At 49.0% G+C, this 117,563-nt stretch overlaps 2 protein-coding genes, 2 long non-coding RNA genes and 1 pseudogene across 4 annotated transcripts; 2 read left to right on the top strand and 3 right to left on the bottom strand.

Annotated features, from left to right (window-relative positions):
- The first annotated feature begins 8,378 nt into the window (after window positions 1–8,378).
- On the top strand, window positions 8,379–31,289 carry LOC135271475 (uncharacterized). The gene is made up of 3 exons (XR_010339636.1): window positions 8,379–8,611; window positions 11,427–11,681; window positions 30,754–31,289. It is a non-coding gene; the product is annotated as an uncharacterized LOC135271475 (long non-coding RNA).
- A 25,323-nt stretch (window positions 31,290–56,612) lies between these two features.
- PRSS55 (serine protease 55) lies at window positions 56,613–69,476 on the bottom strand. Its single transcript, XM_012457327.2, has 5 exons — window positions 69,266–69,476; window positions 65,248–65,440; window positions 63,753–64,003; window positions 62,244–62,386; window positions 56,613–56,956 (listed from the first exon to the last, which is right to left on the bottom strand). The coding sequence occupies exons 1-5, from the start codon at window positions 69,420–69,422 to the stop codon at window positions 56,639–56,641; spliced, it is 1,062 nt and encodes a 353-aa protein (XP_012312750.2). The 5' UTR covers window positions 69,423–69,476; the 3' UTR covers window positions 56,613–56,638.
- Window positions 69,477–97,578: 28,102 nt separating this feature from the next.
- LOC110567509 (uncharacterized) lies at window positions 97,579–101,604 on the top strand. The gene is made up of 3 exons (XR_002477908.2): window positions 97,579–97,708; window positions 99,108–99,254; window positions 100,481–101,604. It is a non-coding gene; the product is annotated as an uncharacterized LOC110567509 (long non-coding RNA).
- A 7,955-nt stretch (window positions 101,605–109,559) lies between these two features.
- LOC110568695 (putative uncharacterized protein FLJ44672) lies at window positions 109,560–110,968 on the bottom strand. The gene is made up of 3 exons (XM_064368773.1): window positions 110,921–110,968; window positions 110,275–110,400; window positions 109,560–109,786 (listed from the first exon to the last, which is right to left on the bottom strand). Exons 1-3 carry the CDS (start codon window positions 110,966–110,968, stop codon window positions 109,574–109,576), a joined length of 387 nt encoding a protein of 128 aa, XP_064224843.1. The 3' UTR covers window positions 109,560–109,573.
- A 463-nt stretch (window positions 110,969–111,431) lies between these two features.
- LOC135271471 (putative uncharacterized protein FLJ44672) lies at window positions 111,432–116,438 on the bottom strand (annotated as a pseudogene).
- Between the last annotated feature and the right edge of the window lie 1,125 nt (window positions 116,439–117,563).

Genomic DNA, 117,563 nt, shown 5'->3' with positions numbered 1-117,563 from the left:
TTGGCCGGTATGGTCTTGAACTCCTGACCTTAGGTGATCCACCCACCTCGGCCTCCCAAAGTGCTGGGATTACAGGTGTGAGCCACCACGCCTGGCCATTCTGTCCCTTTTATCTAGCAGAGGTTGGTATGTCAGTCCAAGAAAAGCACCTTGGGGCATTTTCATTTGGGGTCAAGGGAGCTTCCCCTAAGACCAAGGCTGATACTGTCCGGTGAGAGGGGAACAGGATGTGGGTGACGCGGTGGATGCTGCAGGCAGCAAGACCCTCCCCGCGGGTGGTTCAGAAAGCAGTGGGACAGTGACCCTTGGCCCAGGCTTGTGGGATGAGCTTTGATGCACAAGATAAAGGTGGGGGGCATTCCAGATGGAGGTGGTCACAGGAGCGTGGAAACAAAGAGGTCAAGCATGGACTCAGAGGGTGAACAGGGAATAGTCAGGGGTGCCAGTCAAGGTGGGGGAACAGAGAGTTCGTGGGTGTGTGCCAGGGCCACTGCTGAGGCCTTTGGGACCTCTGGACCCCAGGACAGCCCTGTCCTTGGGCCAGAGTTATAGCAACAGCCCTGGGATCACCTGGGCCTGAGGGCTGCACTCCAGGAGCGGGACCGCTGCCTTCTCCCCTGGGCTTGGGTCCTGGCCTGGGGAACTCAGCTCTGCCTGGGAATTTTCCACGGGGGGCTTTGCCGTGTTCCTGAAGATGCAATCTCCTCCCCTCCTCAATGCCACTTTCCTTCACTCATGGCACTCCTAATATGTAAACCCCAAAGGCTCTCGTGTACAGAGTCACTTTTAATCACATCCCTGCAAGGTTATCTTGGCTCAAGAGACATGTTCAGAAGAGAGTCCTCTGAGGACATTCGGCTGGTGGATTCCGAAGGCAGGATTTGAACCAAATCCCACTCCCTGCAGCTGGGGCAGGCTGCATGGAAAAGGGAGCCCCTGCTTACAGGGAGTGGGGTTTGGTTTCACCCCATCATCTCTCCCTGAAGCCCCATTGCCCCCAGCTACTGTGGCTGAGCCTTGCTGGGCCGCACACTGGGCCACATTGAAGCCCTGCCCTCAGTCTGCGGGACAGAACCTCACAGACTCTCCTGGGTTGCGTCTCAACCCCACCCTGACACCCTCCAACGGCCTGTCTCTTCTTTTTTTTTGAGACAGAGTCTTGCTCTGTCGCCCAGGCTGGAGTGCAATGGCATGATCTTGGCTCACTGCAACCTCCACCACCTAGGTTCAAGTGATTCTCCTGCTTCAGCCTCCCAAGTAACTGGGACTACAGGTACCCGCCACCATGCCTGGCTAATTTTTGTATTTTTAGTAGAGACAGGCTTTCTCCATGTTGGTCAGGCTGGTCTTGAACTCCTGACCTTGGGTGATCCACCTGCCCTGGCCTCCCAGAGTACTGGGATTACAAGCGTGAGTCACCATGCCCGGCCTAGCCTGTCTCTTCTAAGGAACAGGGATCCTGTGGTTTTCCAATTGTGGGCGGCCTTGGAAAAATGTTGAGTATTTTTGTTTGTCCCAGGGAGTGGGGATGCCAGTGCTATTTTACCTACAGGGGCCAGGATATGAAACATCCTGCAGTGTGTGGGCCTGTCCTGCACGGGGACAGGTAGCCTTGCCCCCAATGTCCCAGTGACTTCTCCAGAGTTCAGGGCCACGGAGCCTGCCCAAGATCCCACGGCCAGGAGTGAACGAGCATTCCCCTCCTGATTCCTCACTCTTCCCACTGCGTCCCAGAAGGAGCAAGACGGCTCCACACTCCAGCCTGCCTCGGCAGCACCCTGCCTCCAGGCAGAGCAATGGACTGGGTGACTTCCCAAAGCCCCACGAACCACAGCAATTCCCAGAAAGGGCAAAGCTGGAGAGGCACCCTCGGGGTTAAGCAGTGGAAAAGTGGGAAGGGTGAGAGCTGGAACATGACTCATCTCCCTGGAAAAGGCTGGCCCCGAGTTCTAGTCTGTTCTGCCCCAGCACCGGGAGGCTGTACTTGGCCTGTGAGAGACAGGCCCCAACAGGACAGGCAGCCCCCCAAACTGTTGGGGACCCGGGGTACAGAGAATGCTTTACAGCTCTTTTGTTCCCCCATCGAGTAGCAATGAGTCTTTCCCATTTTCTACCTCAGCTTCCAAGCACACCTGAGCTCCCCAAAAGCGCATCAGAATTAAACTTGCAAAAAGTTCTGAATTTAAGAGATGAGAGTGAGGAGAGAAAACTATAGGATAAGCTGAGTCCACTCCCTCCTGGGTCAACGACTCTTGACCCCACTATGCAGTGAGGCAGTGCTCACTGCGTCCCGGTCTGAGCAGCTGTTCTGGGCCTGGCCATGTGGCAGCAGCTGAGACTGCAGAGATGGAAGCGCTGCCCTCCGTGTCCCCACTCCAGTGCGTACCTGCAGTGAGCACCACCTCTCACTCCTGGGGGTTCATTGGTCACAGTGCTGCCCTCCTGACAGATAAGTGACCAAACAGAACAGCAGTCCTGCTTCATGCACCCAGGGGTCACAGTGACAGCACGGAGCCTAGAGGGTGGCTGGGAAAATGGAGAGATGTGAAGGAAGTGACCTCAACAGCAAGGATGGGTGAGTTCCTTGCGGCGGGGGGAGTAGGGGGTAGTAGCTGTGAGAGGCTTCACTGGGAGGCAGGGCTTGGGCTAGGATGGCTTGGTGAGTCAGGAGTTGGGGCTGGGGTGGTAAGGGGACCTTAGGATGGGGTGACCCCAATCACAAGAAACCACAGATAGGTTACATGGCATGCACATGTATGCATACATGCATATGTGTGTTTATGTGCATGCATTGGGGGGCTGGAGGGTCTGTGGGTGGTGGGTATGGGGCAGAGAGGGAGCTGACAGGTCATAGAAATGCTGCCTGGTTGAGGAGGGGACTCTGATGTCCTCAGGCTGGAGTCCTGAGAGGTGCTCATTCGGAAGGTGTGAGAGTGTTGTTAGAGTGTGTTGTTGGGGTGCGCTGTTGGGGTGCGCTGTTGGAGTATGCTGTCGGGGTGCGCTATCGGGGCGCGCTGTCGGGGTGCGCTGTTGGAGTATGCTGTCGGTGTGTGCTGTTGGGGTGCGCTGTTGGGGTGTGCTGTCGGGGTGCGTCGTTGTTGGGAGCAGGAAGTGTGGGACTCCTTCAGGTTCTATCAGAGAAATAACTCGGAGCTCTGGCTGATGAGGGGCAGGCCTGCAAGATTCCACCTTTGGCCTCGGTGAGGACGGGGCTTCAGCCAGTCCTGCTACCAGCTTGAGGCCTGTCCCTGGGTTGAAGGCCACGCAGCCACCAGGTCCCCGAAACACAGACCCAGAAAGGAGTGGCTGAGAGCCTGAGAGAGGTGAGGGTCGCTATCGGCTGGGCTTGTTTCTTGTAGAAGACATGGCTGTGTGTGTCAGAGAGAGCCCAGGGCTATCAGGACCCCTGGGGTCCTGACAGAGGGCATTCAGGCCAGCATGAGGGGTCCGGCCTTCTCTCTTCCAGATGTTTCTGCCTGCAACCACACACTTCTGCAGCCAGAATGGACTTCCTTACTATACCAAGCTTCTCATGCCAGCTCTGTCCCCAACCAGCACGACGACCCAGGGTGCCCTTGTCCCTAGAGGACTCAGCCGCCCCTTCCCGGCTCCGGGAGCCAAGGATTGGAGAGGCCCATGCTTGGCCAGCAGCTACAGCACTGGAACCAGGACAAGAAAGGAGGTCTTCCCACTAAACCCAGAAACCCTCGGCTTCTGGAGCTGTGACAGTCAACCACTGGAGCCCCGCCACTGTTTCCCGATCCTCCAGGCCATAGAAGCATGGGACTTCGGTACCAGGAGGGCCACATACCTGCTCCGTCTTAGTTCTGCCATGTCTCCATGTCACTGCAGCCCGTGTAGTCCCGTGCCCTCATTTGAGAGATAAAGGCCCAGAGGCCCAGAGAGGTTGTGCCCCTGCCTAAAGTCACACAGCAAGTCAGTGCCGAGCTAGGCATAGGAAATGGGTTCTCTGATTTTCAGGCTCCATGGGCCTGAGAGCGAAAGCCTCAGAGTCCCACCTCCCTGAGTGGGGGTGGGCACAGAGTGTGGGCAGGGAGGGCAGCGTCCTGGCCTAATTAGACGCTGTCGAGGAGCGGGGACATGGGAGGCCCTGCTTGGAGATTAGTACCCCTCCATAGATCATAGGCACGCCAAGGACATAATAAATAATCTGCCCAAAGGTTTTAAAGGTAAAAATCAGCAAACCATTAATAACCTCCCGGCACCATACATCACACTGAAATCTTCCCATTACGCCGCTCCCTCAGCCGATGTGCATTTTCTCCACTGTCCTTTTTATGGGGGGAGGGGGGGTGGATTACAGTTGCTTTTATTCGTTTTTAAAAAACATTTTACTTTAAGTTCTGGGATACATGTGCAGAACGTGCAGGTTTGTTACATAGGCATACATGTGCCATAGTGGCTTGCTGCACCTGTCAGCCTAGGTTTTAAGCCCTGCATGGGTTAGGTACTTGTCCTAATGCTCTCTCTCCCCTTGCCCCTCACCCCCCAACAGGCCCCTGTGTGTGATGTTCCCCTCCCTGTGCCTCTTTGCCCTCCTCTTTCTAGTGTGTTCTGCCTAAGCCTCAAAGCCCCTCCCACACATCCTGCTGAGCCCAGACAGGGACTCGAAGCCTTTCTGGGTTTACATCCCGTTTACACTCAGGCGTGGTGGCAGCCGCGGGGTGAGACAGGGGAGCTGCCCACTCCCTCTCTTGGGATTTCAGGCTCTGCTTCCACATTTCCTTCTGGGGAACAAACCCAGAAGTTTCAAACACCCGCTGCTGGGAGTTGTTTCAAACACCCGCTGCACCCCAGCTCTAAGCAGACACAGCTCTTGCGCCTCTCAGAAAGCGAGGAAGTTTAATGAATGAATGCAACAGGGTCCTGTTAAATAACAGAAGCACTGATTCTGCATTTTCCATCCCCAGCCTGCCTGCCCTCAGCCAGGAGCCCCAAGGCAACCAGCAGGCACCGGGGTCCTGGTTCCCCACATTTGGGCGCCCGAATGCATTTATGTAGCATACGCAGGTGACCTGTGGTGTGCAGCAAATCAAGAGCTGGGGAAGAAGTGGGGAAGATCAAGGAGGCAACAGCTGGAGCAGTGGCCCAGGCTGGGTTAGTCCTGCCCTGGGTGGCAGAGCCGTGTGCAGGTGACTTGCCCTGCCATGCTGGGAGGCTTGGGGGCTGCGACAGCACAGGTGCAGAAGCAGGGGCTGCACTGGGGTCTCTTCTCCAGCACAGGCGGTGAGACTGTGACCAAGCCACACTCTTTTAGCCTGAACCTCTTCACGCAGTGGCACAGCAGGTGAGTCACTAGACGATTCTGTGGAGTTCTTTGCAGGTCCCGGGCCTCACTCCTTCATTAATTCCCTGGAGGAGATGTGGATTGAGGCGCTCCTAACGTGGTGAAAGACGAAAAATCTAGACTGAAGACAGAAGAATTCCGTACTCGCCAATCGTTGGCTTCTAGGAAGACCCAGAGGGGACTGTTGTAAGGGGACCCTCCTGGCCACTTGTCGGGGGTGGTTCTGGTATCAGCTCTTTTGTAATAAGCTGGATGACCTGGAACCAGCTCCTTCACTCTTCTGGGCCTGTTTCCTCACCTACCACATTGCTAAAGTCCCCGCTCTGAAACATGGGGCTTAGTCATCCCTAAATTTCCCATGACACTCCCTGTGTGCTGGACTCGAGGGGTCCTGGGTTAAAGCCTGGCTCCAGCAGCCTCAGCCCTTTTTTTCCTTTCTGTTTTTTGAGACAGGGTCTCACTCTATTGCTCAGACTGGAGTGCAGTGGTGCAATTTCAGCTCACCACAGCCTCTACCTCCCAGGCTCAGGTGATCCTCCCACTATAGCCTCCCAAGAACCTGGAACAACAGATGTGCACCACCACTCCTGGCTAATTTTTTTTTTTGGAAGAGATGGAGTCTCACCATTTTACCCAGGGTGGTCTTGAACTTCTGGGCTCAGGGAATCTGCCCTCCTCGGCCTCCCAAAGTGCTGTGATTACAGGTATGAGCCACTGGCACCCAGCCCCGGCCTCAGGCATTTTTTTTTTTTTTTTAAATTTGAATTCCTGTTTCTGTAAGACGAGACGCTGGAGAATGTGGGCATTGATCCTGCTAAGTGAGCGCTCTACCACTTGAGCTAATTCCCCGCCCAGGCTTTTTCAACCATGGCTAAGACACAACCCTCTCCATGACTCAGGGTCCCATCGCTCTCCCCTCCCCAGCCCCACAGAGACAGATCAGAGGAGCCCAACAGATGGTACCTCCTGGGTGAGTTGCCTGGTACATTTTACAAAGCTCAGCTGGGTTTCCTCTGTCCCTCTGCATGACCCATGAAGAGGCAAGGCCAGGCCTGCTAGACCCATTGGATGGATGGGAAACTGACACAGAAAGATCACCAGGCGGCCTGGAGCGCTCCTCCAGGAGAAGGCTGTCTTGTGGAGAGAAGCCTGAGACCGGCATAGCACGAGAGTCAGCAGAGATGGGGGTGTGAGCTTCTCTCTGCCCTGGCAGGTGCCCCTGAAAGCCCACATCCTCCTGAGGTGGGTGGAACTTCCAGAACCAGATCATCTCAGCCACCCATTGTCCCGCCTCGATCTAGCCCGGGGTCCACAGTGGAACATCTGTGCGTCCTGAAGGTGCAGCGTGTGGCCCCCGTCACGCCTTCTTCTGCACCTGCAGCTTGCCCCTTTGCCACCCTCTGCTCACGAAGAGCATGACTCAGGGCAGTTCCCAATGTCTCTGTGCCTCAGTTTACACACTGTCCTCCTAACCTACCTCTGTGGTGGAATTCAGTGGTAATTCAGATGGCATAGACACACCATCGTGAATATTTGATAAGTTAGTTATTCTTGTGACAGGTTGACACTGGCTTCTAAGGTTTCGAAGGCTGCTGCTGCTCAGCAGGAGCAAGAACGCACATTCACACTGGGGTGGGGTGGAGTAAACGGGGATAGGCTCCTTGAAGAAAGAGAAGAGTTGTGGGGGACTGGGGGAGATTCCAGGGCAGTGAAGAGAGGTGTCCACAGTGCAGAGGCTTGGAAGATGGCCAGCGTCCAGCCTGGCCCGAGCCCAGGTGCGGCAGGAGAGGGAGGCATTTTGGCCCATGCCTGGCTCCTGGAAGTCGGGCCTTGCTAATCCTGATGATGTAAAGCACTTTGCCACCCAGCTGTCCTGAGATCTCTGGCTTCACCCCCCACTCCCGCCATCCTGATCCCTGTCACCATGACAGGCCCTCGCTCCCTCTAAGGCCCTGATGGATGGCCCCTTCGCTGGGTGTCATACATCTCCGTCTTCCCCAGAAGCTGTGACACAAGTAATTGGTGTCATCGCTGTTGACTGCATGCCAAGTGCTGACAAAACAGACCATCAAGGAGCTCTGCAGCAACTGCCTTGATTGTGTTGGGGCGGGGCCTGCTGAGACCCGGGCCAGTGTGGTCCCCCCGGGTATCTGAGGGAGAGGCAGTGGCCCGCTGGACTAGGGCAGCAAATGCAAAGGTCTCCTGGTCCCCACCTGGAGAAGGTGCTAGAACCCCTCTGAACTGCACAGCTCCATGCTGGGGACCCGCGACTGGCCCCAGGGTTGCCCCTGGCATAGAACGTGCACCTGCCGACCCTCGACAGCGGCCTGTGGGCCTCCTGGGGGTGGAGTTGGAGGCTCTAGAGTTGCCCTCCGTGACTCCTGCCAGCCAAGCACCTGCTGCTTCCCTTCACAGCTGATGCTTTGAGGTGGATGCAGGTGTCCGCCAGGGGAGGGGCTGGGGACTGGGCTTGGGTGAAGACAGGTGACCACCCACCGCATGACAAGGTGCACTCTCATCAGGCCAGGCCTTGGCCTCCTGCCCTCCAGGGTGGAGAGAGGCCGGATGGCCTCTGAGGCGTCTTGCCTTTCACAAGAGGACAGCAGCCCCACCCAGCGCACAGGACTCAGCAGGGAGACCTGCAACGAACCAGGAGCGCGCACGGCCAGGGGAACGCCCCCACCTCTGGCTACCTGATACCCAACGAACCAGGAGCGAGCCAGGAGCGCGCACGGCCAGGGGAACGCCCCCAGCTCTGGCTACCTGATACCTAACGAACCAGGAGCGAACCAGGAGCGCGCACGGCCAGGGGAACGCCTCCAGCTCTGACTACCTGATACTCAACGAGCCAGGAGCGAACCAGGAGCGCGCACGGCCAGGGGAACGCCCCCACCTCTGGCTACCTGATACCTAACGAACCAGGAGCGAACCAGGAGCGCGCACGGCCAGGGGAACGCCTCCAGCTCTGGCCACCTGATACCCAACGAACCAGGAGCGAACCAGGAGCGCGCACGTCCAGGGAACGCCTCCAGCTCTGGCTACCTGACGCTTTGCCAGGGCCCACGGAGGAACGGGCAGGCTGAGGACTGGGGGTCTCGCTAGTTGCAGCCAGTCTGCCCCTGCCTGAAGCCACACAGCAGAGTTCTGGACACGCGGATAGCAGACAGCGGTCTCTGTCTCTGTTCCTGACTGTCTCTCCCTGTGCTGCCCTGCCTAACATCGAGGGAAGCTCCCAGAGACAGCCTGGGTGGGGCAGGTGCCCACACACGGATTGTCACCACGTCCTCTCCAGGAGGACCTTGGGTGAGACGTTCCCTTTGGTTTTAGTATCAGAGAAAACCCTTGGGTTTCCTCCTGCCCCGTACAGCCGTGACGGGCCGCGGTTTTCTTTCCTGCTGTGTTAGCAGCTGACCTAGCCGTGCTGGGCATCATGGCGTGACCGTCGTGGACTTCGCCTCACTCCTGGCTCCATGTTACCTTCCTTCTGTGTTTCTTTCCCCCTCAACTTTCTTCCTTAATAATGTATTTATCTCGTTGTACTGTTTGCACCTGTAGGTTGCTCTGAGGCGTTTTCAGCATAAGTCGGAGCTGGGAGTGAAGCCACAGATGTGGTCTCAACCCCAGCCGTGTGGATACCGCAGGGGAAAGAGGCGAACATCCCCGAGGGGGCTGAGCCTTTGCTCCCCAGGCACCCCTCATGAGATCTCCCATTCCGGCCTGGGAGGGTGGAATTATAGATGCCACTCACATCCATGCCACCCCTACCGCCTACCATGAGCCACAGAAACAATGCACAGCCCTCCTGCCATCTCCGCCACCAGCCTGCTCAGGGCAGAGGCTGCGGCTCTTGGGGACCGTGTCAGCAGCGCCTGCAAGGCATGTGGCCGTCCCCACAGCATGGTCTGGTGTTGGGCCAAGCCTCGAGGTACTGTGTTTCCCTGCTGCCCCCGTGAGCAGCCTCCCTGAGTGACCGGTAGTCTGGGTGTCCTGTGTGGACACAGACACTCTCACGGGCTGGGGGAGAGAAGCCTAATGCTGGGTGTTGGAGGGACTGGAGAGCAACAGAGTGAGAGGTTCCCGGATAGCCTGCGGTCAGAACTGTGGCCATCCTGGGAACCGCTCGCTCCCCACTCTGACAGGTTACCTGCCTCCTGCACGGGGAAGGCAGGAAAGGCCCATCTCAGGGGCACGAGTCCCCGTCTGCACCTGCCCCACCCGCGGGGATGTGTGGCTGCCTCCCTGGGGAGTGGAGCCTGGGGCGTCCCCCAAGCGCCCGCCACAGCGCAGTCTCCAGCCTGGCCCCTGGGACTCGCGAGTCCTTCCTCGCTCCCGCCGACCTGGGAGAGTCCTGCCGCCGGCTCATTGTCCTGATCCTGCCACTTTTCCTCTGCGGCATTGTTCCCGTTATCAGCATCCTACACGCTGCAGCGGCTGCACAGGAAAGCGAGGCTGCCGCTGGGGCTGTCGCTGGGGTTGTCGCCGAGGCCTCACAGACAACCCAGGTGTCTTGCGGGCGGGGGCTGCCGCACAGGCAATCCCACAGGCCTGTCCCTGCGTCCCGGCCGTCTGGTCTGCTGGGCAGTGGGGTGCCAAATACACGTGTGCTGTTTGTATGGGATCCTGATCTCCGTGCTCGGGGTGGGAGAAAGGAGACTTCAGCCCAGGCCCCCACTTTCCAGCTGTGATGTTGGGAGGCATGTGCCGTCCCCACAAGTGTGTCTGTTGGGTTGATGCCCTGCCCAGTTTGGAATCTCTGTGCCTCAGTTTCCCTCTCTGTTAAGCACAGGACTGTTGCTTTATTGAAAGGACCAAAGGCCAGGCACAGTGGCTCACGCCTGCAATCCTAGCACTTTGGGAGGCTGAGGTGGGCGGATCATGAGGTCAGGAGTTCGAGACTAGCCTGACCAACATAGTGAAAACCCGTCTCTACTAGAAAAATAGAAAAAATAGCCAGGCATGGTGGTGTGCGCCTGTAGTCCCAGCTACTAGGGAGGCTGAGGCAGGAAGAATTGCTTGAACCTGGGAGATGGAGCTTGAGGTGAGCCGAGATCATGCCACTGCACTCCAGCCTGGGTAATAGAGCCAGACTCTTGTCTCAAAAAACAAAGAAACAAACAAAAAAACCCAAAGAAGGCCAAGGAAATGTCTTTGTGGACTGTCCGCCAGACAAGAGGGAGGGGTCAGGGTGCTCGGGCGAGTGGCCCGTAGCGTCCACTGCTCCTTGCCCTTTCTGAAGTGAGGGGTTTAGATTGTCGCGGGCCTGGTATGGCAGCTCCCCCAGGGAGTTTTGGGGAGAAGGGACTGGGGGAAGGGAGAAGGAACCCTACTTTTGGTCTGTGCTGGACTAGAATATTCTAGGAGTCTCATGAAGAGGGTGATGATGACTTAGCAAATAAAAAATACAAGACGCCTTGTTAAATTTGAATTTCCAGATAAATGAAGATCGCTTTAAAACCTATATGCATATTCTGTGCAATATTTGGTGCAGACATACTAATACATTGTTCTTTATCTGGAGTTCAAATTTAATTGGGAGTCCTGTATTTTCTTGGGCAACGCTATTCTAAGACCCCCATGTAGGGTCCCGAACGCTGCAGGGAGGTCTTTGGGATGTACCGACCGAAGGAAGTGGGTGAGGGGGTCTGTTCGTTCCCAGAGTTTCTCCCAGGCCTCCTTCCCGAGCCTTTTAGGGGAGACCTGCAGGCCGGGCTGGCTCTCCGGGACTCAGGGGATGCTCCGAGTCTGACTCCCCCCGGCGCAGTCTGGCTCAGACGTTCGGGCCTGGGCACCTCTGCTGTCTTCTTAGATGGGGGCCACTTTGTCAGAGGGCATGGGTGCAGGAGGGAAAGCCGCCTGGTGACCCTGCTGGTCCAGGACAGATCCCTGGTGACTGCTCCCGCTCTGTCCCTGCAGGCGGCTATGTGTCGTCCTCTGCTGGCGAGTGCAGATATGACAGGGCTTTGTATGCCCAGGAGGACAATCTGGATGGCAGCTTTTCTGTGAAGAAAAATTCACCCTCATGAATCTTGGTTACTGAAAGAAAACCCATTTCCTTCCCTCTAGCCAAGCAGGAACTCGGAGATATCAAAATATAAAGCCCATTCATTTTGTGTTGCAGGAGGAGGAAACTCAGAAACTTCTAGAAACAAAAACGTACCCAATAGACTGGGAAGTAAGACCTCTCCGCCATTAAAAGAATGGAAGCACCAGGACAGGATGGCCACACTGAGGGAAACTTCCGGCTCCCAGAGACCCAGCTCGGCAGGGCAGGACACCCTCTCCCGTGACCTCCAAGTGACCAGCGATCTCAGGACGAAGTTCCCCACACACTGCCCTGCAGGCCCGACGGCACAATCCCTGCAAAGAAGTCAAGGTATGTGAGGAGAGGGGCCGGCAAACTCCAGCCAGAGGACACATTCCCTCCTGTGCTGAATGCTGGAATGGGAGACACTTCTCTACTGTCAAGATAGCCCATTCTGGGCCAGGTGTGGTGGCTCACGCCTGTAATCCCAACACTTTGTGGGGGCCAAGGCAGGAGGATCACCTGAGGTCAGGAGTTCGAGACCAGCCTGGCCAACATGGTCAAACCCTATCTCTACTAAAATACAAAAATTATCCAGGTGTGGTGGTGGGTGCCTGTCATCCCAGATACTCTGGAGGCTGAGGGAAGAGAATCGCTTGAACCGGGAGGCAGAGGTTGCAGTGAGCTGAGATCACACCACTGCACACCAGCCTGGGTGACAGAGTGAAGATTCTGTCTCAAAAAATAGCAAAAACAAACAAAAAGATAGCCAAAGACAGCCACAATCTGAATCGGAAATGGCTCAGTTGTCAACATGAGCCGTGTAACTGAATGGAGGCAGTACACACGCAGGGCAGACCCAGGGTTTGTGGCGGCAAACAACCTCGACACTGGGAGAGGCAGAGTCCCAGACTAGACGCATGATTAGGCTCCGAAGTTCGTGTTGAGTAGGCATGAGGAAGTCGATCACAACAAATCACATATTTTAAAACAGGCTTCATATTTTAGAGCTGTTTTAGGTTCACAGTAAAACTGAGCAGAAGTTACTGAGAATGTCCGTATACGCCCCCTCCCACACACACAGCCTCCCCGACCATCACCATCCCCTCGAGAGTGGTGCGTTTGTTGCGGGCGATGAGCATACACGTTGACACGTCATCTTCACCCAGAGTCCGTAGGTTACATTTGGGTTCACACTTGGTGTTGAACATTCTGTGAATTTTGGCAAGTGTTTAATGACCTGTACCCACCACTACATTATCATATGGAGGAGTTTCACTGCCCTAAAAATCCTCTGTGCTCGGCCTGTTCATCCCTCCGTCCCCACAGCCCCTGGCAAACACTGAGCCTTTTACCCTCTCCATAGTTTTGCCCAAATAGTGCATTTTTAAAAACTAAAAACTCCACAAATATCACGAAACCAGAAAAATGATCCTTACAAGGTTCAGGGTCTATGTATTTCAAATCTTCTTTCTCTTCCACTTTATATGCACTGAGGCCCTAAGACATGTTCCTGCAGAGGCCCCACAGCCAGCCTTGTACCTTCACCTTGTGGCCCTGGTGGGTCCCCAGCAAGTGCCTGTAGGCCGTGTCTATACCAGGACAGTTATCGATGCTTATCATTCTACAGAAATGATTGAGATAGATTAGATGATAGCTAGACAGGTGGTTAGATCGACAGATAGATGGATAGATGATGTATAGATGGATAGATGGATGGATGGATGGATGAATTGTCAGAGTAGACCCCATTAAACCCAACTAAATCAGTCTTCAATTTATTCAAATGGCTGTGGGAACAGGTTGCCAGGGTGCTCTGAGGCTTCGTCTCTGCCCGCTTTACCCAAAAACCTCCCACATTAACCTTACACTAAGGCCAGACCGCAACACAAATGATGTTAACATTAGCCACTAAAAACTGGCCAATATTGAAAGAATTATTAGTGTTTCAAGTGTTTTAGGACCATTTTTCCAAGAAGCGTAGCCTGGTAAGAGTGATTCTGATTTTTGCATGTCTTTATAGAAACCAGACTTCCTACTTGTAAGCCCAACAAATAATCAAATGCTCTTTATTTACCTTTTATAAGATCAAGTTTTATCCTGAACTGTCAGATAATGTTACTTGGAATCTGCCAATGTTTAAATTAGGCCCAATTTGTCCTGTTCCAACCCTACCCTGCCCTCTACTCCAGCGACGTGAATGTGGTAGCAAATGCCCGGTAAACAAGAATAATAGAGGGAAGGCATCGTGGGGAAGGAACCTGGTCTGCTGCGATGTGAACCCGAGGTTCAAAGTCAGTGGAACAGAACGGGAGGAAATGGAACATAATGGGTGCCAGTTGGTCGAAGGGTTTCTCGACGGGGAGGACTGCTGTACCCGCGCCGAGTTCCTGAGTGGGCAGGAGGGCTCTTTGTGAATGTCCAGCTGTCTCATCTATCAGGCTGGTTGGACTTAGTTTGGGAGAGACTGGGGTGCCGCTCAGATTGACCACTCTCGGGATGTCAGAATTCTCTCTCGGCCTAGGTTCATACCTGGATTTTAAGTAAACATCGCCCTCTACTGCTAAACGGATAGCATGACAGCTGGGAGGGCTGCACAGCTTTCCCAAGGGAGCTCTGTCTGCAGAGAACCCTCCAAGGCAAGGGGCGTAAGGTGTAGCACGTGAGAGTTTTATCCTTAAGACACGGAGCGCCTTCAGCAACAGCAGAGGTTTCCATCTCAGCCATGTACTTAGGGTGAAGCATCAGGGTGAGGTTCGACTACATGGCCCTTAGAACTGTGTCAGCACCAGGATACAAGAATATCTGGATTTGGTTGGATAATTTTAAATGCAAAGCAAAACACTTTTTCTGCCTGTTTAGATTTAATGGATTGGCTGATGTATAGATCTCACCAGGTCAGGGCTTTGCAAACAGAATGGAAGGCTTTGTCAATTCGGAGCTTATTCTATTTATTTATTTATTTATTTATTTTTGAGACGGAGTTTTGCTCTGATGCCCAGGCTGAAGTGCAGTGGCTCAATCTCAGCTTACTGCAACCTCTGCCTCCCAGGTTCAAGCCATTCTCCTGCCTCAGCCTCCTGAGTAGCTGGGACTACAGGCACACACCACCACACCCAGCCAGTTTTTTGTGTTCTTAGTAGAGACAGGGTTTCACTGTGTTAGCCGGGATGTTCTCCGTCTCCTGACCTCGTGATCCCCCTGCCTCCGCCTCCCAGAGTGCTGGGATTACAGGCATGAGCCACTGCACCCGGACAATTCAGTGCTAAGAAACAAGATTCAAGCGCACCTATCTGTCCAGGACCTCCAATCTGACGTAATTTAAGATAGGTGAAGACATGGACGCTTGTGCTTTATGTAACTTGATCATCTCCCTGTGAAACTTGGATTTTCTTTGAAAGATACTTGGAGCTACAATGTGGATGGTAATTTAGAATAACCTGGCTCAGTCTTTGTGACAAAGGCCCTGTGTCCGTGTTCTCTGGGTTTCTTGGTTCCCTGGGTGGCAGAGCTGTCACTCCCTTCTCAGCTGGACTTTCAGATGAATTCTACCTCTCTAGCCCCTTACTGGAGGCCGAGGGAGCAGGCCAGCCTCCACTGACCTCAAGCACTTTGCTTGACTTGCTCAGCCTCACTCTTCTGTCCTGGCTGGTGGCTGCAGTATCTTCCAGCTGCCTCTGAGAACCAACTTCTTTCTTCCCCCAATCTTCCACCAGGTTCCTTCTGGGTAGACCAGTCACCTCACTGTGAAGGGAGAAGGGGCCCTAGTGGTGGACGTCTAATGCCAGGTAGCCTCTGCAGCCTGGGACACCTACTACTCTCTCTGCCATCTGTGTGTTAACATCGAGTGGAATAGCTATCCCCCCTCCCTACATGAGAATGAATGATGCTGAGGAAGGCCCTCCGTGCTCTGTGAAGGCAGGCACACCTCACACCTCCACCTAATCACACACCACTCACTGGGATGAGTTCATCTCACACCTCCACGTAATCATTGGGATGAGTTCATCTCACACCTCCACGTAATCATTGGGATGAGTTGACAAGTCGTTTCACTGGCTTAAATGGTTACATCAGGCAAAAATGCCAAAACTCACCTGGGTTTATGATATTTTCAAGTAGTAGGGGTCATCTCCCAAGAATTCAGGCTTATATTCTATCTGGACTTGCACCCCAAGGGACTGCATGCACGGAAGCCTCTTTAGACATGCAGGTTGTCAGGCAATTGGGTGCCTGCCCGGTGCCAGGTACTAGGCTGGGAGGCCTGCGCCCGCCAGGAGGGCCCGGCCAGCTGTAGTTACCCACTCCTGGGTGCGCCAAGCCTCTGTCCTGACGGAGGCAGCGCTGCATGGAGATCAGACTCCTGCAATTGTACTCCATTTGCTTCTCCTCTAAGCTCCCTGGCAGCTGAGGATGGGAGGAGAGAGCCAGATAAAATCAAAAAGGAATCCATGCCATTTAACCAGGTGCCTGGAGAGCTTCTGGGAAACTCCCACAGGCACGGGACCACCCAGAAGATAATAAATAATAGCGGCAGAAACCAGCGCCGAATGCCTCCCCTTTCATCTTCGGTTTCCTCCAGAGGGTCTTGGCGCCTGGGTTCAACGTTGACTTGGGAGTTTTGTTCTACTGTTTGACTGTGCCTTGGTATGAAAACAAAAACTCCGACTTCCTCTGACTGCACGGCGACCCTGGGAGGACCGAGGAGAGACTCCCCAGGGACAGGGTCCTGCTCGTCCCCACCCCCTCCCACCCTAGCAGGTCTCTGTCTGGGGAATCGTGGCACCCTGATCTATGCTCAGGTTCAAGTGGAGAACTTGGAAGGTGACAAGCCAGGCTTCATGTCCTGTTAAACCCACATGTGCACGTGCACACACACACACACACACACACACATGCACACACAACCACACACACCCCTCTGACTGTAAATACAGGATTCAGCCTATAAAAGAAACAATGAGAGCTGGATTCAATGAGGTTCCCCCAGCAAATGGAGTGTTTAGGGTTTTGTTGGATTCTATTGTGTAGACTGGAGTTCCTTAATACAGTTGAGACAGTGAGCAGCTTCCTGTTATGGAAACAGTCAAACGCTGACATTCAGAAAGTCAATCTATACAGCAACTGGATAAACAACCAAGATAATCATCAGCCATCATCGGCACAATAGCCAAAATGGCTTTGCTTGGGGACAAGGGGCTGGCTCAGACCCAAGCAATTCAAATGAATAGAAGCCATCTGCTGGCCAACAGGTCTTCATTGTGCCCGGGATTGTGCCCGCTGCCCTGTGCGCTGGGGCTGGGAGTGTGCATGCCCAGGTCCCAGCACTATTTATAGGCCCGCCCGCTGGGAGCTGTGTGTTTGGCTCTCTGGGTCACCTTCTGAAGGCCTCTGTAGGGCACTGTGTCAGGACAGGCGTCTCATCTTTGCCAGCGCTGAGATTGGAGACAAGACTCTGGGTCCCATCAGCTGTGGGGTGAGCTTGGCCAAGCCAGGCCTTGCGTGCAGTGCTCAGCCTCCCCGTTTGCAGGAGGACCGTAATGATGGGTCCAACTCTTCAGCTCCCTGTTTCCTCTGAGGGCTGTACACGTAGCTGTGCCTTTGACTAGAGAGGAAGGGGCAGGCAGGGGCAGCTTTATTTTAGGAAGTATCTGAACTCGGGACTTGGTCCTTTCACAGTTGCCAGGCTTGTTACTGGAAAGGGGTTCGGATCCAGACCCCAAGAGAGGGTTCTTGGATCTCATGCAAGAAAGAATTCAGGGCAAGTCCATAGAGTGAAGTGAAAGCAAGTTTATTAAGAAAGTAAAGGCTTAGGCTGGGCGCGGTGGCTCACGCCTGTAATCCCAGCACTTTGGGAGGCTGAGGCGGGCGGATCACGAGGTCAAGAGATGAAGACCATCCTGCCCAGTGTGGTGAAAGCCTGTCTCTACTAAAAATACAAAAATTAGCTGTGTGTGGTGGCAGGTGCCTGTAGTCCCAGCTACTCTGGAGGCTGAGGCAGGAAAATCACTTGAACCCAGGATGCGGAGGTTGCGGTGAGCCGAGATTGCGTCACTGCACTCAAGCCTGGTGACAGAGCAAGACTCCACCTCAAAAAAAAAAAAAAAAAAAGGTAAAGGAATAAAAGAATGGCTATTCCATAGATAGGGCAGCCTCAAGAGCTTCTGGTTGCCCCATTTTATGGTTATTTCTTGATGATATACTAAACAAGAGGTGAGTTATCTTGCCTCCCCTTTCTGGAACATATTGGGTAACTTCCCAACGTTGTGATGGCATTTGTAAACTGTCATGGCGCTGGTGGGAGCGTAGCAGTGAGGATGACCAGAGGTCATTCTCATGGCCATCTTGGCTTTTGGCTGGTTTCTTTTCTTTTCTTTTTTTGTTTTTTTTTCAAGTTTTCATGGTTTCATCATGTTGGTCAGGCTGGTCTTGAACTCCCGACCTTAGGTGAACCACCCGTCTTGGCCTCCAAAGTGTTTGGATTATAGGCATGAGCCACCATGCCCGGCCTTAGCTGGTTTCTTTATGTCAACCTGTCTTATCAGCAAGGTCTTTGTGACCTGTATCTTGTGCCGACCGCCTATCTCGTCCTGTGGCTAAGAATGCCTTAACCCCCTGGGAATGCAGCCAGGTACGTCTCAGACTCTGCTATCCAGCCCCTATTCAAGATGGAGTCACTCTGGTTCGAATGCCTCTGACAGACTGGGTGCAGCAAGACGCATCTTCTGTCCTCCAAACTGTGCTGTCTGACGCTGAGAGAGTCCTGGTCCCTGATCAGCCCTTACACAACACGCATACAGCTGATTAACCTGCCCTTGGCATCAAATTCACACCAAGAATGACGCAATCCCTCTAACTAGGTGGCATCACTGATCACACATGTGTGCTGGCCTGGAGGGTCTGAGACGGTCTTACAACCCCCAAATCTTTTCTTTAGCAGCCAACATCTGTCTGAAAGCAAGTGGCCAGCATTTGACTCTTTGGATTAAGCCAAAGGTTGGGATATATTGCATGTTTAGTATATCATCAAGAAATAATGTCCAGCAGAGTGTCAGGACAGCCCTCTTGGGGTAGATGTGAGCCTGTGAGGGGGATGGAGGCCCATTGGAGGCCACCTGCTTTCTCCCAGGCCTCAGTCTCTTTGTTCGGGAAGAGAGAGAAGGTGTCAGACAAGGCATGGGGAATCAGAGAGCCTGGGAAGGATACTGTGGGGCAGGAGGATCAGAGGAGGCTGGCCTGGGGTCTAGGGAGCTCTTGAAATTATTCAGGGGACAGAGGGGAGAATCGCTCTGTGAGTGCTTGCCTGTAGCATTCAATTCTGAAATCTTTGCACAAAAGAGTGGACTAATGCATCTTTTTCCAGATATAAATAATACTTTACTCAGTCTCTATTTTTCTTTTTTCTTTTTTTTTTTTGAGACAGAGTTTTGCTCTTGTTACCCAGGCTGGAGTGCAATGGCGCTATCTCGGCTCACCGCAACCTCCGCCTCCTGGGTTCAGGTAATTCTCCTGCCTCGGCCTCCTGAGTAGCTGGGATTACAGGCACACGCCATCATGCCCAGCTAATTTTTTGTATTTTTAGTAGAGACGGGGTTTCACCATGTTGACCAGGATGGTCTCGATCTCTTGACCTCGTGATCCACCTGCCTCGGCCTCCCAAAGTGGTGGGATTACAGGCGTGAGCCACCGCGCCCAGCCCTTCTATTTTTCTTCTACACATGACGATGCCATTCAAGTTACGAAATAAACAAACTTGTCAATATATAAGGCAGTTAACACAACCAGACTCAGACATGGCCTAGATGTTGCAGCTACTTTACAGCAACTTTAAAGTAACTATAATTAATACATTAAAAGATATACTAGAAAAGGCTAGCAACATGCATGATGTGAATTTCAACAGAGGGATAGAAAGTACAAAAAGGTAAATAAACTGCTCCAGATACAAAAGAAACAAAAACTCAGATATAAAGGATTAGCATCAGAGGCCCATGGATCCCTATCCGAAAGGTAGTTCAGATGGGAGTGGACTAATAACACATTCTGAGTTTCCAAGGGGCAGGGATCCGCTTTTCAGAGCTAGTTTGCATCTCAGAGATTCCTCCAGGCTAAATGCTGAGGCTCAGAGGGAGGGTGTGACTTGCCTGTGGATGCAGCATGAGTGTGGCGGGTCAGAGGCGGGAGCCTGGATTTTGGAGCCTGGCCTTCCTCCCTCCACACCTCACAGCTCCCACCCCACAGAGCCTGAGATGGCAGCAGAAGTCCTGGAAGCTTCCCAGCTTCTCAAGCCCAGAGAGAGGCTGACCCAGCGCCTTACTCAGGGAGTACCTGTGTTCATTGTTCCCCAAATTCCCGGCCCTCCATACCTCCTAGGAGCTCGCAGCACAGGGCCTCCCCAGCAGCCTCTCAGCAGGGAGGAGGAGAGCAGGCTTGCTGCATGGATCCTTCCATCCCTGCCTGAGAACGAGACCCCACCTGGGGCCAGGAGAAGCCTGTGATCGGCCACCACGCCTGACACCTGGCGGCTCTGTCTTCCCTGCTGCCCAGGGAGAGGAGGGAGACAATGGTGAATGCCAGCAAGGATGACACACATACACAAAATCAGATCCTTTGGCTGGGCAAGGTGGCTCACACCTGTAATCCCAGCACTTTGGGAGGCCGAGGGAGGCGGATCACTAGGTCAGGAGTTCAAGACCAGCCTGACCAACATGGTGAAACTCCATCTCTACTAAAAAGTACAAAAAAATGAGCCAGGTATGATGCTGTGTGCCAGTAATCCCAGCTACTCAGGAAGCTAAGGCAGGAGAATGCCTTGAACCCAGGAGGCGGAGGGTGCAGTGAGCTAAGATCACATGCGGCTAATTTTTCTGTTTTGTAGAGACCGGGTCTCACTATGCTGCCCAGGCTGGTCTTGAACTCCTGGACTCAATAGATGCTCCCACCTTGGCTCCCAAAAAGCTGGGATTACAGGCGTTGAGTCACCACACCGGCCAATGCTATATCCCTTGACAAACCTCCCCTTATCTCTCTCTTCATCCTGTCCTTCCCAGCCTCTAGTATACTCTGTTCTACTTTTTACTTGTATGAGATCATTTTTTTTTAGCTTCCACATGGGAGTGAGAACATGGGCTGTTTAGCTTTGTTCCTGTCTCCAGCCTGGGTGACAGAGGGAGACTGTGTCTCAAAAAAAAAGGATTCAGTGAGTTCTAACCAGAGCCTCAGGGGAAGGAAACCACTTGCTCATTTCCTACCCTCCCTTTTCTTCCCCCTTCCTCTCCTGCCCATTCTTTCCCCTTTAAATGTTGAAGTCGTCAAGACCGTCTTTGGAAGAAAGCACAGGCCACAGTTCCTACTGCAACTTGTGTTTCTTCTTCCTGGGGGTCTGCAACCTTGACAAAAGAAACCTTTAACTTGATCGAGATCTGTCGTAAGCACTCTTTGGTTTACAGCTTTAAGCAAGAGGGAATTCAGGCCAAGAAAATCAATTCTGGAACCCCCAAATTATAACCCTTCCTATTTCTACGGCACATAAAGTAGTTCTGGGCCCTACATACGCGTTCCGGTGTATAAAGCATTTTCGGGTTCATCCACCCTTGACAGTTTCCCTATGTCCACAGTATCCATTATTCCATTTTACAAGCAAGAAGCACTAGCACCCGCAGGGCTCAGTAACTTACCTGAAACCACACACCTGGGGAGTTCCACAGTCAGGATTTCAGGCGGGCCCTGGGACTCTGAGCCCAGTGCTCATTCCACTAAACCTTCCCAAACCTCAGCTCTACAAAACCCCTGCTTAACCATCACGTGGAACTCAAAGGCAGGAGGGATGCACATTTACTCTGTTTATAGCTGCCAACTTTCAAACTCAGGTGAATGTCATTGTTCAACTGCTGCTGGTTCAATTCAAGAATCTCAAGGTCTTGAAAGTGAAAAAAAAAATTCCACCCTGATTCTCAAATCAGATGAATGTAGCATGGCTCACTGAGAGCCTCATTTATCCATGGTGGAGAAATTAGCTTTGAATTACATACACAGAATAATAAAGATGTGCTAGGCGAAGAGGCCGGAGGGAAACAAAACCTGTCCACACACACAGTTCCCTCCAGACACAGGATGTTTTCTGGACTTTTCTTCTCTCTTCTCCCACTTGTCCCCCTCCTCCTCCTATTTCTTCTTCTTCTTTCTTCCTCCTCCTCCTTCTTCCTCTTTCTTCCTCCTCCTTCCCCCCTCTCCTCCTCCTCCTTCTTCCCCTCCTCCTTTCTTTTTGAGAGAGTATCACTCTGTCGCCCAGGTGGCAGTGCAGTGACATGATCTTAGCTCACTGCAACCTCCGCCTCCCGGGTCAAGTGATCCTCCTGCTTCAGCCTCCCAAGTACACTACCACACCTGGCTAATTTTTCTATTTTTTGTAGAGATAGGGTCTCACTATGTTGCCCAGGCTGGTCTTGAACTCCTGGGCTCAATTGATCCTCCCACCTTGGCCTCCCAAAGTGCTGGGATTACAGGCGTAAGCCACCATGCTGGCCAATTCTGTATCTCTCAGCAAGTCACCCCTTATCCCTCCCTTCCTTTGCCCTTCCCAGTCTTTAGTGTACTCAGTTCTACTTTTTACTTGTGTGAGATCATTTTTTAGCTCCCACACAGGAGTGAGAACATGCGCAGTTTACCTTTTTGCTCCTGGGGTCCTATTTTTCTTCCCTAACAGGACCCCTGGCCAGGCTGCACCAGCCCCTCACACCTGTGTCCCTCCTAGGTCTCCCTGATTGGGGACCCCCAACTCTGGTGTCCCGTCTGGTCTTGTGTCTTCCTGTGATACTCAAATCCAGCTCACATGCACTCAGAGTTTCCCTCGGGTGGCACCTGAGCCAGTTCACACCATCTCACATGCTTCTCCTGAGGCCCAAAAGTGGCTCCATGCCACGTGGAGCCCACGAAGCCTTGATGGCACCTGACTCTGTGGCAGAACAGCAGCAGCAGCAGCAGAGGCTGGACTCTGGATTGCCAGGCTGTGGGTCTGGGGCTCCTTTCTGCACACATTGTCGCCCAATAGCCCATCCCCCAGTCCCGCAGTCTTAGGCCCTTCCTTGTCTTGACCCAGTGAAGCTCCAGCCACAATCCTGACCCGCCTTCTCCTGCCCTGCTGACCTCTGGTCCCCACCTCTCCGAAGGACCAGATGCCACGTTTCCACCCTAAGAGACACCGCTGGCTCACTCCTCCTGCCCCTTCATCACACGTTCTCAGGAGCAGAACTTGTCAGTGGCTTTGTCTCCCTCTCCCTGCTCTCCTTGGCATGGACTGCACAGTGGGAATCATGAGAAAAAACTCCAGGGCTGCCAAGTTCACAGCTAAGCACCCCAGATCTGCGGGGTTGGGGGAAAGACAGGCCTGGATCCCAGGCTCCTCACGCTCTCTGCCATTGCTGGTGCAGGTCTCGGGCCTCCCAGAGGGTCCCCCCACGATACCACATGGTCACTTCTGACACAGGCCAAAGATCCAGCTCAGGCACCTCCCAGGCCCCACAGCTTCAGCAGCCCCTCTCGCCTTCAGAGGAGGCCCTGCCCGACCCAGCCCCCTCACCTCATGGCCCGGGTGGACAAAGCTGGTCCTGATCTTCCCTCCCTGCAGCCCTCCTCCCGCAGCCTCGCCTCCTCCTCTCTGCTCCTCCAGATCTCATACACGCTCCCAGCTCCCACCCACACGCTGGCTCCTTCAGGAAGTCTTCCCTTGTGATTCCATTTTGGAAGGGAGGAAACTGCGTTGGGCAGGTTTCAGTAACCTGCCCGAGGTTGTGCAGCTAGTGGGGAAGGGCTGGCTTCCATCACCTGCTGGATCTTTCCTCCCTCTGATGGACTCCAAAATCAGGCATCTCTCGGCGCAGCCCTGTCTCCTTGGGAAGGACGGGACAGGCTTGAGTGCACTGCCCAGGACCGGGTGCTGCAGCTGTGTGTGCTCCCCTCGCCCCTCGCAAAGGGCCGGGAAGCTCGGAATGTGCTTCTCGAGCCTCTAGAAGAGGGCCAGCCACACTTTGGGGGTGCAGGCAGTCCCCGCAGGAAAGACCTCGGTATTAACTAAAAACATCAGCTGCCACTTACCGAGTGCCAACCGCCTCGGAGCCTCTGCTAATTCTTAGCGCTTCTCCCATCTAATCCTCGCCCCCACCTCCCATGTTAAGTCTCATTATTTCCACCTTCAGAGGAGGATGCAGGGCTTAGAGAGCGTGCGAGAGCCGGCACCTTCCCCACACTTCTGCCTGAGCTCCTAACCATGTGAGGTGTTATTTCTACAGGACACTTGGGAAAATTGGGGTTCAGAAAGTTTCAGTCACCGGCCCTTGCATGTGGTTGAGTAGGGATGAAAGTCCAGACCTGGAGACTTTGTTCCCTGGGTCCATTCTGCTGCCTTTGATGGAGTGGAGGGAAGGCTCACCATGGGAGCCCTGCGGATGGCCGGGGGCCATTTCCATGGTTTCAGTGAGTGGAGGAAAGGAGGTGAGGAGCTTGTCATTGCTTTCAAGGGACAGTGAGGCACATCACACAGGATGCATGAAACGATTCAGCACCTGGGGGGTCCCAAGACCTGGGAAGGTATTACCTGTCACTAGCTGTATGTCATGGCAAGTAACATAACCTCTCTTAGTCTCCTTTTCCTTCAACTGGAACTTGGTGTATTAGGCCGTTCTTGCGTTGCTCTGCAGAAATAGGGGAGGATGAATAATTTATAGAGGTGTCATTGGCTCGCGGCTCTGCAGGCTGTGCAGGAAGCACAGTGGCATCTGCTTCCAGACGGCCGCAGGAACTTCCAGTCATGGTGGAAGGCAAAGCGGGAGGAGGTACGTCACATGGTGAGGACGGGAGCTAGAGCAAGGGTGGGGGCTGCCGCACACTTCCGAATGCCCGGTCTCATGTGAACTCAGAGCCAGAGCGGACTTACCACCGAGGGGATCCACCCCGTGATCCAAATGCCTCCCACCCCAGCACTGGACACTACAAGTCAACATGAGAGCTGGGCAGGGACACACGTTCAAACTATATTACTTTCTTCCTGGCAAGAGGCAGAAAGGGAAACGGTGAACAAGTAACAAACAGGATGCTTGCAGGTAGTGATAACCTGGTAACTGATATGGAGAAGAGGAACAGACTTGGTAGGGGGATGGGAGAGAGAGGGAGGGAGGGGATAGCATCAGCCTGTCCCTGCTGCATTTGTCCCTCACCCCCAATCCCACCCAGCCAGAGCCGGGACTGACCTTTCTCGCCTGTGCCTGAGTCATGGATGATTTGCCTCCTCCTTTACCCTGGGCGTGAAAATCTCCATCCTGTGTTTCTTCCACCTGCTTCCCCCTTTCCCTTCCCGGAAGGCATGAAAGCAGTGGGCTTGCTGGTGGTCATACTCCAGTCCTCCTTCCAAGGGATTCCTCCTTGGCTGCTGGGATAGAAGTTTCGGCTCTGGGGACAGTTGTTTTGTGACTGGCTCACTTACCTCACAGCCCTGGCGGTAACCGCAAGCAAAATCCAGAAACCAGGTGTAAAACCACGACATCTGCGTCAACCCAAGGTGATGCCAGGCATCAGTTCTCCCCACCTCCCATCCCACACCCTTCCCAAAAACGTGAGGATTAGAAAGTGATCCACAGCCAACACAGCCATACCCAAAGTGTGGTGGATTCTAGGCCATGGGGAGCCTGGGAGGGATGGAGGCTGGGGCCTTCCTGGTTTGCACCTTTGGCGCATTCTGGAAAGTGAGACTCAGAGCTCAACTTGGAAATCGCAAAAGTGTGAGAGGTGTGGTTTGGCAGTAGAATGGGTGGGGAGGTGCTGCCCTGAAGGTGGAGGGAGCGCTGGGCCCAGCGGGATGCTGGGGCAGGGAAAGGCTGGGCTGCAGCTCTGGGATCTGCTGTTTCACAGCACAGTCTTGACCTGCAGGATAGCTGGGGTTTGGGCAGCTGGAGCAGCTGGAAGAAACTTTCCCCAGGGACAGCACCTGCCTCCCGCTCTCAGTTCCCTCTTCCTCCAGGTCACAAGATGGTATCATAGTGGCCTCCACTGGGCAGACTTCTGGAAGGTGCAAGCGGCCCCCAAAGGGACCTGGGGCCATTTGAGAATCACTCATAATAACACCGGATGGAAACACAGCAGAGTATATAATTGAATTCCTCCACTTTACAGTCAAGGAGACTGAGGGGCCGCTCAACTAAGATCACGCGGGCAGAAAGTGGCTGTCTGGTGGCTATCCCGTGATTTGACACAGATTTTTGGCATCTAGCTTGGTGTTTTTTCCACCACACTTCTCATCGGCCTTACACCTTGTAGCCCTGAGCCTGATACGCCTGCAGACTGAAGGATGGAGGAGAGACAGCCTTGCATCCTGCGGAGTCTAGCACAGGCCCTGGGTCACCTGGCTTCCCAGAGGAGCATCCAACTTCACACACTTGTTTTAAGAGAAACTAAAGTCATTCAGTCCCAGTGGTGTTTCAGAGCCCAGCAGACTCCCCTGGCATGGCCAGTATTCAGCTGGCCTGGCGTCTTCCAGGTGGTGCCACCGTGCTAGGCAGCACTCTGCAGACCTGACTTTTTGGCTGAAAGGACAAAAGATTGTCTCTTCCACTCATTCACTATGAGACTTCTGACAACACACATAACTTGTAGGAGCACCCGTGTTCTAATCTGTACAATAATCTCTATACTCTTCTTACATCAATTAGTTGCTAGAACAAAAATAAAATGTCCACTATGAAAAGTCTGTAGTTCAGCATTCAGCCCAGACTGTTCATGTATGTCTCCTCCTCCTGACCACGGCCTGGGGAGCTGAAGACATGCATTCTCTTGGATGTCATTTTGCATAACTTGAATTAGTGATTACCAAAGGTCTCAGGCAACTAATGAGAATGCCAATAAGACACCTGGACTGTCCAGTGTTGGAACTTGTATTCCCAACACTTCTTCTGTTTTTGAGACAGAGTCTCACTCTGTCGCCCAGGCTGGAGTGCGGTGGTGTGATCTCGGCTCACTGCAACCTCTGCCTCCTGGGTTCAAGTGATTCTCCTGCCTCAGCCTCCCAAACAGCTGGAATTGCAGGTACACACTCGGATAATTTTTGTATTTTTTGTAGAGACAGGGTTTTGCCATGTTGGCCAGGCTGGTCTTGAACTCTTGGCCTCAAGTGACCCTCCCATCTTGGCCTACAGGCATGAGCCACGGCACCTGGCTTCAGAACAATTTCAACGAGAGGATTGCTCTGCTCCCAGTAGTTTGTGTAAATACTGATTTCTTGACTCACCAACCTCTCCTAAAGGTGGAACCAAGAGAGGCTGGGCATGGAGGTGGTTAGATTTAGGCCTCACAACTCTGGTGATGCTGCAACAGCAGACTGATCCCAGATAGAGGCACACCTCTGAGACACTGAAGGCTCCGTTCCTGGCTCCATTCCAGGCACTGTTCTAGGGAGAGGCAAGCCTCTGAGACACTGCAGGCTCCATTCCAGGCCATGATAATAAAGTGACTACCGAGCTAAAGCTACTCACACTTATTTTTGTTTGTTTGTTTATTTCCAAGAACACATAAGAGTTATGTTTCTGGCCAGGCAGGGTGGCTCACACTTGTAATCCCAGCACTTTGGGAGGCCAAGGTGGGCAGATCACCTGAGAGGTCAGGAGTTCAAGACCAGCCTGGCCAACATGGTGAAACCCTGTCTCTACTAAAAATATAAAAATTAGCCAAGTGTCATGATGGCGCACCTGTAATCCCAGCTACTCAGGAGGCTGAGGATGGAGAATCGCTTGAACCCAGGCGGCAGAGGTTGCAGTAAGCAGAGATCGCACCATTGCACTCCAGCCTGGGTGACAAGAGCCACCTCTGTCTCAAAAAACATTTAAAAAGTTATGTTTCCATTGTACTGTAGTCTGTTAAGTGTGCAATAATATTGTGCCAAAAAAAGCCATGCACATTAATTTGAAAATACTTTATTGCTAACAATGCTGATGAAGTAGGCGTACGCTGTTGGAAAAATGGTCCCAATAGACTTGTTCATGTATGGTTGCCACAAACCTTCGATTTGTATAAAGGAAATAGTTTTGAAGTGCATAAAGTGAAGTATAATAAAACAAGATGTGCCTATAAGATGTTCCTAGGGACTGTGGGGTCAGCGATCCATATACACGAAGCAGGGTTCCCTGGGCAGGGCAGTCAAGACAGGCTCTCTGGAGGTAAATCTTACATGGGGTTGGGGAGGAGTGACTAGTTCCCTGAGCTGGTTAGAACTGTGGCTGGTCCAGGATCTCATGTCCATTCAGTAGTGTGTGTTGCAAACCATCTGCTGTGTAAAAAGCCAAGTCTTTCATGAGATATTTCATGAACCTCCTCTTTCAGAATGACATGGCAGCATGTCTATGAATCTGCTCCCCTGAAACAGTTATAGCACGGCATAGACCTCACATCCCAGCAGCTTCCCCACCATCCAATGACAGGAAAGCTGTCTATGTGGGCTCCTCGCCTGGTAACAGGCAGGTGTATGTTCCGGGGCCTGCACTGTGCTGTAATACACAACCCGTGGACCTCTGTAGGAGGATAGTGGACCCACGCCCCATGGCCCCCATTCCTCAGTCTTGCACCAGGCTGACTTTGCCCATCTGTGTGCCCTGCCTGGTTCACGTGAGCAAAGCCTCGCCTTTCCTGTATGCAGTTCCACAGTTGTGTGTACAATTCCATAGATGTGTATGCAAATCCACAGATATGTGTACAATTCCACAGGTGTGTGTGTGTGCAGTCCCACAGATGTGTGTGCAAATCCACAGGTGTGTGTGTGTAGTTCCAGTTGTGTGTGCAGTTCCACAGTTTGTGCGATTCCACAGATGTGTATGCAAATCCACAGATATGTGTGCAAATCCACAGACTGCATCCTGTGTGTAATCTGGTTTGGGGTCATTTCACGTAGCGCTGGGTGAGCAGCCCATCCCCACCTCCTTGTTTGGGAACTAGGACCTGCAAGTGATAAGCTCAAGGTCACAGGGCAGGTTGGAGGTAGCAGCTCCAGGCTCCTGGCTCTGACTGCTGGGATGTGCCCTTGGCGTGACTGTGCCTTGGCTCCTGCAGGCGGATGGTTGCTTCTCCTTGGCTTCTAACCCAGTCCTCCCTGCTGCCGAGGCCCTCCCGACTCCGGTGTCTCTACCGCCCATCTCCATGTGCACCTGGGTCCCCCCTTGTGAGCATCTCCCATGGAGAATTAAGGGGCACAGACCTGGGGGAACTGTCATCTCGTGACCACCTTCTCTCTCCCACCCCTTGCCGTCTCCTCTAGAACAGATCCCACATTGCTGGGGCCATGGGGATCAGCCCATGCCCATCACCGAGTCCCAGGAGCTCAGGCCCAAAGGGCCTCTGGTGGACACGGTGAGGTCAGGGGCACAGGGCGAGGGGCCGGGGCTGGGCGGGGGCTGGGTGGGGGCTGATTTGGCCCCAGCGGCCCTCCCAAGCCTGAATGGATGGAAGTCCCGGCGGAAACACCTGGTGGGGACGGAAATCCAGGACAACTTTTATTATCCCTGTTCACAGGTCCATTCAGACTATATTGGGGGCTTCCTATTTCCTCTGCTGGCACCTCACACTCATTCATAACAAGAAAGGCCATTGTGCTCCTGAGTTATGGGCCCAGGAGCCCCACGGGCGGGCATTAAACACATCGGCCCCAAGACTTATTTTTAAAATCGTATTCCCTGCTGAGTTGTGATTCTTATTTTTTCCTTCTCCCACAAAGAAAACTTTAGAGGGTAGTTTTGTCCTAATTCTGAGGGTAGAAAATAAGTGAAGTCCCTTTCAGGCACCCTACGGGATCCCGCTGATTGGGAGGGGAGCTCCCACCAGCTCCACTCTGATTCCAGTCCTGGCTGTGCCCACACAGTTGCTGGCCGGCATTGAGTGAGCGATTTAACCCAATAGTTCAGTCCTAGCTGTCAAATGAGCGAGTGGGCAAGATCTCTCGTGTCTCTTTCAGTTCCTAAATGCTGTGATGGCATGGAACATGCACTGAAGAGTGTAGTCTTCCCCTGGGATGTGGCCGTAGAGAGGAGCTCCACTCGGAGAGGACAAGAGGCTGGGCGTGGTGGCTCTTGCCGGAAATCCCAGCACTTTGGGAGGTTGAGGCAGGCAGATGGCTTGTACCCAGGAGTTTGAGACCAGCCTGGGCAACATGGGGACAATCTGTCTCTGCAAAAAATAAAAATAAAAAAATTAGGCGGGCATGATGGTGCACCTGTAGACCCAGCTACTCGGTAGGCTGAGGTGGGAGGATTGCTTGAGACTGGGAGTTTGAAGCTGCAAGTGAGCCATGCTCACCCCCCTGTACTCCAGCCTGGGAAAAAGAGCAAGACCCTGTCTCAATACATACATACATACACACACACACACACACGTGTATATACACACACACATAGAGAGGGCAAGACATCGCCAGACACCTGACTGCTCAACTCCATGCAAGAGTCAGCCACAGCTCCAGAAATCACAGCTTCCAACACAGACCCTGGACAGCACCCATGATGCTGGGAGACTGTCTCCAGGGGTGAAAGTGGCCTTGAGCAGAGGCTCCATTTTCAAGTCAGACCCTCAGTAAAGAGGCATCCAGCCTTGGTAGCCACCAACAGAGCAGTGGCAGGCACTCTGCCAGGGCTCCCCTTCAGCGCTGCTGCCTGGAGCTGCTCAGACTCTCCTCCCTGAAAGGGAACTTCCACGTGACTTGGTCTTCCTCCCGCCACAACTAGGTGTTGGAATAAGGCCCCATGATGGCACAGCTCCATAGCTCGTGCAACTCATACACAAACGCCGTACTCACCAGAGCACCCGACCAGGGCACATACGCATTTGTTTGTGTTTGCTCCTAATATTACTTGTTAAAGGAAAAATTATTTTGACGCTTGTTTAAGGGGTAAGGAAGGCTTTACTCAGGACTATCTAGGCAGGTTGCAAGACAATCACAATAGAGGAGAGAGATTGGCCCAACTTAGAACATGAGAGTAAATGGGGATTTACCACCAAAGAGCAGGTTGGGGGTCAGTGGGTGGCAAATCACTAAGGGGAGATATCAAGGGGAGGGGATTCCACAAAACCGACCTACCAGATCCTTGCTGAAGCCAGGCCAGGGTGACCAGACACCACCAGGGGTGTGGGGTAGAGGCGGAGTGGTCTGCTGTCGAGGTGGCTAGCGGGAGTCTTAATTAAACTGGACTCTACAAGGACAGACAGGGAAGCCCAAGGAGAAGGCTGTGCTGAAGAGAGGGCACAGAGGAGCTTGTCTCATGTCTGATCACGGCCAGTGGCTTGGTCCTGCCCCTGCCCAAACAAGGGAAGCGGATTTGCCAGGAAGAAACCACGCCTTTCTCTTCTGGGTCTCGATGATCCTGCAATCGATGAGTTCTCTCCTTTCTTTTCTTGGCAGGGAGAGGGTCCTGGCCTTGTGGGGACTTGGATCTGGATCCTGACTCAGTTGCCTTTGGATTCCGAGTCCACGATGGGATAACTGCTTTGGGAATGATGGGAAGAGCCCCAGGGCTGCTGGGTGCACTGGTCCCCTCCCCAGTGCAAGTAGCTTGTGGAAAGCTGGCTGGCTTCCTTCCTTCCTTCCTTCTTTCTTTTTTGAGATGGAGTCTCACTCTGTCACCCAGGCTGGAGTGCAACGGCATGATCTCAGCTCTCTGCAACCTCTGCCTCCCGGTTCAAACGATTCTCCTGCCTCAGCCTCACAAGTGGTTGGGATTACAGGCACTCCCCGCCTGCCCCACCCCATGCCTGGCTAATTTTTATATTTTTAGTAGAGATGGAGTTTCGACATGTTGGCCAGGCTGGTCTCAAACTACTGGCCTCAAGTGATCCACCCGCCTGGGCCCCTCAAAGTGCTGGAATTATAGGCATGAGCCACCGCTCCCAGGAAAGCTGCATTTTTCTTTGTTTCTTCTTTACTTAGCTGCTTGTAGCCAAGCGGGAGGGGTGGGGGGGGGGCACATGGATTGCCAACCCCGGGAGGACAGGGCTGGGGTAGGACGAGTTCTCTCTATCTGTGCCAGGGCTCTTCAAACAGTGCCTGCAGGAGTGAGCGAATGAGGACCAGACGGGAGTGGGGCAGAGACGCAGGGTGGGCGGGTCCCTGGGAGGTGAGGCTCTGTGACGTTGTGGGACCCTCGGCCCACCGTGGCTTCTGAGAAAGGTCCAGTTTCCCCTTGTCTGCCTTCTTAGCTCCGGTCTGGGGTTTTGCTAGTTTGGCTGCCACTGGAAGTGAAAAATGGAAAAGAAAATACACTGATAACCCTAATTACTCCTAGCCCCAGACCTCGGTGTGTCACATTAGAGCCAGCCTCGGGGTGGGACAGCTGGGCAAAGGGGCCTCTGTAGACCAGCTCTGCTCTCTGTGGCCCTGGCTGTCCACTGGCCCTCTTGGAAGGTCAAGGAGGCAAGGAGGCACATCGATCTCCAGCTGTGCTTCACGGCTTACTTTATCTCATCAACCGCTACAAACATCCTTTGATAGATTCTAACAGCCCCATTTTACATCTGAGGATGTTGGGGTTCAGGGAGGTTAACCTTGCCCTAGGTCACACAGCTGCAGAGGCTGAGCCAGGATCCTAGCCCTGATCCCCAGCCATGCTGCCAAACGGGCAATACCACCCACTGTGCCACAGCACCACCACGAGAACCCCGTGGGCATGTGTTTGCGTGGTGCGGAGGGGCTTCCCAGGATGATCTGTGTTTCTGCCGGTCAGAAGATTCCTCTTCTCTCAAATCCCAATCATCTCTGTCACTTTAAAGTCGGGGGCTTCCTGGAGAAAAGCAAACAGACTAGCAATGAGCCAAAGGAAACCTCTAAAGAAGAAACGGCCTACAGGGGAGAATCACTTCATCCAGGGCACCCAGCCACCTGTAGTACCTGAGGGTGCACGCACACAGGCACACACGCACAGAGGCACACACATGCATGCCCCCCCACACATGCACACATGCATACATGCATGCCCACACACACAGGCATACATGCACACACACAGGCACATGCATGCCAACACACAGACACAGGCACACGCATGCCCACACATACAGGCACACATGCACACACGCACACAGGCACACACATGCATGCCCACACATACAAGTACAACATGCACACACATGCATGCACACACACATGCATGATACATACATGCATGGCACACACATATGCATGCACCCACATGCACACCCACACTACGGAATAGAAACCTAAATGACAGGGGCTGCTCAGGAACACCCGGGGCACCACACATCTGCAGGGCAAACGACGGGTGCAAAGTGGAGCTGTGGCTGCCTTGAGGACAGAAGTTGTTGAGGACAGAGGATGTTGAGGACAGAGGCTTCAAAACCCATCAGAGAAGCTTCCTCAGGGCAAGTGAGCTGTAAAACAGTTACCAGTTGGACTCATGGGGACATGGGGTGTGTTGGGGGCAGGTGGGAGGTAGAAATCGCCAGGAAGAGGGAGCTAGTTCCAGAGAGAGGAGCCCGCAGCTCATGGATTTTCTGAGCTGGAGCCTGGCGGGCCAGAAGAGAAGACAGGAGGTGAGAGGGATCGGTGACGGGTGAATCGGATTTAAATGCACAGGCAATAGGCTTCCAGGAGTTTCCACCCTGGTTCTAGGGTCTGCCCTTGAGTTACTCAGAGTAAACGTGCCCCTCTGCTACATGGTAGCCCCTGATAGATCAGGAACCGCCCCCCCCGACCCCCCAGCCCGCCGCCACTAACGGCATCACGGTGCCTTGGTCTTCTCCAGGCCTGGCCTCTCCAGTCCACTTGACTCCTCTGCCTTCCATGGAATTTCCAGGCCTTTCCATGCGGCAGCCTCCTCTGCCCTCTGCCTGGTAGGTCAATGTTCCTTTGGAGACGTGTGTCTCATCAGATTGTGTCCCTGTGGCTGCAGCTAGTTGGCCCTTTCTCAGGACAGCCTCAGCCCCTAAGATGCCAGCCTCTTGCCCCTGCAACCTCTCTTGCGTGCCACCAATCTCCCAAACTGCTCTTTGCCCAGGCCCTTCCTGGAACCCGGTGTCCTGTCCCCACCAATACCGTGAAGATAGGGCTGGGGTCTGGGCTGGCTGCACCTGTTGTTGGCGGGGGGTGGCGTTCCTTCTCCTGCTCTTTGAAGGGTTAACAGAACCTCAAGCCCACAATGCCAGGGTACGAAGCTGGCTCCAGGCCAAAGGGAAAGAGATCTGGCCTTCTGATCCAGGCGACAACAACGCTGAAAGTGAGCCAGTGGGGGAAAGGCTGCAAAGCCAAAACCCAGCCACCCCAGGCAAAATTCTGAATGGTCAGCTCCACAATGCGCTAGGGTTGGTGGGGGTGGGGAGCCAGCCTGTTAGCAAGGTCAGGACCCCCGTGAGCGCCGTAAACAGGGGCGACAATGCCCTCCCTTCCTCCGGAGAGGCAGCTCCTCTCCCAGCGGTCCCCTGGGCCCAGGCCTCCCTGTCCCCCGTCCTTGCGGGAGTCTGACACTGAAAAGCCGCTCTGCTTCCTCAAGGAAAAGCAGGGCCTTTTGTGAGCTCTCACTTCCTCCTCCTGTGGGAACCGCTCCGGGGCCTATGAACATCTGCCTGGGGCGTCTTTCTCAGAGGCTGAGGTGGGAAAAGAGGAGGGGTGCCGCTGCCAGGGAGGGGGCTGCAACCCGCGGGGCTGGGATTGTCATCACCAGGCTGGAGAAGAGAACAATGGGGGACCCCCAGCCCCCCTGGCTTGGCTTCCCTCTTCCCACAAGCCTGCTCTTTTGTACTTAGGGGGAGGCCAGGGGAATTCTTTTGTTTGCTTGTGTTTCCCTTGTTTTGTTTTTGTTTGGCCTTTGGCTCGCCCCCGCCCCCAGGCTGGGGCTCCGGATTGCGGAGGGGGCGGCCCAGGCAAAGGGGCCGCGATGGGTTGGTGGGAAATCCCGCAGCTCCTCTGGGAGGAAATGCTCCGGGGGCTTCGTGAGGTGAGGAGAGTCAGATGCTGGGAGGCGGGGTGAGATGTTTCACTGCCAGGTGGACCCGGCCTCTGCTGCGGGTGCTCTCATCTGCGCGGCGCGTGGGGCCCCAGGCAAGTGCCGCCCGGGCGACAGGTGCCCACGGTCATCCGAAGGGCAGCTGGAGGCGTGGCTCAGAGCTCTCTCTGGAGGGGAGGCTGGAAGCAGCTCAGACTCCGGGACTCTGAGCCTTGCTTTCAGGCTGCATTCCAGGAAATGTGTCCAAGGAAGTCCTGCCGAGGTTCCCAGTGTGACCGCCCCATGGGTTCACCTTGCCGGCTGCCTAGACAGAGCCGATGTATCAAGACAGGGGGATTGCGAGGGAGAAAGCGTAATTCACACACAGCGGCTGTGCACGAGATGGCAGTTTTATTATTACTTTGTCGAAGAAATGAGTCAAACTCTGTAAAACATCTGAAGAGATTTATTCTGAGCCAAATATGAGTGACCATGGCCTGTGACACAGCCCTCAGGAGGTCCTGAGAACATGTGCCCAAGTGGTCGGGGTACAGGTTGGTTTTATATATTTTAGAGAGGTGTGAGCCACCAATCAAATAGATTTAAAAAATACATCGGTTTGGTTCAGAAAGGCGGGACAACTCAAAGCTGGGGGCTTCCAGGCTATAGGCAAATTTAAACATTTTCAGGTTGACAGTTGGTTGAGTTTATCTGAAGACCTGGGATCGATGGAAAGGAATGTCTAGGTTAAGGTAAAGGATTGTGGAGACCATGTTTTATTGTGCAGAGGAATCTTTCAGGTAGCAGACTTCAGAGAGAGAGCAGGTTGTAAAATGTTTCTTATTAGGCATAAAAGTGTACCTGGCTCTGGATCTGGAAAGAAAGGAAGGAAAACAAAGGGAGAGGGGATTCTTTATAGAATGTGGATTTTTCCCATAAGAGACTTTGCAGGGCAATTTCAAGGTATGGCAAGGAAACCTATTTTGGGGTTAAATATTTTTTCCTTGTCTCATAATGTTATACCAGAGTCAGACTGAAAAGTAAGTCATAATATATAGAGTCAAATAAGACCCATCTGATGAGAATTTGTGGTTTGTAGGGCATGGCTCCCTAGACCCCTTAGGTAGAGATTTGGGCAAGATAAAAAAAGTCAGCGCTTAGTCCTCAACTTAAATAGTCTCCCCAAGTATTTAGGGATTAGAGTTTTTTGTTTTTTGTTTTTTGTTTTTTTTTTTTTTTTTTTTTTTTTTGAGACAGAGTCTTGCTTTGTCGCCAGGCTGGATTGCAGTGGTGCAATCTTAGCTCATTGCAATGATCTCTGCTTCCCAGTTTCAAGTGATTCTCCTGCCTCAACCTCCTGAGTAGCTGGGACTAAAGGCATGCACCACCACACCCAGCTAATTTTTGTATTTTTAGTAGAGATGGAGTTTCACCATGTTGGCCAGGATGGTCTCAATCTCTTGACCTCGTGATCTACCTGCCTTGAACTCCCAAAGTGCTGGGATTACAGGTGTGAGCCATCTTGCCCAGCCAGATTAGAGTTTTTAAGGTGGACTTGGTGGATAGGGGCTCAGAGGTGGGCAGTGCTGTTTGGTCAGTTTGGAGATGGAATCATAGGGGGTCGAAGTGAGTTTTCTTGCTGTCTTCTGTTACTGGGTGTGATGGCAGAACTCATTGGGCCAGATCACCAGTCTGGGTGGTGTCAGCTGATCCTCAGGGTGCAGGATCTGCCACATGTCTCAAGCACTAATTTTAGGTTTACAATAGTGATGTTACCCCCAGGAGCAATTTGGGGAGGTTCAGACTCTTGGAGCCAGAGGCCGCATGACTCCTAAACTAATTTCTAATCTTGTAGAGAATTTGTTAGTCCTTCAAAGGCAGACTGGTCACCAGGCAAGAAGGGGGTCTTTTTGGGAAAGGGCTGTTATCAATTTTGCTTCCCAATTAAACCATGAACTGAATTCCTTCTCAAAGTTGGTTTGGCCTATGCCCACTAATGAACAGGGCAGCTTAGCAGTTAGAAGCAAGATGGAGCCGGTTTTTAAGTCTGATTTATTTCACTGTCATAATTTCCTCAGTTATAATTTTGCAAAGGCAGTTTCACCAGCTGCAAATGCTGTTTGCTCCTCACGGCTGGAAAAGACATGGTCCACTAGTCCCAGAACACTCAAGGGTGCCCAGAGAAGTCACACCCCTTGGGAAAGAAACTGCCTTGACTTCAATTATTTACAAGCTCCAGCAGGAGGCTCAGGGTACATGAACACTGGGCTATGGCAAAAGAGCTCTATTCTGAAGAAAATCCCCTCAGCTTCCAAGACGTGATGCCAGCAGGCAGAGGAACAATTGTCCCCAGTCACAGAGCTCAGTCAGATCCCCCCCAATCAGCTGCATTTTAGGCCAGTTTGCTACCCCTGAGGTCTGTGTAGATGTCAGTGTGGACATTCACATTCTTTTGAGCTCACATCTGAGTGGCCCACACGTAAGTTCAGTAAGAAGGCAGAGGAAACAGCCCACTTCAGTACCTGGAAGATGATTCAGAAATATTTCCCAGGAACTATCCCTGAAAACAACTGATTGCCTTGTATTATGTGTGGATGAAATAAAGACCTCAGCTTCATGAGCTGACATTTCTGCCACATCTGGGATGCCTCAGTTTGGCTTCTAGAGCAATACTCAGCCCTGGCTGCACAGGAGAGTCATAGGAGAGTTAACAACAACAGCCATCTCCACCAAAAAAAAAAAAAGAGAGAGTGAGAAATTAGCAGGGCACAGTGATGTACCCCTAGTCCCAGCTACTTGGGACACTGAGAGGGGAGGATGTCTTGAGTCCAGGAATCTGAGGCTGCAGTGAGCTACGATTGCACAATTGCACTCCAGCCTGAGTGACAGAGTGAGATACTGTCTCAAAAAACTACCCCCCTAAAACCGAAAAGCAACAGCATCAACAAAGGTGTTTATTGTAGAAAAGAGTTAGGCTGTATCTTACAAAGCTGAAATGCAATTATCATAGAACCCTGCATTTGCACTCTTGGGCATTTATTCTAGAGAAAGGAAAAGTTATGTTCACATGAAAACCTGCACCTCAATGTTCATGGCAGCTTTCTTTGGGACAGCTCCAAGCTGGAAACCATCCGGATGTTCCTTCATGGGTGAGTGGTGAGACAAACTGTGCTCCGTCCATGCCAGGGAGGTCTGTTTAGCAGCAGAGACAATGGACTCTTGTTGCACATGACAGCTTGGGAGGATCTCAAGGAAATTGCGCTGAGTGAAAGAAGCCAGTCTCAAAATTGTTCTTTGAGAATGTGTGATTCTGTCTAAATAACATTCTTGAAATATGAACATCAGAGATGGAAAACAGATGAGTGGCTGTCTGGGGTTAGGAATGGGGATGGAGCCTGAGGAGTAACTCGAGGGATGTCATTGCCCCGTGGTCATGAAGCAGGACTCCCTATTGTCACTTGTGATGGTCACACGAATCTACACACATGAGAAAATTGCACAGAACTACACACACCCACACCCACATGCATGTAAACCAGTGAAATCTGAAGAAGTTAGGCCAGGGATGATAGTGCACGCCTGTAGTCCCAGCTACTTGGGGGCTAAGACAGGAGGATCGCTTGAACCGGCGAGGTCGAAGCTGCAGAGAGCTGTGTTCGCACCACTGCACTCCAGCCTGGGTGGCAAAGTAAGACCCTGTCTCAAAAAAAAAAAAGAAATCTGAAGAAGTTCTGTGGACAGTACCAAGGTCACCCTCATGGTTTTGATGCCATCCTGGGGTTGTGCACGGCGTTACCACTGGAGTTGAGGAAAAGACATACAAGCCTGCTGTTCATTGTTTCGCAAATTTCTGTGAATCTATAATTACTTCCAAATAAAAAGGAAAAACGAAAACCTAAAATGAAATATTCCAGCCTTCATCCCTACTTGCCGTTGAGTCAGATTGTGGTCAAGCACACCCATGGAGCAAGACAAAGACCTCACACGGGAGCCACTGTTAGAGCTTTGTATTATGCACAGAGACAGAGAAAAGAGTTAGGCCAAAGGTGCCATCTCCCCAGGAGCCTCCCAGGACACCACCAAGACAATGGCCAGATGGCTGGGAGAGGAGCTGCGGGACACCCTGTCACTAGGGAGCCGGTTCTGGGCTGCAGCAGAGTGGTTTTGTATCCCGCACCTGAACATGGAGCGTGGGAGAAGACCTGTATTTCATCAGCCCTGGGGAGAAGGGAGGGAGGTGGAGGTAGCTGCAGAGCAGCTCCTCATGGGCTTCCATCCTGTCACGTTCTGGGGAATCACAAGCTGTTCTGCCAAGACCCAGGTAGGCAGGTAGGCAGGTAGGCAGTGCTTCCATGGAGCCTGTGTGGAGCCGCACAAGGTTGTCCAGGCACCAGGGCAGAGCAGTTCCTGTAGACCTCTGTTGGCGTGGGCCTGGGCATTGGTATTTGTAAAAGCCTCCCTGCTAATTCTGCTGGGAAGCTGGGCTTGAGATGTCCTTTCTAGCTTGGGAGGAGGAGGAGCCAGAGGCCTGCATTTGGTTTCTGCCTGCAGCGTGGCCCCGGGCAAGTCAGCATCCTGCTGCACTTTGGTTCCTTACCTGCGAAAGTTCGGGCCTGTCCAGCCTGAAAGGGAAAGCCACTGGGTGTAGGATTTGGAACCTGCTCCCTGGCCATTCCAGCACTTGCTGCTGTAAGCTGCGGCACAGCCTCCCTGTTGGCAGAGAAATGCTCAGGACATGCAAAAGCCACATTCATCAACCACAGGTCCCAGTGAGGCTTTCTGCGGCCATAAGCAGGACAATGAGAAAGGCTGGAGAAAGAGTGCACCTGCCACCATGCGCCACAGCTGCATGCTGTGTCTAGGGCTTTCTAAAGCAACTCCTCCCTCAGACTGGGAGAGCATTTAGCACACTAACATACATGCATCTAAGAGGGGAATGTGATGGTTTTCACCTACACATAAAAATATGTTAGAACAGTGTCCCAGGTCCTATTCAGCTCATCCACGTGTCCATTTAATCCCTTATTCATTCAATCCACGAACACTAAAATGTGAGTCACCATCACAGAGCTCTGCTTGCATCAAGCTTCAGCTTCTCACTGGGGACTGCATGTTCAGGCTGGAACTCTGGGCCTCTAGAAAGCCCCAGCACCTTGAGTGACAGAAGCAAAAACAAACAAAAAAGAGAAAAAGAAATAAAGGCCCAGCTCCTCGCTATTAGATCAGGGCTTGAAATATGAGGAAGTAGCCAGGGCAAAGACAAGGCTAGGGGCTTGGTGAAGATGCAGGGAGCTGGGCCCGGGATTCCTAGGAAGAAAAGGGCCGGTGCATGTGCTGGTAGCCAAATTATCAGTGCTTGGGTTGAGCAATCACATCTGCACGCCTGTGTCAAATGTCTGCGTCTGTCCGTGGAATACGTGGCATGTTCACAAATGTTATGTGGACATGGGCGTCCAGGGTCATGAAGGTTTAGGAAAGACCAGGAACACTAGATGGAACAGTAGCTTATTCTGCAGAACTTTCCAGAAACTTTACCGTGCTAACTCGGTGAATCACCAAGATGAAGATGGAGGCTTTCAAGATGGAGACGCAACCAGGAGTTTCCCAAACATGCATTGATAGGGTTGGGATCTGCGTCCCTGCCCAAATCCCATGTTGAATTGTAACCCCCAGTGTTGAAGGTGGGGCCTGGTGGGAGGTGACTGGCTCGTGGGGGTGGAAGCTTCATGAGTGGTTTAGCACTAACACCTTCATGCTGTCTTGTGATAGAGTTCTCATGAGCGCTGGTTGTTTAAAAGTGTGCAGCACCTTCCCTCTCCTGCTCTTTCTTGCTCCTGCTATGACCATGTGAGATGTGCCTGCTTCCCCTTTGCCTTCTGCCATGATTCTAAGTTTCCTGAGGCCTCCCCAGAAGCAGTAGCTACCATGCTTCCTGTACAGCCTGCAGAGCCGTGAGCCAATTAAAGCTCTTTCCTTTATAAATTACCTGGTCTCAGGTATTTCTTTATAGCAGTGAGAGAATGGATGAACACAGCCATGAACACAGAGCATCTCATGGGACCCTTGGAGGTGTTGTCTGAGGCCAATGACAAGATCTGTTCGAAGGGACAGCGGGCTCTGGGTCCCTGGAGAGGCCAGGATCATGCCAAGGGCCAGGCAGCCAGGTCAAGGTTGGGGACAGGAGGAATAGGAGTCAGCTGGGACAGCTAGGGAGGTTTTTGTGGGATTTGCAACCAGCGGTGACCTGAAAGTGACAGGAATACATTCCGTTGACTCTAAAGGAAGAGGCAGTTGCTTCTCACTGGGTTATGGAGGACTCGGGGCAACCCAGCTTAGAGTCAAGGCCGACTCTAGACAGCAGGAAGACAGGGCAGATATCTCATCTGCAGGAGACAAAGATCCTGCCGAGAGGAGGAGCAGGCCTGGGGGGTCGTAGAGGCTTCCCTAACAGAGGCTTCTTCTAGACTCACAGCCTGGGCAGGATGGGGCCTGATCTTCCAGTCTGAATGAGAACCTTCCCTCCCATAGTTAATCCATCAACTTAGCAGTCTTAAGAAACCACAACTGGAGGAGCTGTTGGTAGAAGTCCCAGAATCCAAAGGCCCAAGAACTAGGAGCTCCAACGTTCAAGGGCAAGAGAAGATGGATGTTCCAGCTTGAGAAGAGAGAGAATGAATGTACCCTTCCTCTGCCTTTTTGTTCTATCTGGGTCCTCAGTGGATTGGGTGATGCCCACTGACATGAGAGGAGGAGGATCCTCCTTACTCAGTCTCCAGATTCAAATACTTCTCTCTTCTGGAAACAGCCTTGCAGACACACCCAGAAACAATGTGTTCTCAGCTATCTAGGCACCCTTTAGCCCAGTCAAGTTGATACATGAAATTAACCATCGCCCCCTCTTTCATCCTCTGAGCTCCAGCATGTCCCCTCTTGCTCCAAGGTGTTGAGCACACTGTGCCCTTTGCCTGGAATGCTCCTTCCTTCATTGTTCTCCTACTTGTCACTTCCTATCTTGGTTTTAAAACTGAGTACTCCCATCTTTCTAACAACAAGAGAATGAGTTTATTATTATTTTTTTCTTTTCTCTTTTCTCCTTTTCCTCTGCTCCCACTTCCTACTTAGCTCTTTAGAAATGCAATTAGAGCCTTTTACCTCCCCTTCACCAGGTACTCCCTACAGGGCAAGTTCAACTAACTTCGTGCTTGATAGCTCCAGAGTGGAACTCCATCCCACCTTGAGAGACAGGAATCCATCTACAACTCAAAGTATCCCCAACATTAAACTCTCTCTCACCTGCAGATGCCTCAAGAGACAAACATCTATCCACAACTCAAAGTATGGCCAACATGAAACTCTCCCACCTGGAGAGTTTCAGTCACTTTTACAACAATGAAGGTGCCAACTCGACCACCTAATAGGTAAAGGACCAAAGTGAATTCCACAGACCCCTATCGCTTGCTTCCTTCAGTACGTGCTGTTCATGTACATTTTCTTCTTTTTTTTGAGATGGAGTTTTGCTCTTGTTGCCCAGGCTGGAGGGTAATGGTGCTGTCTCATCTCACTGCAACCTCCACTTCCCGGGTTCAAGTGATTCTCCTGCCTCAGCCCTCCAAGTAGCTGGAATTATGGGTGCGTGCCACCACACCTGGCTAATTCTTTTTGTATTTTTAGTAGTGATGGGGTTTCGCCATGTTGGCCAGGCTGGTGTAGAACTCCTGACCTCAGGTGATCCACCCACCTTGGCCTCCCAAAGTGCTGGGATTATAGGTGTGAGCCACCACACCTGGTCTGTCAATTTTCCTTTTAAAAGCACCTGCTTTCTGCTCTAAAAGGGAAGCAGCACCCTTAAGGCAGAAAGCCTGTACTTCTTCCCCTAAGCTAGCTCTGTAATAAAAAGTCACTTTCTTTATACCAGGCCTCACTCTTGTTAATTAAACTCTGCCAGCAAAGAACAACTGAGCCTGTGTTTTGGTTACGGTTTCAATGCCACGGTCACAAGAAGACTTCTAGGAGACTGTCCAGAAACCAACTCCTCCTCTCATCTCCCTTTTCTCTCTACAAAATCATGTTGACAAAAAGAGACAAACCATAAGATATTTGAAGAGATTTATTCTGAGCCAAATATAGGTGACCATGCCAAATGGCATAGCCCCAGCAGATCCTGAGAACATATGCCAAGGTCATCAGGCTACAGCTCAGTTTTACACATTTTAGGAAGACAGAAGACATCAATCAATACTTATAAAATGCAAATTGGTTGGTAGGGGGCTTCCAGGTCATAGGTAGATTCAAAGATTTTCTAACTGGCAATTGGATGAAAGAATTAAGTTACTATCTAAAGACCTGGAATCAATAGAAGGGAGTGTCTGGGTTACAATAAGGGGTTATGGAGACCAAGGTTTTTATTTTGTAGATAAAGCCTCCACGTAGCAGGCTTCAGAGAGTATAGATTGTAAATGTTTCTTACCAGACTTAAGAAGAGGCCAGACTCTCAGTTAATTCTCTCCTGGATCAGGGAAAGATCTGGAAAGGGAAGAACATTCTCTACAGAATGTAGGCTTTCCTCATAAGAGACAGCTTTGTGAGGCCATTTCAAAATACATCAAAGAGATATATTTTAGGGTAAAATGCTTCAATTTATTTCAGAGCCTACTATCTGTCATGATGGAATCTTATTGCTACAAAGGTCTGTAAGGTCAGTCTTAATGCCTCTGTTTTAATATTAAGGCTGGTCAGCTGTGCCTGAATTCCAAAGGGAGGAGAGCATACTGAGGCACGCCTGATCCCTGCTTCCCATCATTCCCTGAACCAGTGTTTCAGGTTAACTTTGGAATGCCTTTGGCCAACAGAAGGGGGTCCATTCCGTTGGTTGGGGGTCTTAGAATTTTTGAATGGCATTCATGTTTATTGCAGATGCAACTTATGTGATTTTATAGATGAGGGAGAAGCAAAGGCATGTCTTACATGGCAGCAGGTGAGAGAAAGAGAGCAAGTGAAGGGGGAAGAGTCCCCTATAAAACCATCAGATCTCGTGAGAACTCACTCACTATCACGAAAATAGCATAGGGAACTCTCCTCCCCCATGACCCCATCACCTCCCACCGGGTCGCACTCTCTACACATGGGAATTATGGGGATTACAATTCTAAATGAGATTTGGGTGGGGACACAAACCAGACTGTATCACATCTTGGCTATTATGAATAATACAAACACGAGGGTGCAGATGTCTTTTCAACATGCCAATTTCATTTCCTTTGAATAGATACCCGGAAGTGGAATTGCTGGGTCATATGGAAGTTCTATTTTTAGTTTTTGAGAAGCCTCCATGCTGTTCCCCATTTTGGTTGTGCTAATCAAATTCCCACCGACAGAGAACAAACATTCCCCTTTCTCCACATCCTCACCAACACTCGCTATCTTTTATCTTTTTGACAGCAGTCATTCTAACAGGTGTGAGGTCATATGTCTTTGTGGTATTAATTTGCATTTCCTTGATGATTAGTGATGTTAAGACGTTTTTCATTTAGCCACTTATGTGTCTTCTTTTGAGAAATATCCACTCGGGTCCTTTGCCCATTTTTAAATTGGGCTATTTGTCTTCTTACTATTGAGTTGTTTGGATTTCTTACATATTTTGGGATTAACCCCTTAAAAGATGCATGGTTTCCAGACATTTTCTCCCATTCCATAGGTTGTCTCTTCACTCTCTCGTTTGTTTCCTTGGCTGTGCAGAAGCTTTTTAGTGGAGTGCAATCGCATTTGTCTAATTTTTTGCTTTTGCTGCCTGTACTTTTGGGGCCGTATTTAAACTTTACTTTTTCAACCCAGTGCTCAGTAAATTCAATTACGAAGATGTTTCCTGGAGTCCTCCAGCCATCCTCAGATTTGCCATGATGAACACTCCTATGATTTCACTCTCTCAAAGAATGGGATTCTTGCAAAGTGCCAATCTTGAGGGCATCAGTAAGTTAGAAATGGGCTCTCTGATTTAAATCAAATAGACCCCAGCCTTTGTTCTAAGAGAAAGACGGGGAGCTTCCTCATAACCAGTAGCTTCCAATATTCTTTATTCTAAGCATGAAGACATTTCCCTTTGCACACTGCACATTAAGCCTTACTGAGGCAAGGCAGGAAACGGTGCCCTTTTCCCCAGTAACTTCCAGCATGTTCAACACCCGGCTGCTCTGTATTGCCGTTATCCAAATGGGTGGTGATTCTGTCGTTTAACTGCCTCTTTGGGCAAGAATATTTGAGAGTAGGGATTTTGCAAAGGTTCTGCTTTTGGAAGAGTTTGTTGGTTCCCATTAAATAGGTAGACGGAAAGCACAGGGAATCTGGAGGTGCTTTACAGTGAGGACAGCATGGGGCTTGACGCAGGACAGAGAGGAGTGCAATTTTTTGTGTGCCCCCTAAAAGGATTCGGTGGGGGGAACTTCTGCCCATCACCAGGTGCTCTCAAGGCCAGTGCAGATGGAGAGACAAGGTTCCATGGTTATCAGCTATTCCCTCCAGCCCCTCTCATTGGCACATTGGTCAGTGCTGCCAGGGTTAGGAGGTGAAGCCCCTCTGTGGGGTGCCCCCACATTGCACAAGGTGACCCTGCAGAGCATGCAGTCACAGGGAAGCTGGCACTCCATCTGTTGGGATTCGTGGGCTCAGTTCGTGCCTCCACCTGTGCTGCGCCCGACGGGCTGCGATGCTGCCGGTTACCCTGCCTTCCCCACCAGAGGTCGAGCTCCCTGAGACAGCAACCAGGCACTGCCTGTCTTTGTGTTTCCCAGCACAAAGAAAAGAACTGAACACTTAACTGATTCAATAACAGGAAGAATAAGTGAATGAATGAGTGAGTGCATTTTAAAGCCAAGGGTGTTTCTGCCTCACACGGTCATTGTCTTAGAAGAAAAGAAGGCAAATAAGGAGATCAGTAAGAAGCCCTGTGTGCCTGATTGCTTCCTGTGCTTTTCGACCTTCAGCCATGAAGCATGACCTTTATTGCTCGTTGAGCACAGACAGCTTTTAAAGGATATCCTTCCACTGCCCTCTCAGAAGGAAGGGGCCTTGGAAAGTGCTCAAAGCCCACCAGTTGTGGGACCTTCTGAGGATGCTATGAATAAGAATATAGTAAGAGAAGGTGGCGGCAATATGGGATTTCGAAGTGGTCCTGCAGGAAGGCTAGGTCCGTGTCAGCTGCTGGGGCAGAAAAGTCTTAGTGAGAGTAATTGATTTATTCAGTATCATTTGAAAGTGAAAGAAGACAGGATAGCTATCCTCCCTCCAGCTTTCCATTCACCCTGTACAGATGCGTTTGTGCTCATGCACACACATGTGCGCGCACACACACATGCTCACATGCACACACACAGATGCCATGTCTTGCACACACATCATGTGATTAACACAGGTATTGAATGGAAAGCTACATGTTCAAAAGAAGTTGATACAGCAAAAGCCCAGGTAACATAGCCCAGGGTAACACAGTTGTCATCAAGTATTCTCTCGGGGCAGGCAGGGAGGAGAGGGGAAGGCTGCTTGGGAAACTGCAGGCAGTAGGTCTCAGAAGCAGGGAGGCAGAGATTGGGTTCCTGTGCCCCAATTTCTCCAGTAAAGCCAACAAAATGGCATCAGCTGGGAGTGTTCTGGAGTTTGCATCTGTCTTGGAAGTCCCATCAAGAGTTCCAGAAATGCTTGATGTTTAAGGCAGAGCAGTCAACTGCCACCAGGTGATGACACAGCAGAGCCAGGGCTGAGACAGACCTGTGGGGCTAGGGACGTAAGACTGGGCTGACGGCTGCACAGGCTCGGCCCCTTCATTGGCTTGGCCATAACCAGCCTTGCATTTCAGGAGCTGGGAGTTCTGGACCCCCACTTACATGCTATGTGGCTCACTAGGTGATTCTCTGTGGATAACAACGACTTGGATAGCTAAATTCCCGTGTGGACGAGCATGGTGGCTCACACCTGTAATCCCAGCACTTTGGGAGGATGAGGTGGGTGGATCACCTCAGATCAGGAGTTTGAGACCAGCCTGGCCAACATGGAGAAACTCTGTCTCTCCTAAAAATTCAAAAATTAGCTGGGTGTGGTGGCAGGCACCTGTTATTCCAGCTACTTGGGAGGCTGAGGCAGGAGAATTGTTGGAAGCTGGGAGGCAGAGGCTTCAGTGAGCTGAGATTGTGCCACTGTACTCCAGCCTGAGTGACAGAGTGAGACTCCATCTGAAAAATAAAAAATGGACATGCTTTATGGACTATCAATGCTTCTCTATGCGTCATCTCGCTATCTCAAGACTGAGAGCCAGGCTGGGAAGGGGTCTTACCTCCACTGTGCAGGTAAGAAAATTGCAGCTTAGAGAAATGACAGAGCCAGGAGCTGCCAGCTGTGTCTGCGCTGTGTCATGGGCTTCTCCAGAGGCCATGAAACACCCTTTCTCCAAAGTCCAGGGGGAGAGACACAGCCGAAAGAGGGCACTGAGAGGTGTGGAACTCAGATCAGGAAGCCTCTGCCTGGCACCCTAACATGGCCACTGAACAGCGGGTGGGCAGAGCTCCTGGGGCCTTGTTTCGCATCTTAGAACCAGGGACTTTACTTGATGATCTGTGGGGTCCCATTGCTGGCGTATTTGGCAGGGCTTGGTGAGCCTCTTTGTGACCCCCAGAAAGCTGGACACAAGCTGGATGTAGGCTGGACACAGTCTTAGCCCTGAACCCAGCCCACATCCCAACATTCCCATGCCCCATCCATCCTCTGAAATCCCATCAGCCTCGGGCCCTCCCATCCCCACAGGCTGCCCCCCTAGACTTCTGCAACCATCTCCCACCTCGGTGCTGGCTCTGCGACTGTCCCCTCACCCCCACTTCCTACACCAGCGTTTCTGGGATTGGATCACGTCACTCCTGCTCAAACCTCTTCGGTGACTCTGTGGCCATGGCTGGTGCAGGGACCTTTCAGAGGCGAAAAGGACAGGACCCAGCTCCACCCCTCATCAGCCCCACCTCCATCCTGGCACTTACTATGGTGAGGTGACTATCTGTTTACTCCCATCTCCCCCTAAAGACCAGGGTAAGTGAATGTTTTCTGTCAAGGGTTAGATGGTAAATGCTCCAGGATCCAGGGGCCACCCAGCCTTGGTTGCACCAATTAAGCTACGCCTATATCTATAGAAGCACCCACAGACCAGATGCCAGGGAACAGGCATGACTGCATTACAATAACACAACACACAGTGGGCTTGATCAACCTGGAGGGCTGCCTGGAGGGGGCATGGGAGCCCTGTGGCTCCAAGTCTGAGGCTTTGGAACCGTGGGTGCCTTGGGCTGCTGGGTCCAGCCTGCGCCTGGGCTTCTGCCCCAACAGCTCCTTGCCTGGCTCCTCCAGTGGTGACTTCCAGGCAGGGGGAAGGGCAGGGGCTGAACTGTTGGCCCGGATTCCTGCCTCACTGTGTCCGAAGGGAAGGGCCCAAAGTGACCCCAGCCCCAGAGTGAGGGAAACTGCCCCCCTGCTCCCAGGACCCCCGGGAGTCCCGTGGTGCCAAGGCTCATCCGATGCAATGCCTGGGCCCAGGGCCCCACCCTGAGAGCCCAGCAGGGTGGCAGCCACAGGGTGGATGGGTGGATACAGCTGCTTCTGGAAGGCTCCAGCCAGCTGTCAGGAAACCTCTCTGCTTTCCCTTCCCTTCAAGGCCTGTGTCTGTCACCCCCCCCACCCAGACCCTCGTGTCTGGTCTGGAGTCACTCTGCCACCTTGAGGCGACCTCTGGGAATTGCACCCATCGCCGCCAGGCCCACCTGAGCGCCGGCTGCCTGAGCACCTCTCCAAAGCCCGCCCCAGCTGCCTCGGGAAGCCTGTTCATTCTGCAGAGCTCTGGAAAGCTCTGTTCTGGACCGGCCCAGAGACCACCCCCACTGCCCCGAGACGCCCCTTTCACACAGAGCAGTCCTGTCCTGCGCCTCCCGTCCTCCAGGCTCTCAGCTGGGCCTCCCCTGAGAGCTGCTGTAGGAAGGAGCCCTCGTCTACCCACGCTCCTCCTTCCCTGTTCTCTGCTATCGTCTCCACCTGCCAGGATCAGCCACAGCTGTGTATTTACGGTTCTGTTCCCCTAGAGTGTCGGCTTCTGAGGGCATGTTGTTCCCTGCTCTTCCCTGTGACTGGAACAGCAACGGCACATAAAAGATTCTCAGCAAATGTTTGATGAGTGAACGAGCAACAGCAAGTCCGCAACAATGCACCAAGACTGAGGGTAGGTGGGGAGAGGAGAGGGGGAGAGAAGGGGAGGGGGAGAGAAGGGGGGAGAAGGGGAGGGGGAGAGAAGGGGAGTGGGAGAGAAGGGGAGGCGGAGGAAGGAAAGGAAAGAAAAGGAGGGAAAGGGAGTGGGAAGGGAAGGGAAACCAGCTTGGGGCTTCAACCCTGGGTGGTGCCTGCTGAAGCGGGTGGGCAGGAGGAGCAGAGCCCCGGGAGGCCCAGGCTTGGGGAAAGGCAGCTGCAGGGTCGGAAAGAGGAAGGCAGGGGCTGAGGCTGAGGGCCCTGGGAATCTCGCACATTCCAGGGTTCAGAAGGGTCAGCTTGGGGTCCACCTCTGGGGAGTGTGGAATGGGGATGAGTCTAGAAGCAGCTCTGCAAAACAGTGCAGGCTTCCCGGCCACCGGAAGCTCAGAGGGGAGAGAAAGGACCTGGGCGCTCGGGGAGGTGGGGAGCATTGTTGGAGGCCCAGTGTTTGGGTAAGGGCTGATGGCCCTGTGTCAGAGCCCACAGCTGGTGCACACCTGGACCACCGTGCTAGCCCCTCGTGCTCACTCTGGAAAGAGTGTTAGGAGGGAAGTTGTCTTCCCGGGAGGGACAAGGATGGCGGGAATTGTGGAGTTACACATGGGAAAGGTGACTGCAGGAGCTGAGATGTGTGGCTTGAGGATATCACACATGAAGCCAGAGCCTAGACTTCCAGCCTGCACGCCGCCGTCTGCTGGGCCACAGCCAGGCTGATGTGGCTCAGCATAGGATTCTGTACTCTTGGTCATAGCGGAGGGCTGGGCCAGGCACGGTGGCTCACACCTGTAATCCCAGCACCTTGAGAGGCTAGGGTGGGAGGATCACTTGAGCCCAGGAGTGCAAGATCAGGCTGGAAACACACGGGGACCCTGCATCTACAACAAATAATGAGCCAGGTGTGGTTGCACGCTCGTGTTCCCAGCTACTCAGGAGGCTGAGGTGGGAGGATCACCTGAGCCTGGGAGGGAGAGGCTTCAGGGAGCCTTGATCGGGCCACTTCACTTCTGCCTGGGCAACAGAATGAGACTGTTTTTGTTTTAAAAAAGCAGAGGGCTGCCTGTAAGTGTTGAGTTCTCCATGTGTGACCAGGAGGGCTGCCTGGAGGGGGCAGTGGGAGCACCGTGGCTGCCCGGTGGATCCAAGTCTAAGGCTTTGGAGCTCGCAGAGGCTGGGTCAACAGAGTATATGTTCAGTTTTCTGACGCTGGATGCCCTGTTACTGCAGAGGCATTCAAAGATGCAACTAGCTGCCGGGATTGATGTGAAGAATGTCGAGGGGACTTGAACCTGTTGCAGGGAGGGACTTGGTGGTGAGACAGGGAACTGGGTAGCCCGAGGGTTCTAAGGGTCTGAGGCCACCCTGGGGTCTTGTGGCTCAGCTTTGCCTGGCGCTGTTTCGTTCCCTGAGTGTTCAGTGCACGGCAGGCTTTGCTGATGGCTTTTTCTGCATTGTCACAGCCTCAGTAGCCTTACTCTGTCCATGCGGTGATTCTCACTTTACAGGCCGGGGACTTGGGTCTTCGAGGCTCACGTTCTCAGGGCTAAGCTTTGAGCCATGGCCAGCTTCATTCTGGACTTGACCTGGTTACCATGGCTCTGCTTAGGGGAGCCTAGTTCCCCTGGGCATAAGTGACACCGAGGCCTGGCTTTGCTCCTTGGACCTCAGCTGGGCGCTGCCTTCCTCTCCCCATCTGTGTCCGGCAGCTGCTCATGCAGCATCTGAGTCTCGGGGTAATCTGGGGACAGCACTCAGTCCCCAGAAGCTCTGCAGGGAGGGGCCCAGCATTCACATGTAAGCAAAGAGCAATAAGCCAGGAACTAAAAATAGAAGATGCCTCTTACTGGGCCAGTTCTGATGTAAAAATGCAGAACTCAGAATTAAACAGGCACTTTGCACTGCAGAGGAACAGTACCCAGTTACGCTATTCTGGGCTAGGACACTGAGAAGCTTTGTGAGTTTTTACTGCTCAAGACAATGAATAATACATCAGTGTCTACAGTCTCAATTCAAACGATGGTTCATGAGCTACACCGAAAGCTTCATTCAATTCAATTCATATTCTGTTGTGATCCTCCTATACCTTAGAAAGCCTGGGCTTGGTAGCCAGGTGGCCTGTATTTCTTGGTGATTAAAGTCTGCATCTTCTAGGGAAATGCTTCTGGCATTGTGGAACAGAGATAACTACTGGTCTGCAAATAACTTGTTACTGGCCTATGAAGAGATAAGCATAGAAATGGAGAGTAAATGCTTTACAGTAAACCTTTACAGCAGCTTAACAAACTTAACTGGGTTATGTGGGTTGACTGTAATTATAAAGTTTGCAGCCTGGGCAACATGGAGACCCCATCTCTACCTAAAATACAATTAGCAGGCATGATGGTGCACACCTGTGGTCCTAGCTGCTTAGAAGGCTGAGACAAGAGGATCACCTGAGCCTGGGAGGCTGAGGCTGGAGTGAGTCATGATTGCACCAGGCTCCTCCAGCCTGGGTGATAGAGTGAGATACTGTCTCAAAAAAAATAATAGCGTGGGCTGCATTTCATTTTATGTGTTCATTTTCTATTTCATTTTTCGAATAGTTCAGTTTTATGTTTTATGAAAGTGTTGGTTTGAAATAAGTTGGAAATTCAAAGAAAGCAGAACCAAAAGCCCTGGTCTTTTTCCTCACAGATGGCCGAGAAGCATGGGTCCAGGGCACCAGGTCCTGTTTGTTGAGGCTGGGTTGACAGAGTGCACGGTCAGTTTTTTGATCCTGGGTGCCCCATTGCTGCAGAGCAGCAGGCAGCAGTACAAGCACTTGGAAGGGAAGGGTATGCTGACAAAAAGAATCAGACTCTGTAAAGTATTTGAAGAGATGTATTCTGACCTAAATATGAGGACCATGACCCATGACACAGCTCCGGGAGGTCCTGAGAACATGTGCCCAAGGTTGTCAGGATACAACTTGTTTTTATGCGTTTTAGGGAGATGTAAGACATCAATCAATACATGTAAGGTAGTTCAATCCAGAAAGATGGGACAGCTTGAAGCTGGGGTTGGGAGGGGTGTTTACAGGTCCTGGGTAGATTCAAAGATTTTCTGATTGGCAGTTGGTTGGAAGACTTAAGAACTGGAATCAATAGAAAAGAGTGTCTGGGTTACGATACGGAGTTGTGGAGACCAAGGTTTTTATTACGCAGATGAAACCTCCAGGTAGCAGACTTCAGAGAGAATAGATTGTAAATGTTTACCAGACTTAAAAAGGTGCCAGACCCTTAATTTTCTCCTGGATCAGGGAAAATATCTGGAAAGGGAAGAGGATTCTCTACAGAATGTTTTCCCCATAAGACACAGCTTTGCTGGGCCATTTCAAAATATGTCAAAGAAATTTATTTTGGGGTAAAATGCGTTGATTTCTTTCAGGACCTGCTATCTGTCATGTGATGTGTCTTACTGCTAGAAAGACTCTGGTTGGCCAATCTTAATGTCTCTGTTTTAATGTTAAAGCTCGTTAGTGGTGCCTGAATTCCAAAAGGAGGAGGAGGAGGGCATAATGAGGCATGCCTCATCCCCTCTCCTATCATGGCCTCAACTAGTGTTTCAGGTTAACTTTGGAAGGCCCTTTGTTCAGAGAAGGGGTCCATTCAGCTGGTTGGGAGGCTTAGAATTTTATTTTTGGTTTACCAGCACATGCATGATTCATACAAGGCTCTCTGTGCCAGGCACTGTGCTGGGCTCTGGCTGTGTGACCCTTTGGTTCATGACCACAGCTGGCATTCCTGGAGCCACAGTACCCTCCTGGAGTTTGCAGACCAGTGACTGAGTCAGGACACCCAAGTTCCAACCCTGACCTTGCAACAAAGTAGCTGGGTGACTGGACAAATCGCTGACCTCTGTGGGTTTCAGGTTCCTCACTTGTAAAATGAAAGGTCTGGGCCAGATCACTCCTAAGAGTATTTCCAGTTCTTTGGTTCTATGACTCCATCCCTGGATCTGGTAACTACTGAGATGCCAGCTTTACAACAACAAGATCAAGGCCAGATTTCTAGACAAGTTCTCATAGCATGTTGGAGACAGTTTCTTAATTCAGAGCACAAAAGAGTCACAGATGTCCAACACTCATATATTTTTACAACCCTATTAAGGTTTAAATTAATACAGTAAACTGAGTGTGTCTGAAATGTGTAGTGTACTGAGAGTTTTGACCTATTCATTCACCCGTGAAGCCATCATCTCAACCAAAATACAGAACCTTCCCATCAGTTTCCCAAAATTCCCTTGCGTTCCTTCACGATCCGTTCCCCCTTCCACTGTCTCTACTGACCATCCAGAGAAACCACAGCCATAGGTGCGATCAGGGAGGACGGAAGACCTTGTTGCTCCTGTTAGGAGAAGTGGAAATTAAGTTTCTATGGTTGGAGGCATTCCTGGTTGAAGGCAGGAGGCTGAACGAATCCTCTGAATCCATAGAGGACATAAAAGGAACAAGAGACTGAGGGCTAAGAATGAAAGGATGAATATCTCCAACCAGAGAAAGGAAGAAGAGGAGACAGAGAAGACTAAAAAGGAGCCTGAATTGTATTTGGCTTTTGTGATGCTGGCCAAAAAAATGGGTATGCAAGTGGACTAGGAAAAAATAAAACACAGCTGCCCCTTGGACAGTGTGGGAGTGAGGAGCCTACATAGCCATGGGCCCCCGCTGAAGGAGACCTCAGGTGTTTCATGGATGTGAGTTGATTCACTATATTGACTGCTGCCTTCTGTGTTCCCAGTGAAGAACCTCACCTCCTGTACCATTGTTCTTCCAGGGGTACACAAAAAGACTTTCCATCCTATAACAGGCGGAGGTGCACCTCAACATTCTTTGCAAATGTAGTAAGTTGTTAAGTTTAAACATCTTAGTAGTAGTGGTCAGCTCCACGTCCAGCAGACATTGTTGTTTCCCTTGATGTCCAACAGATGTCTCTGTGTGTCTCTCTTGTCCCCATGCATCCACACTGGGGCACCACAGTGTAGTTTAGACACTGCAGCTCTAAGTGTGAAAACTCTGTTGAGACACACTTGATAATCCTGTAGCCTTACTAATCACAATGACTGGACAATGTTTAAACCGACAATTTCCATATCATGACAAAGCATTGCATTCACTGGTGAAACGGCTAGGTGCAGTGGCTCACGCGTGTAATCCTAGCACTTTGGGAGGCTGTGGTGGGAGGATTACTTGAGTCCTGGAGTTTGAGACAAGCCTGGGCAATATAGTGAGACCCCCATCTCTATAAAAATTTTTTTAAAAATGAGCCAGGTGTGGTGATGTGTGCCTGTAGTCCCAGCTATTAGAGGCTGAGTTGGGAGGATGGCCTGAGATCTAGGTGGCAGTGAGCTGTCATCATGCCAATGCACTCCAGCCTGGGAGAGAGTGAGACCACGTCTCAAAGAAGAAAACTCAAATAGCAACATTGCTTCCACCTCATTATCTAAGAAGCCCCTTCACGGTACAGAAGCTGTTCCCCACTATTAGTCATGGTTCTCCCGAAAAAACAGAACTAATAGGAGAGATAGATCGTAGATAGACAGATAGATAGATAGATAGAGATAGTTGATATAGAGACGAGATATAAATATAGATACAGATGATATAAATATATAGATATAGAGATGAAGTGTTTATTTTAAGGAATTGGCTTTCCTGATTACAGAGACTGGCAAGCCCAAACCTGGGGTGTGGACTGTCAGGCTCGAGACACAGGAGAGCCGATGGTGCAGCTCTGCTTTAGAGGCCGGCAGGCAGAGCCCCAGAAGAGCTGACGATGCAGATGAAGTCCGAAGGTGGGCTGCTGAGAAATTCCCTCTTGTGCAGGGAGGCCAGTCTGTTTTGTTCTATTCAGGCCTTCAACGGATTGGATGAGGCCTACCCCATTGTGGAGGGTGATCTGCTTCTTCAAAGTTTACCAATTTAAATACTAATCTCATTCAAAGATTCACTCCAAGTTGACATATAAGAGGAACCACCAGACTCCCCAGCCAGCCTTCACGTGAGCAGTACCTTCAACATGCACCCTACCATCTTTGCAGTCCCAGGAGAGAGAGAGTCTTATTCCTGATAACTCCAGCAGAAGTCTTGGTCTTGCTCTTATGACCCATAAATCCCACAGCCCATTGCTGCTCCCATCTCTGTGGCCAAAAGCAATGTCCTCGTAGGCCAGGCTCGCGTCCTACGCCCACCCCAGGCTCCAGCAAAGGGCCAGCCATCCAGAACTATGCAAATTGGAGAGAGGGTGAAAAGGAAGGGCCTCCACGCAGAAGTCAGAGTGCAATGAGCAGGAAGGTGGAGTGGACACTGGTGATGTCCTGAGATGGCCATTCTGGCTGGCTGCACTCCACTGGGCCTACCCGAGCCCCAGGTTCTCAGGACCTTCTGAAAAATGACTTCTAGAGATCGTAGCTGTAGGACCGCTGGAGGAGCAGGGTTAGAGTGAGGAAAAGGAGATCTAGGAAGCCTTTTTTCACAATCTCTTTCTGAAGAGCACTCACCCAGGCTGTAGGTCACGAGGAAAAGCCCAAGCTTCCATTTAAAGATTTGCATTTCCTGAATTGCCTCTGCATCTTTGGTGATGGCCCAGGAAATTTGAATCTGGAGGAAAGAGGCACGCGACAGCGCTGGGTCTACATGAGCAGAAGACAGGAGCCCGTTCTCAAAGGGCTTCTTGTGAATGATGGTCCACCCCACACCAGCCCGACAGGCTGCATGCTGCAGGGTGGGGGAGTCCTCCCTGGTGCAGACATGCCGTTCCATGTACTGGTGGAACACAGCAGGGCTGAGCCATGGAGGAAAATCAGCTGAAAGAAGAAGCGAGAGCCTCTAAGGATGAAGGAGAGAGCAAGTGGGGAGTGCCATCAGCTTGGCTCCAGGATGAGACAGAAGGGAGAACTGGTGACAGCTTGAGAGGTGAGAGAAAGGGGAGCCTAGGCCTGCCTGCTCCAAAAGGGAGAAGGCCCAGCATAGGGAACAGAAGAAAGGTGATTTTGAAAAGTGGGTGTGTTAGTCCATTTTCACACAGCTGATAAAGACATACCTAAGACTGGGTAATTTATAAAGAAAAAGAGGTTTATGGACTCACAGTTCCATGTGGCTGGAGAGGCCTCACTATCATGACGGAAGGCAAGAGCCACATCTTACATGGTGGCAGGCAAGAGAGAATGAAAGCCAAGCAAAAGGGGAAACCTCTTATAAAACCATCACATCTCGTGAGACATATTCACTGCCATGAGAATAATATGGGGAAGGCGCTACATGACACAATTATCTCCCACTGGGTCCCTCCCACAACACGTGGGAATTATGGGAGCTACAATTCAAGATGAGATTTGGGTGGGGACACAGCCAAACCATATCAGTGGGGTCCTCAGGAAGCATGAAGGTTGCTCAACAGAAGGATGACAGTATGTTATTGTCCTTAAGGTAGGGTGAGCATAAGCACGTTCATTCTGACATGCGGGAGTGATATAAGAGTCTATGTGAAGGTTGCTTGGGCAATGTGGTGGTTCACGTCAACTTGGAGGGCATCTTTGGATAAGATTGATATTTAAATTGATAATGTTTGAATCAAAAGATTGCCTTCCATTGGGTGAGTGGGCCTTGTCCAATCCATTGAAGGCCTGCATAGAACAAAGAGATTAACCCCAGCACAAGGGGGAATTCTTTGCTCTCATGGCCATCACTGAGAAGCCCTTTTGAGGGTAGCAGCCACAGACAACAGTCCCTGCCATCACCCTTCAGCCCCTTGACTCAGCCACACCTGACGTCATCATGCTAGCCCTGGATATTTCGCTGGGTTTTTTGTTGTTGCTGTTGTTATATGTATCCATAAATGCTCCATTTTGGCTGAAGTCAGTTGGAATTAGGTGACTGTCACCTAGAATGGAAAGAGTCCTGACTAATCCACAGACCCAAAGTGCAGTCCCCATACCGGGTCTCCAGCCTGACTTTCTGGTTCTCCCAGTCCCAGTCTCGGGTTCCATCCTTCAGCCCTGAGCTGCAGCCAGATCCTCTGCTGGAGATGCATTCTCACGCACCCTCCCTTGGTTAAAAGAATAGCCTCTATTTTATTATCAGTATAAAATAGCTCTGAACAACACGTGGAACAGGGAACAGAGCAGGCGCCAGGACCTGGGGCAGCCTGGCTCTGGGACTCCCGAGACTCGGGAGCCTATAGGTTTCTGTTTGACAGAGGTTCTCATGTTCAATACTTTGAAGGGCCTGCCCTCCAGCTGGGTCACCTTCTCGATCCACAGGTTGTAGTTTGCCAATGAGGTGTATATCCCTGGGGTGTTCTTCTCTCCACAGCTCTTTCCCCAGCTGATGATGCCTACCTGGTACCACTTCTCACCAGGCTCTGGGGTGCAGACCAGAGGCCCCCCACTGTCACCCTGTGGGTAGAGAACACAGCTTAGCAGGAAGTCCCATTCTAAGCTGCCCATCTGAGGCTGGGCACAGCTCATTCTTGAAGAGGATTCCTCAATTCCTCAGCCTCCCCAACTCCAGCTGCTAAAGGACATCTCCTCAATGCTGACCTTTACCCACCCGTCTCTGCTCCATGGGAAGAGCATGTGGCTGCCAGGTTAGCTCTGAAGGTCATGGGGGTGTAGAGCATTGTGGGTGGGGTGCTGTGGATGAGACAGAATGAAAAGTGGGAAGGAAGAGAGAGGACTTGATGAGAAAAGACCACTCCATCTGCAGCACAGAGAGACACAGGCCAAGCGATGAGTAGAGACTTGTTCTGAGGGTCTTATCAAATCAAGAGGCTCTGGAAAGGGCAGGAAAGGAAATGGGACATGTGAAGAAGTATTGTAGGGCTAGGAACTGGGTCTCCTTTGTGTTCTTGGAGAGGCACAGGGAGAAGGACATTCCTTTTTAATTCAGCCAAGCTTTTCAGAATGTGTGATCCTTCCAGGATGGAATTACATGGTCTGTGACTCCCATAGTTATCCATTTATGTAGAGCTTCTGAACCAAGTCCCTGTCATACCCCACGTCCACATACATCAAACAAACGCCCCACATCCTTCAGTCCGCCTTCACACAAAGCAGATGAGCCTGCAGGAGGAGAAAGGGGTTGCCGAAGGTTCTATGGTAGCCTGGCTGAGATTGGAACCTAGGATTTTCTTTTTATTAATTTTAAATTAGTCATTATGTGTACATAATAGTTTTATATGTTTATGGGGTCAACATGTTTTGATATAGGCATACAATGTGTAATGATCAAATCAGTGTAATTGGGGTATCCATCCCCTCAAGCATTTATTATTTCTTTGTATTAGGAACATTTCAATTCCACTCTTCTAGTTATTTTGAAATATACAATTGTTATCTACAATCACTTATTGTGCTACCAAATACTAGACCTTACTCATTCTAACTAACTGTGTTTTTGAGCTCCTTGACTGGAGTCCCCACCTGCTTTCCTTCCCAGCCTCTGGTAACCATCATTCTTTATCTCCATGAGTTCTTTTATTTTAAGCTTTCATTTATGAGTGAGAACATGCATTGTCTTTCTGTATGTACCTGGCTCATTTCACTTAATGTAATGTCCTCCAGTTCTACCCATGTTGTTGCAAAGGACAGGATTTCATCTTTTATGGCTGAATAATATTCCATTGTGTATATGTACGTCATTTTCTTTATCCATTCACCCACTGATGGACACTTAAGTTGATTCCATACCTTGGCCGTTGTGAATAGTGCTACGATAAAAATGCAGGTGGCGATGTCTCTTCAATGTACTGACTTCCTTTCTTTTGGATGTATACCTAGCAGTGGTAGTTCTGTTTTTAATTTTTTGAGTACCCTTCATAGGGGAACCCAAGATTTTCTTAATTTCTTTTTCAACTTTTATTTTAGGTTCATAGGGTAAATGTCCAGGTTTGTTTTGTGAGTAAATTGCATGTCACTGGAGTTTGATGTATAAATGATTTAATCACCCAGCTAGTAAGCATAGTACCTGATGGGTAGTGTTTTGCTCCTTACCCTCTTGATACCCTCCACCTTTAAGTATGCCCTGGTGACTATTTTCCCCTCTTTGTGTCCGTATGTATTCAACCTTTAGCTCCAATTTATAAGTGAGAATATGCAGTATTTGGTTTTCTGTTCCTGCATTAATTCACTTGGGATAACGGCCTCCAGCTGCATCCATATTGTTGCAAAGGATATGATTTTGTTCTTTTTATGGCTGCATAGTATTCCACGGTGTATATGTACCATATTTTCTTTATCCCATTCACCATTGATGGACATCTAGTTTAATTCCACGTCTTTGCTACTGTGAATAGTGCTGTGATGAACATATGCATGCATGTGTCTTTTTGGTAGAATACTTTATTTTTGGTGGGTATGTACCAGTATTGAGATTGCCAGGTTTAGTGGTAGTTGTGTTTTAAGGTCTCTGAGAAATCTCCAACCTCCTTTCCACAGTGGCTGAACTAATTTACATTCCCACCAGGAATGTATAAGCATTCTCTTTTCTCTGCAACCTCACCAACATATGTTACATTCTGACTTTAATAACTGCCATTCTGACTGGTGTGAGATGATATCTCATTGTGGTTTTGATTTGCATTTCTCTAATAATTAGTGATATTGTGCATTTTTTTCATATGCTTGTTGGATGCATGTATGTCTTCTTTTGAGAAGTGTCCTTTCATGTCCTTTTCCCATTTTTTAATGGGGTTGTTGGGTTTTTGCTTGTTGAGTTGTTTAAGTTCTTTATAAATTCTGACTATTAGACCTTTGTCAGATGCATAGTTTGCAAATATTTTCTCCCACTGTGTAAGTTGTCTGTTTACTCTGTTTATAGTTTCTTTAGCTGTGCATATGCTCTTTAGTTTAATTAGGCCAATATTTTATTTTGTTGCAATTGCTTTTGGAGATTTCCTCATGAAATTTTTGCTAAGGCCTATGTCCAGAATGGTATTTCATAGTGTGGCTTTCTTCTAGTGTTTTTACAGTTTTAGGTTTTACATTTAAATATTTTAGCCATCTTGAATTGATTTGAGTTGATGGTGAAAGGAAAGGATCCAGTTTCAATCTTCTGCATATGGCTAGCCATTTATCCCAACATCATTTATTAAATAGGAAGTCTTTTCCCATTGCTTGTTAATGTTGACTTTGATGAAGAGCAGATGGTTGTAGGTGTACAGCTTTATTTCTGAGTTCTCTAACCTATTCCACTGGTCTATGTGTCTGTTTTTGTACCAGTACCATGCTGTTTCAGTTACCATAGCCCTGTAGTACAGTTTGAAGTTGAGTAGCATGATGCCTCCAGCTTTGTTCTTTTTGCTTAGGATTGCCTTTGCTACTTGGGCTCTTTTCTGGTTCCATATAAATTTTAAAATAGTTGTTTTGCTAATTCTGTGAAGATTGTCAATGGTAGTTTGATAGGGATAGCATTGAAACTGTAAGTTGCTTTGGGTAGTATGGCCATTTTAATGATATTGATTTTTCCTATCCATGAGCATGGAATGTCTTTCATTTCCTTGTGTTGTCCCAGATTTCTTTTAGCAATGTTTTGTAATTCTCATTGTAGAGATCCTTCACCTCTCTGGTTATGTGTATTCCTAGGTATTTTATTCTTTTGGTAGATATTGTGAATGGGATTGCATTCTTGATTTGGCTCTCAGCTTGTATGTTATCTGGTGTATAAAAATGTTACAAATTTTTTTACATTGATTTTGCATCCCAAAACTTTGCTGAAGTTGCTTATTAGTTCTAGGAGACTTTGGGAGGAGACTGGGGTTTTCCAGATGTAGAATCATATCATCTGCAAAGAGGATGGTTTGATGTCCTCTCTAGATGCCTTTCATTTCTTTCTCTTGCCTGATTGCTCTGGCTAGGACTTCCAGTGCTATATTGAATAGGAGTGGTGAAAGAGGGCATCCTTGTCTTGTTCTGGTCCTAAGGGGGATGCTTCCAGCTTTTGCTCATTCAGTATGATGTTGGCTGTGGGTTTGTCATAGACAGCTCTTATTATTTTGAGGTATGTGTAACCCAGGATTTTCTGATGCCAAAGCCCATGCCCTCTCTACCTTTGTTGTGTTACTCTCTCACCAAAGGAGCTGAGCAGCTACAACCTTGCAAGCAATCTTCAGTGGAGAGATGATGTCCCATTTTGTGATCCTAGAGAGTTGACTAGAATTAATGGAGGATTATAACAAATTCTAATCAGGGAGGACGATTAATGTTTCCTGGTCATGATGTGTGTATTAGTGTGTTCTTGCATTGCTATTAATAAATACCTGAGAATCTCCAGCCAGGACACCTTCTCTCCACTTTTCAGAGCCTTTTTGTTTTCATTTTACAAGATACTATCCCATGCTTTTAGTCATGCTTAGTGAGAAGGGCTGGGAGAATTGTGTTTAATCCATTTTGTTTGGAACCAGAAGTCTCAATTCTGTGTGCATATTTTTTTGATAATATTTTAAATTGTCCAGAAAGTGAAGAAAATACAAAATTATACATCTCATTTTGGTCCCCACGTGTTTGCCACATGGGGAACTCCTAAACCTAGTGCTGTGCTACACCTCTGCTTTCTCTTTTCCCTTTCTGCCTCCCACCCCGTTCAGTACCCACCTCCCAAGGCTCTCATAGCCTATCAGAGAAAACTACCAATTTTCTCACATTAAACCATACATTCCTTGTTATTATTCTAGATAAATGTCTTCCCTTTCCATGGGGCAACCTCTCCATTACCGTTCAGAATATTTATCATCTGCATTTGTGATTTTCTACCAACAACCAGGTCCACTGCCTGGCCAATGGGCAGGCCCCTAGCCTTCAGCTGGGACTAAGCAGATTCATCAGGGTGGCCACTTTTAAGATGATGAGAGCATCTCTGAGCATTAAAGACAGATTATTCATCATTCTTCCTTAGAGCCAGAGGAAGCTAATTTGTGATTTTTTTTCTCTGTTTTTCTGGGTATCAATATATTTTTTTAAAAAGTGTGTTTGTTTTATTAAAGAGAGGCAAAGAGACCAAATTTTGGTTCAATGAAACCCACATGCAACACCCAATATATTATCTTTGTCTGTTTATCCACTGCCTGCCCAGGAGACTGTAGGCTCCCTTAGGGGAGGAACCATGTCTCATTTATGGGTCTCCAGGGCCTTGTATACTCAACAAAGTTTTCTAAATTAATGAATTAAAAGTGACTTCTTGTATATCTACCAAATCCTCCTTGGATTTTTTTTTTTAAGATTTCCCAGGAATGGGCTGGGTGTGGTGGCTCATGCCTGTAATCCCAAGGAGGCCAAGGCAGGCAGATCACCTGAGGTCAGGAGTTCAAGACCAGCCTGACCAATACGGAAAAACCCTGTCTCTTCTAAAAAATACAAAATTAGCCAGGTGTGGTGGCGCATGCCTGTAATCCCAGCTACTCGGGGGGCTGAGGCAGGAGAATCACTTGAACCCAGGAGGCCGAAGTTGCGGTGAGCTGAGATCATGCCATTGCACTCCAGCCTGGACAATAAGAGCGTGTTGGCTCCCAGGTGTGCACACTCACAGCTCCAGAGGCTCTGCAATCCTTATTCCCATGGCCGAAGGCCCTAATTCCTGCATGTTTTCCAGACTCAGAACTGACTATTCCCAGCAGAGAGAGGATACCCTCACACTGGCAGTTTTAAGCCGGTGAGGAGATATAAGGGAGGGCGGGTACCCTCTAGTTACCTGGCAGGCATCATAGCTCTCATTCTTGTATCCGGCACACAGCATATTTTTGGTAAGTTTTGGAAACACCTTTGAACATTCCTCCCAGTCCACGATGACCATTGGCGCTTTCATCAGATCCGTTTTCATAGAGTTTTTGTCAGCTGGCCCAGAAAGAAAGCACATTAGAGAAGCCACCAGGCCATGCGTCCCCATGCTCATATGCAGCTGACTGTGCCCTCGGCCCTGCACATCCCTTTGTCCCCCAGCCCCCGTCCCCTGCCTTCACAGGCTCTGCAACCCCTCACTTCCTTCTGGTTACCCCACGCCTGCAACTTACCCACTCCCCCAACTACTGGAATTGCTCTTCTCATTCAAAACCGAATTTCTACTTCCAAGAAGGCTTCTACCTTGACTCCAGTCAGCCGCACAGACTCAGCCTCTTGCACCTGGCTACTGACCGTTTCTCAGCATAATCCTGCCTCTTCAATACATTTGCCTTTTGTGACATTTTACTACATGAGGATGGCCTTTCCTTCACATAGGGCCCTCAAAAGTGGGTTTGCACTCCGGGTGAAAAGACTTTAGGTTCTCTCAGCAAGGGCAGTTGGCAGAGAGTCTTGAGATGGGATTAGAGGGGATTTGCAGAGGCCCTTTCTGGGCTGCCAGATGCCGGGAATTCACCTGGATTTCTCTCCATCTCATTAGCTCTGACCACAAAGAGATTTCACATTTCTTCCCTTGATTGAAGATTTTGAACTTGTGCATGCCCATGTACCTCCTCCCCGTCTCCTAACTTTCCAGAAGTGCCTAGAGCCCAGAATCTAGGTCTCACCACTTTCCCTCTGGTTGCTAAACTCCTGAAACACCCACCGTCGTCCAGGCCCAGGCTTGCTGCAGTCATCGCTGTGGACCCAGAGTCTCGTTCAGGCTGCCGCAATGCTTTTCTAGTCTCATCCCCTCCCCTCCCTATCTATTTGCTTTTGGTTTTGTTAGGTTTTCTTTGGGGACAGTTCAGCAGGCCCTACATCATATCTTTCTGTCCCAGCAGACTTTCTTCTATTTTGGAAAGTCACAGCATAACAACAAGTAACAACAGATTCATTTCTAAGAAGAACAAGGCAATGCTCCAGGACTGTGAAAGCCTAGAACAGGGTGGGCATCTCTGATGCCTGGACGGGCCAGCTAGGAAACATCACTGTGGGAATCAGGGAAGGTGTTTGTGAATACAGAGTAGAGGGCCTCTGGCTAAGTGGAGAGTTTAACTTCGATTAAACACACAAACCACACTGGTCTGTGCTGGCTGGATCAGACTGCACTAGGGTACTGGCTCAGACCTAGTGTCTCAGCTTGGGGTTTCGGCACTCAAAAGGGCTTAAGGTTTGGGTTGTGTGAGTCTCCACCACGCGGGAGTCTGCTCCAACACAAGTCCCGTCCTCACCCCTTCCTCAGCTCTCCCCCTTCCCCCTTCCTCCCCTCTCCTTCAGATGCAGTGGCTCTTTCCACAGGGGAAGCTGAGCAGTCACATACCAGCATCCGTCTGGCCCCAACCTGCCACCCAGCATTCGCTCCACGTGGTGGGGCTGGGCTGTGTGGGGAGACAGATGGGCACTTTCAGGTCATCAAGCCTGATGGGCGAGGCCAGCAGCAGCAAGGCAATGTCATTGTCCATGTTGGTTCTCTTAAAGTCCTTGTGAATAATGATGCTGGCGACCTCCTTTATCTCCATGGATGAGCTAGTCAAGTCGTTGGTCCCCAGCACGACATTCAGTTCTTCTGGACTGGTGGCAGAGAACCAGAGAGGGGCAAGTGGAAGGGGCAGGGAAATCACACAAATGGCAGAATTGGCTGTGCCCAGAAACCTTAAATCCCATATAGTTCTAGGACCTTTAAACCCTACTGGGACTGTTGCTCAGAAGGTGTGAGGATTGGAAAAAATAGAAAAAACAAAAAACAAAAAACAGAACACTGGGTGAGCAGACCACAGCCACACCACTGCACCCTCAGGGGTCTCGGAGGTATGAATGAGGTGCTTCTGTCTAAATACAGCAAAGGCAGAGACGGGTTTGAGGAACCTACAGAGCCCACAAAAACCACTCGGCATGGATTAAACTGGCCTCAGATAGATAAGGCATTCATTATTACATCTGTTTTATATCATCAGTTGGCCTACCAACACTTTAGAAACTCAGGACCAGAAGTTAATCTAGACCTGCCACTGACCAAGCAGACAGGATCTTCAGTAATCAGCCCAGGTTCAGAACCCCATGGGATACTGATAGCCCATGACAGCATGACAGCAGGTGCCACAAGAGTCTTTGGTTATGCCATGATGAAACTGTGCCCAGGCTTTTGATTAACCCTCTAAAATCAGCCTTTCTGTGTGTCTTCAAACTTCCTTGAGCTGGTGTAGCAGAAAGCACAAGTGCTATAGCCAGAATTTGAATCCCGTTCCTATATACTAGGTGTGTACCATGGGTGAGTAGCCTCAATGTATTGGACCTCAGTTTCCTTATCTATAAATGAGGGCTATTCCTTCTACCTGCTCCAGGGGTCACTGTGTGATTAAATGAGTTAATAGAGGAAAGTTTCTTAGCGGGGTCCCCAGTTAGTCATCAGTAATGCCAGGGGTCCATCCACATGCTGTCACATAGAGAACACTCTACATGGACCAGGAAAGTAGGGGGTCAGATGGCCCAGGAAGCCAGGCTTCAGAATTAGAAGGATTTTCCCCTTGACAGACTTGAATGCCTTAGGAGAGTCATTTGGACCAAGCTCCTTGGCTTCATCAAGCCACATGTGTTCCCGGAGAGGGCACATGTGCCCTCAGGGAGGTTGTAGCCATTGGCCCTGGCTGATGTGAGGAGGACACAGCCTCAGACTGGCTGCCTCCGTGTTCCCAGGGCTGTGGGGATGCCATTCGTGCTGACTAGAGACTGAACAGCCCCAGGTTCCTCCCAGCCGCCAGGTGTGGCTGAGGGGAGGGTACTCTGAGAAGCAGCAGCAGGGGGCTCGTGGTACTTACAGCAGCTCCTCGGAATATAAGCAGTGAGCCGCAGTGAGAATCCACCACTTGTTGAGGATGGAGCCGCCACAGAAAGGTTCACTTCTTGCCTGAATGCTCACCTGCCACGGAAACTCTCCCACCTCCGCCTCCACCCCCGCTGTGATTCTGGAATACCGAGTTCCTCCCTGGAAAATGGATCTGTCGCCACATTCTGGTGGAATGAAAGAGAGGAAAGGAAAAGGAGCAACATTTAGTCAGCATCCAGTGTGAGCCGGGGACCGGGCTGGGAGGAAGAGGCTTCCAAGTGGATATCCTCGTCCCCATTCTAGAGGGGAACTCACTGAGGCTGGCGAGCCAGGCAGCCCTCCTGACATCAGCCGGCAGATGCTCTATTTTGTCTGCACAGAGCTCAGGAGGCGAGTCAGACTCATTGGCTCTAACTCCATCTAGCATTTATGATCTCAGGAGAGTCACTTCGCTGAGCTTGTTTCTCCTGTCATCCAGGAGAAATCGGAAGAAAAATAGTGTCCGATGCCAACTCCTGGTGGTGGGCAGGACCGTAGCCCCCCACCAAAGAGGTCCAAGTTCTAACAGGCCATGTCCCCAGAACCTGTGAATATTTTAGCTTGTGAGGAAGGAGGGGCTTTGAAGATGGAATTTGGGTTGCTAAGCACCGCCCTCAGACTGGGGACTTTGCTGAGGGGCCAGTGGAATCACTGTGGCCCTTGAGAGGGGTGGAGGGAAGCAGAAGGTCAGGCAGAAGAAGAAGTGACTGCACTGGAAAGGCACAGAGATGCAACATTGCTGGCTTTGAAGATGAAGGCAGGGGCCCAGAGAAGCTTCTAGAAGCTGCAAGTGAAAAGGATTCTCCCCTAGAGCATCCAGTAGGAATGCAGACCTGCAGCACCCCGAATTTAGCCCCGGAGGCCTGTGCTGGAACTCTGTCCCACAGTACTGTAGGATGAGACATTTGTGTTGTTTAAGCTGCCAAGTATGTGGTCACTCATTTCAGCAGCCCTGGGAAACCACTAGGGGGGCACAGAAAGTGCCAGAACCTACTGGAAAGCCCTGGCTGTTCTAGGCTACTCCAGGCTGAGCAGCTCTTTTATTGGGGGATTGAGAGCAAAGCTGTGGCTGCCTGTGCTGAGGCAGGAAATTCCCCTTCCTGACAGAGGCTGGGTCCACTCCTCACCCCCCAGGAAGAGGAGATGCTCCATTAATATTTGCTGACTTGAATGTCTGGCTCGTGTTCTGGGACAAGGCATGAGTTTGACTCTAAAAAGCCTAAGACCCTCTTCTTGTCTCTTTCTTGCTGTTTGTTTTCCAACGATCAGCTCAACAGAAGCTTTGAGGGTTTTGTCATTTGGGTGACCCCATAGTGGTCATTTTTGGTTTAAAATAAACACAGGAGTGAGAACTTAGCAAAGTGCATCCAGAGTCTTCTGCTGTCAGCAATGCATAAAGGCTGTCTTTGGGACTTCTTTTTGAGAGATGGAGTCTTGCTTTGCCACCCAGGCTGGAGTACAGTTGCATGATCTTGGCTCACTGCAACCTCCACCTCCCAGGTTCCAGAGATTCTCCTGCCTCAGCCTTCCAAGTAGCTGGGACTACAGGCATGTGCCACCATGCCCAGCTAATTTTTGTATTTTTTAGTAGAGACAAGGTTTCAGTATATGTTGGTCAGGCTGGTCTCAAGCTCCTGACCTCAGGTGATCCGCCCACCTCGACCTCCCAAAGTGCTGGGATTACAGGTGTGAGCCACTCGCCCGGCCTTTTGGCACTTTTGGCTCCACACTCCTCTCTGATTTTATTTACATAGGACACTTACTGCGTGTCTGGCACTGCCACAAGCACTTTACAAACACCAATTCACTTGGTTGTCATAATTGCCCTATGGAGATAGGCCCTGTTATTTTCATCCTCACTTTATAGTTGGGACAACTGAGGCACAGGGCAGTTAAGTAGTTTTCCCAAGGTCACACAGCTAGTCAGTGACTGAACCATGACATGAGCCCCAGGCAGGCTGGCAGCAGAGCTGGTGCTCTCACCCCTGCCCCACGTGGCTCTCTGCCTAGAATGTTCTTCCCCCAGGCAGCTACCTGCCTCACCTCCTCACTACACCCAAGAATCCCTTCTTCCGAGCAGCCTTCCCTGACCTGTGTCTGAAACAGCCCTTCCCATCCTGGTGACTCCTTATTTCCTACCCTGTGTTACTTTTCTTCATTGCATCTTCATTACCTTAACTCCTACATTATCAGTCCCTTTTGCCTGGCTCTGGCACCAGAATGTAAGCTCCAGACGGAGAGGGCAACACGCTTGTCTGATTGATAGTGGGTCCCAGGGTCCGAAAACCACCATGGTGTGGAAGAGGCACTCAACAACCATAAGTCATCCTGTGACTCAGTGACTCCACTCTGGGAGCCTGGAAGGCAGCACACGCGTGCAGCTGATGATGTTCACTGCAGCGATCTCCATCATTGTGACAAACTGAAAACAGTCTAAATGCTAAAGGTACAACCATATCATCAGGTGTGCCTCACCCACAACATTGTGCTCACGGGGAATTTTTAATGGCACAGGAAAATGCTTGTGATATTAAAGTGAGTGAAAAAGTCAGGATGAAAATTGTATTTAAAACTTGTGATTTCATTATGTTAAGAATGTGGGTTTATAAGTATGGAAGGAAATACATCAAAATGCTAAGTGGCTATGAGCTGGATTGGATGGTGGGCAGCTGTGATGGGTGCCCTCTGTCTCTCTGTCTGAGATGCAGAACATGGGATGTGCTCAGTGCAGGCTCTGGGGCCAGACAGCCTAAGCTTGTATCCTGGCTCAGTGGCTTATTCACTAAATGATTTAGGGAAAGCTACTTATCTTTGGGTATCCTCCCTTTCTTCATTCCTAAAATAAGCCTAAGATAATGCCAACCTTAGAAGACTGTTGTGTGGATGAAATGAGAGGATGGATGTGGAAGTGATAGACAAAGTGCTTGGACCAAAGTCTACTCTCCAGAATTAACTGGCAGAATTTCCCATATCCATTTTGCACCAAACTCCCCGTGGGACCCATCCCCCACATTCTTGATCCTGAGATCAACCCACAGCATCAGCATGGAATCGTGTGGACTTTTAGGTTCATGCAAGAGCTCAGAGCCTGGAAGCAGCGATGGAAGTGGAAACAGCTGCTTCTGAGTGATCTGAGGAATCATGCATTTGGGGCCCCCTTGCAATGGGACACCAGAGGAGCATGTTCTGCTGATGCTATCCTCTCACGCTCCCCATCCCCTGTTCACACAGAGTGCAGCGGACCCCAGGCTGGACTGAAGGAGGCCAGGTGAACCTGCTGCGTTCTGGGCAAGAGGCGGTGTGCACAGGGCAGGCAGCCTGGTGTTGCGGTCGCCCAGTGCAGGCCAGGCAGACAGCTCTGCCATTTCTCCATGGGGCAACTTTGGGCAAATCCTCATCCTCAGTGAGGTTCTGAATTCCTTGCCTACATGTGGGCTGAGAGCAGATGCCCCACCGTGGTGGTGTGGGAGTGAAACACAGGGAAATACTCAATCCCTAACAGTTGCTAAGTACCCCAGTGTCCCTGATGTCTCAGCCACCCTCTTGGAGAAAGAAATGAGCCATCAGGGAGTTGTGGAAGGGCCGGCCACAAGGACAGAGGCACCCGTGCACTTGGCCTGACTGAGCTAGGCTTCCCTAGCTGGAAGGCTGGTGCTGATAGGAGCCACAGAGGCCCGGAGTAGCGGGCCCCCTCCGAGTGGGAGGACTCAGCCTCAGCGAGTTCTAGGTACGAGCTTCAGGGCAGCCTACTATTCCTTTGGGGATAAAGTGTCAGTTTTCGGAACCAAAATTCAAGGTCAGACAGGTCAAACACTGGGCTGGTGGAGAGAGGAGAAGAAGGAGAAGTGGTTTGGAGGAGGGGTATGTGGGGACCCCTGAGCTGTGACCTCATGCTCTGAGATCCACCCTCCTGGCAGCCAGTCAGCTGGACCATAAGCCCCCCTCCTTGCCCCTTCTGCCCCTGTACTTACCACCGACGGGACCCAGGGAATGAGTGGGCAAAGGAGGGCGGTAGCCCTCCCTAGCCCTGCCTAGGAGAGCCACTCCAGCCTCTGAGAGAGGAGTCTGCGGACCGAGCTGAGCTTCTGTGACCAGGGACAGGAGCAGCAGCACTGAGAACAGGAGCATGGCCCTGGGCTGTGCCGTGGGTCCAGGGGTGATGGAGGCCAGAGCTGAGGGAGTGAGGCCAGCACAGCATTGGGCTCAGATCCAGAGCCCCCAGGTGATGTCACAATGGGCTGTGGAGCCGAGAACTCAGACTGCAGCATGCAGACTTCTTTTCTGGCTCTTTTGTTTCTAGGACAGCTGCACAGAGGCATCATCCTCAGAGCCTTTCTTATCCCAGGTTCCCTTCTCCCTGACCTGGGTGCCGCCCAGCTTCCTGAGTGTATTAGTCTGTTTTCATGTTGCTGATAAAGACATACCAGATACTGGGTGATTTATAAGGAAGAAGAGGTTTAATGGACTCACAGTTCCAGGTGACTGGGGAGGACTCACAATCATGGCAGAAGGCAAAAGGCACGTCTTACATGGTGGCAGACGAGAGAATGAGAGCCAAGTGAAATGGGAAATTCCTTATAAAACCATCAGATCTCGTGAGACGTATTCACTACCATGAGAACAGTATGGCGGAAACCGCCCCCATGATTCAATCATCTCCCACTGGGTCCTTCCCACAACATGTGGGAATTATGGGAGCTATAATTCAAGATGAGATTGGGGTGGGGACACAGCCAGACCATATCACTGGGCTCTTGGTGGACACCTTGCTTTCAGCCATTGTCACCCCTAGTCCTTTCTTGAGGCTCAGTTTAGGCCATGGCTTCTCTGTGAATGGGGGGGTAAGGTCTAGGGGAGGGGTTTCCAGCCTGGACCCTCGGGAATGGGGCACAGCCCAGGGAGGCCTAGAGGCTTCTGCCAGCACTGGTACCCTGTGGGGTATAGCTGCCTGCTTAGTTCTCTGCCCAGGGGCCCCAGGTGCAGCCGCACAGGTCAGGTTGAGAGGTTCTGGCCTCCCCTCATACCCTGCCTGGTGGGTCCCAGTCCCCATCCTACCACCTTCTAGGTGGATCCCACATGGCCGCCAAGTCTCCTGATGGGCCCCTCTGCATTCAAGATGAAATGACCCTCCTCACATGGAGGTTCCCGGTGTGTAGCCTCACCAGATGTCAGTGACTCAGTCATGGGCTTTGGAAGTTGTATGTTTTTAAAAATTCTGCACCCCTCAGTGTACTGACCCAAGTGGACTTACCCTTGCAGCCTGGGCACTGCCTTCATGGCCACTGGCCGGGCTTAATGGTTGCAAGGGACTTATGGGCTCAACCCCCAAAGTGACCAGGTGTCTACCTGCCCAGTCTTACCTCCTTGGTTTTCTCATCTGCAGCATAGAAATACAATGCTCACTGGTGTGCAGGTTACTGTGAGGCTTAAAGTAAGATCATATGACTGGGGAGGTGGCCTCTCACAGGTGGGGCTTGAGCTACTTCCCAGGAGGAGAATTCCAGGACTTCTCTGCTCTTTCTCCCAAGGCAGCTCCCTGGCGACCGTTGCTCCTCACTGCTCAGGCATCCCCTCCGAGGCTGAGCCACAGCCTGTTGAGTGGCCCTGGGTGGTCCCCTCCCCACCTGCTCTGAACCATGCCTCACCCACCTCTTCAACAGGGGATGCCTGGCCCTGATGGAGGCCAGGACTTTCCCGACTGGCAGGCAGGACAGGAGCCCACAGCACATCCAGGCACCTGGTCCTGGTCTCACCACTTAGGCTCACTCGTTGGCCCTCAGGGTGGCCTCCTAGGGAGCTCCCTCGCTTTCCTCTTGCCCTCCTTCAGGCTCAGGTCCCCACTGGACCTGCCACTCACACACCTGCTATATGCCAATGCTTTCTCCTTTACTCAGTTTCTATTGGTTTTGGGGGTGGGGCGGAGGGGAGGAGGAGCCTAGGCTCCAGGTCTGTTGAGGGAATGGAGGATGACAGCTAATCTCATGGATGGGGAGACAAGGGGCACAGGCATATCCACTGCAAACTGCTCATTTTCAACAGAAGTATCTGAACAAAATCATCAGTCATGTCCAGAAAGACTGATTTCCTGCTGAAGACCACTAGAAGAGTGGTCTATGTCCATCCCAAGAACATGACTTAGGTCCTATTCTTGTGAAATACTCGTTCACTGTCCAGCATTGCTTTGCAAATCTTCACAATGATGCTGGGTTGCACCATGCCCCAGCTTCTGGATGGAGATGCTCCAGCCTCACATACTGAGCCCTGTACAACTCCAGAGGGCGCCATCCCCATAGACTACAGTGGGAAAGTCTCTTCCTTGGACTGGGCAATTGAGGGGGTCCAGGGTGAGAATAGCAATGCCAGTGCTGTAGAAGGAATCTGATAAAATTCACAGCGGAAAGGAAGCACGATGATAGAGGTTGGATAGGGGTTGTGTGAGGACTGTTGCCTGGCTGACGCCCCAGAGGCCCCAGGGTGGCATTGCCTTGGTGACTGTACCAAAGTCTTGGCCAGTGGTTCTCTGACTGTCCTAGCCTCTTTGTGCTAGGACAGAATATCACAGATTGGGCATTTTTTTTTTCTTTGATATGGAGTCTCCCTCTGTCATCTAGGCTGGAGTGCAGTAGTATGATCCTGGCTTACTGCAACCTCTGCCTCCTGGGTTCAAGTGATTCTCGTGTGTCAGCTTCCCAAGTAGCTGAAATTACAGGTGCGCACCACCATGTCTGGCTAATTTTTGTATTTTTAGCAGAGATGGGGTTTCACCATGTTGGCCAGGCTGGTCTCAAACTCCTGACCTCAGGTGATCTGCCCATTTTGGCCTCCCAAAGTGCTGGGATTACATGCATGAGCCATTGCACCCAGCCAGATTGGGTAACTCATAAAGAACAGAAATTTATTCTTTCACAGTTCTGGAGGCTGGAAAGTCCAAGATCAAGATGCCGGCAGGTTTGATCTCTGGTTCCAAAATGGTGCCACATTTTTACATCCTGTGGGGAGGAGGATGTTGTGTCTTCAAGTTCTTCAGAGGAACAGAAGAGAGGGAACCCACTCCTTCAAGGCCTTAATCTATTCTTGAGGACAGAACTTTCATCACCTGAACGCTTCCCAAAGGCCCCACCCCTCAACGCTGTTGCATGGGCTGTTAAGTTTCCGGCAGGTAACTTTTGGGGGAGACGCATTCAAACTGTGGTGCTGACTTGGTTGTGCGGCTGGGGGAGCTTGTTCAGTGCAGACAAGAGTTGCCAGATTTAGCAAATACAATACAGGATGCCTTGTCAAATCTGAATTTCAGATAAACAAATATTTTTAGTATAAACCTACTCCATACAGTGTTTGGGACATACTCTTCCTAAAATAATTTGCTGTTTATTTGAAATTCAAACATAAATCATGTCCTATATTTTATCTGTCAACCCTTGTACCTGTTTACAGGCTTAGTCCTTCAGATACTGATCCAGTGGGATGGAGAAGGCCGGGGGTGTGGGAGAGGTCTGAGCACACCTTCTCCCAGATAAATCCAAAGCAGATCATCTCTGGACATCTTTGAGAAGCGTCAGTTAGGCCTCCTGTAGAGAGCTTTGCTGGGATCACTGGGGCCTGATTCACACCTAGGAAATCTGGGGGTGAGAGAATGGTTCTGGGCACATCATGCCCTCTGAATGGCTTTTTTTGTTTGTTTTTTGAGATGGAGTATCACTTTGTCGCCCAGGCTGGAGTGCAGTGGCGTGATCTTGGCTCACTGCATCCTCCTCCTTCCGGGTTCAAGCGATTCTCCTGCCTCAACCTCCCCAGTATCTGGGACTACAGTTGCCCACTACCATGCCCAGCTAACTTTTGAATTTTTAGTAGAGATAGAGTTTAATCATCTTGGCCAGGCTGGTCTCAAACTCCTGACCTCAGGTGATCCACCTGCCTCAGCCTCCTAAAGAGCTGAGATTACAGGCATAAGGGAGGTATGCTGCAGGGTAGGGACTGTCTGGAACCCACAGTTTTTTCTTGGAACCATTGTGGGCTGCACAGAGAGAAATGCCCACAGGTGGTCTTATTATTCCTCACATGAGGCTTCCTGGAGGGGGCAAGGAAATCTTTAGAGTCTGAGTGTATCACCAGGTGCTCAGGGGATGACAGCGAGCAGAAAGCAACTCGGCATAGAGAGAGCCCCACCCTGGCCTGGGGACTTTGGAAGAAAGCCACCCAGCAGGGAACCACGCAAGAGCCCATGAAGACACCCCCTAAGAGCCAGCCTTAAAAGTCTGCCAGGCCCAAGGAACAGGGAGCTGATGTGTGGTCTCACCTGGACCTGTGCCTTCCCCTAACCTTTGACCTGTGGGGGGCAGGTGAGCAGAGCTGGAGGTGAAAAAGGAACCATGTTCCTAACTGGACCCAGGTAGGGAGGAGGCTGGGCACTGAGTCAGATTCCGTGTCGAGAATGTCACAAAGCCTTGGAATTTCTAATATATAAATTGCCCTGAATTTGGACTCAGGTGGCCATAGGACTATTACCTAAGAATAATCAGAAAAGCTCCGGGTCCACCTCCAGCTTTTTTATTTGGATAGGACGCATCATGCCCTCTGAATGGCTTTTGTTTTTGTTTTTGAGATGGAGTCTAACTCTGTCACCCAGGCTGGAATGCAGTGGCATGATCTCAGCTCACTGCAACCTCCGCCTCCTGGGTTCAAGCAATTCTCCTGCCTCAGCCTCCCCAGCAGATACAACTACAGGCACCCACTACCATGCCCTGCTAATTTTTGTATTTTTAGTGGAGACAGGGTTTTACCATATTGGCCAGGCTGGTCTCAAACTCCTGACCTGAGGTGATCCACCTGCCTCAGCCTCCCCAAGTGCTGGGATTACAAGCATGAGCCACTGCGCCCAGCCTCTGAATGTCTTTTAACAGGACCGTGGGAGATAATGATCTGTGTGTTGATCACAATCCACATCACAGTGCCCATTCCACTCCTCAGTGCCTTTGTCGAAGGGTTTTCCTTTCAGGCTAGTGGGAAAGGTCTGGCGGAAGCCTCATGATTCCTCCGTGTACAGCAGTTTGCTGAACGGCACGTGTGGAAACCTACAAAATTACACAAGCACAGGCAAGTTCCCTGATGCAGGCAGGCAGACATCTGGAACAACAGCCACACTCCACCTCCTTCCCCTCCTCCCCCTCCTCAGCTCTCATGTCGGACTTGGCCGATGGATCACAGCTGAGCCAAAAATTGGCCTCAGAATCTCTTCCAGTGTAGCAGTTTGGGCATCTGTTACCTGGTGAGCAGATGAAACCCACTGTCATTGTTGAACTAGGACCTAACAGACATAAGAACCTCCCAGGGATGAGGAATGTCCTGCAGAGATGAAGGCCAGAGGCTTTGGGAGGATGCTTCTTGTGTCCTCTTTGATGTTCACAGAGGCACTTGCTGCTCCTTGAAGCTGTTCTATTTAGATTGCATGCATTGTTCAGGAGGTGGTCTGCCTGTTGCTTTAGAGAGTGGGCTCTGGAATCAGATGTGCCTTACTTCAAATCCTGCTTCTGCCATCTCCACAAGGGGCTTTGGACAGTTTATTTAGCCTCGCAGAGCTTCAGTTTCCTTATCACTACATGGGGGATAAGAATATGCTGACCTCTGCAGTCACAGTGACGACAACACAGTAAGTCGTCCATAACAAGTTTGCTGTGATGATGGCGTCGATGCTCCACAGTCCAAGTTTCAACTTTAACCACCTAGTTGGCATTTTCAGCCAGTGATAGATCACGCCGTAGACTTGGCTCAGGCATGTGCGATCTCAGAGGCCATTCCCGTCTAACCCCGTCTGATCCCAGGTGAGTCACTGGGGTGCTGGAGAGGCCGGGTGCTGTTCGGTTCTGATGCTTTCCTGTGAGCTGAGGGGTTTGCATTTCAGAACAATCCCAACAGCCGGATGAGGTCAGCCCCTGCCTGGTTTCATGGAGAAGGAGACAGCCAGCACCACAGGCCACTGAGCAGCACCCTTGGATTCCAACACAGGTTGCCAGGCTCGGAGGCCATGCTGCTGTCACGGGTGCTTCTATACTCAATCCTATTGAATGCTCGCATGATTTTCCTTAATCCTCTCAAAAAAACCCTGAGGAGAAAGGAGACTCAGACTTTAAATTGATCAATTGTAATCTCTTCATTTTCTGAGTCATTTGCCCTAACTCAGCATCTTGACTTGGTCAAGAGAATGCAACTCATCGGGGTGAAGCCAGGACCAGGACACCTCAGGGTCAACCTCTACCTTGAGTGAGAGGCAAAGCCTGCTCTTCCCAGGGCGCCCACCCATGCATGCATACGTTCATTCATTTTAACTATTTATAAGTGCCTAATATGTTCCAAGCGTCATTCTAAAAACTGGAGATAAAGGAGTACATAAAAAAGAAAAAGCTCTTACCTCATCCAGGTTACAGTCTAGTGAGAGGGACAGAAAGTAAATCAATACTGAAGGCGTAGATGATGTCAGAGGGTGATAAGTGCTAGGGAAAAATGAAGCAGGGAGGGGCACGGGGAGGACAGGCCGGGATGGGTGGGTGCTGTTTCCTCTAGGGTGATCGGGCAAATCTCACTGACGGGGCGACTGGGAAGACACCTGAAGGAAGGCAGGAGTGAGCCTTGGAGATAACTGCCGGGGTCTTTTGGATAACTTGGGAACCTGTAGACAGCTGCTGTTTCAGGCAGCGGCCACTTCATTTCTCCTTGGAGTGATGAGGACTGTGGTTGTGAATGAGAGGAGATGGGGAGGTGGCTGTAAGTCACTGACAGGGAGGGGACTGGGGAGCTGTTTGGAAGGTTTTAAGGTGGGATGACAAAGCACCTTAAAATGCTAATGAGAAGGATGTGGAAGAGTAGAAGGGGAGGATGAGGGAGAGCACATAGAACCGGTGGTATCAGAGCCCTGAGGCCGTGGGAGGAGCAGAGGGGAGGGATTATCTAATCAGAGGCTCCTCTCCTCCTTGGAGCATTCTTGGCAGTTTTCCATTTTCCACACAACTCCCTCTCCTGGGTTTCCTCCAGCTCTTCTGGCAATTGCCAGCCTCTTTTTCCAGCTCCGTCTCCTCTGTGTAGATGTTGAGGGTTCTTCACGGCCCAGCCTGGGCCCTCTGCTCCTCTCTGCACGTGATCTCCCTGGGCGACCTCACAACCTCACCCACCCCCTGACGACTCTCCAGCTTATCCTTCCACCCCAGACTTTTACACAGGGCTTGTGGCCGCCAGCTCATCCCGCAGAGCCCATCAGCCACTGTGCCTCTCTCTCCCGCCTCACTGCATGTGTTTCTCTCCAGGTCCACCGTGTCTTTCCTACTTCAGGTCCCTGGCATGTCCCATCTGTATGGAGCCACTTCCTTCGTGATACTCTCTTTTCTAGTTTCATCCTCTCCAAAGTATTTTCCAGGTTATACCAAGAGTCTTTTTTTTTTTTTTTTTAAGACAGGATTTTGTTCTGTTGGCCTGGCTGTGCAGTAGAGCAATCCCCCAGCTCACTGCTGTTTCGACCCCCTGCGCTCAAGCGATCCTTTTGCCTCAGCCTCCCAAGTAGCTGAAACCACAGGCATGCACCACCATGCCTGGCTAGATCATCTTTTTTTTTTTTTTGAGGCAGAGTCTCGCTCTGCTGCCAGACTGGAGCTCAGTGGCATGGGATCTCGGCTCACTAAAACTTCTGCGTCCCGGGTTCAAGTAATTTTCCCGCCTTAGCCTCCCGAGCGACTGGGACTCCAGGCACTCGACACCACTAATTAGCGCACCCTGCTAATTTTTGTATTTTTAGTAGAGACGGGGTTTCACTATGTTAGCCAGGATGGTCTTGATCTCTTGATCTTGTGATCCACCCGCCTCAGGCTCCCAAAGTGCTGGGATTACAGTTGTGAGCCACGGCACCAGGCTGGGTCATCTTTTAATGCAGATGTTACCACATGACCCTCTTTAATTCTATCCTTTCCTCTCCAACTAACCTCATAGGTAAGATCCGAATGTCCTAACAAGGCATTTCAGGCTTTTTGTAACCTGGTTCCAGAGAACATAAAACCTCACTCAAAGACCTAGAGCTCTTTAACACCAAGGCAGACACTAGAGTAAACGCGCAGCGTCCAGGGTGGGAGGGGAGCATGCTGACGGTCACTCACCCAGCCTGGCCCTTCCAGGGTGTCCCGTTACCCCTACTGCAGAGGGAACTCGAGACAGGGAAGGACTGGACATGGGAACTCCGCTCACCCAGGCTGACCTACATCCCCCTCCCCTCCCTGAGCCCAGGGCTCACTGTGAAGTCACCAGCTCCACTCTGCCATGCATTGTGACGCCCCTGCCAGAAACCACTGCATCGGGCATGTTATCAGCTCTGGCTGGAGGCAAAGGTTGGGCAATTTTGGACTGGATGACAAGAAGATGTTCCAGCTTCTAATTCCCCTGCTCATGGCACTGAAGGGACGTGCCCAGGAAGATCCAGGTATGTGCCAGGCTCACCAGGAGCAGAGGTTGGGAGGAGGGCTGCCACCTCTTACCTGGCTCCTGGAGAGTTGACTTAGATGCCCAAGGGATGCTGAGTTAGGGCAAATGACTCCAAAAATGAAGAGATTATAATTGATCAATCCAAGTCCACGTATTGATTCTGCAAAGATGCTGTCTAAAATGGTCCCCCGGGGTCTGGACCCACAGTTCTGGAAGTTCAGGGGAATTGGAGGAACTCTTTAACAACTGACTTTGCTTCTCATCGCCACCTTCCTTTTTGTAAAAGCATTAACAATTCTTCCAGGCCCAACACCCTGGAGGCAGCAAAGTGGTGGTGGAATAAGACTTTATTTAATTTAGAATGCCAGTATTGGATTATATAGTCTCATAACGTGGAGAACATGCTAGGGCTATTGGGTGGAGCAAATGAGTGAAGGCAAAGTTAGTTCTGCAGAGCCTCAGTCCTGGGAGAAGCTCCAGAGGAAAAAGCTCTGTGTTAGACATGATTTGGAAATCTTCCATTTGATAATTTTTTTGTAGAATCACCGTGGATAACCATATATGAAAGGCTCTGATATATTTTATATTAAAGAAAGAGGTCTAAGTTTGATTTTATTGAATCCAGCATTTTTGAGATTATCTATCCATAAGACCACTCTTGCCCAAACTCCCAGCCTGATTCAGAACATTTTATATGTATTCTTTTGAGAATTAAACCTGTTCCTAGAGTTTTCCCATTTTTCTTATCTGGGTGAGTTTTTAAAGTTGATTCGCAGGACCGTTTTGAATTTTAATGACATCAGACATTTGTCTCTTATAAATGCTGCAAAATCTTCCTAATTCTTCAGTTCTCTTGCAATTTTATTTTGGACCAAACACATTTAAAATGTGTGTAAACAATTCATCAGTATTTTTACTTATGATTCTTGGCTTTTATTTCATGTTTTCGGAAGGACTTTTTCAAACCAAGAATATAAACGCAGCATACTGGACACCATAGAGTGAGCTCTGAAGTTAGACTGTGTTCTAATTATATTTCCTCTATGCACCTGTTGTGTGACCTTAGGATGAGTTACTTAATACTTCTGTATTTCAGTTTCCTCATCTGCAAAACGGCTGTATTAAGATTTTTGTGAAAATGAGATTTGCACAAAACTCTGAGAACTGTGCCTGAAACTTTGTAAATACTCATAATTCATTAGCTTTTATGACTTCTTAAATTAATTTTTCCTATTCTGGATTGGTAAAGATATTTTCCTATGTGATTCTCTAGAAGTTTTGTATTTTCATCTTTTGCATTTAGATTTAGAATCCATTTGGTATCAATTTTCATATACAATAAAAGGATCAAGATGAATTTTTTTCCACCTAGATATCCTACTGACCCAGCTCATCTGGGAACATTCGTTCACCAGCCGCCACCTTTGTAAAAAATCAAGTCTCGTTATGTCTATCAGGCTGTTTCTGTTCGCTGCTTATCTCACTGGCATATTTGTAGATCTCTGTGCCTCGCCACACAGTCCGAATTCTCACAGTTTTATAAAAGTCATGAACTGTAGTAGTGTAAGTCCATCAGTATTGCTGTTCTTCAGTACCATGTTGGCTTTTCTTAGCCAACTGCATTTCTAATTTTAGAATAAGGTTGGCAAGTTCCATAAACAAAACTGTTGGGATTTTTGATGGTGATTGCATTTAATTTATAGGACAGTCTCAGGGAAATTGATCTCTTTATAATATTGAATGTTCTGACCCATGGCCATGTTCTATCTTTCTATAGTTATCTTAGTAAGATATATAATTTTTAAAAATTAAAAGGTTTTGTGCACATTTGTTCATCTTTATTTTCAGGTATTTTATGATTTTGAAGCTACTATAAATGATACATATTTTTACTTTTTATTTCCTATTCATTTTATGCTGTTATATAGATGTTTATATTAACCTTTTATCCAGTAGCCTTGCTAAATTCATCTGTTAATTATAGTAACTCATATGTGTGTCCCTTTGGATTTTCTGTATTCACAATCATGTCATCTGCAAATAACAACAGTTTTATTTCTTTTCTATCCTTCCTTATTTATTTTATTTCTTTTGCATATTACACTGGCTAGATAGACTGGCTTATACAACAGGTGTGTTTGACTGATATGTGTTTCATCCATTAGCACACTGAATTTTTCTATATCCTTGTAAGAAAGCAAGCATGTAGCTTTATTTTTACATACATTTAATTTAATTTATTACCAATACCTTTGGGTGCAAATCTAGTATTTTATGATTTGTTTTCTATTTGTGGCATCTCTTCAAACTTTCTTTTATTTCTTGGCTTTATTTTAGATAGATTAAAAATATTTTCAACAATTCTACAAGCTACCCTGGAGATATAAGATTACACTTTAGCTATTATACATGTAACTATGTTAACAGTTAATAAATACACTGGGTCGGGCACAGTGGCTCACGCCTGTAATCCCAGCACTTTGGAGTCTGAGGCAGGCAGATTGCTTGAGGTCAGGAGTTTGAGACTAGCCTGGCCAACATGGTAAAACCCCATCTCTACTAAAAATAGGGAAATTAGCTGGGCATGGTGGCAAATGCCTGTAGTCCCAGCTACTTGGGAGGATGAGGCAGGAGAATTGCTTGAACCCAGCAGGCAAAGGTTGGAGTGAGCTTAGGTCACGCCACTGCATTCTACCTGGGCAACAGAGGAAGACTCCATTTCAAAAAATAATAAAAAAAATGCACGGCACCAGTGCCTGCTGCTTTACCTCTGCCCCCTCTGCCCATAACATCCAAGGTGCTCAGGCTGTCATGTGCCATGTAGATGAATCTTCTGGACTGTGCATTATTATTGCCTAGTCTATTGCAGCAGCTCTTGAGGAGAGGAAATATGATTCCCCATGTACACTTGCAGCCCAGTTTACTTGTGTCCATATTCCTAGGGTGCAGACCCTTAAGTGCCTAACCAAAGCCATGGGAACTTATGAGCCCCACGCCATTGGCAGGTCCTGGAGTCCACAATTCACAAACTGCTAAGTTGTCCCCAGGACATTCCTATTGCCTGGCTCGCCTCTCTGGAGTTCCTTCTTTTGCTATAAACTGGCCTGGTAACTCTTCATTAACTTAACTCTCTAGTGCTTTTGAGCAAGGAATGTTACATATGTTACCTTAGAAAAAGGTTCCAAATTTCATATTCCATCTATTTTGGTTTTAATTTTTTTTTTTTTTTTTTTTTTTTTGAGGCAGAGTCTCTCTCTGTTGCCCAGGTTGGAGTGCGGTGGCGTGATCTTGGCTCACTGCAACCTCTGCCTCCTGGGTTCAAGCGATTCCCCTGCCTCAGCCTCCTGAGTAGCACGGATTACAGGCGTGTGCCACCATGCCTGGCTAATTTTCCTATTTTTAATAGAGTCTGGGTTTTACCATGTTGTCCAGGCTGGTCTCGAATTCCTGACCTCAAGTGATCTGCCCACCTCGACCTCCCAAAGTTCTGGGATTACAGGCTTCATTTTTCAGTTGTATCCAGTCTAATTTTTCAGTTCTATTATTTTCCCTTATTTTTTCTCTGTTTCTGCCAGTTCCTTTTTATTTTATCCTTTCCTTTTGGGAGCTCCTATTTTATAGTGTTTCATGTTTTCTTCAATATCCTTGCATAAAACAGCTCTAAGCTATTTTTTTCCCTGATAATAGCCAAACAAATGTATTATTCATGTGTATGTTGTACATTTTGTTTCTTTTTTGGTAATAGTTTCGCATGATTTTCCTGTTTTTCAGCTTGTTTGTTTTTAACTCGAGGCCAGTTCTAGGAGCTCTGCCTTTCGATCCACGTGATCTAGATAGAAACCCGCTGCTGCCTTTCCCTTTTGACTTGAGCTGACGCCTGATCTTCTCTCTGTACCTGGAGGGCTGTGTGCTGGTAATTTATCATCTCTGTTCAGCCTGCCTGGGGACAGTGGCGAGGGAGTTGGGGTCACAATCAGTCACAATCAGTCACAATCTAGGAATACATTATTGGAATACTTTCCCTTGGAAACGGGGCAGGAATGGGTGAAGTTCTATCAGCTTGGATGGAATCTTTTCATGGGTAGGGGTATCCTTGGATTTCAGGGGATTCTTCCCTCTTTGTGGTGATTTTCTTGAAACTCAAAACCTTTTTTATTTCCTGAGCCACATGCATAGTTTTCTCTGCAAAGATGGCTCTAGTACTGGCTGTGAGACTGAGTTGCCTCCTCATCTTGCCGTTGACCCTGTAGAAACCGTGTCAAGGGCGGGAGGGGAGGTATCATACAGGCGGACTCTTCTCTCCAGCCTGTCCCAGCAGAGGTCAAGTGGCTTCCAAGGGGAACTCTCTGTCCTTCCCATCATCTGCCTGGGCCACAGGCCTTTGTCCTCTGAGCTGTAGGTGGTGGTGGGACTCTGTGGGCTTTTATAATGTAGTTCTCAGCCCTCTGAGCTTCAAGGAACTCTAGAATAACAGTGCTGCACGTCGGTTGTCTTTTCTGGGTCTTCTTTCATCCTGGTAAAATTATAATGAAAACTTTCAAAGTTTGCAGCAATAGTTTGGTTCTTCTAATTTCAACACAGATGATGTTTCTTCCTTTCTTTTTTAAAAATGTATTTTCGCGAGGCATGGTGGCTCACGCCTGTAATCCCAGCACTCTGGGAGGCCGAGGCAGGTGGATCACCTGAGGTCAGGAGTTCAAGACCAGCCTGGCCAACAGGGTGAAACCTTGTTCCTACTGAAAATACAAAAAGTTAGCTGGGCGTGGTGGCGGGCACCTGTAATCCCAGCTACTTGGGAGGCTGAGGCAGGAGAATTGCTTGAATCCAGGAGGCAAAGGTTACAGTGAACCAAGATTATGCCATTGCACTCCAGCCTGGGCAACAAGAGCTAAACTCAGTCTCAAAAAAAAAAAAAAAAAAAAAAAAACTGTTTTTCAGTGCGTAATACTCAGCTCACCCAATGTATCAATGTCTTCTGTTTTGATGTTTGGAAGTTAAAATTTGTTGCTTGATTAAACCTTTTCCTTTTTCATTTCTTCTTATGGCAGAAATGCTTACGGAGTCATGCTCTTTTCTAAGAAATTATTACAGAAGCATCTTTTGAAGGAATCTGTTCATGTCTGTCATGATTGCCATTGTTTGCTCTAATAATCTTCTCTTTAAGAGAAGCAGCGTCAGTGATGTTATAGCACTAGAATGTGAATTCAGTAAAAATAGGTTGCCAAGGACACCAAGTTTATGCAATAAATTAGTAGATATTTATGTTAGAAGATGTCACTTTGCAGCATTAGAATGCAGTAATATTATTAGGAGAATTTACTTAGGGCTCATCTTTTGTTAATTCAGGGTGGATATTTCTCATCCCATCTCTTGCCCCAGATTTTCATTTCACATTTTTGTAATTCCTGGCTTGAAATTTAAATCAGAGTCGAAAGGGTCTTCCCTGTTTCTCACAGCTCCACATTTGATCTCCTCATTTTCTCCCCATTCTCTCTGCATTGCCTCCTCCCCATCTCTGCAGAGTTTCTTGAGTTACTACAATGGTAAGAATTAGCAGAGGTAGTGGACATCCGTGTTGTTCCAACTCCATGGGGATGCTTCTAGCTTTTCCCCAGTCAGCATGCTTCTCACTTTCAGGCCAAGATAGATACACTTTATCATGTTAGAGAGATGTTCATCTATTCCTACTTTTATATGTCATTTAAAATTCAAGAACAGTCATTGCCTATATTCTCTAGCTATCATTTTTCTAACTCTTTTTATAAAGAGTAAAATTTATGTTTTGGTGTACCTTTCTATAGGCTTTTACACATGCATAGATTCATGTTACCCGCATTGTAGACAAGATATTGAAATTTTAAGTACTCCCCAAAATCCCCTCTCTCTGCTCATTTGTACTCACCCCTCCCCGACTCCCAGCTCCTGGCAGCCACTGTCTTGTCATCCATGCCTAGGGTTTTGCCTTCTTATACAAATAGAACCCTACACAATATGCGACCTTCTGAGCCTGGGTTCTCTGACTTAGCATAACGCATTTGAGATCCCTCTGGTGTTACATGCACCAGCAGTTCCTTTTTATTTCTGCATGGTATTCCATCATGTGGATAGATTACAGTTTACTTATCCATTCACCCATTGAGGAATATTTGGGTATTTCCAGATTGGAGGACTGTGAACAACCCTGCAATAAATATTCCTGTGCATCTGCTACAATGGCTAAGATAAAAACTTCTGATAGCACCGAGTGTTGACAAGGAGATAAAGTGATAGGAACTCTTATCCAGTGGTTTTTTTTTAGATGGAGTCTTGCTCTGTCTCCCAGGCTGGAGTGCAGTTGTGCAATCTTGGCTCACTGCAACCTCTGCCTCCTGGATTCAAGTGAATCTCCTGCCTCCTGCCTCAGCCTTTGGAGTAGCTGGGACTACAGGCCCAAACCACCATGGCTGGCTAATTTTTGTATTTTTAGTAAAGACAGGGTTTCACCATGAAGGCCAGCCTGGTCTCAAACTCCTGACCTTAGGTGATCCACCTGCCTTGGCCTCCCAAAGTGCTGGGATTACAGGTGTGAGCCACTGTGCCCAGCTGGAACTCTTATTCATTGTTGATGGGAATGCACAATGGTGCAGCCATGTGCAAAAAGCAATTGGGCAGTTTTGTAAAAGGTTGGGAGTGCACTGACCACATGACCTAGCAGTCCCTATCTAGGTATTTATCCCCCCAAAATTAAAAATTACATTCACACAAAAATCTCTCTTTTAAACTCTTTATTTATTTTCATTGCTTCTCTAATTTCATACTCTTTATCCCTTACTATGCTGTCCAAGGAATTTTCTGTCATTTCATTGTTTTGTTTCTAGCCTGATGCCTGCCAGCTCATGCCTCGTCTCCTCCTGTTTTCTCGTTCTCTCCTCCTGTTTTCTTATGGCCTCTTCCTTTAGTTTCTAATTTATAATTTTCTTTCACATAGGTGATTGCTTTATAAGGTTTTATTTTTTATGATTTATGGCAAAATATCTACTCAGATTTTTTAAATTTGTTCTGGGTAACATTTTCCTAGTTAGAATTTCATGTAGTAAATGTTGCTGTTTTTTCCCATCCCTGTAAAAAAGAATACATATTTATTATGCCTGTGCCAAATCTCTGTTTGTTTCTCATTTCCCTGAGCTATTTCCAGGAGTCCTTCAGGGAGTGGAATTTGCTGGAGACTGGTGGCCGCAGTGATCATGTCCTTTACTGTGCATGTCTTTTGTGCCCCCGAGCCCCCTACAGGTTTCTTTAGATCCCTATAAATTGGGTCCCATAATTTATTGCCTCTCAGATCCAAACCCATCCTTCATTACCTGCTCTGCAATAATGCAGCTGGACCCTGGAAGAAATTTTTCTTTGTAGCAAGCACAACATTAAGCTTTCTCAGCAGTAGGTGCTGGAAGGATACTGCAGGTGGAAAGGGCCTTTCTTCCTGGTCCTGTCCAGCATGCTTCTGTTTGCTGCTTCTTGCCCCTGTGGTGTGGTTGCCCACAGCATGTGGGGAATGCTTGGTGCTGCTCAGCTCCGCCATGCTTCTCTCAGTGAGTTCAAGCCCTGTCCCCTGTTCAGTGATCTGTTCTACAAATGAGCCAAGGATGGCCCTTAGCTTGCCAATTTCTTCATGGCAGTCTTCTCATTAGCTCAAAAGCCTGCTGGTGCCAAACTCAATGTTTTACACATCGAGCTATTTTGAACATAATCTAAATAAGCAGATATTTAGCCATCTAAAGCTCACCTTCTTTGGATACTCTGTGAAACTGCATCCAACATCTGCTAGCCACAGGTAACATGAAGCCTGTGGCTCTAAAAGACCCCAAGCCACTGCTGCCCATGGGAACTCTCTGACCCAGAGACTCCCCACAGTGCCAGTGAACCACATCACCTAGACAAGTAGCCCCCTGTCAGAGTCCTCTTTCCCCAGAAGTTCCCTTGTCCTCTTCTTCTTCTGGATGGTATTGCCTTAACCTCCACATAGTCTCAGGCTGTAAACGGCTTCCCCTGTATGCAACCTCCCAAAGCGTTTCCCAAATGAAACTTGTGTGTGCTGCTACCACCTTGTGGTCATATCTTTTTCTTGGATCAGCCTCAAAATCCCCTGAGCCCTCTACAACTCCTCACTGCAGTGTCCCAAGGCAGACACACACCCCCCAGGTATTGCAACCCCCTAGCCAGTGGGCAGGCTCCTGACAAGCTCCCTGTAGGCACCTGTGTGCTGCACCAGTCCTGGCCACCTGCACTCCAGAGGGGTTCTTTCTGCTTCTCTAGCGATGGGGATCAACTCTGGCCTGGGGCAACCCGGCGAATGTCTTTGCCTTCCACTGGGCTGCACATACCTTCTCCAAAGTGTTGTGAGTCCCACTCCTGGGTAGGGGCTCCCCTGCCAAATTTGGCTCCTCCTCAGATACTCTCCTCCTGCCCTGCTGTATCGTAGAGTGCTCCTGATGCTTTGTAGTCATTCCCTAGTTTGTGATTCCTCCTGTTAAACTTTCCTTATTCAAGTCACTGTAAGGTTTCCATCTCCTGAGTGGACCCTGTGTATCTTTGGCACATCTCCATGGCCACCTTAACCCCATGTGCCTCTGACGGAGCCCTGCCCAGACCTCCCCATGTCTCCCAGCTCTCTGTGGCTGTGAGGAATGGACACTGACAAAGATGCAGATTGCTGGTGTTTTCTGAGCGCTCCCCATCCTCAGCCTGCTTGTGCTCCCTCGCTCAGCTTTCAGCACTGGCCTTACTTAGCTGGGAAGATTCCGGGAATAAGAGATAGGGATTTCTCTGTGCTTCTCATGTACAAATGGCTCTTTCCTTTCTCTTTCAGAAAATGTTCAATGTGGCTACAGGCCTGCCTTTCCAAACTCGTCATGGCTACCATTTCATGAACGGCTTCAAGTCCAGAATGATGAGTTCCCGTGGCAAGTGAGTATCCGGATGTCTCGGAAACACCTCTGTGGAGGCTCAATCATACACCGGTGGTGGGTTCTGACAGCCGCACGCTGCTTCTCAAGAACCCTGTAAGTATCTTCATTTACATCCTGTCTTTTCAATGTATTGTCTGGGCTGGGCAGATCAATAGGCCGGTGCGCAGGCCTGTGAAGCCCTAGGTTCTATGTGCAGAATGTTGCATTGGCTTTGTGCCTCAGGGTCTCTGCCTACACCCACTGTCTCTTCTTTATTTAGCCAACCATATCCAAAGGTGGGCTGCTAGTCAGAGCTACGCACCCAGTATATCAATACTCTCCTGTCTGTCATCTGTGTATTAAGACAGCACACTGGAGTCCCTGACTGAACACCTTCCCATTGAGCACCACTATGTACTGTTCCAAGTGCGGGGACATAGGAGTTGACAAGTCTGCCAAGGTCCCTGTTCTCAGAGTTCAGAATCTCATCTCTCGTTCCTCTTCTTTTGGTCAGGGGAGTTTTCCTGGGCTGACAACCCACTGGTTCAGAGATTTTTCAGAGTATGAGCCCTGATTCCTATCTACCTGATCCTAGCCCTGCTCTGGATCACTGTAGCTCACCCACTGCTCTGGACTTCTCCTTAGTTGTGAACTCACTGTTTACAAATGTGTCTATGGATGTGAATTGCACTGTCACCCTTGTTAGGATTGGTGTTTTCATATTCATTCTTTAGATTAGACATGGCAGTGGTAAATGTCACCGTGGTCATGGGAACGAGAACATTCAGCAACATCTACTCAGAGAGAAAGCAAGTGCAGAAGGTCATTATTCACAAAGATTACAAACCACCCCATCTCGGCAGTGACCTCTCTTTGCTTCTACTCACCATGCCAGTGCAGTTCACCAATTTCAAAATGCCTATTTGCCTGCAGGAGGAGGGGACCGCTGTTAGATGGCAGAGTGGGTAACAACCAATGGCTATGGTACATGCCCTCTCTTCAGTACCCATAGAAAGCCCAAACGTAGGGTGCCCCAGGCTAGAGAGAATGAAGCTTTGGGTGTGGGAAGGCTCAGGTCTGAATCATGGTTTTATCTCTCTTGAGCTCCTTCACCTTCCTCACCTTCAGCTTTCTCATCTGCAGAATTTCAGGAATGCCTCCTCAAATAAGTTATGGGGATTAAATTAAGTGAGGTCCCCAGTAAAAGCCTAGGACATAGAAGAATCTCAAAATATGAGAGCGGTGATCATTTTTGTGGGGCCAAAAGCATGATAAGCCAGTTTGGATCTTCCCACCTGTGGCTGTTTCACGATGGCCATCTCCCCATCTGTTGGCCACCCCATGTCTAGCTGTGAGCCAGTGATTCTCCAATTAAGCTCCATTACCGATGACTCCACCCCTTTCCCTCTGGGCACCAGGCTGCTTGGCTAGGGCTCTCTGGGAGGGTGGGAGGGTGGTGAGGAGAAGGCCAAGAGTTCCCCTAGCATTGTGGTCAGTTCCTTCTGACAAAATGGCATGACCAGGCGTGTTTTCTTGGTTTTTCCATTTGGCTTGGTGAAGTTGCTGGCCAACACCAATTCAGAGGCTGGGCTGCTCTGATCCTCTGCATGGGATAAAACCTGGCTGTGGAGAGGTGGTGGGAGCAGGGAGGACCTTCATTCTAAGTTCCCTGGCAGGGGCTGAGGCTGGGGCTTTTGTGGGCTGCTTCTGGAGGGAGTGAGCTTCCCATAGGAAGCACATTTAGTAGAGAAACTGCTCGGTGGGGCTGCTGGAGAGGAGACTGAAGTCACCGCAGGTCTCCATGCCCTGTGAATTTGTGATCTGCTGGATGTTGGTGGCCTCTCAGTCTTCCATGCTGATCACGTGTGGGCTGGTCACTGCTGGCGGCTGATGCAGTGCTTGCTCTCACGCCAGCTTCCTCCCTTTCTCAGACCAATATGACAACTTAAACATGTACCTGGAAAAGCTGAGAGTGGTGCAGATTAGCCAGAAAGAATGCGCCAAAAGGGTAACCCAGCTCTCCAGGAACATGATTTGTTCCTGGAAGGAACCAGGCACCAATGGCATCTGCAAGGCACTCAGCCCTTGCCCAGCCCCTCCTCCCTCCACATACCCCAAATGGGGAACCCTAGCCTATAACACTAGGACCTTCCCATTTTCCCCTCCATGCTCTTGCTGGAGGTACCATTGATTGCAGACTGTTCTTCTTCCTTTTCTCCTTCCTGGGAGACAGTGGGGCACCTCTGGTCTGTGCTATTTATGGAATCCAGAGACTCTTCCAAGTGGGTGTCTTCAGTTGGGGCATAAGATCTGGCTCCAGGGGGAGACCTGGTATGTTTGTGTCTGTGGCTCAATTTATTCCATGGATCCAGGAGGAGACAGAAAAGGAGGGGAAAGCCTCCACCGTAATCTCAGGATCTGCGAGAAGCTCCCTGGTGTGGGTTCCTCAGTACCCCTTCTTGCTAGGACTGGGGTCTCAGATGCTGCTGGCCACCATGTTTACTGGTGATAAACCTAATTGCTAAGCTTTGGACCCACACTTTTTCCTTCTCTTTCTTCTCTCTCCTCTCTTCCCTTCCATTCTCACACAAGCATCTGTGGAGCATCTGCTATGTGGGTAGCATCTACACCAGCCCCCAGAAGTTAGACATGGACTCAATTCTCCCAAATTTTAATACAGACATGTGCCGCAGAATGCCATTTTTGTCAATGATGAACTGCATATATGATGGTGGTCAGAGCAACACGCTATACCATATGGTCTAGGTGTGTAGTAGGTTATGCCATCTAGGTCTGCATACATTCACTCCATGTTGTGTGCCTAGCAATGAAATTGCCTAACAATACATTTCTCAGAACATATCCTGACATGACTGTATTTTAAAAGACTTAAAATTTTAAAATTTTGAAGGTGGTGTATACAGGAAGATTTGTAGCACCGTAGTTCATAATAACAAAAAATTAGAAGCACACAGTTGCTAACTTCATAAATAAAAAAACAAACCAATCTAGATACTCATTATCAGAGACCTGAATAAATTTTGTTGTAACAACAGAATGTTATCAGCGGGTGATTACATACATCAGCTGGAGTTAAACAGATCAACATAGCTTAATCTCATGATGCAGTGCAAAGGCAAGTTACAGAAAAATGTATTCAGTGTGACATTTCTATAAATTTTAAAGACGTGTAAGGATATATTCAGATGTAGAAAAAACTAAGCAACTGCAAAGGGAAAAGAAACGCAAAGTTCAGGATATTCGTATGGCTGGAAGACATGAGAGATCCTCAGAGGGCCTGGACTCTGCAGTGTTTTATGTTATGGTGTTATTATTTATATCATTTTATATCTTTAATATTTTACTGTAATTTGTAGAAAGAAATGGAAAGGAGTGAAACAGAAGCATAAAAATTGAAGTATTTATAAGCTCTTACTCTGCAAAACAAAATGTGCATTTAATGGCAAAACTAGTACTTGCAAGAGACGGTTGAAAGGGGAACAAGGATAAAAGGATAGAGCAGCTCTAGGTTAGTAAACAGACCTTTATGTTGTTGTTTTTTTTTTGAGACAGAGTCTCGCCCGTCAACCAGGCTGGAGTGCAGCAGTGCAATCTTGGCTCACTGCAACTTCCGCCTCCTCGATTTAGGCGATTCTCCTGCCTCAGTCTCCTGAGTAGCTTGGATTACAGGCGCCCACCACCACGCCTGGCTAGTTTTTGTATGTTTAGTAGAGATGGAGTTTCACCATGTTGGCCAGGCTGGTTTTGAACTCCTGACCTCGTGCCTCCCAAAGTGCTGAGATTACAGGCGTGAGCCACCACGCCCGGCCTCAGAAACCCTTATCTTAAGAGCAGGCTTGGTTGCAGGGCTGCTCCTCCAGTTTGCCAGGGATTTTATGAGGTCACGTCATTGTGTCTGTGACCTGAGGCCAAGAGGATGGTACCCCAGCCAGTGGTTGGGAGGTAGTGGGAAACATGGCTACCCTGTCTCCCCCAGGCTGTCTCACAGACTGTAGCTGATGACCAGGAGGAAATATCACATGAAGAGTTAGGTCACTGTAAAAATCCAACTCTACCAGAGCTCAGCTTTAGCTGGCACTGCTACTGTCTGCATTGTGCATTGCGGATATCAGTGAATGCATCTCGTTGGACCCCAAATCACAGCCAGAATACTAGAGTAAGGCAGCTGCAACATGACCCAGAAATATGGAATTAGGATTTAGGGGAACTGGATTTTGAATGCCTGTAGACACCATCTAGCAAGCCTACCAAGGTGGCTGCTCTGTGTATGCACACAACCTTCTTCATTAAAATTTCTTGAAAACAAGAATAGTAACAACAGCATGCTCCTAATACAATACGACTATCCTCCACACAAACAGAACACTCTGATCCTCTCTGAAAAGTCTCATAAATCATCATATCCATCTTTGAGTGAGAATCAGCCCTCCTTGTTTAATCACAATCCCAGCTTCACATCCCTGTCAATTTGGGTCCTCCAAGAGTCGATGCCGAGACTGAATTATATGTGAAAGAGATTTATTGGGGGAAATGCCTGGCAAGGATAAAGGCTATTGGGAACAGGAGGAGGCAGAGCATTTTCAGACCCCATTGCAGGTCTGAGGAAGTCTGGAGCAGGTTGATGAGAGTTCCTGAGCAAATGGTGGAAGGTTGAACAGTAATGGCCCAAGAAAAAGTGGCCCCTGCCACTCTCAGCCACTGGCTGGGTGCACTCCATAGAAGAGCAGTCTTGGTCTGACTGCTATGATGGATCTGGAGGAGTAGTAGCTGAAGGCCATCATCAACTGTGCTTCCTGCAGTAGGTTCTTTTGAAGTAGATCTGGGCGGTACACCTCCTCCATGGCCACCACAATCTTACCTCCTAAAGATCAGTAATCAATGTAACCCATGCGAACACTTGGGGAAAGGAAGGAAAAAAGGGAAATTGGTACATACAAATACGTAACAAAACAAATATGAAAACCCAGGCAGCTGCAACTGTTTTCAAGTCTGCAGTTGATCCTGAGGCCACAGTTGGCATTTGTAAATTCCTTCTTCCAACTTGAAGCCCGGCTGATTGTGGTTCTTTACTTGTTGGGGTGACCAGACATCCGTTTCTGAGCTCTTGATGGTTTTTCCTGTGTGGAGTTGCTATAGTTTTCTACTGATTTCTCCCTTTGGACAGTGAAATACAAAGAGCATCCTCAGAGGATGTAATGGATTTCAGACATATTCCTCCTTGTCCCCATGTGTGGCGCCCATCTGTTCTTTGATAGTTGGGGTCAGTATTCTCAGCCAGTACACTAACCTCCTCCTTTGCCTGTTGGCTCAGTGGTATAAAAAACTCCAAATGGCCAGGTCGCAGTCTCAACTCTCCATGAAATAAATCCATCGTATTCCCTGGTAGGGGCATTCTTCCCTTGGGAACTATAGCCTCTAAATCTTGAGAGCTCAAAGCTGCAGTGTTAAGAAGCAAAACTTTATTACGTGTGGATCATTAGGTACAATAGTAAATGAAGCCAGTCCCATTCTTATCCCTTGATTCCCAAATCCAAGCTTTGTGGCCATACAAGAATCAACTCCTATTGAATGTGCTTCATAATAGACACTGTACTTGGTAAAAGAGCACTCGAGCCTCACAGGTCATGAGATCTCAACAGGCTCAGTTGCATAACCTTCATGGGGCCATTCCACTGTTCTGTCAGGCATGTGGCTTGTAGGTGGTGGGACCAATGGGAAGATCTGTGAATCCCATGGGCACCAAGGGCATCGCCTCACTTCTGTTGCATTTTAATTAGTTTGTAAGAAGTCATGCCAGATGCAAAACCACTGTGATGAGTAACCAGGCATTTAGTAAGTTTTGTGTGACAAGGCAGCAAAGGCCTTGTGGGCATGGGAGACACATCGATAGGCAGAATAAATAAATGTCTAGTACTGTGATGAAAAACTGCTGACTATGAGGGAAGGGGTCGACTGTAATCAATTTTCCACCAGATGGGTACGTGCTACATCGTCCCCAGCCTACAGACAATGGCCACAGCAGGGCCTTCCAGGGATTCTGGTGCTCACCTTGGAAATGTATTTTTCAATGCCTGATATCACAAAGTGTTCTCAGAAATCTCATAAACTAGAGTTAAAGGATCAGGGAGCAGGTCGCAATTAATGAGTCCATTCTGGCATTCTTTTTTTTTTTTTATTCTTTCATTCTGGCATTCTTATCTAAGACTTTGGATTCCTTCTTTTATATTCTGGAAGCAATTCTGTTTAATGTAGGCCATTTGTTTTAGTCCTTCAACCAAACAGAGCCACTTCCAGCTGCTCTAGGTAAACCACTGAATTCAGAATTTCTCTTAAGTGCACCTAGACTGATAAATCCAGCTCAGTCAAATCAGATTTTACTTTGTCTGTCTCCTAAGTCCCTTAGAATTCATTCTTGCACATAATCCTCAGGTTTCTACAAATACACATTAGCAGAATGTTGTGGTTCTTTTAATGTGTTTTCTATCTTCTCCTGGGTCAGATTTGAACTGATTTCTATGAATTCTACTGGGATGACTCTACTGACTGCCATGGGAGGGTGATGGGGAGTAGTGCATATGGGAGAATCAGCATTCCCTGGGAAAGTACTTTCTTCAGACGAGTCTTTACAAAGTCTTCAAGCAAGAAAGGACTAGATTCCCAGAAAGGAAAGGAAGGGCAGCACAGCGGGCTTTAAGGTTTTGAAGTACACTGATTCATCTTAACACACCCAAGTGTCCCAATGCAATATTCCTGGTCAACGTCCTTCCCAATTAATCACCTTTCATATAAGCACCTAAAGAGGCAGTGAATTCAAGTTTGATTGTAATTCTGCCACCTGCAGGAACAACTCTGGGTTTGATTTCTACTACGATAAGAAATTCTTTCAGAGGCAGTTGTAGAAGTTTCTCTGATGCTTTTGACTTATGCCTATGAGTTGAAATTTTAAAGCCCTGAGATTGTCGGGGTATTTTGTTTTGTATGTTTTCTGTAAATTTTCCATTGCATTCAGTAACTTTAACCCTTGTATTTATCTCTTCCACCAGAAAATCCTATCAAAAAAGTGCTTGGTCTCTTTTAACAAGTAATTTATACCATGAATGACAGGTCATAACTGAAGACATTGCATGCAATGTCAATGTCTTTTTCCAGAAACCCATTTTCCACTAGCATGAAGTCGTTACTGGCTTCAAGCTAATCCATGTCTAACAACGCATCCTAGATTACCCTTCATCTTTGCAGTTGTATTTCCTGGAACTACTTTCAGTACTAAGTACTTTATCAGTCAGGATTCTGTGAAGAAAATAGAAAACACTCTATGTATCTCAAACAGAAAGGTATTTAATACATGAAAATGAATAGTTCTAGAACCATCAAAAGTGCTTGATTCCAAGGTCAGGAAAAACAGTTGCTTCTTTTCAGGAGCTCAGTAAACTAAAGGAATCATTGGAACCCCCTGCAAATGATATAATTATCTTCAGCATTGGGATGATTTGCAGGAAAAGACCCAAAGTCAATGGCAAAACCTCATGACTGCCATCTGCTAAAATTTACACGCCTGCACACAGCTGCCATGAGAAAATGATTGCTCTGTTTCCTCTGCCTCCTAAAACTTGGCTGAGAATCTAAATTGGGAGCCTTCTGGGATCCTGAGAAACATAGCTTTTAAGCTTTCAACCTCTGTAATACCTGGGAGATTTAGAAGGCAGAGATGGTGCTAAAAATCAGTGTATTATATCTGGCATATTGACCTACCAAAGGTGGAAAACAAGAAGAGTGATTTCTTCATGTGGCTGCTATGAGGCTTAAGCGAGATAACACTTGCAAAGTCCTGGGAACAGTATATTGTACATGATTAGGCTTAATAATGGGTAGTGTGGTGTCTTTATCAGTCCTAACATCAGAATAGCTCATAGCTGTCAACTCTTTCCTCTGTGGGAATGACCATCGTTCTCCATTTGATGACACTGAACCATGATTTTCCACTTGTCTCCCATTTCCCCAGTACAGATCCATGTGCTGGACTTTCCTGGGTCCTGGGATGCTGGCTCCTTGGGACTGAATTACCTGGGATTCCAAATGCCACTTGGCTTATCCTCAGCAAGTATTAACAGAAAGTAACAGGGTAGGAAGGGAGAGAGTTGGGGGTATGTCTTCCCTGTCACTTTCCTGTTTGGGCCATTGTTCTGCCACTGGCTAGGTCCCTTTTGGACTCAGTTCCCACTGGGTCATCCCTCCTCTGCACTTGTGGTCCTCACTGGATTCCAATGACAATATCTTCCCCTATGGCATACTGCTGCTCTTCAACTCTGGACACCTTGTTCTCCTTCGCTGAATCCCTTTACAATGCCCACACCTTTCAGTCCCTTCATTTAAATGCCTTCATTTGCACTTTCAGAGTAGAATCCTGTTTCCTTCTGGAGCCTTTCCTAATTGATATGCTTCGAGCCATCTTAACGCCCCAGGCCTGCTGGTTTCAGAGTCATCGACCTCCTCATTTCCACTGCAGAGGGCTGGAGGGAGATTCGGAAAATCAGGGCAGGGTCCAGGAGAAGGTGAGGAGTGATGGTGAGTGGAGAAGTGGAGTGATGCTGAACTCTAAGTTGGCATTGTGTGCCCCTCTTGGGGGCATGGGGATTTCATCTCCAAGAGGCCGATGGACCGTGGCACACAGACAATGCCCTCCTGGACACAAGTCTGGGGCCCCCACCTGGCCGCCCTGTCCAAAGTGGAATTGCTACATCAGGAGTTGCACCTTTGTTGTGCTGCGTGCAAAGATCCAACTGCCCTGTGCAGGGAAGAATTAGGACACAGATGAAACCCAAAAGGGAAAAGAAATGGGCTGAAACCCACAGGGAGTAAAATCTATTTCTTCGTCTGTCTCCTGCCCCAAATAGCTCCCCTCTCCTCCCGCAGCTTGTGTTGACATGTGGCTTTCCCTGGCCGCAGATGCCCCTGGAACGTAAATTAGGATGCAGAGAGTGGTGATGAACCACAGGCCCTCAAGTCATGTCCTGCCCCGACTCCCCACGATGCCTGGCCTGGAGTTCAGAGCACAGACCCCAAGTGACCCCTTGCTCACCAGGACATCCCAGCAGGGCCTCTGGTCCCCAGAGCCACAGCAAATTAGGGGGACCCTCTCTTCAGCCTGGGAGGGGGCCAGGATCCAATTGTGAACTGCTGGGCAGAGGGGGTAGTGTCAGGCAGAGCTGCAGCCCTCCCTCCTGTCCCTGTCCCATCCACTCCTTTCATTCCCTCCCCATGCAGCCCCAATGAGCCCTTTCTGGGAAGCCCATTCTCCCTCTGGACCTTCAAGGAGCCACGCTTACCAGCTCTTTCCCCTGGGAGAGCTTTCAGGTCAGTCTCAAACAGGCCTTTCTTCCCGGCACAGGTTCTTTCATTGCATGGCTTCAGTCTGGTCACTCCTGACACCAGCCAGGAGAGACAGACTTTTTCCCACACAGCAGTTACCAACCAGAAGTACCTGAGCAAGATCACCCTCAGCTCCTGCAGCCTTAGGGCACCCGAGTGTCCTGTCTGCTGGGCATTTGTTATGGACAAAGATTTGTGTGGCCTGTCAGTTTGCACACTGAAGCTCTAACCCTGGCTGTAATTGGAGAGGGGGCCACCGAGGAAGCCATTAAGGTTAACTGAGATATAGGGTGGGGTCCTGGTTGATAGGATGGTGTCTTTATGAGGACACCTATAAGATGGATGCCCACTTGTCCCTCTGACCCCTCCGGCACAGAAACTGAGGAAGGAACATAAGAGAACATAGCAGGCACTGGTCACCTGCAGGCTGGGAAGAGAGCCCTCCCCAGGAACCTTTGTCTTGGACTTCCAGCCTCTTTTGTGGGAAATACATGTGTGTTGATCAATCGGCCCAGTCTATGGCACTATGTAATGGTGGCCTGAGCAGATGAAGACAGTATGAAAGCATCACTGCTCCTCACGTGATGAAGTTACGGCAGCAGTGCTTTCAACAAATTGGGCAATGTGGCTACCAGTGGGCAAGTGTTGAAGCTCACAAAACACAAAGGGTTTCTGAACATCTGGTCTTCGAGGTATAATTTCTATTCAGCAAATTCACCACTTTAAGATGGATGGTTCTATGAATTCTGATGAATGTAAATGGCAGGAACCAATACGACAATTAAGACATAGAACCTTGGCCAAGTATGGTGGCTCACACCTGTAATCCCAGCACTTTGGGAGGATCACCTGAGGTCAGGAGTTTGAGTCCAGCCTGACCAACATGATGAAACCCTGTCTCTACTAAAAATACAAGAATTAGCTGGGCGTGGTGGCAGGTGCCTGTAATCCCAGCTACTCAGGAGGCTGAGGCAGGAGAATTGGTTGAACCTGGGAGGTGGTTGCAGCGATCCGAGGTGAGATCGCACCATTGCACTCCAGCCTGGGTGACGAGTGAAACTTTGTCTCCAAAAAAAAAGAAAAGACATAGAACATTTTCATCACCCCAAAACATTCCCCTGTGCTTCTCAATAATCCATCCTCTTCCCCAAACCCCAAACCCTGGCAACAACTGATACAGTCTCACTGCTTGGAAATTTGCCTTTCCCAGAATGCCACATCTGCACGGAATCATACAGCATGCAGTGGCTTGTGGCTGGCTTCTCCAGCTCAGTGCAATGCTCCTGAGACCTGAGTTGCTTGTGTGTCCGTCGGCTGTCCCTCTCTGCTGCTGTGTGGCACCACTGTTGTGTGGATGCAGCAGTTTGTTCATCCCTTCCTCTGGTGACAGACATTTAAGTTGTTACCAGTTTTTAGCAATTAAGAAGAAAGCCACCATAAACATTGGCTACTGGTTTTCGTACGGACGTATGTTTTTATGCAATCCTGTTTTGATTAAAATGTGAATTCATCCACTGCTATGCTAGGCAATGTTTGGATGATTTGGAGTCGAACTGAAGATAATTCAGGTGCTTGCTGTGTTCTCCCTTTCTGAAGTCTGGGACTGCCATGGAAGTTGTGTGATTTCTTTGGGCAGGATGGCAGGTAATGCAGGAATTCTTTTATCTATGCCCTGTTCCATCTCATAACCATGTGCCCTCCAGTGCCCAAAAGTTTGCAAACTCTTTAGAGCAGCAATGAGACGGTTTGCTCTGTTGAGCCCAAATACATGCTGTTTCCAAAGAACAGAGGAAAGGAGGCTTTCTCTCCCTTTTCAGGACTCCACTTGGCAGAGGAAAGATAAGCATTAGCTGCTAAATTCTAATGTTTTACTTACAGCTATGAGAAGTACAGTAAATGGTGGTTCTGATAAAAACTCCACATCCAATAAAATGAATAAACTGCCTTTCAGTTATTCTGATGGGATAGTTCTTTTTAAGATAAATTTTAAAGCCTTAAAATAGCAGGAAAAAGAAAGTCCCATAGTCAGTCATTTTCCTTAAAATAGAATATGGATAGAGTTTGGAAAATGTTTGCAACCATAGCTCCTTGCCATTAATTAGTAATCCTAGCTGTCCTTCATACGCCTGTCACAGCCACGGTGATTTCTTATGAGAATGATTCATTGGCCACGTAGGAAAAAAGATTGCTTATTCAGATTTGAGCTTTATTCAGTAAATTGACCCCTCACACACACCTACCACTCTACCTGGTCCATTATTCCAACTTGATAGTCTAACTTGAACCATGCAAATTTGTCAATATTCTCCTATTTTGAACAACCAAAACAGCAATTCTATTCTGATTTAACTCACAAGTTCCTGCAGTTCCCATCGCCTCTGGACCTTTGCACATATTTTTGGCCCAGGTAGAATGCTGCTTGAGGTTGCCAGGGCTGCCGTAACAAAGTTCCACAAACTGGCTGGCCTAGAACAACAGAAATATTATCAGGTGTTCTGGAGGCCAGAAGTCCAAAATCCCAATGTTAGCAGGACTGTGCTCCCTTTGAACGTGCTAGGAAGGATTTGTTCCACTTCTCCCTCCTGGCTTCTGGTAGATTCTTGGCTTGTGGCAGTGCACCTCCAGTCTTCACATGGGGCTCTCCCTGTGTGGGTGAGTGGATCCAAAAGGCCTCTTTTTATGAGATCACCAGTCAGATTGGATTGGGGAGCCTGCCCTACTCTAGCATGACCTCCTCTTAATCAATTACAACTTCAAGGACCCTACTTCCAAATAAAATCACATCTTTAGGTCTAGGGAATAGAGCATCAGCTTAAGAATTTGGGGGACCATCACTTAAGCCATAACAAATGCCTTCCTGTCCTTCCCCCAGGCCTTTCCCTTTGGGAATTGACTTAGCCCAGACAAACCTTATTTCCTCTAGACAATTTTCCCCATGGCCTCCTGTCCCACCCACCACCCACCCGTGCCCCTCCCCTGGCTGCCAATGATACTCTTACCCCATTGTATTAAGGTAGTCTCTTTGCCAATGTGTCTCTCCCAGATGATGATGAGCTTCAAAGAGAGAACATCTATTGTTCACCTTTGCATCGTCCTCCAAACCTGGCATGTAGAAAGTGCTCCAAAGAGCTCTGGATGACAACGAAATGAAAGAATTGCTTCACCAAAAGCCACCCTGCAGCTGATCCAGGTATGGATGTATACTTTGGGCATGTTTTGTTCATAGAAACTGCTGGCCAAGGTGCCTTCCTTTGCAGGAAGACATTAGTAGAGATGAAATTGGAGAATTAAAATTGTGGGCTTGGCATTTGCCATGTCCTGTCCTGGGATACATGGATTAGCTCATTACTCCTCTTAACACTGTAGTGCTGTGCTATCATCATCCACATTTTACAGAGAAGTCATCAGAGGCACAGAGCTGAGGGGCTCTGCTAAGGTCACACAGCCAGTGCCCTCTCTGCTGTTTCACTTGAGTGGTTTGGAGTAGCAGCCTCAGAGTCCTTCTCATTCCCCAAGGCTATTCCCAGAGTGCGCTTCCAGCTATTTTGTCCTGACACATTCATGAATCTGAGATGCCGCCTCTTAGAGGAGCACAGCTGGCTGAGGAGTCCTCCCACTCTGAGCCTCTCACCCCCAGCTCCATCCTGACCTCCACACCCCACAGAGCTCAGGGTGACCCCAGCAGCTTTGTCTGGACTGTGGTGGCTCCACCCATTCCCTATTGTGACCTGAGGAGTCAGGCTGGGCTGTGAGCTAGCAGGCATGGAGAGTTAAGCCCTGGCCAGCCCTACATCACACCAGAAGCCTCTCCATGGTTGATGGAGGACCAGGGCTGATGAAAGGATGGAACAATGGAAGGGCAGCTCTCCTGCTGTGGGTTACTCAGCTGCCGCCCTGGGCCCACAGCCATGGCATCCTGTTTTGTATGTTACATTTCTGTTTTTGTGGTTGATGTATGAACTCAGGTTAGTTCTAACCAGCTCAGCCTTTAACTCCAAAATGCAAAAGTAGAATATCTTTTTCTATTTGTATTAGTTTTTATTTTTGAGGCAGGGTCTTGTTCTGTCACCCAGGATTCAAGTGCAGTGATGTGATCATAGATCACTGCAGCCTTGACCTCCCGGGCTCAAGCCATCCTCCTACCTCAGCCTCCTGAGTAGCTGGGAGCATAGGTATGCACCACTACACCTGGATAATTTTTTGTATTTATTGTAGAGACAGGGTCTCGCTATGTTACCCAGGCTGGTCTTGAACTCCTGGGCTCAAGTGATCTGCCCACCTCAGACTTCCAAAGTGCTGGGATTATAGGCGTGAGCCACTGCACCTGGCTTTTTCCTGGTCTTTCTTGAGAACGATTATCCCTCTTCACCTACAGGGCTGGGTATTCATGATTTATGTTCTTGATTTCTCTATCAGGTCATTCTTCTCTTTGAGGAGAGGAAAGAGGAACTAGAGCTGGAGCCAGAGCCTGGAACAGCACCATGTGGGAATGCTGTTGCTTTCTTTCTGAAGAGGGCCTGAGTCTGGGATTGAACTCCATCAGGTTGGAAACTCTCCTGTTCTGGAAAGGCATCCATGATTTTCAGCAGGCCCCCCTTTTTGTGATAATCTCCCTAGAGCTCCAAGTCTTCTTTTTGTTCCTGAGACAACATGTATTTTTCTATACACAGTGCTAACATAATCCACAAAATCTCTGTGGCCCTACATTATACCCCTGCCAGTTAAGCAGCCATGTCAGGGGCAAAAGAAAGGTACCACATTGCCATACTGCCCCCAATGGCCTGCTCCCTGGAGGATGGGGCTGTGAAGGGGATGCTCCCTGTCTCTCCCATAGTTTCCCAGATCACCAGCCCTTGACTCCCTGAGCTGTGAGGGCAGGTGCAGCTTCATAGGAATTCTTCACTTTGTTTTGCTGAATGGCCCTGAGAATGCCCCAGAACCGGGGAGCCACATGTGGATTTCCAGCACTAACTAAACATGAAAACGAAGAATGTCTGTGAATCAGAAGGCACAGGTACGAGAATAGGAAAAGATATTTGCAACACCTATAACTGAAAACCCCATCGATCTGAGAACATATTTAACACATCTACACCTCAATAAGAAAAAGGAGAGACAATCAACCAAGAAACGAGCACAAGGGGTGAGCAAACACCTCCAACAAAGAGGATCTTCAGTGGCCAATAAAAATGTAAATATGTGCTAGACTTGTTAATGATCTAGAAAATGCAAATTAAGACCACAATGAGATAATTCTCTAAGTTTCCAGAGAAGATAACATTACAAATATTGATACATTGAGCGTTGGCAGCATGTGAGCAAACAGGAACTTTCAAACTCTGCTATTAAGAGGGCAAATAATTGGAAACCATGTTGGCTGCATCTACTACTCATAATTATCTACCTGTATGAGTTTCCCATGGCTGCTATAACAATTGCCACAAACTTAGTGACATAAAACTACACGAATTTATTACTCTACGGTTGCAGTCAGAAGTCCAAAACACCTCTCACTGGGCTCAAATCAAAGTGCTGGCAGGAGGCGGTAAGGGACGTTGCATTTTCTTGTCTTTGTTCCAGATTTCAGAGATGTTCCACATTCCTTGGTCCATGCTCCCTTCCTCCATCTTCAAAGTCAGCATCAGGCCAACTTCTTCTCACGCTGACCTCTCCCCGGTTCTCTTTTCTGCCTCCATTTTCCATGTATAAGGAATTGTTGTGATCACATTGATCCTGTTTAGATAATCCAGATACCCTCCCCATCTCAAAATCAACTGATGAGAAATCTTAATTTCATCTGCAAACTTAATTTTCCTTTGCCATATAAACTAACATATTCGTAGGTTCTGGGAATTAGAATGTGACCATCTTTGGAGCAGGGAACATTCTGTCTACCACAATACGCAAGAGAAACTCTTACGCATGTAAACATATACATGTTTACAACATATATAAGGCAACATGTGCGAGAAAGTCTATAGCAGGGCTATTCAGAGCAGCAAGACCTAAACAAAAGGAAGCACCTAATAATTGAGTGATAGATGACTAAAGTGATGATATAATAACACAGACTCAGCCATATGTAACAATATGGATGAATTTTAGCAATGGAAGGTTAATTATAATTAAAACAGATGATTACATACAGGATGATACCCACCATAATATTAAAAACATCTAAATTAGACTCATATTCTTTCTAGAAATATTTATATTCCTAGAAATATATGTATATTATATATAATTACTATAAATAGATATCAGATATATGTATCTATATGCCTGTAGATACCAATAGTAATTAAATCACATAGAAGGATAGCAAGGGCAAGCAAGTCCTGAATATAAGACTCAGGATGATATTTCTTATGGGATAAATATTGAGGATGGTTGTTGTTGGTGATAATATAGCTAGATATTACATTTCAGCTATTGTTTAGTTAATTGGTTCATGGTTGCCTATTGAATTATTAAACATAAGGCTAGGTGGTACAGTGGCTCATGCCTGTAATCCCAGCACTTTCGAAGGCCCAGGCAGGCAGGCCTTGAGCCCAGGAGTTTGAGACTAGCCTGGGCAACGTGGTGAAAATTCATCTCTACAAAAAATACCAAAATTAACCAGGCATGGTGGTGTGTGCCTGAAGTCCCAGCTACTCAGGAGGCTGAGGTGGGAGGATCACTTCAGCCTGGGAAGCAGAGGTTGCAGTGAGCCAAGACTGAGCCACAGCACTCAGCCTGGGAGAAGAGTGAGACCCTGTCGCAAAAAAAATTACAATAAAATAAAAAATACCATTTTGTTTTAAAACCATGTATGAACCAGTGACAAATGTTTATGAACAAAAGATGAGGATTAGTATCATTCTGTGCACCTGCATGCCAATACAAGACAGTCTCTGCTTTTGAGAATGTGATCGTTTAATGAGGGAGATGGTCATATAAACAAGTATTTTCTTTACACTGTGATGAGTGCTTTACAGATGTGTGGTTTCAGGTGCTTGGACAGCACAGAGGACACACCAGTTGCTTGGTGTGGTCCAGGAGGGATTCAAAGAAGACGTGAAGGCTACACAGTCTCCTGGGTGGACAAGGGATGTGTCTAAGGCAGAGAACCAGAACTGCAAGGGCATGGAGGCAAAGAAGGGTCCCGTGTTTCCAAATCTGAAAAATAACCGTGAATTGTATCCTTTTGCTAGGGCTGCCATAACAAAATACCACAGATGAGAAGGCTTGAACAACAGAAATTTACATTCTCACAGTGCTGGAGATTGAAAGTGTGAGATCAAGGTGTCAGCAGGGCTGCTTTCTGCCCAGGCTTCCCAACTTGGCTTGCAGATGGCCACCTTCTCTGCATTCTCACCTGGTTTTGTGATGAGTACTTGCATTCCTGGAGTTTCTCTGTTTGCCCAACAGGTATCTGTTGTATCTAAGTGTTGTTATAATGTTGGGATAAGCCTGTGTGCCTAAAAGAAGAAACGTACATGTGGGTTGGTGAGGGCAGTGTGCAGGTCTCAGCTCTACGTAGAGTTTTTGTTCCTTAGAAAATGTATTTTTTCTCTGGTTTTGTCAGTCCCTTGTCTGGAACTCCCTGGGGTGCCACCTGCCTCTCTGCTTTTCTCATTGAAGCATGAAGCTAATGCTGCCTCTTCTGCTGCAGGAAAGGACTCTGCCACCCCTTCCATTCCAGAGGATGCTTGTACATCTGCCTCCAGCCAAGTTTAAAATATGAGCATCAGAATGTTCTTCTGATGGGTTCCTCTTGACCTCTTCCAAGCTAACCTAGAAAGAATGATATATTTGGGGCTAAAACACCCTTTCTACCTGAACGCTGGCCTTGGCTTCTGACTTTTCCAAAGGGAGTAAAAGCATCTGCTGAGGAAGATTCCAATATGCAGGTTGAGATCTCCTTGACTGATATTTTAAAAATCTGAGTTGTTAGGGTGGGATGATCACAAAGAGAATTGAAGGACAGGCCTTATTGCACAGGATCAAGGTCATGATCCTGATCAATGACAGAGAAGAAAGGCAGAGCTCTGACCTCTGCATGCCCCATGCTCTGTATACTTGAATGAGCCATGGATATAGCTGGGGCCAAAGCTGGTGCCAGGGCAGGAACTACTGGCCCTCTTGTGACTCGTTGCCCATGTCCCCAACACGCACGATGAGAAAGACACTTGGTCTTGAGACAACAGACAGTGTAATCACTGGTGTCACTGAAGCAAGACAGATGCTAGGATAGTAGAAGCAGATGGTGCCAGTGCCTGGCTGCAATTCATTTAGCAGGGATTAGTGCCTCACATGACACATTGTCATCCTGGAGCAGAGATGGGTTTGATGTCTACCCATCCTGGTTGTTTAGTTTCATTTTTATTATTGACATTTCAAAGATTCTGCAATTTGGATCTATATTTCCACTCTGATCCAATGGTGGTTTAATAGGATTCTTGTAAATTCACAGATTATTTTAAAAGTGTTTTATTTTATTATTGTATTGTTATTGATTTCTAGCTTTATCCTACTTTGGTTGGAGAATGCTGTGGATGTTATTTCTGATATTTTAAATTTAGTGAGGTTTTTATTGTGACACAAGATATATTCATAATTGATAAGGTTTGGCTGTGTCCCCACCCAAATCTCATCTTGAATTGTAGTTTCCATAATCTTCCCTGTGTATCATGGGAGGGACCTGGGGGGAGGTAGTTGATTATGGGGGAGGTTCCCCTCATGCTGTTCTCATAAAAGTGAGTGAGTTCTCATGAAATCTGATGGTTTTATAAGGAGATTTTCCCCCCCTTTGCTCTGCACTTCTCTCTCCTGCTGCCCTGTGAAGATGGATGTGTTTGCTTTCCCTTCTGCCATGATTTAAGTTTCCAGAGGCCTCCCCAGGAATGTGGAACTGTGAGTCAAGTAAGCCTCTTTCATTTATAAATTACCCAGTTTTTGGCAGCTCTTTATAGCAGCATGAGAATAGATTAATACAATAAAGTTCAATGTGCACTTGAAAAGAAGGCAGATTTTTCATTATTGGATTTTACAACTTCAATATATACTTATGTGTTCTAGCTTACTGATAATGCTAGTTTCTACATCCTTATTCATTTTTTTTGGTCCATTTGATTTCTGTAGGTATGGGAGAGATGTTTTAAAATAGCCCAAAATATTAATAACATATCTTAATTGCATATTATAGCAGTAAACATGAACTCTCCTTTGTTCTTTTAATGGCTTCTCATCTTAATTTAATTGTGTTAAGATGTTGAATATCAATATATCATAACACTTATTTCTTTTGCATTTGCCTTGCATGTCTTTTTTCTCAATGAGAAAGTTTGTTCTATTTTTTATATACTAGTCTTAGGGTTGTCCAGAGAAACAGACCCAGTAGGAGGATAGATGTAGATATAGATATAGACAGAGATTTATTAGAGGAATTGGCTCATGTGATTATAGGTGCCAAGAAGTCTCACGATCCACCATGTGCAAGGTGGGGAAGCAGGAAAGCCAGTGGTGTAGTTCAATCCAAGTCCAAAGGCCTGAGAAACTTGAGGGAAAGGGAAGGAAAGAAGGCAAAAATAGTTTAAGTCCTAATCTGGAGGCCTGAGAACCAGGACTAGTGATGTCTGAGGATGGAAGTCCCAGTTCAAACAGGAAGCAAACATGTCTTTCCTCAACCTTTTTGTTCTATCTGTGCCCCCAACAGACTGGACGATGCCCACCCACATTGGTGAGGGCTGGTCTTCTTTACTCAGTCTACAGATTCAAATGCTCATCTCCTTTGGAAACCACCTTCTCAGACATGCCCCAAAATTATGTCTTAACAGCTATCGGGGCATCCCTTAGCCCAATCAAATTGAGACATAAAATTAACAGTCACAATACAATACTGTTCCTATTTCCTCTGAATTTTTTTGTCATTGTCCTATAGCTATATAGTCAAAACACAACACTATTATAAACTATATTGACTTCTTCACTCTATCATATGGTTTTGGTTGTACTGCAAGTATATTATATGCCCAATATCCATTTTTATGTAATATCTCTCAAATTATTTTGGCAGGCTCAAGTTAGTTCTGTAGCAGATTCCTTAGAAAAGGTTTGTGGCAACAAAATTTTCTGAGGTCTAGTATGTTCATAAAGTTGAATGTGGCCTTTGTAATTTGAGGTCAGTTTGGCTGGAGGTAAAATACTTGGCATAAATTTTCCTTCTAGACATATTAAGTATAGGATTCTGTTTTCTTCTAGCCTAAAGTACCTCTGTTAAAATGTCTGAGTTTAAACTAATTTTCTTTTTCTTAGGAATGATATGACCTTTTTGCCTGGATGTTCGAAGGATTTTTTTCTTTTTCTTTAAGCCAAGTAGTTCTATTGAAACGGTGGCTCTCAAAGTGTAATCCATGAACAACACATGGGGTTTCAAAAGCTGGAAGAAGCTTATCAATTTCTAGGTATGGAAATATCTCTTTCATAATGTATATATGGCAGTGTGTGTATGCTATGAAAATATATACACACATATATTCACATATAAATATATACACACATATCTACATATATATTTATAGTATACTAATTAAATCATAATGATCCATGAAAAGAGAATGGGAGGCCAGGTGTAGTGGCTCTCACTTGTAATCCCAGCACAGCGGGAGGTTGCGGGGGAGGATCACTTGAGCCCAGAAGTTTGAAATTGGCCCGGGAAACATGGTGAGACCCCCTCTCTACAACAAATATAAAAAGTAGATGTGCATGGCAGCTTGTACCTAGGGTCCCAGCTACTCAGGAGGCTGAGATGGGAGGATGACTTAAGCCAAGAAGGCAGAGGTTTCAGTGAGCCAAGATCACACCACTGCACTTCAGCCTGAATGACAAAGTAGTAACTTACATAAAAAAAAAAAAAAAAAAAAAAAGGCCAAGCCTGGTGGCCCACGCCTGTAATCCCAGCACTTTGGGAGGCCGAGGTGGGTGGATCATGAGGTCAAGAGATCGAGACCATCCTGGTCAACATGGTGAAACCCCGTCTCTACTAAAAATACAAAAAATTAGCTGGGCATGGTGGCACGTGCCTGTAATCCCAGCTACTCAGGAGGCTGAGGCAGGAGAATTGCCTGAACCCAGGAGGCAGAGGTTGCAGTGAGCTGAGATCGTGCCATTGCACTCCAGCCTGGGTAACAAGAGTGAAACTCCGTCTCAAAAAAAAAAAAAAGAAAAAATTGGTATCCCAGAAATCTTTAAAATATCTATATATTCACAAATGTATATAATCATAGTGTATTAATCAAAAAGTAAATTCTTAATACTTCATGGCAAGCAAATGACAGACCATGGATGATGGCTCATGCTTGTAATCTCAGCACATTGAGAGGCCCAGGCAAGAGGAGTGCTTGTGTCCAAAAGTTTAAGACCAGCCTAAGCAACAGAGTGAGAACCAACCTCTCAAACAAAATCAGAAATTAGTCAGGGATGGTGGCAGATGCCTGTAGTCTACACTACTCAAGATGCTGACTTGGGAAAACCAGTGGCGGCCAAAAGGCCAAGGCTGCAGTGGAGCCATGATCACACAATGACACTCCAGCCTGGGTGACAGAGCAAGACCCTAAGGAAAAAAAATTAACTGTAAAAAATAATTAAAAAAAAAGATATGAAATGAGAAGCTACCATGTCCAGGGTAAAGACAAACAGCCCAAGCAGAGGCCCATTCCCCTCTGAACCCCCAGAAGACAAGAAAAACCATGAGACACTAAATAAAAGAGACATCACTGTAAAAAGACACAGGCAGAATTTACTACAAATCTGTCAAAAATACACTCTCCAGGTTAAAAGTAGAGACAGGTGTTTAGCCAAGGCACACTGCTAAAAAGTGAACAAATGACAGTCCAGGGAAGCTTTGGGCTTTTTGATGCTATTGATGATCAAAGACCTACAGAGCTGGATCCAGAAGAGGCCACTGTGAGGCAAATGCAGGGCAGAAAAAACCACTGAGGCAGAAGATGAGGCTGGAGTGTCCAGTAAGAGGCAGAAGAGAAGCCTGGAGAGGCCATGGTGAGGCACAAGCTGGTATAAGAAAGGCCACTGTGAAAAAAAAGCTCAATCTTGAGAGGCAGAGGTGATACAGAGGATGGGGCTGAACAGGCCACTGTGAGGCAAATGAAAGGCCTGCCAAAATGCCTGAAAAACAGGTGGTAACAAGGCCAGAAAAGGCCCATATAGGGAATAGCTGTGCTGAAGAGGCTGTGGTCAGGCAGGAACTGGGTTTGTCTGGGCTGCCGGTAGGCAGAAGGAAGGCCTTGAAAGCCTGACTTGAAAAAAACTAAAGTCTACAGAGCTGCTGGGGACTGGGCAGGAGCTGGGACAAAGGTGGTTGGTGCAAAGCAGGAGTTGAGCCTGTAGACCCAGTGAAGAAGAAGAGCTGGGGCTGGAGAAGCTGCCATGAGGGAGGTAGAGGCCGAGCCTGGAGAGGCTGGATGGGAGGCAAGAGCTGGGCTGAAGGAGGCCACTGGGAGGCAGGAGCTGGCCCTGGAGGGGCCCATGTCAGAAAGTTTTGCACCTAGAGAGGCCTCTGGGAGGGCAGGAGCTGGGCCTGGAGAGGCCAATTTCAGGGCCATTTAGGCCTGCCAGGGCCACCGGGAGGAGGCCAGAGCTGGGCTGAGAGAAGCTGACTTGAGGAAGTTTTGGGCCTGGAGATGTTGTTGGAGGGCAGGAGCTGAGCCTGGAGAGGCCACTGTGAGGCATGAGCTGGGTAGGCCTGAGAGCTTACTTGAGGACTTTTCAGGCCTACAAATCCCGCCAGGAGCTGGGTGGGAGCTGACTGAGTCCACAGAGGTTGTTGCGAGGCGAGGCAGGAAGTGGGCCTGTAGATGCAGCTGGGAGGAAGAGCTGGGCTGGGAAGAGGATGCCAAGAGGCAGCACCTGGGCCCGGAGAGGCCACGAGAGGCATGAGCTGGGCCTGGAGGGGCCGCCAAAAGGCTTCCAAGAACTGGGCCTGGAAGGCCGCTGTGAGAAATGAGCTGGGCCTGCAGAGGCCACTGGGATGCAGGAGCTGGGCCTGCAGAGGCTGCCGAGAGGCAGGAGCCTCCCTTCACCTGGGGAGACTGCAGAGAGGCATGATATACACCTAAAGAGGCCATCAGAAAGGTAGGAGCTGGGTTTGTGCATGCTGCCACCAGGTAGGCAGGCAGGTAGAGATGGCCTGGGGAGGCCAACATTGAGGGCAAGAGCTGGGCCTGGAGAGGCTGTTGTCAGGCAGGAGCTGGATCTGTTCAGGCTGCTGGGAGGCTGAAGGTGGGCCTAGAAAGCCCAACTTGAGGAAGGATGTGGCCTACAGAGGCTGCCGGGAGCTGGGCAGGAGCTAGGCCAAATGTGGTTGTTGTGAGACAGGAGTTGGGACTGTAGATGCAGCTGGGAGTAAGAGCTGGGCCTGGAGAGGCTGACTTGGAAATGTTCTGGGCCTGGAGAGGATGCCAGAAAGCCAACGCTGGGCCTGGAAATGCCACTGGGAGGCACCAGCTTGGCCTAAAGAGGCACCAGCTGGGCCTGAGAGAGGCCATGGTGAGGCCAAGAGCTGGGCCTGGAGGGTCCACTGAGAGGCAGAGGCTGGGCCTGGAGGGCACTACTACAGGCAGGAGCCAGGCCTGGAGAGGCCCACAAGAGGAAGCTTTGGGCCTGGAGAGGCCACTGGGAAGCAGGAGCTGGTCTGGGAGAGTCTGTCAGAGGCATGAGCTGGGCCTAGAGAGCTGGGCCAGTGTAAGGGAGGACCTGGGCCTGCACTGGAGGCAGAGCTGGGCCTGGATAGGTCACCAGAGGCATGAGCTCAGCCTCAATGGGCCAGTGTGAGGGAGGAGCTGGGCCTATGGTTGCAGCCGGGAGGCAAGCAGGAACTTGGTTTGGGGAAGCTGCCGCTAGGCAACAGCTGGCCCTGGGGAGACTGCAGGGAGGCCAGAGCTGGGCCTGGAGAAGCCACTGTCAGGCAGGAGCTAGGCCTGTCAAGACCACCAGGAAGCAAAAGGTAGGAAAAGCTCCACTTGAGGAAACTTCAGGCGTACAAAGGCAAGGTCACCAGCTGCTGACCAGTAGCCAAAACAAAACAGGCTGTTGTGAGGCAGGACTTGGGCCTGTAGATGCAGCCAGGAGGAAGAACTGGGCCTGGCAAGGCTGCCATGAGGCATGAGCTGGGTGGGCCTGGAGACCTTGACTTGAGGACCTTTTGGGCCTACAAAGGCCACCAGGCGCTGGGCAGGAGTTGAGTCCACAGAGTTTCTTGTGAGGCAAGAGGTGGGCCTGTCGATGTAGCCAGGAGGTAGAGCTGGGCCTGGACTGGATGCCAGGAGGCAGCATCTGGGCTGGAGAGGCCACAAGAGGCATGAACTGTGTCTAGAGAGGCTTCCAAAAGGCTTTGAGAAGTAATGAGTGGGTTCTACAGAGGGTGTTCTCAAGCTAAAGCTGGGCCCTTACATGCCACTGGGAGATATTGGGCCTGGAGAGGTGAACTTAAGGACGGTTTGGGCCTATAGTGGTTGATGGCAAATGGGTAGGAGCTGGGCCAAAAGAGGTTTTTATGAGGCACCAGGTGTGCTCTATAGTCAGCTAAGACGTACAGTTGGGCATGGAGAAGCCGTCATATGACAGAGGCTGAGTTTTTAGAGGCCAATGGGAGGCAGGATCTGGGCCAGGAGAGGTGAACTTGAGAAAGATTTGGGTGTTCAGAGGCCACCAGAAGGCAGTAGGTGGGCCTAGAGAGGCTGACTTGAGGAAGTTTTTGGCCTGGAGATGCCATTCTGGGACAAAAGCTGCATCTGGAGATGCTATTGTGAGGCATAAACTTTGGGTAGAGAGGCCGGTGTGAGGAGGACCTGGGCCTACCCAGGCTGCTGGAGGACAGGCAGCAACCTGGCTGGGGAAAGTTGCCATAAGGCAAAAGCTGGGTCTGGAAAAATCCCTGTGAGGCATGAGCTTGGCCTAAAGAGGCCATTGGGTGGCAGGAACTGGGCATGTAGAGACTGCCAAAAGGCAGGAGCTTGGCTTGGTGGGGCCATGGTGAGTTAGATGCTGGGCATGAAGAGTCTGCTGTGAGGCAGAGGTTAGGCCTGTAGAGGCAGACAGGAGCCAGGAGAGGCTGCCAGCATGCAGTAGCTTTGCATGGGGAGGCTGCCAAGAGGCATAAGCTGGGCCTAAAGAGCCCAGTGTGAGGCAAGTGCTCGGCCTGGAGTGGCCAACTTCAGGAAGATTCCAGCCAGGAGAGCATGTCGGAGGCAGGAGCTTGGACTGTGGGCACTGCGATAAGGCAGTTGCTGGGTCTGGAGAATCTGCTGTGAGGCAGAGTTTGGGCCTGTAGAGGCTGATGGGAGGCAGGATTTGGACCTGGAAGGGCAGACTAAAGAAAGTTGTCTGGTGAGGCTGAGATGTAGGAACTGGGCCTGAAGAGGCCACCGAGAGGTATGAGCTGTGCCTAAAGAGGCCAGGAGAGGCAGAGGCTGTGCCTAAAAGGGCCAGCTTGAGGAAGTTTTGGGCCTGGATGGCCTGTCAGTGGATGGGAGCTGGGCCTGGATGGCCTGTCAGTGGATGGGAGCTGGGCCCGCAGAGGCCACCATGAGCTAGGCCTAATGAGGTTAGTGTGAGGCAAGACCTGGGTCTGTGGAGGCTGCCAGGACGCAGGTAGAAACTTGTTCAGGGAAGACCTCTGTGAAGCAAAAGCTGGGCCTGGAGACTCCACTGGGAGACAAGAGCTGGGCTGGAGAGGCCACTGTCACCCAGGAGCTGGGCCTGTCCAAGCCACTGGGAGGCAAAAGGTGGGCTTGGAGAGCTTGACTTGAGGCAGTTTCAGTTCTAAAAAGGCCACCAGGAGCTAGGCAGGAGCTGAGCCAAAAGAGGTTGTTGCAAGGCAGGCGATGGACCTCTAGGCACAGCTGGGAGGAAGAGCTCGGCCTTGAGAGGCTGACTTGTGGACACTTTAGGCCCAGATAAGCCACCCAGTGGCAGGAGCTGGGACTAAAGAGGCCATTGTAGGGGAGGAGCTGGGCCTGCATGAGCCACTGGGAGGCAGAAGTTGGGCCTCAAGAGGCCACTGTAAAACAGGAGCTGGGTCTTGGAAGGTGGCCATGAAGCAAAAGCTGGCCCTTGGGAGGTCAATGAGAGGCAGGAACTGAGCCTGGTGATGTTGACTTGAGAACATTCTGGGCCTGGAGAGAAGGCTGGAAGGCAGGAGCTGGGCCTAAAAAGTCCACTGTAATGATGAATCTCGGCCTGTGGAGGCTGCCATGAGGCAGTAGCCTCATCTGCAAAGATGACCATGAGGTAGGTTATGGGCCTAAATAGACCATTGTGAGCCATGATCTCGGCCTGTAGAGGCCAACTGGAAAAAGTTCTGGGCCTGGAGAGGCTGCCGGAGGCAGGAGTGGAGCCAAAAGACTCAAGCACATTACATTTATTGGGCACTTTATTTCCCTTATTACATTGTAATATATAATGAAATAATTATAGACCTCACCATAATGTAGAATTAGTAGGCATGTTAAGCTTGTTTTCCTGCGACTAAATGGTCCCATGTGAGTGTGATGGGAGAAAGTGACAGATCATCAGGCATTAGATTCTCACAGAGACCATGCAACCTTGATCCCTTGCATGCCTGGTTTACAATAGGGTTCGTGCTCCTAAGAGAATCTAATGCTGCTGCTGACCTGAGAGAAGGCAGAGGTCAGGTGGGAATGTAAGCAACAGGGAGTGGCTGTCAATACAGATGAAGCTTCCCTCACTAGACACCACTCACCTCCTGCTGTGTGGCTCCATACAGCTCCATGGCTCAGGGGTTGGGCACCCCTGCTCAAGTACATCCAAAAGGACCCTTTCCACACCAGTCATTATAGTGGTCGAGTGCAACAACCACTTTGCTCCCAAAGCACATGCCTGAGCTGGCATTTCATCACAATCAGCAGTAAGTAGTAGCTTGAGTCACTTCCTGAAAATCACCAGCATCCCATTTCCCATTGGCAAGGAACCCAGCACTGCCCCTTGGATAACCAAAGCTATGCCCAAATCCCATCTGTGTGGGTCTGTCTCCTGGGACCTTTCCTAGTATCAACCCTGTATTAGTCAGAGTCCAATCAGGAGACATAAACCACACAAAAGGTTAAAGTGGTAAAATTTAATATAAAGAATTACTCATTATAACAGGGGAACAGTGTAATGAGAGATTGGCTAGCATAAAGCCAACAGAATTCTAGAGAATATATAGCCAAGGCCAGGCATGGCGGCTCATGCCTGAAATTCCAGCAACTTAAGAGGCCAATACAGGAGGATTGCTTGAGGCCAGGAGCTAGAGACCAGCCTGGGAAACATAGCAAGACCCTGTCTCTATCCAAAAAAAGAAAAAAATTAGCTGGGTGTGGAGGTGCACACTTGCAGTCCCAGCTACTCAGGAAGCTGAAGAGGGAGTAGTTTGAACCTGGGAGGTCAAGGTTGCAGTGAGTTATGATTATCCCAAAACAGTCAAGCCTAGGTGACACAGCAAGACCCTGTCTCAAAGAACAAAACAACAAAGACAACCATTTACAGACAGAAAAGAAATAGAGCGAATAAGCTAAGATAAGGAAAGATGTTGAAATGTGACAAATAAAGCAACATGAGGTCTTTTATCTATTTAAAATAATTTTTAAAAATAACATTATAATACCGTGTGCTGGCAAATGTATAGTGAAATGGGCACTTTCTTATACTATGCGGGGCGGGGGGGGTTGTTTAAATTGTATATAAGCCTTCCAAGGTAAAGCTTGGCAGTTTTTTAAAATAATAGAGACAGTGTCTCACCATACTGCTGGCCTCAAGCAATCCTCCTGCCTTAGCCTCCCACCTTAGCCTCCCTCCTTAGCCTTAGTGCTGGATTATAGCTGGGAGGCACCCAAAACCTTGTCAATTTATATCCAGGGCAATGAGAATGACCATTCACCATGACTCACAGTAATCTCACTTCTGGAAATACCTTGGGAGACAATTCAATCTAAACAAAAGGTCATCTGCACAAACACTGAAAATCTGAGAGTAATTTAAGACAGAGTGGTTAAATGAAATAAGAAACAGTCATAAGAAATTAAATGTATTTATAGGCACCTGGTAAAAGATCAGTTAATGTTAGTGCGAGTTTTTTGTTGTTTTGAGACAGGGTCTCACTCTATCACTGAGGCTGGAGTACAGAGGCCTGATTATGACTCACTGTAGTCTCAGCCTCCCTGGACCCAAGTAGCTAGGACTACAGGCACTTGCCACCACACTAGGCTAATTCATGTAAGTTTCCATAGGGATGGTGACTCCTTTTGTTACTGTGGTCTGTCTCAGACTCTTGACCTGAGGCCATCCTCCCGCCTCAGCCTCCCAAAGTGTTGTGATTACTGGCATGAGCCACCACAACTGGCCAGCTGATACTTTTATTATTATACCACTCAATTAAAAAATATTTGGCATTAAAGCTATCATTTTCTAGTCTAGGGAACAATATGTGTTCCATATTGTTATGGAACAACATAATTATAAAAGCATATACAGTCATCTCTCAGTATAAAGAGAGGATTAGTTCCAGCCCTGCATCTCAGCATATACCAAAATTCATGCATATTCACATTTCACAGTCAGTCCTCTGGAACCCACACATAGGAAAAGTCCAAATATTGGTTGGGCATAGTGGCAAATACCTATAGTCTGAGCCATCTGGGAAGCTGAGGTGGGAGGATCACTTGAACCTGGGAGATTATGGCTGCAGTCAGCTGTGATAGCACCACTGCACTCTAGCCTGGACAACAGAGCAAGACCCTGTCTCAGAAAAAAAAAAAAAAAAAAAGGTTTAGAAATTGTAATGAGGTCTGTTGGAGAAAATTCCATAAGCATAGTATAAATTTGTAGTGGGGAGATCCCATAATGCCAAGGCAGGAGCAAAAGGCCTCAGCCTATTTCCATATAAGTAATGAAGAAGAAAGTCATTAGAAATATAACTGTGGTAGTTATTAGTTATTCGTATGTGATCTCAGTTATTCATAGGTGATCTTATGCCTTTTACTAATGCCTCTCAGATCAGAAGTGTGAACCTGGGGTGACATTGTGAAATGAATAACACTAAGGCAGGATACTCTAAGCCCTCTGTCATGCCCGCCTGCATAAGGGCTGCTGGAGGCCACCTCAGCTATGCGGCAGCACCAGCGCTGTGAAAGTGCCAAAATGGCCAAGACGTCTCCTTCCTGGGGAAGTCTGGAGAAAACTCCGCTTCTCCAAGCTCTTGTGGTAAGGCCTGATGGCTCTCAGGTAGGCCAGCAGACATCCAGGGGCTTAACTGTCTCTATGTGATGCTGTGCTTCAGTGGTCACATTCCATGTCTACTCTAATATTCTACTTCTGCACCTGGTTCCTTTTGTCTTAGAAAAGATAATCAGTAATAGTAACATAAATCTGAAATGTTTTAGTTTTTTCTTGATAAGTATGGAAAGTGCTGACGCATTTTGCTCTTTACCTCACTTCAGGTGCCAGAAATTCCTGAGCCCCTACTTGAATGACACGTGATGTACTTAACCTCCACCATGCCCTACCTACCCTGCCCTCAGATTTGCAACTCAGTAAAAGTGAGAGCATCATTTGGGGCCACTGCTAGTCTCTGCGATTTGGGTAGCATTGGACCCCTGGGCCCAAACTCTTTTTTTCTCTATCTCTGTTTCTCGTGTCTTTTATTTCTGCAATTTCTCATCTCTGCACCAGCTGGGAGCTGCTCACAGAACCCTGTAGTGCTGGACCCTATATAAATTAATGAAGCAAATGGTGATAAATCATTACTATTGACTTTCTGGAGTTTCTGACAATAAAGTTAAGAAAAATGCAAAACACAGGGACAGAGCATAAAAAAAGAAATTAGGGAAGCATTCTACATGTGTAATAGGATGACCCTGGCCATGTTTGTGCAGCAGCAGTATGTCACGATATGACATACCTTGGAGAGAAGTTAACAGGTGAGGAAGTTGATAAAAGTGATCAGAGGATCAAAATACGGATAGCGATAGTCAAGTTAACCAAGAAGAATCTCCCTAACTGATGTCAGAAAAGGGAATACTATAGTGTGTGTTGAAGTTCCTGTACAACATTGTTTATTTGCTTTTTGTTTCTTTGTAAAAAATGTGTCTCCTAAAAGTTCTTCTCACTGTCAAAAGAATATGTGGGATTAAGTCATTATAATTGATTCTTCTATTTATTTTTATTTTTATTTTTAAATTTATTTTTATTGTACTTTAGGTTCTAGGGTACATGTGCAGATCATGCAGGATTGTTGCATAGCTACAAACATGGCAAGGTGGTTTGTTGCCTTCACTCCCAAATCACCTATATCTGGTGTTTCTCCCCTCATTATCCCTCCCCACCCTCCCCACCCCTCAATGTCTGTCCCCTACCCCCCCCCCCCGCCACTGACTGCACTGTGTGATGCTCCTCTCCTTGTGTCCATGTGTTCTAACCATTCAACACCCACATGTGAGTGAGAACATTCGGTGTTTGGTTTTCTGTTCTTGTGTCAGTTTGCTGAGAATGATGGTTTCCATATTCATCCATGTCCCTATGAAGGACACAAACTCATTTTTTATGGCTGTGTACCATTCCATGGTGTGTATATGTGCCACATTTTCTTTATCCAGTCTATTGATGATGGACATTTGGGTTGGTTCCATGTCTTTGGTATTGTAAACAGTGCCGCAATGAACATAGGTGTGCATGTGTCTTTATAATAGAATAATTTATAATTCTTTGGGTATATACCCAGTAATGGGATTGCTGGATCAAATGATGTTTCTATTTCTAGTTCCTTGAGGAATCACCACACTGTCTTCCACAATGGTTGAACTAATTTACACTCCCACCAACAGTGTAAAACTGTTCCTATTTTTCCACATCCTCTCCAGCATCTGTTGTCTCCAGATGTTTTAATGATCGCCATTCTAACTGGTGTGAGATGGTATCTCAATGTGGGTTTGATTTGCATTTCTCTAATGACCAGTGATGATGAGCATTTTTTTGTATGTTTCTTGGCCTCATGAATGTCTTCTTTTATAAAGTGTCTCTTCATATTCTTTGCCCACTTTTGAGTGGGTTTGTTTTTTTCTTGTAAATCTGTTTTAGTTCTTTGTAGACTCTCGATGTAACCCCTTTGTCAGATGGGTAGATTGCAAAAATTTTTCCCATTCTGTTGGTTGTCGGTTCACTCTAATGATTGTTTCTTTTGCTGTACAGAAGCTCTGGAGTTTAATTAGATCCCATTTGTCTATTTTGGCTTTTGTTGCCATTGCTTTTGGTGTTTTAGCCATGAAGTCTCCTTGCCTATGCCTATGTCCTGAATGGTTTTGCCTAGGTTTGCTTCTAGGGTTTTTTATGGTGTTAGGTCTTATGTTTAGATCTTTAATCCATCTGTAGTTAATTTTAGTGTAAGGTATCAGGAAGGGTCCAGTTTCTGCTTTCTGCATATGGCTAGCCAGTTTTCCCAACACCATTT

The sequence above is a fragment of the Aotus nancymaae genome, unplaced genomic scaffold (assembly GCF_030222135.1).
Source record: "Aotus nancymaae isolate 86718 unplaced genomic scaffold, 86718_ANA_hifiasm-v0.15.2.pri h1tg000079l, whole genome shotgun sequence".
Lineage (NCBI taxonomy): Eukaryota > Metazoa > Chordata > Mammalia > Primates > Aotidae > Aotus > Aotus nancymaae.
Note: the sequence above shows the minus strand (reverse complement) of the source record. Positions and strands in the feature narration are given on the sequence as shown.

Coding starts and splice junctions, on each gene's coding strand:
- PRSS55 (XM_012457327.2), bottom strand. CDS start 69,422: ATGCTCCTGTTCTCAGTGCTGCTGCTCCTGTCCCTGGTCACAGAAGCT. Junction 62,387..63,752: donor TTGGGGCCAGACGGATGCTG/GTATGTGACTGC, acceptor TTTCTGGGCCAG/CTGACAAAAACTCTATGAAA. Junction 56,957..62,243: donor AGAGCTATGATGCCTGCCAG/GTAACTAGAGGG, acceptor CTCTACCCACAG/GGTGACAGTGGGGGGCCTCT.
- LOC110568695 (XM_064368773.1), bottom strand. CDS start 110,968: ATGGCAACTTTCCCCAGCCAGGTTGCTGCCTGTCCTCCAGCAGCCTGG. Junction 110,401..110,920: donor CCTGTCCTCCAGCAGCCTGG/GTAGGCCCAGGT, acceptor TGGCCTCTCCAG/CCCAGATGCTGCCTCCTGGC. Junction 109,787..110,274: donor CCCAGCGCCTGGTGGCCTTT/GTAGGCCCAAAA, acceptor CCAGCTCTCTAG/GCCCAGCTCATGCCTCTGAC.